The sequence below is a fragment of the Uloborus diversus genome, chromosome 1 (assembly GCF_026930045.1).
Source record: "Uloborus diversus isolate 005 chromosome 1, Udiv.v.3.1, whole genome shotgun sequence".
In the NCBI taxonomy this organism is placed as follows: domain Eukaryota; kingdom Metazoa; phylum Arthropoda; class Arachnida; order Araneae; family Uloboridae; genus Uloborus; species Uloborus diversus.
Genome location: NC_072731.1, coordinates 240,451,949 through 240,596,127, shown reverse-complemented (window position 1 = coordinate 240,596,127; position 144,179 = coordinate 240,451,949). Strand labels below are relative to the sequence as shown.

Below are 144,179 nucleotides of genomic sequence, written 5' to 3'. Positions count from 1 at the left end.
AAATTACCTGTCATTGGCAACTGTCATTGGCATTATATTTTTATAAACTCTGAAATTAAGTTTGGAATCACCCACCAGATGGGCGTCACCCGGGGTGGAGCACCCCCTCTCCAGAAGGTTTTTTGACTAAGCAAAAACACTTTTGTTCTCTCAAGTTACAGCCTTCAAGAATTGAAAGCATACGATTTGATTAACATCTATTCGTTAAACCTTAAAGGGAAGCAAATTAATCCTTTTCAATTTTTAAACAATGAGATTTTTAAGCAACCTTTAAATAGCTCACTTTTAAAATCGCAACTCTTGTAAAATTTGATTTTCATATTGGATTTCTAACGTAGGTTTACAATTAAATGTAACGCAAAAATTACTTTAAAAGGAAAGAATATTTCAATCTCTTTTTAGGGGTTTTTTCCCCTTCCCATAAGGGGGGGGGGAATTGAAAAAATAAATGCATAAATGAATGAAAAAAGCGGAGTTGGAGTCATAGTCGGACGTTTAAAAATCCAGGAGTCGGAGTCGGCCATTTTCTTTCCGACTCCGCAGCCCTGCCGGAGGTTCACCTTCTATACTAAGGAAAGGTCACCTTCCATTTCTACTGGTTATCTCAAAACCTTTAATTTTGGCACTTTCATCCCTTTTTCTTCTCCCTACCTCATATTAGACGGAATTCAGGCTACTGTACTGCTGAAAATAAAATTCTGAAAATTATAGGGCTCCTGAACTTCTTTTGTTAGAAATTAACCTCTGAATACATGTTCTTGCGCGTATGCAGAGGCGCCGACTTGCAAAAATTACTGAGGGGGCTAGACATCACCGGGGGTTTAGGTGGCTGTGCAATCCCACGGAGTTTCCCCCCCCCCCCAAATAAAGGTCAGATTGTTGTACCTTGAGAATGCCAACTTACGTATTTTCTGGTGTTTAATTTAAACAAACAAATGTGACATGGCGTTTTTAACGTAAAACAATCTAAAAAATGGTATACAAATTTTCTAGTTCAACTAGATCATGTCACTTGTCTTAGAAAGAGACAGTTTTTTGTTCTTTTCTACGGGGAGCCGTGCAGTGCCGTAGCGAGGCATTGAAAAAGATAGGGCACTTGACTTGCATGGAAGGACACTACTAGAGATGTCGACTTTAAAAAAAATATTGTGAAAGGGGAGGGGTCTTGCCGCGGGAAATTTTCTAAATTTGAGATCAAAAATAGTGAGCTTCAAAGTTTTTTTTTAAGCATTTAAAGACATTTAATCAACATTAGAACCCCGAAAACTCGACAAGCCTGACACATATTTTTTGGCTTTGAAAAAAGGAAATAGTAAATACAAACACGCACAGTATTTTTGTAAAAAGGTAATTTAATTAACGCATGTTTTTTAAGACCAGTTGTTTTTTCATAAGTGATATCGGCTGACATATTCAAGTGTAAACGCAGTTTCTCAATGTCTAGGTCATTTTTGAAAAACTCACTTGATTTTTAAAAATTTGTTTCACTTTTGTTTAATAAAAGCAAGCACTCTTGTTCAACTGCAATGACCTATGTGAGTCCAGTTGATGTAAACCGCCCAATAATGCAAGATTGTACCATTTCACAAACCTCAATGTATTTATTGCCTTGTAGTACTTTGGGATTTTGAAAGTGTGCAGTGAGCTGGCTTTGTTGTTTTCATACTTCTTTGGTATACGTCGATTCCGAGGAATCGAAAGGATCATCATTTTGTAAAGGTTTTCCTTTTAAACACAATTCCCAAAAGCATTCAAAACTATCACGCCCCCCATTTAATATACAAATCAAACCCTCATATATTTTTTCCAGATCAGCAACACTTAGAAGAGCGCGCCCCAGCGCTGCCCACTAGCTACAGACTTGACCCGTAAGTTCGTGCACTGGGACAAATTCTTAGTGTCCCTGAAGCACCGTAACACCATCATTATTCACACCACTCGTTTTCAGTTAACCTGCTTACTACCATAATAATTATTTGTTTTAACTCATTACTGAATGTATTTTACAAGGTAAACTATCTTCAAACAAGGAAAATAAAAGATAAATTTATGAGTTAAGAAAGCATAATATGACTAATAATTTTCTTGATTTATTGGGGGAGCTCTGCCCCCTCAAAAATATTTTTGAGGGGGCTCGGGCCCCCTCAGGCCCCATGGAGTCGGCGCTACTGCGCGTATGTACAAACAGTATGTAGACATGTACAATGTACATATACACACAGTATGTTATGCAACAAAGCTCGGGTGACAGGTCAGCCGGGTGACTAAAAAAATACCTTGGTAATTAGAGAGAGAGAAAAAATCCATTTAGAATATAATTTTTAACCTAGCGCGCTTTCCATATTTCTTGTCTTTAAAATTCCTGGTTAGAGTGATATTTTACAAGTAAAATAATATTTACCTATGGAAAAATCTAGTTTTTTCAAACAACATTTTGTAATTTTCTTTTAGACGAACATATTTATAAAATTCCGACACATGTGTTGATAGGTGAGAAAAAATAAATAAGTTAGTCATCTGACATTTAATTTAGAGTTGAAGAATTTAGTCACTTAGCGACCAATTAAGTTCAGAAAGTCGTCAATTTATATGAAAGCAGAAGGATACTTGTTGAGTACATTTCATATATGGGCCGCTGACAGCAAAAGTGTAGTAAGTTAATGAAACACTTAAACCATTTTTGTTCTCAATGAATTACCTAAAATGAGTGCAAAGTGCTGTTTTCACTGAAAACAAAGTAATTTTTTTTTAATGAAAGTTTCAGAAAATTAATTAGACAGTTGAACCCCTATTTAACGAATTAATCTGGACTGAAACTTTTATGCGTTAAATCGGGGTTATTCGTAATATAGGGGTATTAAAAAAATTAAAAAAAAATGTGCTTCACGGGACGCTCTGCAGATGAGATAACTTTCATAGAATTAAATTATTATCATTATTTAATCCTATATGAAAGTAACAATTGGCTTATGGCAGCTATAATAAGCAACGAAATTTTTGTTATGTATGTTATCTAAAAATCTTGCAAAGATTGCATCAAGTACAGTTCCGTGACTTGTAGTGGCTTCTTCTGACTTATTAATCATTTGTAATTGTAATTTGGATTGTAGAAACGATAGTAAATTTTTAGCTCGATCAAAAGCAAAATTAACGTTAAAATATCCGGTTAAAATTATAGGAATTATATAATAATCTTCATTAACTAAAGCAAACCTTCTTGTGTATACTGCCGTGGGCAGGTAAACGGCAGTAACTGCAGATTTTTCGATTTTCATTTTTTTGCATTTTTGATACCTATTATTGCTACAATTTTATAGTATAAGCATGTTTATTTGGTTTCCGCAGAAAAAAAGGCATTTTTTTTTATCAGTGATAATTAGCAGTAACTGCTATTTTCACAACATTGTGCGGGAAGGCGGCAGTATGTACTCACTGCTCTTTACCTGTCCACGAATTTACGGAAACTTTCTCCCGTGGGCAGGCAAAGGGCAGTAATTACTTTTATCGCTACATTTTGCAAGTAATCGGCAGAATGCACTTACAGTTCTTTACCTGCTCACGTTAGAACGGAAACTTTCTCCCGTGGGCAGCATACGGCAGTAACTGCAATTTTTTTGATTTTTCATTTATACATCTTTGAAATTTTTTACCCATAACCATTCTGCCGTGGGAAGGTAAAGGCAGTGACTGTGAAATTTTCCAACTTTATCTTTTTTGCATTTCTGAATTCTAGATTACTTCAATTTTATGGTGCAAACATGTTTATTTGCTTGCCGCTAAATAAAAGCATGTTTTATCAGTGGTGATTAGCAGTAACCGATATTATATCGCTACATTGTGCAGGTACTCAGTAGCATGTATTTACTGATCTATACCTGCCCGAAGAATGGAACATAAATAAATCTCTGCCAAAATTTGCACCAAGACGCAAAAATCGTTTTCAAGATTTTTAAAACTCAACTAAGCGCAAGCAATAGCACCCTGATTGAAGGTCATTGTGTGACCTCTCGAAAATTTCCTTTATTCAGCAAATTTAGAGACAATATTGAATTTTTTAAAATGATTCCTACTCGCTTCTCATTAGATGTAGATATGCGTGCCTGGTCGTATTTTATCATTCGGCAAATGGAGAATTACTGAATCTCAAAAATTTTACTTCGGGCTTCCTTCAGCGCAAGAGAAACTTAAAACCATTACTTAAAGAAAATAACCATACTTTACTTCAAATAAAGTCGAAGAAAACGTTTTGTAGTTTCACAGGCTTCAGACATTAAAATAAAAAAAAAAAGAATGTTCTTTGATTCCTCATATTTGTGTTTTAAAAACAAGAAAACAAAATCAGTTCTTGCTAATACAAAGTTACAAAACATAGCATACAAGCAAACACAAGCAATATTGGCAGACGGTAAGTAAACGTGCAGCAACAGAACGATTTTGTTCCATTTGTTTTGTTTTGTCGCAGACGATATTTTTCACAATTTTAATACTAAGCAGCTGCACTTTTAATTGTTCGATGAAAGCCGTTGTTAACATACGAACAATTTATTTTGCCTCAATTTTCATAAAGCTTTATTGTTCTACTGCAAAGTGCGGATTACTAAGTGTCAACACAGAAACATCAATTTCTGTGTTGACACTTAGTAATCCGCACTTTGCAGTAGAGCAATAAAGCTTTATGAAAATTGAGTTTTCGATAATGCCGTAAGCAATCAAAACATATTGTTACAAATTCTGTAAATAGTAATTACTGTAGTAACGTAACCTGTAAATAGTTTCCCGTAATGAATATACAACCTCTTTTCATTCCGCTAAAGTATACGACCCCCTATTTCCTTTTCTTTTCATTGATAAAATTTGATAATGGTCTACGCATTTCGGGAAGCAGAAAGAATGTTGTGGAAACTTCTTCGATGTTTATAAAAGGGTCCCGCGTGATAAAAAGTTGAGTTTCGATTGAGATTTCGAACTGAGAGCGTATTTGCTCTGTTTATAGCGAGGCATTTCGCTGTGTTGTTTTCGTATTTGGAAGTAAATACGTGTGTAAACGTTGAGTTTACGGTGTTGTGTGATAATTGCTTAATTGCTGATGAATAATTTAGCAGTTGTTGACGATCTTTCCTGTACATAGTGTAAATAAATTTCCTGTAATTTTAATCAAAAACTGTGTCTTTATTTCAAGAAAGTGGAAGTCGCGCCGGATCCGTTACAATATGCATTGTCGACTATTTGTTGTCAGAGGAATCGGAGCCAGAGCACTCATCCAATCCATTCTGTACTCGAAATTCCATGTAGAATGCTGAAGTTCTTCTTCCAGCGGAGACAGCAAATTATGCTGCCTCTTTTCAAAGACAGCCTACAAAAATACGATGTAGAACTCAGGCTCAACGCATTGCTCAAGGTACATTAAAAAATAATAATAATAATAATAATTTGAATTGTGAAATTTTTAATTCAAATTATGTTTTTCGCAATCACGAACTGAGACAGGACCCTACTCCTTGGAGTTATTGTTTCTAGAAACAGCTCTTGTCCCCCCCAAGCCTGCCTCTCCTCCTGGGCGGTTACGTGTGCATAATTGTGTGTGTAAGTGTGTAGGTTTGTGTGTGTGCGTAGACCTGTGTGTATGCACGTAGGCGTGTGTGTGTGTATGTGTGTGAGTGTGTGAGCGTGCGTGTGTGTAGGACACGGACGCTTCCGACCAGGAGAAGCGGATAGCTCAGGACCGGAGCAGCCCCGCCGCGCCGCCTGCAGAGGACGGTGGGCGGTGGTGCTGCAGAGACTTCTGGTTCAAGCTCAAAAAGGCACGGAACATCAAAAACGGTCAAATGAGAACGATAAGCAATCGTGATTGCTCAAAAAAAAAAAAAAAAAAATTAAAACTTAATTTGAATTTTGACATCTTGAATTCAAATTATGTTTTACGCAATCACGAGTGTGTACGTGCGTGTGTATGTAGGCGTGTGTGTGTTGTGTGTGTGGGGGTTTGTGTGTAGACATATGTGTTTGTGTCTGTGTGCAGGCATGAGTGTGTGGGTAGTTGTGTGTAGGTGTGTGTGTGTTTGTGTAGGTGTATGTATGTATATATGTGTGTGTGTAGGTGTGTGTATGTATTCGTGTGTATGTGTAGTATATGGACGCAACCTGGAGAGGGTTTTCGCTATAGGAGCAGCATCGTGAAGATCCGGTTGACGGTGATGCTGCATAGGGTGGCGATGGCGGTAAGAAAATAAAATGATAGCACATCAAAACAGTCAAGTGAAAGCAATAAGCAATCGTGATTGCTCAAAAAGAAAGAGAGAAAAAAAAAGAAAGGAAAATCTACTGAAGTTCTTTAATATTCAATGTTTTAAAAAATATCAAAAGTCAAAAAATGTTCTAAACTACAAATCTGAGCAATTAGCAAGGACTGTTTAAATCAGCAAGTATATCTGGCATCTGGGCAGGTACGTAAATGTTATTGAATTAAATTCCTATCAAAAGTATGTAGGTCATTTCGTTTGATAAATATTTTAGTTATAGCTTTTTTAATACTAAACTAACACATTTACACAATGGCATTTATTTACATTTGTGTAAGAAAATAAAATTTTCATTTTATTTTTAAGTTACATTTAATTTATTTATTTTAAATTTATGTCAAGTGTATACACGGTATTCATTTATGTTTTAAAACAAAATATATTATTTACTTTGCAAAAACTATACTTCGTAATAAGGTATCTACTCCGTATTATGTCGAATCTGTAATTATTGGTCATTCAATGGAATATTGTGCAGTTACTGCTAAAAGTGGTAATTATTATTATTTATGAAAATTACTAGTGCGAAGAGCAGGTAAACGGCAGTATCTGCTTTGATCAAAATTTTGATTACAAAATCAAAATGAAACAAGGTACCCAAAAAATATTTCGATGAAAGCATATAGAATCGCCTAAAATCAAATTTCAATATTTTATTGATGTTTGTGGGAAATCAAAAACGCGTTTCTTCAAATATCTCAAAAACTAATTTTTGTAGATACTGCCGTTTACCTGCACACGGCAGTATAATTTAAAAGATATTTATGAATAAATTGAATAATACTTGAAATACTTTTGTTAGGAGATATATATATGTTGGCAATAATAATTTGTTTCTTTGCTTCATTCAGACATTCCACTATACACATTTCACCAATATCGTTTTGTGTAGCCGTATTAAAGCTTGTAGCATTATTAACATGTAATCCTATATTTGGAGTGACAACATTTATGGAATCAAGATCATTTTGATAAACTGCTACGCCTCCTGCTCTTATATGTTGACGCTTTAATTGCACAATACGTTTAAAAGATAGAATAATTTTAGTACCTATATCATCATTTTTGCCCCCCCCCCCTGCAAAAATCACAAGGGACCATAACCGCACACTTTATTGGACCCCCCTCCCCAAATAACTAACTTTTTAACGAGTGATTGTTTTAAAGTTAAAGTCAGTTTAGGTTTTATTCTGTGATGCACAAATTAAATGTTTGTTTATTATTTTTTTGTGTTCTCGGACGTCCCCAACCCCCACGTTGCGGAGCCTGCGGGGATGAAGTTCGTTTAAAATATGTACACCTTATCACAGTTCAAAACCCTAAATGAAGCGAGATATTTTTAGTATAACTAATCACAAAAATGTTTTTGTTTTGAAAATAAATTTAAAGATTAAATGCTGTTTTGATTATATATTGTTTACAATGTTATTGGTATTTTATTGTATTATTAAACTCACCTTTCGTTAGGAGATTGCGTTATGTTGTGACGATCATCCATCTTCTGTTAGTTTCATTACTTTTTCTGCTATCACTTAACGCTTAAAGCTAACCCAAAGAGTAAAGAAACAAAATTCCTATACCCACTGGATCGCAAAGCCCACACATTCAGGTCAAGCCACCATGGCTACTCATATTCTGCGTTCCAAACATTTCATATTATAATGTAAATTTTCCCCTTTTTCATGACATTTTTCATTGCTGCTCCACTCCTATTAGTTATAGCGTGATGTTATATAGCCTATAGCCTTCCTCAATGAATGGACTATTTAACAGGAAAAGAATATTTCAGTTCGAACCAGTAGTTTTCGAGATTAGCGCATTCAAACAAACAAACTTTACTGCTTTATATTATTAGTATACATAGATAGCCTTCCTCAATGAATGGACTATTCCACACAAAAATATTTTTTCACTTCGAACCAGTAGTTCCCGAGATTAGCGCTTTCAAACAAACAAACTCAACTGTTTTATATTATTAGTATAGATAGATTATGCTTAGTTATCTAAAAGGAGTCAAAACTTAAAAAAAAAAAAAAAAAAAGAAAGAACACCCTTCGATTAAGTTTTTGCAGCATCAAGGGGCGTTTCCGAAAAATTGATTTTTAGACCGTAGGTCTATTTTTCGTCATCAGCCGGGCTCGGTAAGCTTTAATATGAGGAGGGAATTTCTTAAAGAAGGAAGAAAGATCTCGCATACCGACAGAAAAATAATCCACAGAAATAATATCTAAAATAAGATATTGAAGAGAATTTTTTTTATTTTTGAAAATTTATACAATTTGTTATCGCAGGTTGCTTGAACTGTTATGGCTTAGATGGCAGCACGTGTTAATCATTTAACCGCACGGTTAAATACAAAATCAGTTGAACTAAGTTCGTTTTTTTAAGCGTAGCTTTTCGAATGTAGTAAAAATGTGACTGGCTATTTGTTTTTTCCGAAAGAGAAAAAAAAAAAATATTTTACCAGTCTAGTTCCTTGTAATTATAATGTTTTGCTTTGTATTCATCATTCTAAATATTCATAGGTTAACTGAATGAAAAGCATAATTTCAATTTGGGGTAGTAATTATTTTATTTGTACAAAGGGTCAAAAACTGTCTTTAGAAGAATCTACATTTCAGTATACGATTTTTTGTTTTCTGAGCAAAAACTATTCTATTGTAGTCTGAAATTTTAAACCTGAGACTTATATTTTTGCTTATATTATGCTTTAGTTTTCTGATCGGAGCCCTAAGTTTCAAAAGCAGAAGAGAAAAAAAAATCATTACAGTTAAGCTACAGGTTGCATCAAGTTTTCGAAACAGCAAAGAGCTTTCCAATCTCATTTATTTTGTTGCCTGACTTGTGTTATTCATTGTATTTTAAGTGTTCATGTAATGCGGGATTAGTCTGGTTTTTCGATACAGAGAGGCCGGGCTGAGCCCGAACACTCATTCCTCTAATTACCAGTCGAACGCTCTGCCGATCGAGCCATTCAGCTCTTTCAGTCACAGCGCAAGTTAAACTTATAAAATTAACCGAAAACCTCAGTCCGGTGATTTAAAACAGGTTTTAAACAAAAAAAAAAAAATCAGAACGTGGGTGTATTTTTCGTCATTAGCATGCACGATAAGCTTTAAAATGAGGGGTAAATCAAAGAAATCGATCAAGAAATAAGGAAGATCTCGCGTAGGAACAGAAAACAGGCTTCAGAAATAATATGACAATGGTACGTATATATATTGTTTTTTACAAATCATTTTCAGCAACGTTTAGGATTTTCTCCGCAAAGTACCCTCGAGATTTGCCTCATGACTGACTCGAACTTGGGCCCACTTGATCGCGATACGGTTCGCGATGCCCACGTCTTCAGGTCGAGCCACCGTGGCTACACACATCCTGCGTTCCTAGTATTCTATATTATAATTAAATTTACCCCGTTACGCGCGTTATGTCATAAATCGGTGTACCCTTCTATAAGAAACTATCACTTCAAAAACTGCACCTACCCTATCTAAAACCCCTCTTAAACAAATCATACAAAAATATCCATAATTAGAAAGCGCACACTTTTTATTCAACATTTGACGACTCATTACACTCTAGTTAATTTGAAATTTTATACTACTGTATAATAGATGTTTGACAATTTCCTTGATACTTGGCTCGAAATAGTTCTCTTTCGACTTTATGGATTGAAGAAAATACCGTGTCATTTGCAGCCTGCTGCATAAGATATGTTTTTTATAGTTCCCAGGCCACGTAAAGCATTTGACAAAGTAACAGTTTTAAGGTAGTTTTACTATCGCTTTCTGCATCAAAATCAGTATTAGTTGGTTGCCCCCTCGCCCGTTTAAAATTGCTGATTCCAAGAAAAGTCTTTCTATTTCGGAAAATATAGATAGAACATTTGGAAAACAATCCAATAGTTCCTAACTCTAATTAACAACTTTTTTTTTTCGGCTGTTAATATACTTCGTTAATTCGGGGCTTATTATTCGGTAAATAGGGGTTTTAGCCTTCATTTTAGCCGAGGAAAAAGAACAATTCGTTAAATCGCGAAATTCGTTAAATTACGGTTTTTTAAATCGGGGTTCGACTGTACCATCATAATGTATGAGCCAGTGAGAGCAAAAGCGGTGAAAATGTTTCATTGACTTTCACCACTATTGCTTACAGCGGCTCATAATATGTATGTCAATATCTTTGAAATCAGTGGTGCACACTGCAGATCCTAGGTAGGTTTCATTGAACTGTTTTTCTAAATCATGCTATATAAGTCTCTACCAGGGCTACTAGTACCATCTCTTGCCCCTAAGCAGAGGAGACGTTCCCCTGTTATTTGTAATGATTACCTCGAAAATTTTAATTTTGGCATTTACATTCCTTTGCTTCTCACTGCCTCACATACTCTTTAAAAACATATCTTCTCAGGGATGAGCTTTCCTTAATCGATTTAAAGATAAAAGGTATTGAAAATATTTGTTTGTTTATCAACAATATTTACGGAAAAGTACGGTTTATTGTCTGCGATCCAGCTTTGGCCCCCAACCAAGATCTACAGTTAGTAAAATCTTTGGTTCAATACAAGAGTATTTATGAAGATGATGTATGCACAGAACTACATAAAATAATTAACCATTTGTGGTCCCTGAACTCAGACAAGGTTGCATTTCCCTTTTTAATGATACTTTAGGGAGAAAAAAAAGATCAAAACAAAGAAGGCTTCAAAATTAAAATTCGAAGTAGGAGATAATGAAGATGATTGTGATAATAGGGATACAAAAGCACAGCTCAATATGAAAGAAGCTTAGTTTATTGGACAAAGAAGTAGACTTTTTTATTTCTCTTCAAACTTTTTAAGATATAAAATTTTTTAAAGAGATTCGAAATCGATACAAAGTTTTTAAATACTGATCTTGATATATAGTGTGAAAACCAATACTATATTAACGCTAAAAAGATAGTAAACAGTTTAAGGATTGTCAATGGCACAGCTGAAACAGGTGCAAAACTTTTTTCTAACTAACGAGTTTCTATTAAAAGTTATGCCCGAATACAGGCACATTCTCCATTCATCAAAATCTATCATATCGAAGCCATTACCACTTTAACTTCTCAATGAAAAGTAATAACATAATGATGTATAATTTAACAGTATAAGCAATAAAATGCATTCGATTTTTTCTTTTCTTTTTTGTAATTTTAACAATTTTCTCTTCTGAACTACTTAGTTCCTTATTATTAAATCAGCAATTTGTTGCATTTAATTTTTAAAGTACTTCCAAATGAAGCTTTTTTAATAAATAAATTAAAATCAACAAAGAGCAAATAAATGTAATTGAATATTGTAATGCTTTTAGGTATTTGCATGAAAATTCTTTATTGATGATATCTTCCACGACCTGATATGAAAAATCCCAAGTACATTTTGTTTAAAAAAAATGGATAAGATAACTCATCACAAGAATAAAATTTTCTATAAAATGAGACCAGAACAAAGTTTCTAGGATGAAAAGTTTTGATTTAAAAAAAGAAAAACAACGATTTTTTTGCTAAAAATCACTGTTTTTTGTAACTTTAGCCTCTTTGCGGCACGTGTTAATATTATCGGATTGAGCTGAAACTTTGCAAATTATGTTTCCTAGTCCATTGAAACATTTTAGGGGGTTGCCGCGGAAGAATTTCAAAAATCGATTTTTTGTGACCACCCTAGTGCACAACCTATGACCGTCAAGTCACTTCCGTCCAGGGAGGCTGATCAGTCTGGTCTGTTTTGTTTAATTTTACAAAACCGAAAAGCCCGATTAATGACGCTGTTACAAATTTGAACCCAAATTGGTTTATTAAAAATAGATTCTTTAAAAAAAAAAAAAGTGTCGTAACGATAACAACAGTTTTTTTTTTTTTTTTATTTTTTTTTCTTTTTCCCATGTTTGCCTATGAAATAAAGATTTTATTTTTTAATTGAAATTTTATGTGTTCTGGCCCACCAAAATAATTTTAATATGAGGTGCGGCCCTCGGGAAGAAAAAGGTTAGGCACCACTGTTTTAAAGCATTCTAAATCGAAAAAGGAAAAGTTCTTTGACGTTTTAGATGAAATATTTTTTTGATTATTTAAGATTTCAGAAATACATCTTAGGAATATTTAAGGAAAGAACATTTTTTCTGCTTTGTTTTTAATTTCATTTTTTTTTTCCGATTTCTTACATCCATACACTCACTCATGCACGAACGCACGTAAACACACACAAATAGGAAAATAAAACCCCTAAAAGCCATATTGTTCATTTATTTTTATTTTTATTTATTTATTTTTTTTTTATTGTAGGTCAAAGGACTTTGTGAACACGTCCAAATAAATGACGGTACCAAGTTTAAGTACATCAATTATATACAAGGCCGGAACTTTCCGCTAAATTGGATATACATTTAATACTGCGCGAGATTCTCTACGTAAAGGTTCATTACGCTATTACTTCCGGGCTAAAAATCTGCTGTGTCCATCATGAAAATTAGCGAGCGAAAACGAATCATTCTGAACACTGTTCTTCATGCTTTATTCGCTATGCATGGTTTCTCAACACTCATCTCAAACAAGAGCCGAGTTGAACGCTCTTTCTACTGCCGGTTTAGTCAAAGTCAATTCAGTAAAAAAAAAAGGAAAATAATAAATAAATGAGCAAAGGAAATCCATTACGGAGATAGTACACTTCTTGTCCGAGCAAAATATTACACCTGTGTTAGTGTGATGTGTGTTTGCGGAGGTTGCATACGAGTGTCTTTTCTCCAGTTAAAAAAATCGTCTGCTGTTTTTTTAACCTCCATTTAAAAAGATCGTCGGCTGCTTTTTATTTTATTCCTTGGCTTCGAGTTGAAAGGTGACTGACCAGAGTTTGGAATAGTTCTACATTTTATTTTGATAAGAGTTAATTGAAAAAAAAAAAAGAATTCAGAATTGTTTTTCTGCCTTGCATCTATTTTTGCATTTCACATTTATGTCAACCTGCTTAAAATCTTAAATCTTGCCACTCAAACATGAAATTCATTGGAGAAGAACCGATTGCGATTATAAGTTTCAATTTCAAGCTAAGGCTTAAGGATTCATCTATTTTCAACACGAACATTAACCTACATTAAATTAGAAGATTAAATTAGAAAAGTATGTTTAAGTTGTTCAATATTTTGTTTGCATTAACTCAAAGAATAGTTACGTTGTCACATATGCATCGAATTCATAAATAAAAGAGTGCTTGAAGTTCAAATACGCGAAACAAAATTGAAGAAGCTACTATCAGCTTTCAGAACAGAACAAAATTTTTTCATTGATAGGTCTGTACAAATACTGGACAATTTGTAAACTTGAGAAATATATTTTCTTGCTTTGTATAAATTTACTACAAAGTTGATGTTCGAAAGTACACTAAATACATATTTCGAATCCCCCCCCCTTTTTTTCGAAGGTGTAAAATATTGATCGTTCATCCACACCAATGTAGCTTTTTTATTTCGGCTATCTCAAATAAACTTTTATGTACCAAAAACTATTTCAAAATTTTGTATTTTGAATTGAAAATGCTGAATGTACGACTCCTTTTTCTTTTCTGCAGTAATGTTTTATTACGTGCTTCTTATCAATTTTTTACCTTTTGAACAAACACAGCACGAGATTTATCGTTAAGGAAAAATCTATAACTTACAAGAAATATGAACAGTTGACAGTAGAATCTATCTTTTCTTAACAAACCTTCGATCAATCTCCCTTTAACTGACGTACAGAAAAAATCTTTATGGCTTAGAAATTGTCAAATTTATTTATTTTTTATTAATAGTTGGAAAATTTCTTTTACCGGCGATATTCTTAATTTTGTTTTAAGACTGAATTCCCTGTTATTCATGTAAACGTTTTGCGTGCGCGTAAATCTCTTCATAGTACACTGTAAAAAAAATCCGGAAACGTTTCTGAGTATATCGTGCAGCTGCGGTTCATGAAATTTTCAAAAACGTTTCTGAGTATTTCGGAATTCTCTTTCTATAATGTCCAGAAACGTGTCTGAGTATTTCGGAATCCACTTTCAATGTTTCTGAGTATTTTGGAATACTCTTTCTGTAATTTTCAGAAACGTTTCTGAGTATTTCGGAATCCTCTTTCCGTAATTTCCAGAAATGTTTCTGAGTATTCTGTGCAGCTGTGGCTCATGAAAGTTTCAAAAACGTTTCCGAGTATTTCGGAACTCTCCAAACAATTTTCAAAAACGTTTCCGAGAATTTCAGAATCCTTTTTCCGTGATTTTTTCTAAAATATAATTCTTTACAATAGTATTGCATACCATATCAGTTTCAGTTCTTTCATATCTAACAACAATGAAACAAACAAGTTTAGAATCATTCGTGGATTTTTTTTTTCTGAATTTCTAATGACAAATAGCATGGTTAACAGCATAACATATGCACAGTTATAATTTTTGAAAATTTATGAAATAATATAGTAATTTCATTCCTGTTCACAAAATCGTCAGGGGAGGGGAGGGGGGTACTTTCTCAAAAGTGGGATTGTTTGTTAAACAATCTTAAACTTCAGTTTTTTTCTCAATATTTTCAAGACAAAATTATCAACATATTGTATTTTTAATGCAGAACTTAAAAACATATCTTGTATCAAACTTGATAGCTTTTATTTTCGGATAAAATTTGACAGAACTTACCTTCCCTTCGCGCCAAGTCTATTTCTCTGACGAACAAAGTGTACCGAAAAGTGCCAACAGAGAAATTGGTGAATTTAAATATGACACCAAGTCCTCCTGTTGGAACCATTCGGAGTGATTCTTCTGTTCTTGCCCTTTTCCAGTTCATCACAAATATAAATACTTAATCAAAATAGGTTACTGATTTTATTTTTACAATGTGCGCAAAATGCATTACATATTTTATTTATTAAAACATTGAATTCTATTGCATGATTACTCCATTTCACGAGTTCCCCCCCCCCACACCATAAGAGTGATTGTGAACCCATAAAATGCTATAAAGCGCCCCCCCCCCCTTAAAAAAAAGCAATCCCTGAAAATGTCAATGGCAGTCTGCGTGGTGAACGCCCCTCGTCTTCTCCCCATATGTACATTGTATATTAATAACATAGTATTTAAAAAAGGATCACTTTTAAAACAATGACATGAAATAATATTTTTTTTTTATTTCGGCTTGTAAATGCAGCTGTTCCATTTTTGCCTCTGACTCATTCCTCCTGACTGTCCTATATTAAACGAGTATATCCACGAAGGAAATGTTATTTACCAAACAACTAATGTCAAGGAATATTTATTGTCAACCACATTTAACAAAATGAATAAGCACATGAATTAATTGCATAACTATGTTGCTTACTAATAGATAACTGGGCCATTTTCTAATGGAATAAATATTTTTAAATGAATGAATAAATTATAATAAAAAAAGATAAATAATACTGGAATATTTTTTGTGAAGCATATTACAATACTAGAAAACATTTGCATTACCATATTTTTAATGAATTAAACAATTGATTTTTTTTGAACCAATGTATGTATATCCAAGTACTTCGAAATAACTTTTCTGTGATTGCTTTTCAAATATAAATCCTTTTTCTTTTGCGTAATTAATCAGTTTCAATTGGTTACAACAAATAGTACGCTGCGCACATAGGTATGTAGGATAACTTTAAATTAATTCGATAAACCCAAAAACAGTTACAATTGGAGCCTCATCAAATGCAAATCAACAAAAATATAAATGTATATAACAACATGTTTTAAAATATTCATTAATGCTTACAAGTGAACATGAGCAGAAGAAAATCTAAGTACCTCCATTACAACTTGATAAGTAATCCAAAGGGTTTCGTTTCATTAAGTATAAAAACGGGTGTTGAAACTATTCACGCTTGAACACACAATATATATGTAATCATGGTCGCACCGGAAATTGTAAAGAAGCAAATCGTTATTAACTAACTTAATAGCTGCGTACATCGTCTAAAAAATCAAGGGCAGCCCAAAATGCAAAGGCGTAAAATTAGTTTCGACACAATTTACTACTCTCTGGACATGAAATAACAAGCAATCCAATGCTAAACAGTTGCTGACTGCAGCAACCATAGATAAGGAAAAAATAAGCTCTCGTTATTTTCGACTCACTGGCGCCAGTGTTGGAAGAATAAAATACGTTTCGAAGCAATGCGCCTCACTTCCGCTTCTAGATTTCTTGAAATAACAAAAAGCTTTCTGAATAATGAGGAGTTCGCTATTGGATGAAGGATTCTTACTATTTCGGAGACGTTTCCGATATATCTAGAAACGTTTCCGAAATTTGTTACAGTGTATAAAATGAAGTCTCCAAAAAGTGTCTGTTTGTGTGAACGCGCAAAACTCGAGGACTACCCAGCCAACTTCAGTGAAACTTTCACAGTTCGTTCTTTTTAGCACCGGAAAGGTTTGGAGACAGTTCGAAGAAAACTCGATTATAAGTTCTTTCATTCCTACTTTGGACACAATTTCCCCATAAATTCCCGAATAGGGGGGAGACATTGCTTTTACATATTAATGTTATATACTGTTCAACAGAACAAATATTTTTCTATGATTTTTCTTTCAATTTTCAAACCTATATTCTAACTGACATCGCATCTCTGATTTTCAGAGTTGGATTGGTGTTTGGATAAAAGAGTCGGAATCGGAGTCGGTAGTAGAAGGCTTTAAAGTCACAAAAGGCAGAATCGGTCATTTCCCCTCCATGTCTCTATTTCTGCCAGAGTCTGAGTTCGACTGATTTTGGGGTACAGGAGTCAAGAGTTGAAGCCCATAAAATTCTAGGGGGCGGAGTTGAGAGTTGGTCAGTATTTTCTCAGCGACTCTACAACTCTGGTTAAAACATTTGCCTTTTGAATTGGGTTGGTTCCTTCAGTCAAAAGTAGTACTTTTAGTCACTAAAATTGATAGAATAAGCAAAATGAAAAAAAAAAAAAAAGCATGGACCCAGAAAATTGTTTCATTTTCCAAACAGTTATTTTTTAATTAATCTTTTAAACTGTCCTATTTTTCAAACAAGGCGTGGTCTTGATGACGTCACAAATGATGCTCTGTGGCACATCTTTGTACCGCGTATCCACGTTATGATAATCAAAAAGCGAATTAAAAATGCGCTCTATGCTTGCAATCAACCATATCGTTGCCAATACACGTGAGTAAAGGTGCGAATTAAATATTTTGCTCTGTAGATGGCAACACAGAATGACATTTCATCATTTGTGATGTCATCGACGAGAAATGTAAACAATGAAAGCGCACCGACTTAAATATTTTTTTAAATATTAAACTTAAACAAATTATTTAAAAAATAGTTAGAACTTATGTTTTTAAGCATGTTCTTTCAGAAAAAAATACTTTCAAAATTTTGGAAACGATCCCATTCATTTCATTTTGATTCTGTCATGTTTATCTTATATTCGCGTCTACGAAATATTGTATTTGAATTTTATTGATAGCTTTTTGTTTTTCATTTTTTCAAGCCAAAAGTTGAGAATATATTCAGCATCTGCACAATATTTTCACTACTTTTTTGTGCCAAAAAATTATTTTTCGCGTTGTTGTTAGTGTTAAAAATTTTTGAATTATTCAAAGAATACCCTAAAAAACAGCTAAATCAAAAAAATCTGCCCTATGCATGTTCCTCATCAACTGCTTATCCAGCAAAGTTCCTTTGAAGCAAATCCGCCTTTAAGTTCAGAATCTATATTGACCTTAAGTTTCCCTGTAGAACTTTTCGAAATTGAACAAAATATTTTTCAAATTTTAAAGTAAAGTGTGGGAATGAGGATTTTGTTTATCTTTCTAGCTCAAAAAAAAAAAAAAAGAAGAAATCAATGTTATCACTTTATTTGATTTTTATGTAAGCTTTATGAACATTAATTTTTTTTTTATCTGTTGACATTCCATTATGTCCATATGACGCAATGCGGACACGAAGGAATAACTCAACATTATGCAGAGAATGATATCAAGCTGTCTGTTAGCACTCACGGAAAAATTTTCAACGTGCTCTCTAGAAAATCACCTTTCGTAGATCTCACCCTTCGTATAAACAACGAAAAAAACGCCGTCTTTTTGAACTACTCTTACTTGCTGAGGTGATTTTTTCTTTTAAGTTATATAAGAAGTAATTTCAGGGCTTGTGTAACCCCAACGTTACACAAACACATATATCCTTTTTGCGCTCCATATAATTTGATAAATTACAGTAGGTAAGTTTTCAATGGTTTTTGCATTAAATTACCGTAAGTGACATGCACTCCGTTAGAAAATTATCCGATAACATTAAATCAATTGTACGCATGAGTGAATTTCTATCCATCAGTCAACAGCGTCAAGCGAAGGCAAACAGTTTACTGTTTAAACATGTAGAGTTCTCGTCGGATTTTTTAATTTCAAGAAAAATGATGGAGCGACTGGACAGTTAGGCATTGGCAGGGTGACAGCCAAGTGGAAACCATTCAAAGATGCAGACGGCTATTGGTGACGATTCCTTTGCACATTTCTCATACTTGATTTCGACGAATTTGACTTCAATAGGCTTCTTACTCTCCTGATATGGCTCCTTACGACTTCTGACTGCTTCCTAAACTCAAGAGGCGATTGAGTAGTTAGTGTTGCTCCTGTCGTTTCGTCATTTTATAACAAGGACACAACACTTGACGTCGTCAAACTCCGCAGCGATATAGTATATATAAAGCTCCATTTGTAAGCAGTATAAAACGTTCAAATCAAAAGCTTCTAGAACAGTTCGGAGAAGTGTTGTTATTTAAAACAATTCTATTATGTAAGTATTAGGGATTGAAAAGTGACACAGTATGTTTTGGTTGTTTGGCAAAACTATTCAAATCCAAAGAAGCTTCTATCCTTTTTTCAAATAATATTAAAACAGTGTTTTAATCTCAAATATATAAATGAACGAAGGGATACAAATTTTTTACGCAATACTTCAGCCACAAGATCTTGAAATTGCCAAATGTCCTACTGTCTCATAACAGTCGAATTTCGTCGAACAACTATTCTGAATCATGAAATTTTCAATGAAACAGCAAGTGATCGTTCTTTAGAAACTTAGCGTACTTGCTCCTTACAGTCCTTGCGTTGTCCTTACAGGTTTTCATAAAAACATCCTCTCGCCAAGCTTGTTGCCCAACAGGTAATAGCAGACGTAGGTGTCTACCACAGTAGGCGAAATGAGCCTATAATCTTTTAATCTATTCTTTAAGTGTATTTTCATTTAGATAGGTTTTGCTGACGGCAAATCTTGCTAGATTTCTGCGTAGGAGGTTAGGTGCAATTATTCTAGTTTTTTCTTTAGCTTTGGGTCAAATCCAACGTATTAATGGTCATTGATTTACGACGAAATTTAAAAACAAATATTCTTCAAGTTTTAGTGAACACACAAACCCGTCATTATGAAATTTTATAGGAGGAGGGGGGGGGGACAAAGGTTAAATGCTCAGTGGAAAGTAAATACATTAATTTTTCTAAATCAAGGTGCAATTAACACCCTTTGATGGACCTGAGCATACATACATATCGCATCTAGGTAACAGAAGTGCCAAATCTAAAAAATTTTTAGGGAAAAAAACGAAATAATGACTATCGATTGTTTAATTCAGAAGATATTTTTTTGAACTTAATGTTCCAGTTTTTTTCTTCAACTTGGGGTCAAATGCACGTATTAATGGTCGTTGTTTTCCTACTGAATTTAAAAACATCCATTCATGAAGTTATGTTGCATAAACCGCCAATTATTTGAAGTTTCCCAGGAAGGGGAGGAGGCGGGGACAATACGTTAAAACACTATTACTTCAGACTATAAAAACCAACCAGAAAACAACGTCAGAAATATTTTGCGCGCATTGTGTAGTATTATAGCATAGAGTTTTGATGATTCTCCTAAATCTAGAAAACTTGGCCATATTCTGACATGAAGAAAAAGCGCCGCGCGAAAAAACTGTTACACGCATTCTCGATAACACACACTCAAACTGGATGAGTTTTTGATACACATCAGGCCGAGTTTTGGTTACTCTTCTCCATTTGAGAATAAGTCAGTTAAAAGTAATATTGCTTGAAAACATATTTCTTTGGGGCTATTTTTAATTTTTTTTTTTTTTTTTTGTTTTTTCACTTCTCTTGCTGGATTACGATACATATTAAAACAGAAGGAAGAAACTATTCTAATATCCGTATATAGCATAAACGAACAGTTCGAGTGTCATGCTACTGAAACTGCCGCATAAAATTAAACTTAAAAAGTAATTTCCCCCTCTTTTAGCAACTTCATATTTCTAATATATTCAAAAAAAAAAAAAAAATACTTACTTTCTCAATTTCACCCATTTTCTCTGTGCGAACCCAGGTTCATCATAGCATCTATTGATATATTTTCTGTTAATGTTTTTTTTAAGCATTTCTGGCCTGCTTATTTTATTCCAATTATTAACCACAGCACCTCTTAAGTCGTCGGCGCGTCAGAGCAACAGTAAGATGTCAAAGCCTGAGAATAATAGTAAAATATCCTACTGTTGCTCTGAGACCGCATGTTGTAGTTTTCCATTGCATGTCTGTTGTAAAATAATTTTTATCGCGTTTGATTTTTTCCACTGTTAAAAAGCACTGCATTTTCCTATAGGTGGGAAAAATGTTAAATGTTAAAAATTTAAAAAAAAAAAAAAAAAAAAAGGAAATAAAAGTAGGGCCAAACAAATGCATGCTATTCTAAATTGCACTAACTTTTTACGAGTTTCAAATATGTAACAGTAAATAAATAATCAAAATACAAAACTCTGGTTGAAAAAAACACCACCGTTAACAGAATTTTGCACAAGCACTAAAAATCTGTCAGTGTCAAATGACATACATAGGACAGACCCGACGTTCTCTTAAATTTCGTATTAAAGAACATGAAAATTATGTCAAGAAGTACGATTTAAAGCGTTCCTCGAGTGCACAACACTGTTGGTCTTTCAATCATATTTTCGATTTTTCTTCTGCCAAGGTTAAACATGGGTGTTCATCGATTTATGACTTAGATTTTTGGGAATCCTATTACATTTGGAGAAATTCTGTTTCAATAGTTAATGATTTGTCGAGTACTCCCCCTTTCCCCAGTGTTTGGAAATCTTATCTTTAAAAAACTTTTTTCTGTTTGTGACGTTTTTCCGCACTATAGGTGTCGTTGCTGTTCTGTGACGCATGTGTTTCCGGATTCCATGTCTATTTACTTTGCTTCCTCCCACTTTTTGTTCATTTATCGTTCGGTTTACATTGTGTGGACTTTTAGTTCTTCTTTTTTACACTGATGAAGGGGCTTACATATGACAGCCCCGAAACAGCTGTTTGCTGAGTTTTTAACTCTTTTATACTACTTGATTTGTACTTTATGCACGTTGTTGTCATTTTTACTCACTAAAAATCTGTGTTTTGTTTTCTGAAACATTGATGTGTGAGTGTGAGTTCAATATGACATATTTCTGAAGTCATAAACTAGCTGTATTATGTGTCAAGTTGTAATTCCAACTATTTTTTAGTATTTGCACCTACTGCAATGTTTGGTCTTCAAATGTATTTACTTCATCAAAATTCTCTTTCCTTATTGCTTCAAAATCTCCGCTTTCAGTTTGTTTCCGATAGTTGGTGTCTTTTGTTCATGGATTATATATTCAAAAGCTTCATTTCAACTAGTAGTATAACACAAAAACTTTTTAAAAACTTGATCATTTCTTAAAATAGAGCTTAATTTGCATAGGAACTCACGGGAGCTGAGCTCCTGCACTTCTTTTCAATTTTATGCAAATTTTAAAATTTTTATTTGAGGATCTTGAACCATTTACGAGTGAAAAGAAGTTGTAGAGACTATAGAGCCCCTGCACTTCTTTTGATAGAAATTAAGTCCTGTCTCCAAAAATGAACTATATTTAGAGGAGAGGGGGCACAATATGGCACGAGGTACAAATGGTACTTCTCCTATAATTCAAATATAAAAAAAATAGAAAAAATCCCATATTTTAGTTAAACATCGTCGAAACTAGCTACTGACTCATTTTATCTTGTAGGGAAGCTGTAGATCTTTTAATATTTGCTATATAACCGATTTAAAAATAATGTTTTACTTTCCGGAATTTGAAATATAAATTATAATTAAATATCAATATACAAATTTAAAGCTGAAACTTACTTATATGTATATATGTGCTATTAAGTTATTACTGATTAATTTTTCATATAAATTGTAATCTGAATACATTATTCTAAATTTTTGTTGCTTCAAACATGTAATACACCCTGAAGTTAACGAAAGTAGGTCTTATGTAGGTTCAAAAACCACAACGAAACGATATTCATTCTTTGAAGACTTCCGATGTTTTTCCAGGTTAGAATGAACTTTTGATTACCCTTTATACTCCACTCTACCCATTTTGCTATCCTGTAATATTTTATCAAATATTTTATTAAATACTACTTCGTTATTTTCAATGCATCAAATCTTATAAGTGGACATCATGTAAGTGGACAGTTTGAAGTTTGGAGTATAACGCGTTTTAAGTTCCGATCCTAGGTAGATTTTCAGTAATTTTTTTTTTCCTTCTAAATCATGCTGTATAGCAGTACCTATCAGGGCTACTAAGCTACTACCATCTCTTGCCCCAAAAGAAAGGAGAGGTTCGCCGACCATTTTTTACTGGTTATCACCTAATTTTTAATTTTGGCACTTACGTCCCTTTACTTCTCACTGCCTCAAATGTGCTTAACAATTGTAGCTTTCTTAAAATCCTATCATTTAAAAACTGTTTTCATATCCTTTGTGGATCATGATCTTAATCTGTACTCTAATATTAATATCGCATCGGCATTATACGACCATTCTAAATGTCCCTTTCTCGATGTCCCACTGTACCCTATGCCATAGCCCACAATTACTTGACGCACACTGCGACAACTAAAGAGTCTTTCGAAATTCAATATTTTTAAAAGGAAAACAGTTTGGCTAAATGATGAAAAAAACTATAGCGATGGCTAAAAGGTTCTATAATCACATTCTGCAATTGAATTTTTTTGTACTAAAATTAAAGAAACTTTAACAAAACAAATGAAAACTATCCCACTCTTCCCCTCCTCCCTTCCTAGTAATGTTGTTCGAAAAAGTTCTTTGAAATTCCGATTACGGCACACATAAAGTTGTTGTTTTGGTTCCGAGAAAAAATCTTCTTGAAAATTACCAAACCAGGTTTATGTATACTGTAAAAGTACTTATTTTCGTGATACTTTAATTTCCGCAATCTTTGCTTAATATAGCTTCATATATACAATCAACTTTCGATTTTGTTCATGTAAGTTTCGCGAAATTTTCAGCTCGCGAAATCACCGATGTCTTCATTTTCACGAAAATAATTGCTTTTGCAGTATATAGTTCATATTTTTCGCAAATAACTTCAGTGTTTTTTTTTCTTCTGTGGGTGTATAATCGGCTTGCAGAAAAATTCAAACAAAGACATTTGGATCTCAAACATGCCATATATCGTTGTATGAGTACTTTACAGCTTGTTTTATATGTGTTTCTCGCAACAATTCCTAGCAATTCATTCGAAAAGCACTTTTGTCAAAGCACTGGAGGTCATCTGGGCTTCCAGGAGCTCGACAAGGACGTCTTCTCCATAGCGATATTTCTTCTGCCCTTAATAGGGCAATGAGGTCACAACACTGCGCAATATCAGACATTCATTACGTGTTGGGTCCGCGAAGTGTCTGCACGTCACAATCAGTTTATTGCGCAAGAGCAGCAACAATTGACTTTTTTCCCCATCAAGTAAAATTAATTGAAGAATAATTCCACCTTGTTTTAGCCGAAGCAGGTGTCGGAAGTTGGCGGTTGATTGAATGTAATTGAATAAGATTTTCGCAAATCTCAACGATTTGATTTTTGGAAAAATGCTTAAATTATCATATCTCTTTGGCTTGAGCATGATTTATATTTTATGGAGGTAGAATCAATCTGCAGGGTTGTCCCACACCCAGCCAACATAAAATCAAGTTATTGATTTATCGTGAAAATCTCATATAATCCATTAACGACCATGGAACAATGTGTCTCTTAAATTCAAAATTTATTTTATAAGTTCTTGAATACAAATCTACAAATCTCAATATAAAAAAATGAAGATTTATTTGTGTATGTGTATGTTCCTCATACAAAGTCACAGCTTGCGTCGGATTTTTGCCAAATTTGGCATAGAAGTTCTTCAATGCTCAGAAATTCACTTAGAGTAGTTTTCGTCTCGCTATGGGAAGCAAAAAACCCCCACAGGGAGCTTTACCTTATCCTTATACAAAGTTTTCTTCGAATCTTTGCTGCCAAATTTGGCAAAGTGGCTCTTCTTTCTCAGGAATTGTCATAGGGGTTTTTTTTTTTTTGACTAATGGGGGGGGGGGGGGGGGAGGGTTGCCTTACGAAAATCCACAATTTTCGTCTGATTTTTCCGAAATTTGGCACAGAGATCCTTTGTTGCTCAGGGATTCACATAAAGTGTTTTTGTCCCTACCCTTTGTGGGAAGAGAATGCGCCAGGGGGTTTTCACCAGAAAAACCATGAAACGTACTACAGTGAAACCCCGATTTTACGTCCCTCAAAAAAAAAAAAAAAAACATTTCCCCCGCATTTTGTGTTTTTTTTCAGCAGATCCTAATTTTTCCGTATGCTGATTATGTTAATTTAACCCTTATTGTTAGTTTGTTCTTTACGAATTCCCTGCATTTTACGTTTTTCCTGGGAAGTAAAAGAAAGAAAAAAAATGCTCAAAAATAAAAAATATGTTTCCTTTTGTGTTTTTTTAAAGATAATTCATGTTGTTGAAAGTGTATTCTATGAAAACAGAAATGTTACTGATCCATACGTAGCCGTCCTTATGAACTTTTCATCTGCCAGTGAAGATGAACAAGAAGAAGCGGAAGCACATCCCACTTTCAATATTCGTTTGAAGAGCTTACAAATAGTGAAAGACTTTTCTTTCTCATAAAGACCAGGAAAAAAACTTGCAAAGTATTTTAGACCTATAAGATGCAGCATTTACTTTGAGCTCAATGACTAAAAAACAATCCTCTATTACAGACTATTTTTAATCCAAACGCCCGGATTCGCTAATAAATGTACTACTATGATCTAAAATGGTATGTGTAATAATGTTCTTGAGGGGTTATAAAATATAGATATTATATTCTTTGAAAGAGTCATCTTTATTACTTTCAGTTTTTTCCTATTTGATTTCGACTTTCCAATTATTTCCCGTATTTTATGTGTTCCAGTATTTTACGTTTTTTCAACCCAGTCTCTTGAGAAACGTAAGATTGGGGTTTCACTGTAGTTACGGCGGTTGGTAACAACGACCGAATATTTAAATATTAAAGAAATTCGAAGAGGTCTAAATTTTGAGTCATTAAATTGCTCTTTTCAACATGTTGACGGAAAATATTACACTGTTTATTTATTTTTCTTTTATTGAACCCTGATCATTGAGTGTGCGTCACTCGACAAAACTTTTACTTTCGAGGTAGATCGTGCAACGCCAGGCAATACAGCTAGTAATTAATAAAGTACTAGCTGTATTGCCAGGCGTTGCATGATCTAGCTTGATAGTAAAAGTTCTGTCGAATGACGCACATTCATCAATCAGGGTTCAATAAAAGAAAAAAAAAATACTGCGAAAATTTATCTTCAACATGTAAAAAAAAGCAATTTCATTACTCAAAATGTAAAAATTTAGACTTCTTTCTATTTTTTTCTTAAATTCCAAAAATCTGGTCAATATTATTAATAGACGTAAACTGTAACATTTCACGGTGTTTCTGGACACAAGAGAGGACAAACCTTAAGAGAAAGGTTTGTCCTCTCATTGGGGTGAAAAAAAAAAGAAAAAGAAAAAAAGAACCCTTTGTGAATTCTTGAGCATCAAAGGACCTCTGTGCCAAGTTTGGCAAAGATGCGACGTTAACTTTGCATTTGCATAAGTAAAACCCCCATATGGTGTCCCCCTCCCCCATAGAGAGATGAAACACTCCCTATGGCAATTCCTGAGTATCAAAGAACCTTTGTGCCAAATCTGGCAAAGATCCGATGAAAACTGGAGTTGTATGAAGAAAACCTCCTGATGGAGAGTATTGTCCCCGTAACGGGACGAAAACTATCCTTGATTGACTTGACTCTAATTTAAAAAATAAATACAGCTATTTTAGAACAGTGCTTTAATTGTATCTGAAAAGTCTGAAAATCATAAATGTATCTGAAAAGTTTATGATTCTGAAGAGAATAAAGATACACACACACACACACACACACACATTTGCTATATTCGAGAGCAAGAAATTAAAAAAAGCATATTTGGAGCAATTATAAACGGTAAAACAGCTAGAGGTCTGTTCGTAAGTGGTGCCTCACTTGTTTCCAACATATTGAACCCCCTCCCTCCTTGTCACAATTTGTCACGCTTCATCTTACCTGCTCCCTACCCTTGTCAAATGCCACACTGTACTGCATAAACATATTGGTACAAAAAATGTTTTTATTTCAACAAAAATGCGTGAAGTCACAGTGCTTGTTAACCTCCGCCTCGCTTTTGTCCCAAACTATCACAAGTTAACGAACTTCACTCCTCTCCTCTCTCAAAGCGTGACATCAATTGTGCCCCTAAGTGGCACAGTTCAATCAAACCCCTAAGTGACAGGAAATATCCAATGTTGTTTTGCACAAATAAACAGATTACAGAATACACGTGTTTCGGGGTTTCAAGAAACCCCCTTTTCAATTCAAAGGTGTGGTATTCTGGATTTAAAGACACTCAGTAAAAGCAATGAAAATGGACAGCAGACAGCTTAGATATCAAAATAAGCAATTAACAAAAGCAAAAGAAGACAAAATGGAAACTCAAAGTCAAAATTTATTGCATGATTACCTCCCAAAGAAAATCGTTAAGCAATACGGGTGTATGATAATGAAAACAATGTTCAAAATGAATGGTTTCTGTGTTTAAAATCAACGTTAATAAAATCTTTGCCCAAATGAAATTGATTGGAATCTTAAGGAGCTAACTCGGCTCGGATTCAAAAGTCAATATTTGAACATTCAAAGGATCAAATCATTTAAACCAAACATTCGACGTTCGGGCGTTTTACTTGCAAAGGACCGCCATTTTTTTCTTCTCACGAAACGCAAATAACCAAGCACTGTAGTATAATCTTATCAAACAACGATCACGATGTAATTCAAAGCGTCTTTACTTATTTTAGGTGCTTCTCGGGGTTAATTTCTGGTTGTCGAAACTGGTTCAGGCGCAAGCACCCTCAAGGAAATAATCTCCATGTCAGAGTACCATCTGCGGAATCGAAGCGGTCTCGTTTATCAAAGTTTCAGCACGACCGTGCGATTTGTTGCGCACGCTTGTTGTGTGGGAAACCACCTATCGTTTATTTGGCTATCCGAACAAAAGTATTATGTAACAGCTTCTAGGAAATAAGCGATACCTTCATTATTCATGTATGTTCGTTGTTGAGATCAATGGCCAACAGAGTTTTGGAAGAGATGAATATTTAATTGCACCAATGAAAATTTTGCAGAAACTTGCGTCCACTTCAAGCAAATGACAAAAAGTTCTTTCTTTTTTTTTCTGTGTGTGTGTAAGATCGAACTTCAGACATTGCCATCAATGAGTATGGTTAGAGCCGCTATATAGATAGGCCGACGCATCAGTTTAAGTTTAGCTATTTTGAATCGGATTTTTCATTGTTGCGGAGCTAGGGTTACCACAGCAAAGTTTCGTGTTTCGCCAAATTAATCGCTCGAAGTAAACAATCACCAAACGCGATAACTCGCCAGAAAAGACAACCACTTAAACACGCGCTCCGATCCAAAATGGCTGATCTTAAGCTGATGCGCTGGCTCGTATGTATAGAGGCCTTAGGTATGGTCTAATAGACCAACCGGTTGAGCGGTTTCATCGGTCGGTTGATTTGATGACGTTAGTAGTTAGTGCGATGCCTGTCATAGTATCTTTTCATTAGTTTTCATCAACCGGTAACTCTATTAGAACCATTGAGAACAGATAAAATGGAGGGAGTGAAGACTTTCATTCGTGAAGGAAAGACAATCCAAATCACGTGATAGATTTTAAAGAAAAGCATTGGAAGAAATCAGGTTTTCTTTGCTAGTTTCACGTAAAACGCGTCAACCATTCGTCGTTGTTGAGTCACCTGACTTGAGCTCTTTGCCCAAACATATGCTGGCCAGTGATTGGACTAGCTCCCTCCATTTACTAATTCCTGCTCTAAGACCAGAACACGCCTGGTTAAGCATCGGTTAACCGGTTGATTTATTCGAACATACTTAGTATTGGCATAACAGTGGTGCCCGACATTTTTTTTACACGAGGGTCGATCCTAATTAAATTAAAATGAAACTCGCGGAAAGGCACAGATAAAATTTGAATGTACATTTAAACTTTTTCTAGATAACATGGCAAAACACAGAAAATAAAATAAAATTTCACACCCAATATTATTATTAACGTTACACACACACACACACACACACAACATGCTTATTTCATTAAAATATAAAACTTCCATAGGGTTTTTTGAAATCAATTTCTGATTATTTGACTCGAAATCTGCAACGATCAATTTTAATACCGAATCAAAACTACTGGCTGCTTTGGGAGGTTCTAGAACATTGGTTCCTAAGCAATGGTTCCCTAACCCTTAGGGGTTAGCTAGGTGCACAAAGAGGATTCACGAAAATAATATTGTAATGACGTAATTTTAAACCGCTAGTCTAAATAGATATAACTTAATGGTACAGAGTATCTGAAAAGTCTTTGACACATTTTAAAAATTCATAGAAAAGCAACAAATTATCGTATGAATACAGGGTGTCTATAAATGATGGAGCCGATTTAAAAAAAATCACATTTTCAACCGTTCTCGACGGAATAAAATAATTAATGCGTAAAATTTAGGAAAAAAAGTACCAAGTTTTTTTGTTACCAACAGATGTTAATCGTCACAATGTGAGAGTGTGGGGAAGTCAAAATCCTCATGAATTTCAACAGTTTATGAGAGATTCACCAAAAGTGAACGTTTTCCGTGCAATGTCACTTGAAAAAATTTATGGGCTCTTTTTCTTCGCAGAACAAACTAAATGTGACAATTATCTCGACATGCTGGAAATTTGGTTACTTCCGCAACTGCTTGAGGCCAGTTCCGATCTTATCTTCCAACAAGATGGAGCACCTCCTCATTGGTCTTTGTCGGTTCGTAGTTACTTAAGCAATGTGCTTCCACACAGATGGATAGGCCATGCGGGAGACGATGACTTAACGTTATTCACATGGCCACCAAGATCTCCAGACTTAACCCCATGCGATTTCTTTCTAAGGGGTTACGTGAAAGACCGTGTTTTTGTACAGAGAATGCCGAAAACCCTCCCAGAATTGAAAAAACGCATTTCTGCAGCATTACAAACCATTAACAGAGACATGTTAGAAAATGTGTAGAATGAACAAGATTATCGAATGGACGTATGCCATGTGACAAGAGGGTCCAATATCGAACATTTTTAAGGTAAAAAAACTTGGTACTTTTCTCCTTAATTTTATGCATTAATTATTTTATTCCATCGAGAACTTTTGAAAATACGATTTTTTAAAATCGGGTCCATCATTTATAGACACCCTGTATGTTGTTTGCACCATAATACTTCACAAGTTCAAGACCTGTTTATGACAACGTTTAAAAAAAAAAAAAGAAGTTTAATTAATTATACTCCATTATTGTATCGTCGCAGTAAGAGAAACAAACGCCATGTGATGTGTTTAATCATATTATGAAACAGAAAGCGATACATTTCGCGTTACCATATAATAGTTCAATGCGTGTTGTACAGTTTGTGGATTTGGGATGAACTTGAAAACCGTTTAAATGTGGTTCGAGCAACATACGGTAATGAAAGTTATTTCTTTCTATTTAATAAAATGATTAAACACCTCACATGACGTTTGTTTTTCTTACTGTGACGATACAGTTATTACCTATGTATAATTGTACGTATTTCTTTTTTCTTTTTTTTTTCCTTTTTGTCTTTTTTACGATGTCATAAAAATTCTTGAACCTGTGAAATATTATGGCGTAAACAGCAATTTGTTGCTTTTCTACGAATTTTTAAAGTGTGCTAAGCATTTTTCGGACATCCTGTATAATTACGGGCACATATTTACTGTACTGTTAGGAACATGAAAATAAAAATTAACAAAAGTGAATGCAATAGCAATAATAATAATAATAGCGATGATGGTGATAAGGAGCATAATGTTTTTAATCAGACAAGTATTGACTAATATTCGTTATTTCTTCACTCCATAATCATTGAGGTGGCGTTAAACACTGAAAAAATAGCCTGACCATAAATATCACTTTTTAAAAACATTTTTGATCCCTCCCCAGTGTCACAAAGTGTCACCCTCCGCTTCACACCTTTCCCCTTTGTCACATGTCACGCTGTCTTTCATAAACATATTGCTAAAAAACCTGCGTGATGTCACAGTTCTTGATACATCTCGCTCTCGACTTAGTCATTAACTCTCACAATTCCATGAACCTACCTCTCCTCTCAAAACGTGACATAATTTATGAACAACCCCAATGGACTAAACGAAGGACTAAATTAAATGAATGAATTACTAAGGTTTTAATTCACAAAAATTGCAAATTTCCGCAGTCATGGGCTGCAAGGAACTATTTTCAATGCAAAAAAGTGAACTTTTGGATGAAAAGTCATCCGAAAAAAGATTACTTTTATATGATATACAGCAATGGATATTAGACAATAAGGTTGGCTCTGAGAGCATTAATTATAATTTACCCATACATTAATTTGATTCTAAATCACACAGGTTAATGAGCATCGTAAACTGGGGCTACTTGGATCCGAAATTTCATACTTTTTGCGAGTTTTACACTGAATGCTTTGTTAAACCCATAATGTGAACCGATAACCTTGTTTTTACCACTTTTCAGACGTTCTGCTACCACCTTAAGCCTTTTTTAAGCAACAATTTTAACTCTTTAATTTCTCAATTTTAACTTTTCAATCAAAAAGCTTTTAACTTTTTATATATTTTTTTTCTATTTTTAAAAATTGGGTAAAGTAGCCCTGAGCTGGGACTACTTGAACCCACTCAGCAAATCTATTAGAAAAGTTGTAAAACAGGTGGTGGTATCAAGAAGGACCAATGATTTTGAAAAATAAACTCAAAACGTACATTCTAGTGAGCAAATTATTTATATAAATTGCAAATTACTTATATAAATTAATATAAAATCAACGTATACATAAAAACATTTTCAAGCAAACATAATTTCTCTAATAGCTAAAACCAATTGAAATACTTGTTATTTAAACATCATAAAGAAAGAAAACCCCTCAATTTACTGGTTCGGGTGGTTTTTTTTTTCTCTGATAGAATTATTTAATACCTACTCTTCCTAACTACTAAATACAGTAAACTCCCGATTATCGGCGGTCGGTTTATCCGCGGCTCGGATTATCCGCGGGTCTTTTCACTATTTCTATTCAACCGTCATTAAATGTTTTTTAAACTTTTGATTGGGTTATTGTTCGTTTTAAACTTTTACATGTGTATATTTTCTATATCCCATATTAGTTGACGGAATATAGCAATGTTTTTAGCTATAATTTAAATGTTTATGTGAGTGTTTTTCATATTTTTTAGCTATTGCATACAGTACTAACATTTTTTACCTATTATTCGGATTATCCGCGGTTTTCGCTTAACCGCGGTTACCGTGCCACCCTATTCTGCGGATAATCGGGAGTTTACTGTACTACAGGATGCCCGGGCTAGTTTTGTGAACGATCTTTTAATTTCCATTTTATAGTTGATATATTTAAGTCAAAATGGGCTGATGCCACTCTCTAAGACATTTCTCCGTAATTAGTTGAATCTGGACACAATTGTAATTTTTCATCTACATAATCTGCATTATTTCCTACTTCAAGGGATTCTCTTTTACTTTCGGACCCTTTTTATCCCCAGATCTGCAAAAATGGGTATAAATAGTAACCAACTTCTGTATTTTAACAGATTACAAACCTTACTTAACATAATTTAGTGATGAAATGTGGTTTGTGGCTGTTTGAACGCTGGGTTCAAGTAGCCGCATTTTAAGACAACCAGTGCACTTTTACTAACTTATATTAGTTACTGTGTTAATTATATAGCTATATCCTTAAAACAATGTTTTTTTATTAAGAAATAGAATGCAAACATAAAACTGTCTTGACCTTGATGATATCAGATGTTTCCATTAACTTATATGTGAAAGTTTGCAGACACTAAAAACAACTGTTTAGACAACTTGCAATCATAACCTCAATCAGAAAAAGGCTTTAATAGCAGAAACTTTGTTTCATGTTCCAGCCTCCGCCTAGTACCGCTATCTGTCATGGAGAAAGTTTTTTAAGTCTATACATTGAGTTACATAGGACCAGGACGGATTTTAAACACTTTTTTTTCTCATGGGTTCAAGTAGCCCCATTTTACGGTAATGTATACATTTTTATTACATTTTCTTTGTTGTAAATTAAACACGTATAAAATAAAAGCCGATGTTTAAAAAAAAAAGAAATAAGAAATTCGCTTAGATTCGCACCGACAGACGAGGAGTTTGAAAAGTCGCCAGTAGTTAACCTTGTGGTCTTTTTTCTTCTCTGTTAGTTATATGCAACAATAGCTTTGTTTAGAAAAGCTCTTCGTGTGCAAATATTTTTCATCGTAATTGTGCTATGGACCACTGGTAAAAAACGAATCATTTAGCCGAGTCGTGCAAATGTGTTGGATGCGTTGCAAATTACTGTTCATTTTTAAACTAAAACTCCTGATTTCAAAACAACGCAGGATGTTGATACTGAAGGCTGTTGTGAGTTGCCGTCTCACCTGAATGAATATGTAAGAAAGTTTGGTAAACTCGGAAGGAATGTGTTTACATTTTACTCGGAAATCGTGAGATCCTTAACGGCATTGATCTGCAACGAAATTTTTGTCAACTGCAGTTTAAAGATATCACTTCGTAAACACTTAAAGACTTAAACCAAACTTGCCAAGCCCAAGGATATATTGTTCGAGTTAAAAAAAAAAAAAATCAGTAGATGGGGGGGGGGGGGAAACCAGGATTTTTTTTTTTTTTTTTTTGGTGCAGAAATATCGAAGCGCCGTTCCAGCATTCTTTGGGGAAAGTACACTTTTTCTAATTAAGTTAGTTCAAAACTTATTTCTGTCGGTTTTTTTTTTTCCATTTTAACATTCAGCATTTTGTTTTTGAACGTCTTTATATCGGGTTAGTTGGAGTAAAGGGAAACGTAATTTAAATTTTTCAACTTCAGATCCAACCTTTTTTTTTTGATGAATTGAGACATGAAATTTTGTGCATTGTGGCCAAAACTACACTCTTTGAGAGTAACTGGGTGTGGAAAAATGGACTTTGTGACTGTTTGTAAGTAAATAAATCACGTTTCCTTTCCCCCAGAAACTACGGGGTAAATGGAATCACCTCATTTATTTCCATAATACGGTTGATGTTGACAGGTAATCGCATTGTACACAATCAGTATAGAATCTTAAGAAGTTCTAAACCAACGATACTCAAACTGTATCCCGTAGGTCCCATGTCCCATGTGACCAGCGGAATCGACCAAATGTTATCTGACACCATTTTAAAAAATCAAATAAAAAATATAGTTTAATGCTAAATCTATGAAAAATACTCAAAGGAAAGCTTATGTATGCTTAACAAAGAATCAATTACTTTGTTAAAATGATGTTTTTTTTTTTGTCGCAGTACTTTTAGTGTGGTTTACAATACTCGTACTTGTACTTGGATAACTCTCAATAGGGTTGTTTCAATCAGTCAAAAGTACTACTTTTAGTACTTTTAGTCATTGAAGTTGATAAAATGAACTAATAAGTAACATGGAACGAAGAAAATCTTTTATTTTTAAAACGTTTAATTTTTAATCAACTTTTTAAATGTTCGAATTTTTAAACAAGGCGTGACCTTTATGACGTCACAGGTCATGAACTTTGGCGCGCACTCCGTTGGCCGCCTGAATGCTGACGCTTGCTGTCTACCGCGTTTCCAGCTTATAATAACTCAGAAGCGTATTTAATATTGCGCTCTACGCTTGCTATCAACCATATCGTTGCCAAAACATGTGAGTAAAGATGCGAAATAAATATTGCACCCTGCGCTAATGACATCAGTGAAGGGCATTTAATCACTTGTGATGTCATGTGCAGAAGTGTAAAAAATAAAACTGAATCTGCGCACCAATTAAAACATTTTTTTAAATATTAAACTTTGTTAAATTATTTAAAAAACGGTCAAATCCTATGTTTTAAAGCATGCTCTTTGAGAAAAAAAATACTTTTAAAACTTCGGAAATGACCCCATTATGTTTTTGCTTCTTGCAATGAACTTTTGTGCCGCATGAGAAAAAACTGCTTTGTATTTATTGTACAATAGGTTCACTAACTCCTTTCGGATTTCGGAACAGATTCGCAAGGGGAAAAGGTTGCGACCGTTGTTCCAGAATATAATTTTCGATTAGCAACCTGAACATAACAATGGGTCACATGGATTAGCTTCACGAGCACGCGGGCCGGAGGTTTGGCACAGTGTAGTATACATAAAGCGCAGTTTGCCTTTACTTGACAATTGCAATTGATCGTTCAGCAAGGCCTTTAAATAATCTAAGTTCATGTCGTACACTTATTTGAAAACTACCGCTCTTACCGGCTAAGGTCGGGTAAATATCGGATGTATGTTAGTGTGGTTCGAAAAAATCGATTTTTTTTTTATTTCGGAATCGCGTTACCTCTCAAAAGTGTCAGTTTGGTATCCTCAATTGGGGGAAAAATAATAAAAAAGTTCTAAGTTGACATCTTCAGTTCGCGCATAAGGCTGAAAATTTGAAGATATATGCTAAAAACGGAATTTTTCAAAAAATAATAAATTATTTTCTTTTATATTTTTATAACGCAACAGCCATAAATTGTCAGTATATATCTTAGTTTGAACTAAAAAAAATTTTACAGCTTTTACATAAGATCTTTCGTTTACGCATACGCATTAAATTGGGCCAAATTTCTCCTGTTCAATCTAAGGCGTATGCACGAACTAAAGATCTTATGTAAAAACTATAAAATATTTTTAAATCTCAAACTAAGCTATATACTGGTAATTTATGACTGTTGCATTATAAAAAAATATAAAAAACTAATTTTATTATTTTTTGAAAAATTCAATTTTTAGCATAATTTTTTTTTAACTTTTAGCCTCATGCGCGTACTGAAGATGTCAACTTAGAATTTTTTTTATTATTTTCCCCAATTGAGGATACCAAACTGACACTTTTGAGAGGTAACGCGGTTCTGAAACAAAAAAGTCGTTTTTTTTTTCGCACCATCCTAATGTATGTTAAATGATCTTTAACTGGTTAGTTACTATTACCACACTGTCAAAAATGAAACGCTCAATTTTGACGATTCGGCAATCCTCGAGCACTATTTCGTTATTTTCGACGATCCTTTCGTCACCGAATCACGTGATATTTGACGAAACCAGAAATCTCAAATTTTTGACGAAATTATTTCGTCCCAATTTCGTCATATTGCAGTGCATTCTGGGAATTTTCGTTTCAGTCTTGTACTTGCTCGTTAAATTATCTTACGGAAATTATCCTACAAGATTCATAAAAAAGGTTAGTATTTATTGAAATTTGTATGTGCAATGTGCCTTCTTTTATGTATTGTTACATTTTTGTTTAGTGTTGTGTTTATTGTTGTATTTAAAACACATTAAAATTGAAAACGAACGGTTCGATTAGGTTTAGAATTCTGTGTGTTGTTAACTTTGAGTCACCTCCACGTTAGGCTTAGTTAGCGTTATTTTTTTTTTATTTGAAAAAGAGAATATTGGTTTGTTGACATTTATTTCCAAAAACGTACTTCCTTTATTTCGTTAAAAAAATTACAAACATGACTAAAGAATTTGTACGAATTTAAACTTACAAAAAAAAAAAAAAAAACACTCCACCGTAGCTAAACTAACACAGATGATATACAGCGCTTTTATAAATGGCATAGAATTTTGAAGCTTTTAATTTCAACGTGGAATATATTACATGGTTATGTGTTTTCATTCTTCTCCATGAATTTTACAAAAATAATTCTGTTAAACGAAGTGTATTTTTTAGTTTAATAGTTCAAATTTGTTTCATTCCGCATTTTTATTTTCTTAAAAAAATACTATGTACCAATCCCCCAGTAAGTATTGATATTTTTTCTTCTTCCACTCTACATTTAATGTTTTTTTCAATATAATAATTTATACAGTAGTTCCCAAAAGTGTTCGCAAACTTATCATTTTCAATGAAATATTGCTATACCCATTTATAAAAATTAATATTTTGGAATGGGTAAACAATATTACAAAACTTCATGAAATATTTAAGTAGCAAATTAAAATTGATTTTGAAGAAATTAATAATCAAAAAGTATCAAGAACTTTATAACACAAAAGTGTTCGTAGAAAATATTTTAAAATAATTGTTTAGCAATCTTTGAATAAAATCGATGAAACTCGAGGAAAAACAAAGCGCTTGATGCAATAAAAAATAAATGCAAACCGTTTATATCAGCTTTTGGATCCGAAATGATACCGTCTTTTGTTTTGTTAAGCTCGTAGACAAGACTTTTAAATGCTTATCCCATGTTGTTTATATAATCTCTTTCCCTGCAGCAGATGTTTCTAGCAATAAGTGCTTATGTTCATTATTTGTGGAGCCTTTTTTTTTTTACTTGCATAAAACATGAAGTAAAGTAAATATCAATTTAATACAAATCATTTTAAGATAGAGAAAATATTAATTTCCATAAAGAACTCTATCTTTGTGCTTGATATTTCAGCAGAATATTTTCAATATTTTTTCAAAATTTTCCGCAAATTAAAATAAATTATTGAAAGTAGAGTTTTAATGTTTAACTTCGATTTAAAAAGAAAAGATAGTATAGCAGCATGTTTGAAAATTGTAATAACAATAATAAGCATTTTTTGTTTATTTTCCCACTTCATACACTAAATTTATAGGTTTTTCTATGTCAATTTGTGTTACATGATTTGTCATAATTATGAATTTTTCCATTATACATAGTTTCTACAGCTAAAATAAATGCAGCATTAATTTTATTGCCATATTTGCCGCCTGAAGGTATTGTCAACAAAAAGTGAGAAATCCCGGTCTACATTAAGTCAGACTAAGAAGCATTTTATAGATGAACTTTCAATAAATCCAAATTTTTTGTTGGAGCTGTGATTTTGCTGGATACAAAGTAAAATGTCTGAAAATTTAACCGAACTTCAATTGAAAAATTGAAAGGATAATGAAAATATATGAAAAATTAAAAGGATAATGAAAATATATGAAAAATTAAAAGGATAATGAAAATATATGAAAAATTAAAAGGATAATGAAAATATATGAAAAATTAAAAGGATAATGAAAATATATGATAAGAAGTAACAAGCTTTGCTTGTTTGCACCACATTGGTCCCTATAAATCTTTGGAAAAAAAATCCATTGATATCAGTCAATTAGTTCTCAAGACACAAACAAACAAGGAAACGCACTTTGTTATTGGGTTTCCCCTATCTTTGGCAGCTCTTCTCCCTTGGCGTTTTTTTTTTATTTACTGCGTGAAAATTGCATATTTTAAAAATCAAATATGCTTAGTTAAAATGTGATACTCCCTTCGTCTCCGTCCCAAACTAGTAAGTAGAGCTACGTTTGAATATTTTTGTACTAGTGATTGATTCTGATGATTTTATGATTTTGTTCGAATATTTTTTAAAGATTTCAAGGTACTATACTATCAATTAAAAACTTTACTTGGCAAGCATTCCCTCTTAAAATCATTACCAGCTGAGTTAAAAAAATCCGAAGTACACACGCCCTTAAGCTACGCCCCATTTTGTAAGTACTCTACCCCAAATCAGTTTTTTTTTTTCTACTAAATCCCTATCCATCAGCTAGAAGGTAGCTTTATGTAATTATTAGTTAACTTATGAAATGGAGCTTGGCTTCGAGTGTTGGAGCCCTGGGTTTTTGACTCGAATTTGATAATGGTTTAAGGAGGTAAAGCTCGGTAAGTAAATGTTGTTTATTGATAACATAGCACAATAAAATCTCTGAAAAAAGTGCAAATAAAATCATAATCACCAGTTTCAGTACTACTTAATTCATAAGTACTTTATTGGAACTAATTTGAGTAGGGGGAGAGAGTACTTCAGAAAACATTCGTGAAGAAAACGGAACACGAAAATCCAAAAAAAAAAAAGAAAAACGGTGTATTTTGGCTATCGGTTAAAATAAAAAATAAATTTAAAAAAATAAAATCACAGATCAACAATTTTCGCATTTTTGATTTTTTTATAGTTCAAAAAAATGAAAATTCACGACTTGATGTGCAAAAGAATTAACTCGTTTAATGGCTAAATAATGCTGATTCTCGATAAATTGAAGAAACTGTAATTCTAGAATATTATTCAGAAATTAATTTCAGAAACTAACTTAGAGTCTATCTGCCTAAATAAAAATTTTGTTCATCCGCTGTAAAAATAACTCATTCTTGCAATCTGCTTGAAAAAAAGCTGTCAGCATTGAAATCATCATATATTTTGAAAAATATGAAAATTAAATCAGATGCTTTTCAAAGTCACAAGCGAATCGTAGCTTTTTAACTTAAGGAAAAAAAAACTCAGATTTTGAAAGATATCGTGAAAACATGTTTTATTTCAGAAATAAACTGATGAATTTAATCGTAAAACTTTCCTCGAAATAGAAAAAAGATCCATGTGCATGAGGGCATACACCCATGGACTTAAACCTTTACTTATTATGTTATATATTCTCTTTTTAAAACTTTTTTTAGGATGGATCCAACATCACGGAGATAATTGGAACAAGGACAGACGAAGACTTTTTCATAATTATAACAATATTCTAAATGTTCGTATATTATACATTGATTTCATGTTACACATGTTTGGAAATAAAAATAAAAACTTAGGGGTGAAAAGCAAAGGTATATTTTTATAATTATTTAACAAACATTACACTAACTTAATTTTACCGAAAGATTTATTTCACATCTGCATTTTTTTAAGATTTATATTTTCAAATACCTTTTGCAATTTTGGCAGAAAATTGCTTTCAAAGTATGAAGTATGAAATGCATGCAATAATAAAATTCCTGTATTAAAAAACAGGAATTTTATTATTGCATGCATTTCATGTGGCCAAATAAACATTCTACATACAAGCAAAATTAATAAAACAAATAATTAATTAGAAAAAGAAAAAGGTAAGCTTTTTCTTGAGATTATCTAATTTTATTTTCTGTATCTAATTTTAGAACAAATATGTACTAACTTAAAGTTGTCCAATTTATTGTACTTTTTCTTTGAAATTTGTGGTATAAGTTGGATAAAAATCTTTTTTTTTTTTTCTGGAATTTTTCATGCGATGCAATGAAGAAACTTCTCAGCAATTTTCTCCCGAGCATATATCGATCTAACTGTGCATAAAAGTGGCACATGATTTATTTTTCCAGAACCCAATGTCTGCTGAGGAAGTAGCACTTTTATATTCCCAGTAGGGGCAGGGCGATGTAGGAATTTCAACATCGTGATGCATCGCCGTCCTTACATCGCAATGTAGCGATGTAGTTCAAACAGTTTGAAATATTCTTTCCGCTTTAGGGGCACCCCCCCCCCAATTAGGGGAGTTTTCCTTACAAAAATCCAGGCTTTTGTCAGATCTTTTTCTAATTTGGCACATAGGTTCTTTAATCACATGGGGTAGTACCCCATATGAATACTACCCCATGGGAAACTATCCTATGTGGATTTCCAGCATCAAAGAATATCTGGGCCGAATCTGGAAAAGATCCGACGAAAACTGGATTTTAATAAGGAAAACTCCTATGGGGTTTGCCACACATAGCGGGGCGAAAACTACACTATGAGAATGCCGAAACATCAAAAGACAAATGTACCAAATTTGGAACAGATCAGACAAAAACTGGGTTCTTTTAAGACCCCCCCCCCCCCACACGTGGTTTCCCACTCCATAGCGGGACGAAGACGGGAATTTCCGAGCGTCAAAGGATATCTGTGACAATTTTGGAAAAGGCATGATAAAACTGGTTTTTTGTAAGAAAACCCCTCATTTGGTGGTTGTCCCCCATAGCGGGGCGAAACCCACCCTATGAGAATTCCTGAGCATCAATGAACGAACCTCTTTGCCAAATTTTGGAAAGATCCGACAAAAAATAAATTTTTTTCAAGGAAAACTCCATCGGGGTTGCCCCCCTCCCACCCATACATTGACGAAAGCTAACCTCCGTGAATTCTTGAGCATCAAAGAACCTCTATGGCAAATTTAGAAAAGATCGGAAAAAACATTTTTTTATATAAGGAGAACCCCCAATGCGGTGTTGCTCCCCCCCCCCCCAATCATGGAGGGTTGAAAACTACCATGTGTGAATTCCCGAGCATCAGAGGACCTCTGTTCCAAATTTGGAAAAGATATGATAAAAACTGTTTTTCTATAAGAACCCCTCCCGTATGGGGGTTGCCCCCCATAGCGGAAAGAAAACCACCCTATCAGAATTCCTGAGCATCAAATAACGAAACTCTGCCAAATTCGGAAAGATCCAACAAAAACTGGATTTTTTGTAGGAAAACTACCATAGGGGTTGCCTTCCCCCCCCCCCCCCATAGAAGACCGAAAACTACCCTGCGTGAATCCCCGTGCATCAAAGAGCCTATGTGTCAAATTTTGGAAAGATCCGACAAAAATTGGATTTTTTCAAAGAACCCCCCCCCCCCCCCCATCGCCCGCCCTCCCCTTATAAAGTGATGAAAACTACCCTGCGTGATTCTTGAGCATCTAAGAAGCTCTGTGGCAAATTTAAAAAAGATCGGACAAAAACTTTTTTTTTAATACGGAGAACCCCCAATGTGGGGTTGTCTGTCCCCCCCCACCCCCCACATAGAGGGACATAAACGACCTTGTGTGAATTCCCGAGCCTCCAATAACGAACCTCTGTGCCAAATTTGGAAAATATCCGACAAAAATTAGATTTTTTGAAGGAAAACCCCCATTATGGGGGGGGGGTTGATTAGATATCATGGGGAGTTATCTGCAATGATTTGTTTTACCTTTTTAAAGAAGTTGTTTGTTTGCATTTTTACATAAATAAAAATTCGCTTGACATATTTTATGTGCCTCTTTTTTTTAACAATTACTTGTCTTTTTTTTTTTTTTTGATGGGGGGGGAGGGGGCTGCAGGCCCGTTTTTTCATTTTTTTCCCAAATATGACAAAGAGTCTGTACTCAATAAAAATTTTACAGAAAACGAACTAAAACAACGGCCAGTCATGTATAAAAACATGAATGTTCAAAAATCAAGACGGGAGGGGGGGTCAATTGACCCCCTGACCTCGTAAATGACGGGCCTGTGAAAGTGACTATACGTAATAAAGTGGGAAACTACGGTGGTAAGATTATGAAGTTAGGATTTGATCACACGCACACGAATCTTATAAAATACAGTCGAACCTCGTTATAACGAACTTAAAGGGACCATTAAAATCGATCATTATAAAAAGTTGGTTCGCTTTATCCAAAAAACAATAAACAATAAGACAAAGATTGCAAAAAAGTTCATTTCAGCAGTTATTTGTTTTAAGCGTGTTCGAATTAACGAGGTTCGACTATTCTCAAAAAAAAATAAATAAATAAATTAAAAAAAATAATAATGTGCTCAAAGAAAAAAAAAAGGAAATAAATTTTCTTAAAAATTTACGAAATTAACGTCCTCATATATGACGAAATTAATTTGACGAAACTAATGCTCTCAAAACTACGAAAATGATTGTTAATTTGACAAAACTAGAATGAAGAAATATTTCGTTACATTTGACGAAATTCGCATCCTCAAACCACTAACAAAAGCAGTTTCTTCAATTTGACGAAATGTTCGCTCGGAGCATATCCCTGGAAGTGGTTTCGTCAAAAACGAAGAAAATTTCGTCAAATTTGAAAGTCCATTTCTGAGAGTGCATCAGCTGCTAAAAGGCAGCTAGGAATGAAACTGCGATATACAAAATGTTCCGTACTCCTTATACAAAATGTTTCGCAAATCAAGTAAAGATGATGGCAAAAATTCATATTTTAGTGATATTTAAGGGTCACTAAATTTTGAAAATGCCAGTTTTTAGACTTAATGCTAGTACTGAACAGGTTACATGAAGGGTTACAGGTTACTTAAGTTTCCGGGTGACGTGTACTTTTATATGTGAAAAAAAATCCACTCCAATTAAAAATTTTTCAATAAATTTCAAAGAACAATATTGCTGACGCACAGTAAATTATAACTAGAACAAAAGAATAGTAAATAGTAGTTGCTTTTGCGTTGAAAGTAGATTTACTCAATCCAACGTAAAAAACACAATTTTCTTTTTAAAAATTTACCCTCTTTAAATCAACTAAATCAAAGTATGCGCAAGTCAGACATAGTCCACTTTAAGCCAACAACCTCGAAGAATAAGTGCCTTTATTATGTATATATGCATAATTTTTCTAACAATTTAAATTTTACAAAACTTCTAACTATATAGTTTAATTCTTTAATTTCCAACAGGGGTAACGAAAGTTGAATTTTTCCAAATTAAGCATTCATTTGAAGAACTCTTGCTATTTTTATCTAGGCAACATGAAATATTGATGATACAGCAACTAAAAGTTAAGATAACAAAGTCTGAATGTTTAATTTTTGCAATTCAAATTAAATAGTTTCAAAAAACATTAAGAAAAAGGACAATAACCCAGATCTTCATTCAAAAATAACGCAGCTAGTAAAATTTTATGAATGGAAAGACGCATTTTTTTTCCCCAACCATTTTTTATCATTATTATTAATATGCATTTAACGTAGAAAAAGATTTCAAGAAAGATTTCTATTCAACTTGTTTTTCCTTACTTTAAATTTGCACGAAATAGTTTTCCACCTTATTTTTATTTAGTTGCTATCCATAAATGATGTCGCAGTTTTTTCCGAAGAAATTTAACACCCTTTCCTCCTTTTGTCACAAAGTGCCACACTTCACCTCACCCCCTTCCCTTTCTTTGTTACATGAAACGCTACCTTATATAGCATATTTTATTCAAAAAATGTGGGATGTCAGATTTTTAGTAACTCCCTCCCTCTCCATTTTCATGATCTGTCATAATTTCAGAACCCCCTCCCCACACACACACAAAGCGTGACATCATTTGTGGGCGGCCCTTTATGTGTCAACATATTTTTTTTAAAAAATCGTTGCAATGTCAAAAAATAATATATTCACTATTTCAACAAAAATTACAGGAATGCCCACAGGGGGGGGGATTATGGCGCAAGTTGGGCGATCAAATTTTTTTTTTTGAGGGGGGATTTAAAATTTTTTAAAAATTCATTTATTTAAATTTATTTATCGATTTATTTTCAAGTCAAACTATTTTTTATTTTATTTTATTCTGTTTATATTTCATTTAATTTATTTATTTAGTTGGCGTGTGTGTTATTGGTGTAGCACAGAACTTTTCTAATAAAATATTAATAATGATTAAAAATAAATAAATAAATGAAAAATATTTAAAACAATAAATAAATAAAAAAATATTTTTTAAAAATAAATAAACAAAAACTATTTTTTTTAAATAAATTAATAAAAAATATTTTTAAAAATAAATAAAATAAAAAAGAGAGCTAGAAATAAAAAGAGAAAGAGGGTTGAGAAAAAATTGGGGCGGGGGGGGGGGATTTGCGCCATTGATCTTGGGGGGGAGGGATAGGCACCTCTGAAAGATTAAGAAATTTCTTATTCCTAAATTTGGATGAAATGTCTTTATATCTTGACTTTACTTATTCACCAACGTAAGAGCAGCAAAATAGCTGTTATATAATGATATACTGATGCAAGACTTGATGTTTTTACATTCGTTGTCAACAGTGATGTCACTTTATAATTGTTTTGGCCCTAAATTTGTATCTAGTACCTTTTTATTTTGATTTTACTTACTTATCAATATAAGAATCACACACACAAAAAAAAAAAAATCAGTAATATTAAATGAAAAAATGTTTGCACTGATGCTCTACAATTTCCACTTAAATAATAAAATTTATATTGAAATGATTTTTAGTAGGAGACACTTACAACTTTTGTAGTTATGAATTATAGGTGATCAATTAAGTTTCAGTTAGTAAATGAAAACAATCATAAATACATAGTCCCGCGTAAATGCAAATTATATTTCTTTATGTTAAAAGACTTGTTTGATCTGAAATAAAACATGGAATTTCTACTGAAATGCAAGTGATTAAAACATTAAAAAATATTATGAATGGGGGAAAATGTAGACTTTTAAAGTTTATAAACTTAATTAGCAGCTTACAACTTACCTGAATTTATTTAATTAAAAGAAATAAAATTTATAACACATAAAATCAAAATTTCCAATAAACTGTAACATTAAGGGTAAAAGTATGAGGTTTCTATTTTACACTTTCAAATATATTTTTTATTTACTGTCGTTGGATAAATATATAGTTTTTATGATGTCGTCAATCACATAAATGGCATATAGCCTTCTTGTTCATTATAATACATCTTTAAAAGCGGGGTTTTTTTTCCGGTTTTTTACTTCTGCATTTTTATTTTATGTGACTATTTAGTTTTACACGTAAGGAAATATGATGTAAAGTGAACAGTTGAGATATCTTTTTCAAAATGAACTGAACAAATTGGTGATTTAGTTTGAAAAAAGTGAAAACTTTCACCTCTTTACTTTTTCATGGGGCGAAATGGAAAATAAGATTTTATGTTTTATTGAAGTATTTGCTATTCGATTATTAAAAATATTTTTGATCAAATGAATGAGTAAATAAAAGAATGAATGAATAAATATATATAATGAAGTTATAAACGAAAGAGTTAATAGTTTAATCTTCTTTACTAATAATAAAGCTGAAAGTCTCTCTGTCCGGAGGATGTCTGGATGTCTGTAGGATGTCTGGAGGATGTCTGTGACGCGCATAGCGCCTAGACCGTTGGGCTGATTTTCATGAAATTTGGCACAAAGTTAGTTTGTAGCATGGGGGTGTGCACCTCGAAGCGATTTTTCGAAAATTCGATGTGGTTCTTTTTCTATTCCAATTTTAAGAAAAAAAACTATGATAAAATACGAAATTATCATAACGTGGAACTGTAACGTGGGTACAAGTCAATTGGCGAGAAAATTCACCATACATTATTTGTAAATATACAGGCGAACCAAAAGACCTTTTAATTTTTCTATTACGGGCAAAGCCGTGCGGGTTCCACTAGTTACTAATAATAAAGCAGAAAGTCTCTCTGTCCGGAGGATGTCTGGATGTCTGGATGTCTGTAGGATGTCTGTAGGATGTCCGTAGGATGTCTGTGACGCGCATAGCGCTTAAACCGTTCGGCCGATTTTCATGAAATTTGGCACAAAGTTAGTTTGTAGCATGGGGGTGTGCACCTCGAAGCGATTTTTCGAAAATTCGATGTGGTTCTTTTTTTATTCCAATTTTAAGAAAAAAACTATCATAAATTACGAAATTATCGTAACGTGGAACCGTAACATGGGCACAAGCCAATTGGCGAGATACGAAATTATCATAACGTGGAACCGTAATGTCGGTACAAGCCAACTGGCGAGAAAATTCACTATACATTATTTGTAAATATACAGGCGAACCAAAAGACCTTTTGATTTTTCTATTGCGGGCGAAGCCGTGCGGGTATCACTAGTTACTTAATATATCAGAAAAACTAAATGAGTTAATACAGTAGTGAATAAATTCGAGAATAAATGAATGCATGAATAAATAAGTGAATTGTTAAATAAGAGAATGTAAGTGAAAATTAAAAAATTAATACGTAAGTGATTTCATAAATGGTTCAATAAGTAAACGAAACAATTCTTTCACTTTACCCCTCATACTCTTAACTAATTATACAAAACATTTAAAATAAAAATGAGCTTAATATTAAATCAATAAATATCTAATCATATTAATAAAATTGGTCTCAATTGATATTTAAAATGCTAATAACAAAAACGTTATCATTTTATAATGAGAAAAATAATTTTTCACTTGCACAATTAAATATTATACTATGAGTGTCAAATTATGAAAATTGCTTGTATCATATGCTTCGATCTTCGGGGATAACTTTTTCTTAACTGAAGTAGACTACATGTGCTACTACATATTTAAAATATTACCAGATGCGTGGAGTTAAAAAGAGTAAATATTTCACCATTTCACATTGCCCCGTATTCTCCTACTTCTAGTTTTTATACCAGAGTTATAGACATGAAGTACATTTTCATAACCATTAACTGAAGCTTTATTCCAATCCCTCTCAAAATCCTGTTAACAAAATAAGGTTTTAAACCATGCAAAGATAATATTTTTGCTGCTCAATTAGCATTGACTTTTGAATTATAAAGAGCAATTCACAAAATATATATACATATATATGTATACATATTAAAAAAAATTATTGTTTTGAATTTTTATGGCAAAAAATAATATTTATTTCCACTTTTGATAATTACTCTGCATTTGAATACATAGTAAATGCTGTAAAATTAAGAACAGCTTGTATTGGTGCATTTTTGAAGTAATTAAGATTATTCAAAACCTTAGAAGTCAGTTAACAACCATATTTAAAAAAAAAAAAAGGTAAAAATTCTGCATTAGTAAAAAGTTTGCGTTTCGCATTGTTACAGTACAGCTTCCTGTTATTTTGCTAAGAAAAAAAGTTAATGTTTAGGCTTTAAATATTTCAGTACTTCATATTAATTTTGCACTTTTCAGCTTTTTAAATGCTAAACAATTCTATTTATTTATTATATATTTATCATGATGATTTTTTAAGAAGTAATTTTAATATGAACAAAATGGTGTGCAATTTTAAAATCTTCCTAACACTGGAACACGTTTGTAAAAATAAAAGAAAATGTGTTTAGAGAAATTAATTTTTATCCGTAATCTCTCTTGAAATCATTGGAAAATAATTAGCAATGGTTCCAAAACAGTTTTAACGACTTTTGAAATTATTAGACTTGTAATACACACAGCTTAGGTCTTGCAATTTTTCCTTCACTGAGGAAAGTTTAAAACATTTTGAAAAAGATTTAAAACTACTAAAATTTTTGAATTTTTTCTTTCTTTTTTTGCTATTATTATCTAAAATATCTTCTTTTAAAACATTGTACCTTAAAATACCGGTATATTTCCTGTTAAAAATTTCTTGGAGTAAATATTTTGGTACATCTTCGTAATACATACATAATTTGAGAAAAAGCAATATGCAGAAAAAAGGTTTTTTACTTTTACGCAGTAAAAAAGTTACATAATTAAATCTTCATAAGTTTGAAGATGAAAACATAATAGAGTTTATAGCAGGTTTCCATTTGTAAGTACAGGAATTTTTTTTTTTTTTTCATTGAGCTAAAATACTGAAAAATGTGATTTAAATTTACTACATACTTAATAATTAATTGAAGGAAGAGACAGAACAACATTATTTACAAGAAGACTTATTCAACTTTTTAGTAAAAATGTGTCATGTTTAAATTACAAACACTTTAAATTGACAGTCATTATATTCATAAAATTGGCACATCTATAATCAAATGCTTACAAAATTATAAATGTTCAGTTTTAAAATATAAAAGTTGATTAATTCAAAAGCTTGTTGGACTTCAAGCATGAAATGGAAGTTCTTTTGTATGTAATGTTTTTTTTTTCTTTTCTTTGAATTAATTTTTGTTTTCAGTTTTTGAGAATTTGTTTTTAAATGATATAAACAAGATTTTTAAACTGCTGTTGTACCCGTAGATACTACTCTCGAAATGCTAATTTAATAAAATGAAGGTGGCTTGATAGCATGACTAGCCAATTTCTATTCCAAAGTACGGTGAAATATTTGTTCATGAATACAGCACGAAATAGCAACACTAAGCTACCAAATACTCGAATGTGACACTTTTACAGCACTGAAGTTAAAGAACGAATGTTCAGCTCTTATTAAATATACAAAAATCACAAGCAAACCATCAAAGCTCAGATCAGAAGTATATTCTCACAGCGAAGACCAGCATGTATAGTAACACAGTTAGGGTTCTCTTGAAGGCTTCCCTCTAATCCTCCACTTTAACCAAGAAAACTTTGTATCTTTTGGCATAGAATGTCGACGTTTGATGTCATTATGCTTTCTGGAATCTGATGGTACTTTTGGTGGTTTCTTACGGTTCGTGTCGGAAGCCAAGGGCATAATCTCATCGTCCTCATAGATGTCATCGTTGCGATATAAATCAGTTTTAGAACCTTTGTGAGCTCTAAGATTAGATTTCTTAACCATGCGTGGTGGGCGAACAGGAGCCTTCATAGATTGACTCCTGGCGATTGTGTTACTCAAGCGATCGTCCTGGTCTGACACTTTTTCTTGATGGCTTACTCCTGGAATGTACATGACCAGTGGTCGGCGTAACCTTGAGGAATCACTCTCAGAGCTTGCTGCAGATAATTCAGATGAATTAGCTACGATTCGACGTACATTGGGACTATTTCCTCTGTACTTTCCACTTAATCCAGAGGCCGTGCTGTTGCTTCTCCGAACAGCAGCTCTTTGTCTTGCTTGATAGGCTGCTGCCAGTCCGCCTCTTACGTACATAGGATCGCTTTGCACTGAAGACGGGTCTTCACGTTTTTTAGACTTCTTTCCAGATTTGTCTTTGATTTCTTTTCCATTGACTAAAATTTTAACGCCACTGGTGTTTGCAACTTGCTTTTGTTTGTCCTTGTTCTTTAAGTGCCGTCTATCCAACGTATATGCTCGAGGACTGGGTGGGGGAAGTTTCTTATTAGCTTTGTCCTTGCGATCTACCGTGTAAAATCTTTCACTTCCTACAGAATTTCCCGCAGGATACGAAACTTCGCTTTGAGCCATTTCACGTCGGTAATCTTCATCAGCATCTCTGTACCATAAACCAGTACCAACGTTAGCGTGAGAATGGTTTTCACCATCAGAACGAGGCACATTTTCGTAAGATATTTCTCTTTTCTTATAATCCACTTCTCTCATTACAGACCCTGTTCCATGTCCATTTCGACGTAGATCGCCGTTGCTAAGACTGCTGGTATCCGATATTTCTTCTTCAGCTAATTCCTGTCGAATTTCAGATATGTCCCTGTGGCTTCGGCCTCGTCTCTTTTGTCGCTCTGCAGCTTCTATATCGCCATCGAGATTATACCAATCTTCTTCGCCAAAAGAGCTTCTCATATCTTTAGTTTTATTTTCTTTGCCAGTGTTCAATCGAAATCCAAAACTTTTTCTTGAAGTTTTAACAGTTCTTTCACCTCTGTCCTCAAAATAATTGCTTTCTAGTTCATCTTCTTCTTGTTGCTGAGACTTTGGAGGAGGTGGACCGATGTACAGCGGTTCAGATCTAGATTTGAAGAGACCGCCAAAGCGCCCTTCTTCGTGAAACATATTATGCTTCTTTTTTTCCTTTTCGGAATTCTTTTTCTTCTTCGATTTGTCTATTTGACTATATATTACACTGTCTTTACTGTTATACCCGTTAGTTTGGCTGAATGTGGTACCATTACTTTTCTTTGTTTTAGTTTCCAAAGTAGGTACATTGCTGAAAGCTGACACAACACCGTTTCTCGGACGAATAATTTTGTAACGGCCGAATCCGTAAAGTTCTTCTGGCTCATCGGTTGGAATTTTGCTACACTGTATTCCTTTATCTTTTGTAGCGGATCGGAAATGACGAAACCAAGAATCCTTGTTCTTTTTCGACAAAGTATCTTTTGTGTCAGACTTGCGAGTAAAAAGTTCATCAGTAGAAATACCTTTATCTAGTTTTTCTTCCGGGGGGTATTTAATTTCCGGTTCTGTTAAATCACTATGAGATTTTGCTTTTCTTCTGATGATTGTTGGAGACTGTTCCTCATAAACTATAATACGCTTATTATTTCTCCACAGCTGATGCTTCTCTCCAACGGTTGAAGTAAATTCACCTTTATCCGTTTTACCTGTGGCAGTATTAACATCTGTTGTATCAAATAACAGCTGGTTCCCACTATCAAATGTTTCCACGTGGTACTTGCTTTTTCTGCCTCTATCATCTTCGTTTTGGTAGTAATATTCTTCAAAATCATCATCTGCGTGGTTTTCTTTTTCACGTGCAAAATCTAGCTTGTCTTCCCGCTTCACTATTTCATTATGGTGGTTTACATCTCCGAACAAGAACTTGTCATTGGACACAAACGGTGTTTTCACTTCAGTATCAGATTCATCGCGGACAGGGATCTCAGTTCTGTAAAGACCAGTTCCTTTCTTTGGATATTTCCCGTCTCCATTAGTCATTGGCGTATCACTCCATTCACTAAGATCTCTGTAAGGATCGCTTTTTTCACCTTTCTTCAGCTGTCCGATACCGAACATCACTTTCACACCGTTGACGATCGGATTCTTCTTGAATCGAGACTGAGAAAAAAGGCCCCCCTCGGAAGAAGGTCGTTCGTAAGCACTCGGAGGAATCGGTGGGGGTGGTGGCGGAGGAATAGGAATGTGCTTTGGAGTGGAGTGGAACCTTGGAGATCCTGGAGGTGAAATAGGTGGGCTTGCTGGTTCTCTGTCGGGTGATCTCGATCTTTGAAGCACAGCTTCTTCGTTGAATTTATTTACAATTTTTTTCACATAGTTCCTCCTAACAGCAGGCGGATCAGACGGCATCTGACTCGGATGAAGAGGCGTGTACTCGTTACCCAATAAAGCAGTCCGGGAGGATGTTCCGTCCGTCCTACGATTGGGAGTTTGTGTCCCACATTCAGACGTCAGCACTGGGTAATTTAGGACACAAGGGTTCGGATGGTAACTCACAGTATCGTCATCATATCCATTAGTGTCATTCACGTCGTTGTCATAGTAAATGACTCCGTTCTGGCGTCGAAATTCGCTGGGGTCCGGAGATTGGCGATGTTTGTTTTTGTAAACTTTGAACCAAAATCGCTTTCCCGAGCTTCCAGGCACGTCACCGTTGACAGCGCCCTCGGCACTTTTGTCCGAGCCGTACGAGGGATTCTCGTTCTTTCTGGGACGGGGGTACTTTTTGACGCGAACCGCCTTGTTGAAGCTCACTTTCTTGTTTCCCGTAACGGAGCTCTGAGAGGTGTTGGAGGCAGCAGAGGAATCCGAGCGCGTCGATTCGTTGCGAGTTACCCCACGCAAAGTAGGCGACGAAGTCACAAGGCTCACGGGCATGTTTTGTCTTTTTTATGAATAACTACCAATTTCTTGTTTTGATATACCGATGGAGCCTTTAGGGTCTTTTCTTTCTCTCTCGTTCCCTGCCGCCCACTGGAATCGGCTGCTATCCGAAGGTGGCCATTCCAGCGCTCTCTGCTTAGGCGGTGCGTAGGCTGGAAAGGCGTCGGCTGGCAGAGTTCCGTCTACCTCGTCATGGTGCCACAACAGGGCCTGCAAAATTAAAACACAGCTGATTTAGAGACTGAATACCGTTATCTCTGTACGCATGCGATTTGTGCACATTTACAAATCATGGAACTAAAATTGCATTCATAAGTTTTGGACTTACTAGGGATCCCTTCAGTAATGTGATGCATTTGAAAAAAATAAACGCTCTAAAAACAACAGTATCAAAAATTACGAAAAAGTACTCAAATTTGAACATATCGCAAGTCAAAATGGCTCCGACTACGTGGTATTCAGATTTGAAACATTAAAATACTCATCAAATACTCGAATCAACATGCGTGCTCATTTTTGAGGCATTTAGTGATCATTTTGAATATGTAATAATTTCAAAACTGAGTATCATGTTCTCATTTTTGATATGAAATAGTTCAGCACACTATTTGAAAGCATGGGTACTTATATTTGAAACAAAAGGTTTCAAGAAAATTTGAAAGCATGAATGTACTCATTATTGAAAACTTCATTTTTCTCAGGGAAATTTTCTCTCTCAGTAACAATACAAAACATCAGCAAACAGAGTTTTCTTCATTATTTGTACTCAGATAGAGGACAAACTAATGACACGTTTATCAAGCGCAAATAAGTGAATACTTATTTAGGAAACTACGCTTACCCTTGCGTGGACACTGAATATATAACTGCTACTTTTAGTGAAATATTTTGCAAATTAAATCGTATACATGTGTTTTAAGATAACAAGGGACTCATATTTTTCAACCCATGAAGCCTCTGGGTGAAAGCTATCTGAGTAAAGAAAACAAAGTTGACTTTTCTCTAGTGATTTCAATCCAGAACCTCGCATCTTCATACAGGTACAATGGAGTAAGGGTCTTCCTTAGTTCCGAAACACATACATGCAGTTTAATTGGAAAGTTTGGGAGCTGGGGAGATGTTTCCTTACATTCAATCAAACATTATTCAGTGTTATATCAACAGGGAAACTTGCTCATTCGTGTTTTGTTACTTTCACACTTTCTTGCTTTGTCTACGATATAATTTTAAGTACATTGAAATGTATAGATGGGGATTCTGCGGCAATGGGAAAAACATTGAAGACCAATACAGCTTACTAATTCTTACATCCCCCCCCCCTTTTTTTGTATAAGAATATATGATCGGAAGTAAAAAAAAAAAAAAAACTCATAATAGAACAGTTAAAGAACAAAAAGTTCTGTCTCAATACCTGACAGTTTAAGTTTTTCATCAGGTACTGCATTTAATCCATTTCTGTATTTATCTTTCAGGTAAGTAGGGGAACGTACGATAAACAGAAATAGTGGGGCAAATTGAAATGGCAAAATATTTTCGCAGTTTGCAGCGCCACTATCTAGCATTGCTTTAACTACGTTTTCAAACACATACTACATTCCAGTCAAAAAATAAACAGCTATAAAGATTAAGGTACATAATAATATACGTCATTTCAAAAATCTGATACAAATATTGTAATATTTCGCAGTTTATCAAAAGCAATTCTGTTATTATAAAATGATTATGATTTTGTGATTAGCATTTTAAATGTTAATTGAGATTTACTGATGTCCAGTGGAATACTCATTCAGTTAATATTAGGCATACTTTGGTTTTCAATGTTCAAAACAATTAGCCGAGTGCAAGCTAGACAAAGTAGATGTAGTAAAGTGAAATAGATCCTTTCGTTTACTTATTCATTCATTTATTAAACTACTTGCGTGTTCATTAATTAAGTCATTCATCGTCATCCCTTCGTTTATTGATTTACTTATTTACATATTCATTTACTTATTTTCTTATTCACTCGCGATTTTTCTCACTCATTTATTTTTTCTCGTGCATTAATTTATTTATTTATTCGTTTATTGATTTACTATTTATTCATTTATTAATTCGGCCATTTGATGAAAACTAATTTATAATCAAATAAAAAATATTTACTCAGAAAAATATTTTATTTTTAGCTTTGCCTTATGCAAAAAAAAAAAAATAAATAAATAAAAAATACCTATTAATTTTTAAGGTAAAAATTTACTGCCAAAAGAAAGAAAGAATGTTTCAATGCAAGTTTCATCATAAAAAAATTGTTTTTTCTTCATATACTGCAATTTTCGAAATACACTTTTGTTTTGTTGATTTTGAAAACAATAGGTTATCTTATATCATCACTTTTCCCCGCATTCCCATATATGATAAAAATCTTTTCAAAAAAGAGGGGAAAGCAAAGAGAAATAAAATTTAGCCTTTTTTTTGAGACACCAATTAATCTGAAACACTAAAACAGAAGTCAATTAATGAGTCGTCTTCAAAAATAACTTTTAGAGAACTCCCACGCGATAATTAAATGAGGTTTTCTCTCTCTAGTAAAGTTAGATGTGTCTCTAAATTTACGTCTCGGGTCTCTAACTGTTTCCACTTGGGAGGTGAGTATAATAGTCTTCAGATGGATACATATTATTGTGCTAGGATTGGCAATAGGGCTAAAAACTGAGATCTTTGGGAGCAGGAACCACTCCGTGGTTGCGTTTCTATCAGGACTCGGCTTAATGTTACTGCGTTCCGGTGGTGGAAAATTTACGAAGTTACCTCTAGTAATACATACATAAGTTTTCCACATAGTAAAAGCTATTCTTACAAAGCTGTGTACCGCTTGTTTCTTTACTCAAATTTTTAATCAAAGTTGAGTGAAAACGAGATATAGGCGGCAAAGTAAAAGCTATTCTTACAAAGCTGTGTACCGCTTATTTCTTTTCTGAAATTTTTAATTAAACTTTTATTGACTGCTTTAGTATTAACCCGAATATGAATTCATAACGATCAACTTCAGTTTTTGAGCGCTGTAATCAAGAAATCACATACATGCTTATTTTATTTCATATTTTTTAGTGCGTATCAGGGGAACAGAAATAGTTTTTAAACTGAGAAGAAAAAAAAAAAAAAGATGATTTGAAGCATTTTTCAAATTGAAATTTATTTGAAGTGAAACGTTTTGAAATTTGAAATACAGAGTGATTATAAAATGAAGTAAGCTGTTCAGAACTCTCTAGCAAGTGAAGTATTGGACGAAACATTGCCAAATTTCATGGGAGTACACAGTAGACTGTGGGATTTCGATTTCTGAAATAAAAAAATTAGTACAAAAAATCGTCACCAGAGGAAATTTTGGCGTTGAAAAGGTGTATTATTGTAAATATTGAAGGATTAAATGCTAACTACCAAAATATATGCATCAATTTTATTCCCAACTAGTTGCACCCGCACGGCTTCGCCCGTAATGGAAAAATTAAAGGTCTTTTGGTTCGCTTGTGTATTTACAAATAATGTATGGTGAATTTTCTCGCCAATTGGCTTGTACCGACGTTACGGTTCCACGCTATGATAATTTCGTATCTCGCCAATTGGCTTGTGCCCATGTTACGGTTCCACGTTATTATGATTTCGTAATTTATGATAGTTTTTTTCTTAAAATTGGAATGAAAAAAGAACCACATCGAATTTTCGAAAAATCGCTTCGAGGTGCACACCTCCATGCTACATACTAACTTTGTACCAAATTTCATGAAAATCGGCCGAACGGTTTAGGCGCTATGCGCGTCACAGACATCCTACAGATATCCTACAGACATCCTACAGACATCCAGACATCCAGACATCCTCCGGACAGAGAGACTTTCTGCTTTATTATTAGTAAAGAAGTATGATTTTTACTAACAAATGAAGTTCAACATGACCAATATCGAGGTACTTTCCATGCACTGCATACAATGCACAATATTTTCCACACATCCGGGGGGGGGGGGATTAATGTCCCCTACCTGCAATGTTATACGCGTTTTCAAAGTTGAGACATCGGGAACATGTCGTAGACACACAACACCATTAAAAAGTCCCCATGGCGGATTGTCACAAGGTGAAAGATAGGGGGACCACGGTGGCCATACCGCAGGACTAATAAATCTGCTATCAAAGAAATGTTGTCGCCATACAATCAGTGCCTAAAGCTCAACGTGGGGTGGTGCACCATCTTATATGAATATTATTCAAGAAGAAATCCTTGCTTCCGCGCCAAAATTTCTTCATGACTACTTTTAGTATTATTCTTCTCTTGTTACGAATTGAAATTTCTTGTTGGTTTTATTGAACCTTTTTTGAAAGCAACAGACATTTGTAGTTAAAAAGTTTATGTGTGCTGAATTTTTTAGCATTTAATTCTTCAATATTCGCAAATAATAGCTCCAAAATCCCCTGGTAGTGAATTTTGGTACTATTTTTTTTTTTTTTTTTTTTTTTTATTGCAGAAATCGAAATCCTATGGTCTGCTATGTACGCCTATGAAATTTGGCAATGTTTCGTCCAATACTTCACTTGCTAGAGGGCTCTGAATACCTCACGTTATTTTATAACCACCCTGTATATTTATCTGTTACCATCCTCATTAGAAAGAAAGAAAAAGAAGAGAGGTGTTCATACTTGTTGTAATGTAAAAGTATTACGCATAGTATAGAGTTAATAGATTTATATTTACCGCTAATCTGCTTTGAATATTTCAAGTTTGTATGCTTGAATTTAAAAAAAAAATTTGAATAGGTATGCAGTAGAAAGAAAAACTTTTAAAAGCATTTTTAAAAGGACGACACTTCGCTTGAATGAAAGAAAACTTCAAAAACATGTATTATTTGAAAGTTTCAGATGTCTACTAATCTAAGCTCGCTTAAGCTCAGCTTAAGCGAGCTTAAGCGATGAAAATAGTTCTGTTAATTTTGTTAACAAAACTAACTTTATAACTACTATTATTTTTCATTGTTTTTTACAGCAATTAAAAAGCTGGATCGGCAGGCTTTATGACAGAGAAAGTAACTTAAGAAATAATCTTTAAAAATGATAAATTTTAGAAATGAAAAAAAAAACATAAAAATAACGTGATACTGAATAATTACAGTCATAATGAAGCAAAAGCAGAAAAGTAGTCTCTAAACATTGTTCGATACATTGGGAGTTAAGTTAACTTCTTTAGGTAAACAATTTTATCAATATTTCTTTGACACACTACGGTTAAATTGCGAATAGCCGACTTTGCTTTGAACGGCTTGAGTATTTTATAGATTTCTTCTTCACCAGGAAACACTTGAAATGTATTAAAGTGCTTTTTCCGGGCATGTAGAGAGCATAGACGGTTACCTCCATTTTATGAATTTCATAAGCAGAAACGAAACGCCTATTTTTGAGCAATCACGATTGCTTATCGCTTTCATTTGACTGTTTTTGGCGTCCTATCATTTTATTTTCCCACCGCCACCCTCCGCACCATCACCGTCGACCGGCTCCTCACGATGCTGCTCCTCTAGCGAAAACCGTCTCCAGGATGCGTCGATATCCTACACACACGCGCATACATACACAACTACATACACATACACCTACACACATACATCTACACACATACACCTACACACACATACACAAACACGTACACATACACAAACACGTACACACACAAACACATACACACACACACACACACAAAAACATACACACACATACACACAACTACCCACACATTCATGCCTGCACGCAGACACAAACACATATGCCTAGACACACATACACACAAACACACATACACACAACTACCCACACATTCATGCCTGCACACAGACACAAACACATATGCCTAAACACACAAACACACATCCCCCCCTCCCACACACAAACACACACGCCTATATACACACACTCGTGATTGCGAAAAATATAATTTGAATTCAAAATGTCAAAATTCAAATTAATTTTTTTTAAACTTATTTTTGTTTACCACTTTTAACTTCAAATACATTTAGAAATTTCCCTTGTACTTATAAAAATTTTATCACCTTCATTTTTAGCGATTTATCGAGTATAAAACCAAATTATTTTCAAACATGTGCTAATTTTTTTAAACTGCTATTTTAGTTGTATTTTGTTTCTGGAGATCATGGGTTCAAAATAAGAGGAATTTATTCTTAACCAAACAGCGACAACTCGGGTAGAACTAATAGGCGTTTTTGTTCCTATTAAAAGAGGAAAGTCATCCAACTTGTAATTTATCACAGCACAATGGCCATTTGCGAGAAGAACACAACAGCTGAAGGTCGTTCTGGACTGAAGAATAGGAATGAAGTTGTTTGAGTGATATAACTGGACAAGATTGGATCACGTAAGTTTGAACTGCTTTTGATTGCGCCGAAAATTATGCAGACATATGGAGTAACAAACGGCGACTGAAAAAAATGAATTTGATATGTTCTACATATCAGTGCAGAAAGTGAATGTGGAGAAAGTCTGAAATGACGCAGTGTAGAGATTAAAGACTTTTATTTTCTCAATAGAAAATCGGCCGTCCAGGTACGACGGGTGAAAATCTACATTTGAACGAAGCAATTCCTTGTTTGGTGATATTTTGATGGTTGAAATTTTAACCTTAACTCCAGTAGATAGCGTTCATTTTTGACCATTTTTTCGTTTCTTCATTCTCCTAAAATGAGTCTTGCCAATAAAACAGTTAAGCTACCGGATTAAATTCAGCCTTGTCAAAACAAAACATTTCCCTGCATATCAAACATTACTAAAAAATAATATCAAATTATCATGCTATGACGCGAGTTTCATTGTTAATGGCATCAGAGCGATACTCGATCAGTGAATGGGTTGTTTCCAAAATTTTAAAAGTATTTTTTTCTGAAAAAGCATGCTTAAAAACATAGGATCTGATCATTTTTTAAATAATTTATTTGTTTAATATTTTTAAAAAAATACTTAAATCGGTGCGCTTTCATTGTTTACACTTCCGTCGTGTGACATCACAAATGATGAAATGCCATTTAATATTGCCATTCACAGAACAAAATATTTAATTCGCATCTTTACTCATGTGTATTGGCAACGATATGGTTGGTAGCAAGCGTAGAGCGCAATTTTAATTCGCTGCTTGATTATCATAACGTGGAAACGTAGTAGAAAGATAAGCCAAATTGCATCATTTGTGACGTCATAAAGACCACGCCTTGTTTAAAAAATCTGACATTTAAAAAAATTAATTAAAAAAAACCTGTTGGGAAAAAAAAGTATTTTCTGGGTTCATGTAATTTTTTTTCTCATTCTATCCATTTCAATGACTAAAAGGAGTACTTTTGACTGAAGGAAACCACCACATTCGCTATTATAAATATGCGGATTTCTCTTTCGCCCCTGCGTATGCTCACATAGTTCATCACTCACACCAGCAGGAGTTCCCAAAGTGGGTGCACAGGTGCCCAGAGGTACCGCGAAGTGTCCATGGTATCAATTGATGAAATATCCTCATGTAAATAATAGCCGATGATCGGGTTACCCGCGTGTTTCAACAATGAAACTCGCGTCACGGCATGATAATTTTATTGTGACAAGGCTCAACTCTATCCGGAAACTTAACTGTTTCACTGTTAAGACTACGTCATTTCAGAGAAATGAAGAAACGAAAAAGTGGTCTACTATAAACGCTATCTACTGGAGTTTAGGGTTAGTTCACTGGAGTTAGGGTTACAATTTCAACTATGAAAATATCAACAAACAAGCAATGGCTTCGTTCAAATGTAGAAGCAATTTTCACCCGTCATACCTTGACGGGCGATTTTCTAGTGTATAGATAATAGAGAAAGACTTGAATTAGGGTGCCAAGAGAAAAATCTATTCTTTCAAAGGGTAGCCGCGAATCGGAAAAGTTTGGAAATCTTTGGCTTACACCATTGGAATCAGAATTTGCCATCTGCCAGAGGACGGGGGGGGGGGGGGGGGTAGATGTCAGCACGGTCCCACCATAATAGGTTTGGTAATATGACTTAAAACCAATGATTCGATTCTGGGAGTTTTCACTTCCAACTCCAAATTTATTGCCTAAAAAGGCAATAAATTTGTACCGTCAAATAAAAGTAGAGAATTGTCACTTTCCCCGTGTGTGGAGCAAAGTGATAATTAAAATGTTTTTTTAATTAAATATTTTCTATATGATTATTTCAATAGGTTTCTTTGAACTTTTAAATAAATGAATGAATAAACTAATAAATGAAAAAGTACATGAAGTAGTTAATTAATGAATAAATAAATATATGAATAAATGAATGATTAAATAAATACGAATAAGTTATTGAATGATGAATGAACAACCAAATGAATATGAATACATAAAAATTAATCAACAAATGAACAACCTATGAATATGTGAATTAATTAAGCAAAATAAACTATTTTACTTTGCCCCGCTTACACTTGACAAACTGTGCAAAGAATTTGAAATCAAAACATGTCAAAAATAAAAGAAATGACTACTACACTGATCATCAGCAGGTCTCATTTAATATTTGGGATATTGATAGTAAGCAATGTATTATTCATTTTACAATAACAAAAAGTATTTCGTTCAAGTAAAATTTACATGAAAGCACTTTTAATGAAGCATTTTTTCAGCCAAAAATTACATTTTGCTATCTGTCATACAAATACCATTTGCATAGCAAAATTTTAAAAATTTTAGACATGACAGATGTAAAATGTTTTGCAAACACCTAGGTAAAAGACAGAAAAAAAAATCTTTACTAAACATGGCAAATGATTTGAGATTCTCTTTTCCTCCTATTTCTTTAGCCAGACTCGTCACTTCGAATTTATCCGGTTGGTGGGGGGGGGGGGGGCATACGCATGCAATTTTTATCGAAAAACAAAAAAAAAATCAAACCTACTTATGTGTTAAAACATAAAACTTTTCAAATGCAGAGGGTGAACTTGATTCTCCTTGACCCCCCTAAATGACGGGTCTGTCTTTAACATAAAATGTGAACGTTTTGTTTCGGAATTATAAAAAAAGAAATTATATCTTTTTTTTAAATTCAAAACTTTTGTTAACTTGTTAAAAAATTAAAGTAAAGGCATGTGATAAAAAACCAAAAGGGTAAGCATAAAACCAAGCTTGAGAGATACAATATTGCTTCAACACATGAAAAAAGAGGTAAAAATTTTAAATTATTGAAGTGGTTTTGTAAAAACGTGACACCATTTCATAAAACCTTATTTAACTAATTAAGAAATTCAGTGAAAAATAATTGTAGGTTTTGGCACATTTTTATAGAAATTATGGGGTCAGTGAACCCCCACTTTGCTCGGTAGATTCCTTACCTTTTTTAATAATATGTAATAATAGATTGTATATAAGTAAAATGGTAATTAATAAAAAATATGTCGGTTTTAAAGACGCAATTCCTTGGCCTTTTGCAAATTTCCCAATTAAGAATCTTGCGATAAATCTCTTGGGAAAAAGGAAGGTGAATTCCAAATCCAGGGTTAAAATACATTAAAAAAAGAAAGAAAAAGAAAAAAGAAAGAAAGAAAACAACGAAATGTAAAACCATGGCACTGCCAAAATTTTTCAGGTTATGATTATCAGGTTCGTTTGCATGATCGGTCTTGAATTTAAATTTTTTAAATTAGATGTGAAATCTAGTTTTAAGTTTCTTGCTCATCAGGTAAATTTTAATGATGGTATAGATTATAATATCATTAACCCCTTCAGTCGGAATTATGAAATATTTGATCAAAAATGTTGATATTTGGTACACAGTGTACTATGGTAAAGGGTATTTTATAGACAAAATTTAGAGTTTGTAGGAGAAAAATTAAAAGAGTTATGGCACGTCCAATATTCCAAACTTATATATTTGAAATCAATATTTCATATACAAAAACGATAAAATACCAAACAAACTTCATTATAAAATGTTCTACAAACAATTATAAAGCATAATATAAGCTTTTGAAACGATTAATTAAAGATTATATATTTTTTGAAAAATCAGGAAAAAAAAACTCGCTTTTCAGATGAAAATCCATGGTTGGAAAACTGAGCCACTCTCTATCTCTCAATCCTTATATGTCAGTGTTGTCAATCCCAAAACGAAAAATCATTTCACAGATTATAATAAGCAGAAAGTAAAGAGTCAACTACAAAAAAAAAATCAACTAATTAAATCAATTATTAAATGATTAGCAGCTGTTTAAAGTGGTTGTCCGGTATACCGGACACCAGGTTTGAAGGGGTTAATAGTCTCTAAGAGATGCTTAAGAGCACTTTATCTTAATTGTAGATTGGAAAATGTGTTCATTATGCGATTCTCATCTCATTGAAGAACTTTAAATCTTGGCTTTAAAAATTCTTGAATGAGATGTTAAAAACTAGTCTTCATCATCTTGCTGATTAAGTATCGTCTAAAATATGTTGGAAAACATTTTCTAAATTGGTGATTGGAAAATGTGTTCATTCTCCTTTCATTCTATAACTTATAATCTTGAATTTAACTTTCTTATACGGAGTGTGAAAAACTAGCTCTCATCATCTTGCTTATTAGGTATCATCTGAAACATATTGGAAAACATTTTCCAAATTGGTAATTGGAAAAAATGTGTTCATTCTCTTTTAATTCTATAACTTATAATCTTGAATTTAACTTTCTTATACGAAGTGTGAAAAACTAAATGTGTGCATTTTGTAACTCGCATCTTATTTAAAAACTTTAAATCTTGGATTTAAAATCGGTAAATAAGATGTGAAAAACTATTATTCAGCTTGAAAGGTATAAGATAAAATATGCTGGAAAACAAACCTTCAAAATTGGTGATTGGAATATGTTTTTATTATGTGTGATTCACATCTCATTTCAGAACTTTAAATTCTAGATTTAAATTCTTAGTTAGAGTTTAAAAAATTAGTTTTCAAAATTCTTGTTCTTCTAGTACATTTTAATATGTGTCAGAGTTTATAATACCAATTAAAAAAATATGTTAAAAAACACATTTTCCGAATTGATGATTCTAAAGAGAGAAGTCACACTTTCCAGAAAAACTAACTATTTAGTAAAGACTATTTAGTAAAGAACCACACCTGAAACTTAGATGCACCATTGGATCTTTTTAAATGTCTGCAATGCAAAATAAAACACATAGTAGATGATTCTCGCAAAAGCGAGAAAAAGAAAATTCAAATAATTCATGCAAAATATTCTTTTATAATTTAAGTTTTTAAAACTTTTTCTTGCTGCTGATATTGCAAATGTGACTTGCACATGTTGTACATTTTAGTAGGATATGCCTCTTGCTTTTTGTTTTCATGTTTTACTCTTTTTATGCCTCAGTAAACTTTTAAATATTGAATATCTAGTTATTGTCTTTAAAAAGCAAAATAATTTTGCTTTTCTCAAATTCCGCGGCGGTAATTGAAAAATTTGTTCTTTTGGCAGTTAATGTCCTAAAAATATTTTTTTTTCCAATGGCAGGCTATAATTAAAACAAAATAAGAACATAAACATAAAAATAAAATTACAATTAAAATTTAAAAATACTCAAAATAACGTTTTTCCTAACCCATAAAAACCTGTCCGAACTCATAAAATTCTTTCACGCACAGATTATTGAGCAATTAAAAAGAATAAAGAAGCATTGCGTTCTTTTCCTAAATTATTATAATCTTTCGAAAGCAATATTTTTCACTGAGATATTTTCCCCAAATTAATATGAAACATGAATTACAGAGTTCAAATGCCAACCATTAAAAATCAGTACACAGTCCCCTTTGTTCATTTGGCGGGGGGGGGGGGGGAGTTGATTGGCCAAAACATTACGTCCCCTCCTAGCCCATTTGCTTGTTCAGAAAGACAATAAAATGGCAACAATTAAAATTAAAAGTACAAATGAGTAATTTATATTGCTTACAGTGCAAAAATTAAATGTAGGGCACGAAATTGATTAGGAATCTAAGTACGAAGATTTGCGGAGCATTGCATTATGAATATCGAATCCCTTTCTAAATCGATGTAACATAAGTCCCACATTAAACAAAAATTCAAATATTTACTAACCTGTAACCCCAAGAACTAAGTCATCATTTCCTTACCGTTGATTGTCGCAATTTAGCAAAGTCAACCGACTAGGTCGAGCTCAATGCTCGAAGTTTCGAAATTTGCTCCCAGGTGTCTTGTTTGCTAAGAAGGCGTCAGCTGCGAGGCTGATTTTGTAAAAAAGCAAGAAAAAAAGTCTTCCTGCATGCGCTGCACACCTACAACGTCGGAAAAGAGTGAAGGAAAAAAAAATCAAAATGAATTGCAAACCCATTCTTTATGATCTACCCTACGCTTTTTAGACAAATCTGCCTACTGGATAACCTCCAATGTACCTGTGTATCCTTCGTAGGTGTACCTTAAATATGTGGATTCAGAAATGAAAACAAAATCTTGATTTACAAGGCAAATTACATCTGTGTTACAAAGCTTCAACTTCCTTGAATGAATCACACGGTAATGGTGGGCATTCTAACTCAGCATGTAACATAATTCCACAATTTTATGAATTTTATCCGACTGAAATTTTAGTCAATTCGGTTCTCGTGGGGAAATTTTATTTTCCAGTACTTGCATCAAGTTATGTTGATCAATGCTATCGTGAAACAGTTCTCTTGAATGAGTCACTCAGTAACGCAGCCAGAATATTTTCCTGGGGAAGAGTTTGGTCATAACAAACTAGAATTTGGTCCTGTAGGAGGAGTTGATCATAATATGCCAGAGTTTTCTCCTAAGGGAAGTTTTGGTCATAACAAGCTAAAAAATTTCTCATGGATGAGAGTTGGCCATAACAAGATAGAATTTTCTCTTCAGCGAGGGTTTCGTCCTAAATAAGCCACAATATTCTTCTCGGAGAGGATTTGGTCATAACTAGCTAGTAATTCCTTACGGAGGAAAGTTCGGTGATAACAAGCAAGAATTTTCTCCCGGGGGAGGGTTTGGTCATAACAAGCTAGAATTTTCTCTTGGTAAATGATTTGCCTTCAACAAGCTACACTTTTCTCCCGAGTTAGGATTTGATCACAAGCCAAAATGTTGTTATAGGAGGAAGGATTGGTCATAACCAGCTAGAACTCTCTCTTTGGTTAGAGTTTGGTCATAACCGGCCAAAATATTTTTCTCGGAGAGATATTGGATCTAAAGTGCGAGAATTTTTTAATGGGGTAGAGTTTAGTCATAATGAGCCTTAAGTTTCTCCTTGGGGAGGTTTTAGCTGAAACGAGACGGAATTTTCTCCTAGGGAAGGTTTAGTCATAACACTCCTCGAATGTGTATAACTTTTCTTGCTAGGCTAGGCTATATGGGTTAAAATGAAAAATCATGGGGTGGGGGGGGGGAGAATGACCTCCCACTCTCCTTCGTTGAGTCCGCTGCTCAGTAGTAGTAGGAGTTCTAAATTTTGAAGTATAAAAATCCTACGCTTTGAAACTGGGCGCCACACCTGATCCGCGAGTTTGACAAAAAAGATTTGATCACGAAAAATCTCAATAACATGATGGATACTTGAAAGTATTGGAGCATTAAATTGTGCTTTACTGATGAATTGTGTGTGGCAGACCATAACTTCTGCTCAGTTCTGTGTTTAGTTATCCGTAGTTTTATCTTTTTTGCGTTATATAATGTCATCAATGAAACGTCAAAACTAGGAAAGAATAATTTAGAGAAACGATTTCATGTTAGAGAATTACGACATGCTTTAGTATTTAATGCTTTAATAGTTGACATTAAGGGATGAAATATTAAAAAATAATAAATAATTGTTTAAAACTGATGATATATAGTAGTATTTAATTGTGAAACTTTATTGCTTATAACCTACTCTAATTTAGAAACAGTTTAATAAAAAAAATTAACTTTCCCATATTGTTTTTTTTCTTCTTCTTTTCCAATTCTGACGCATTCTTTTTTAAAACTGGAAGCAGTACTCTGATGTTAACCTGTTGAGATTTTTGCAATGAATACTTCCTCGCATTTTTACTTTTCACGGGGGAAAATTTTTAACCAATTACGTACTCATATGAAAGTACGTCTTATGAAATACATACTTATGAATTACATACTCATATCTTAGTATGTATTTATGCATTACGCAACTCAATATTTCTGTGATGCTATTCATTTTTATATTTGAAAGAAATTGCTTCCGATAGCATACTGTGCAGTATTTACGGTTGTTTCCAGTTTTTGTGTGGCAAACCACTCAATAACTTAGTAACTTATTTATTAAGTAAGAATTCAGAACTAAAATATAAAAATTAATGTTTTAGTAAGTAAATGAGAAGAGAACTATCGTTGCTTGAAAATAATAATGACACAATGAACAATGAAACACACACAAGATGACACAAGAAAATGAGATTTTTAAATGGTAGTACTTATTTGATTAAAATTTCTAGGAATCCTAAAAGGCTAGCACGAAAAGAGCATGAAATAAACAAAAACATTAGTGTTAACCATTTTTAAAATGCATTGCAACTACATTAGGAATTGTTATGAATGAAGCAACAAAAAATTACAATTCGCAACAATTTTAAAAATTGTCACCAGAAAAAAATTGCTTTTTTGAGTTGTGTCACTTTTTTTCAAGCATCGATATGTCAACAATAATTATTCTGAGGGAAAAAATATGTTAATATCTCTACGAGACTACTTTTCTCGAGCAAAGCACATATGAATATCGGGTATTTTTTAACTATGTAAACGCTAAGCATTTCGTGAAAAATTTTACAATTTACCCAAAGAAGACATTTAATTTTACGGAGATTTCGAAACATAGCTGGGTGATCGAATAGAGAAAAATTTATCTTGATAACCAAAAAGAAAAAAAAAACTAGATCACTTGAAATACCATTTTTGATGTTAATTTTTACTTAAATCTGAAACCTGTAACTAAATATCTATTTATTTTAACACCTGATTATTTTTTAGAACTTCAGAACCCAGTCTAAGCCTTGTACCTAACACTGTGCAGCAGTAAATTCATTTAAGTTTATATTTACGATCAGGACTGCAGAGTCGGAGGGAAAATGACCGACTCCGGGAACTTTAGAGCCTTTGACTTCTTTATCCCAAAGTCAGTCCGACTCCGATTCCGCAAGCGGTGGCAGAGTTGCGGGTTTTGAGGGAAAATGACCGACTCTGACTTCCCTGGAACTTTAAACCTTCGACTCCCAACTCCTCAATCCCAAAATCTTCCCGATTCTTACTCCGCAAACCTGTTTGGGATCCGTCGATGACATGCTAGTAAAGTTAAAACACATGATAGAAGAGAAGAAGGGAGTAGAAGAGAAAAATATTGCAAAAAGAAATCGGTGTTTTTTGCGATTTATTTGTATCATCAAGTAAAGAATAGCAAGAAAGGAACTCAAACACAGCATGCACCAATGCGATACTTTAGTTCCTGCCGCCCTCTATTCAACATGGTACCGTGAAATCTCGTTACAACGAACTCCAAGGGACTGATAAAATATTCGTTGTAACGGAATATTTGTTGTAACGGAATCGTCTAAAAACTTACTTTTTTTTTTTTATAAAAGTGTTAATTTTATGAACATACCCCCTAATATACGTAAATCTGCAACTTTTACAGTTATAAAAAAAGTAAAATATAATTAACACATCAATTATTCCGAAAAAAATATAATTAAAATATTGAACACTGAACCTTTGTTGACTGATCGTCATCACAAAGTGTTGCTATTTTCTTTTATGCGAAATATTTGGTCCCAGTAGACATTATAAAAGATTCTAACTGATAAACGTTATTATACTGACCACAGGAACCCTTTCTGAATTCTTGCATTTGGTGTGCAGAAATCGACTGCGCTTGGATAGACACTAGCTTTTGTTGTCACACATCAACCCGTGTTTCAGTATGAGTGCAACTCCACCTTGAATGGCTCTGTTTTGAAAGTACAAACAGAGTTTTCACGTAACGACTTGTGAAAGTTTTTTTTAGTTTCTGAAAATAGCATTAAGTACAAAATATTCGAACTGACGTTGAGAAAAATATTTCGTTGTAACAAATTTTTGAAAAATATCTCTTCGTTAAAATGAGATTTTTTTATACATTATCTTAATGCGTTTTAAAACGGGACCGCACATTTTGTTCGTTGTAACGAAAATTTCGTTGTATCGGTATTCGTTGTAATGGGATTTCATTGTATTATCAACGTTATTTCCCAGCTCTTGTGATTAGTTCACGCATATCTGCGGCAAAAGGTGTATTGGCATTGCTAATAAAGATTTTAAAAAATTCCAGTGTTTCCACTTTATACCCTTCCTTTTATTTGGATGATTTGAGACACAAAATTTTGTACATTGTGTCCAAGACTACCCTCACCGAGAGTAACTGGTATGAAATTTGTCTGGATGACTGCTTGCTAGGGAATGCAATCATGTTTACTTTTACCCCAGCATTTTTCCTTTTATCCCAGAGAGTATGGGGTAAGTGGAAACATTCCATTTATTTCTCCATGAGGTTGATGCAGGTTGATAATCGCAATACACACAATCAGTTAAGTTTTGCACCAACAACACTCAATCTGAGGCCCGTAGGCCACATACGACCCGCTGAAACCTCCAAATGCAATCCCAAATAATTTTAAGAGAAAAATAAAACAAAAAACTAAATTATGATCTGAATGGATGCAAAATATACACGAAAGTGTAATTTACACTAACAATCCTCAATTTATGGTCCGTAGGTGACATGCGACCCACTGAAACCTCCAAATGTAATCTCAAATAATTTAAAATGAAAAAAAAAACTAAATTATGCTCTGAATAAATGTAAAATACACACAAAAGTGTAATTTACACCAACAATTCTCAATCTGTGGTCCGTAGGTCACATGCGACCCGTTAAAGACTACAGTTGCAATCTAAATCATTTAAAAGGAAAACAAATAAAACAAGTTTAACTATTCTCGTTCATAATCTACCTAGTTTTCAGTCACGAACATTTAAGTTTCAAAAATTACCACGAGTATGGTAATAGAGTTTGTTTCTATTTACGCCATGTTTCTTAACATCCCAGCTGACCCTACTTAATCCTTTTGAAACCCCTACAAGAAAAAGTACACTAAGATAACAAGGAAGGATAGCACGAGTTTTCAGTAACGTTAATATTATGTTTAGAAGGTTGTGGCAGGAACTGGACTACTGCATTTATGAGTACTTTGTAACCAAAGGCTCATATATTCGGAACACCTTTAAGATATGGAAGTAAAACTTTATTGTTTCTGTATTCCATCATTTTTTTACAGCATTCGTCTTAGTTTTTTAAAAATATATTTTATCATAGCGCTCCGAAACCCCAGAGGGAATTATAAACAACTCTGTATATTAGAAAAAGAGATTAAATAAACAAAAATAAATCTCACTTTTAACTGACATGCGGGTCATAGAGGGTTAAATAAATTTTTGCCTAATTCATTTCTCCATATTCGCCTATATATTTGCATTGAAACTTAACTTAAAACACAATTTTACTGCAAAAAAAAAAAAAAAATCTTTATCAACTTTCACAATAAATTATGGAATGAAATCTCATTGAAAATAATTTTCGATATTAGTCAATATTTAAATATTAAACACGATTGGCTAATCTTTACACTCATATGACAATGAATAATTTTTGAATCATTCAAGAAAGAAATAGCTCTTAGAAATACTACCTATGACATTCTGTAACATCTAGATCTTTTAAATTTTTTATTGGCAGGTCAAATACATGACGTCATGAAATTTTGAGTCAGGCCGTGAACCAATCAACTTATCTGTCACATAAAGATTAGTTTTCGTTGTGTAACAATGATTGATCTGCCTGGAAGATTTTACTGCATAAGCAACTACTTTGATAAAAATAGTTCATATTTTATTCTTCTGTATAAATAACTTTCCCGAAATAGTTTGAGTTTTCACATTTGAATGAACAACATGTTACGGAAGTCACTAAAATAAAAAACGTTAACGTATCCGATACCCTACAAATTTCCCATTAGCTATAAAATTCATACGATTGAATGGAATCAAAATCGATACGCTCTCATTCTTCCATTAAAACATCCATTTCAGTCACTTTCAATGGTACTTTGTATCTTCTTTTGATGATAAGATTGATTGCTTGTTTTATCCCTTTTCTTAAAGCATTTTTTAAACTAATCCAAATAACTAAGTTCTATAGAAGAATGGGTGGAGAGAGAGAGAGCCTAATAGTATATTTTTTCGTTCAATTTATGTTTTTTAGGCTTTTTTTTTTCACTGTAGAAATTATAGTTTAATCAAGTTTCACAATTAATTACGTTCTGACACCACTACTTTTCAATTCTCGGTATCGATACCATGTCGAAAGAATGTTATCGATATCGAGATAATATCGAAGAAAAAGATACCATACTGAGAGCCTTACCAATTGAGTAAGGTATCAATTCAAAACTACCATTTTTTCTGAGCAGTCACGAATTGTCCTCAATTGACCAAAGTTGATGTTGCTCTGATTTTTCAGATTCCCATGACGATGGTTGTTTTTAATATTTATTTAGAAATTGAAATTTTTGTTGTCATAGTTACAAATCGTCTGCTGTTTGATTTTATTCATTTTTTTTCCAGGGCTTTCCTTAAGCAGACTTTGAATTAAAAATAAAAGAGGCTTTTTGTGAAAATTTTGCTTTTTCAGAAAAAACACTAATATGCCAATCTTCATCAAAATTTCCAGATAACTAATTCCTATCATTCAAGATTGATAAGAAATAAAAATATCATGACTGTGTACGCTGTAAATATAATCTTTATGACAAGTGTACGAGTGCAAATTAGCCATAATAACCATATCTTAATTACCGCACCCTAATTATCATTTTATTTTTATGGACGTGCGTCATATTATCTAATTTAGAAAATAACCAGTCATAACATGACGGGTGCGAATTTTTTTTTCATTTCCATTCCATTTCATTTATAGAACCAGCGACACAATTAGTAAAGTCTATCACCATTCGTGATAGCGAAAAACATAATTTGAATTCAGGCCGTCCAAATTCAGATAATTTTTATTTATTTATTTTGATAGTTTTTTTTTTCTTAGTGAAAGGTAAAAGAAACAACTCTTTTTCATCGGAAATACGCAATTTTCAAAGTATATTTCTTGCAGTTGTGATTTTTTTTTCTTTTGACGATTCAAGCAAATGATAAGTTTGGTTTTAATCAAAAATTAAGTTCCCTTTTTAGTGAATTTAAGCAGTACAAATATGTCAATATTTCAAAATACCGAATAAATTCTGTGAGAGAAAATGTTTCGAGAAAGAAGAATCAGGCATAGTCATAAAAATTTCTAAAACTTGGCTGTGAACATTCTATTTTTCACTTTTTTTTCTTCGCAACTACTAAAATGCTCAGTCTCCAGTTGAATTTATGGATGTAGGTCAGGAATGTGGCATACGAAAATTAGCAAAAAACTGCATGTAAGGTTTTTTTTTGGTAGTTGTTTATTTTTGGCTTTAAAATGATGTTGCAGAATTTTGAAATTACATACTGAACTATGATTAAACCACATGGGTCTGATTTTAGTTTAATAAAGTTTTAGTTAGTTGAAGTCTCTGCAAAATTATATTTTTGTCGTTCGTAAAAGTTTATTCAGATCATGTTTTTCACTCAAGTTTCAACCACAAGGCGTTTTTCAATTTTCCCGAAAGGAAATTCAATTGTTTTCCTGCAGCCAACGTTTTAAAAAATTGAGAGTAAATAGTTACAAAAATCTAACTTTTCAATCTGCAACAGGACTGCTTTTACAGGATGCAAAACCAAAAATTAATTCATTTTTCTCAAATTACAGTATTTGGCTCTAAAAATTTTGCTTAGTACATTTTCTATTATAAAAAAAATGCTAAAACTTATATTCGATTAAAAAAAAAATTACTTAATAATTTTTATAGAGCTACAGATGTGACTTGATAAACTGTCCTTTATAATTGCAAGGATTAGTAATATTTGTTCAGCACTGATCCGTATAACATCGCGCACAAGTATGTTTGAGTAAAAATAAAAGGACAGTTTATTGTTTGCTCTTGTAAATAGCCTGAGCAAAAAAAAAAACTCAAACGCAGCAAAAAAAAAAAAAAAAGAAAAGAAAAGAAAAGAAAAAAAAAACCTTGACTGACCTTGTTCAGACGACTTGGCACGAACAAAAAATTCATATGATTTATACACAAGAATATTGCGCACTGCTTTTTTTTTGGGGGGGGGGAGAATAGTAATGCACTTTCGCAGTTGCAAGTTGAAAGATTTGTTCACACTACAGACAGTAACTAAATTTTTGTTTATATATATATATATATATATATATATATATATATATATATATATATATATATATATATATATATATATATATATATATATATATATATATATATACAAAATTGCTCCTGGGGCGCCCAAACTTAAATTTTTAGGTGAGGGAGATTCTCAATTTTCCATAAGGAACTCCAAAATTTTCTCAAATGATAAAACTTGGGGCAAGAGATGGTACTAGTAGCCCTGGTACTTGCTTCTATAAAGCATGATTTAGAAAAAAAATTAATGAAAGCCTACCTAGGATGTTATCTTTAAACGCGTTTTACTCAAAACTTGAACATGTTCACTTATACATCCCTTTGCTTTTCACTACCTCATTTGTACATGTAAAAACTGTTGTATTACTGTTATGTCTTCAAATTTTCCGAATCATGAGACAAAATTTGCCGAATAAGGAAATTTTTGAGAAGCACAGTGACCTCCCATCTGAATTCCTACCTCTTTTTGTTAAAATTATCTTTTCTACTTTATTCGATTAGTACTCTTTATCTTTGAGAGCCAGAATATTTCTTCGCCAATTTAGAATGTCGTACGTTTTCGCCTATACAAAAAAGTAAACGAAAATTTCTAGCATTGAGAGTTCCAGTCTTTGCATAATATATAATACCATTCATAGTAAATACATAGCATTATTGCTATAGTTTTCATAAGCCTTGAATCTGGGCTAAAGAATTCATATTTTTTTAAGCACAGATTTATTTGCTGAGTCATTCCATTTCAAATCAGGCAGGCAGGTATGAAAAGTGTCATATGACCATCACCGATTTTTTTGAAAAAAAAAATACAGTAGTTACAACTAAGGTACATATGAACTATCCCAAAAGGATTTTGCAAGAAAATTTTTTTTTTCTTCAGTTACAGCCTATTAAAATTCTGCACAAAATCCGCCATTTTGGAAAAAAACGGCAAAACACTCTATTTGAAATGGACACTATTTCAAAAGTATTTAACCTATTCGAATAATTCTTTTTTCTAAAAATAAATAAGGACCCATATATCCTCTAGACATCGTTTTTGAAAGTTTAGTTAGGTTTTTTGATAAAGAAAAAAATTCATTTTTGCCGCCAAAAAACTACATTTTTACCAATTTTATTATTTTTTTTCTCCATGAAAAAAAGTTTTTTTTACTAAACGGAGATGGCAGTCTAAAGCCCTTATATGATAGTTTCATAACATATTTTATTAGAATCCTTGAGTGCATACAGCCTCGTAAATAAAATTTGAAATTTTGAAAATTTTCAAAAATTAGCGATTTTTGAAGTGATTTTACTCAAAAAACCCATTTTTAAAAAATCTAAAAATTGGCTCATTTGTACCCCATATAATGCTTAACTAGTGGATAGACACCGCATCCGGTATTTTTTCCCATAAAATGTTTTATGATTTTTTGAAAGTGACCTTATCGCCCATGGCCTGCATGTAAAATAAAAATGTCTAATAATTTCAGTCACTGAAAATCTGATTATATTAATGCCTAATAGCTACAAAAACGGTGCACTTTATCAGGAACAACTAAAATCTTACTGACTTTTAATAATATATCAGTAACAAACTGCTTTTGATGATCCAGTCAATTCGTCTTTTTGTAAGACTCTGTGTGTAGTTTATAGGTAGAAGAGCCTTTGGTGATTATATTAATGACTAGCTATGATAATGATGTACTTTATCAGTAACAGTTAAAATCTTTCCTTTTTTTAAAATAAATATTAGTTTATTTCGTCTCCAAAGCTATGCATTCACCGTTACTTTCATATGGAGCAACAAATCATATTTTTTCTCTTTCAATAGTCATTCTCTTCAACTCAATTACACGACAGGGGAAATCATCAAAGGGAAGAACAATGCAATGCATTTAAAACGATTAATTTTAATTTCGTGCTTTGGTTGTCATTGGCGAATGTTGTCACATAATTTTTGGATCCTACCTCGTATGATTACTTTTATACGTAAGAATATTTATACTAAATTCAAACCGTAAAACTCACTTGTAGTTTAAGAATTCAAAAAGCCCACCTGTTTAATGAGAGAAGCAATCAATTGAACATGGTTGTAAGTTGAGGTAACCAAACAGATCTCACTAAAGGTGACTATTATAGCCAGGGATCCAATTTCTAACAAAAGAAGCGCAGGATCCCTATAGTCTTCAGAACTTGTTTTAATGCTTAAGTGGCCTGAATTCGGTCAAAAATACAAAAATTTGAGTAAAACAAATAAGGAAGTATGGGAGCTCAGCTCCCATAACAATTAGGCGCTGATCAACAGAAAAATATATTTATATAACGAAATACAAAAAGGCGAATTGACTGGGTCATCAGATATTTTGAAAAAAACTGCTGGGTTTTATTCAGAATGGCATAGGAATGATGTGAAAAAAAATTGGACTTCATATTCGAATTCAGTTTTGCGTTATTTTGGTTTTACTACAAAATTTCAAGGTGTACGAACGCTTTTGGGAGCCACTGAATTAGTCATTAATATAATCACCAAAGGCTCTTCTATCTAAAGGCTATACACAGAGTCTTACAAAAAGACGAATTGACTGGGTCATCAAAAGCGGTTTGATATTGCTATATTATTAAAAGTCAGTAAAATTTTATTTGTTGCTGATAAAGTGCACCATCATTGTAGCTATTAGGCATTAATCCATTAATATGATCAGATTTTCAGTGACTGAAATTATTAGAAATTTTTATTTTACATGCATGCCATGGGCGATAAGGTCACATTCAAAAAATCATAAAACATTTTATGGGAAAAAATACCGGATGCGGTGTCTATCCACTAGTTAAGCATTATATGGGGTACAAATGAGCCAATTTTTAGATTTTTAAAAAATTGGTTTTTTGAGTAAAATCACTTCAAAAATCGCTAATTTTTGAAAATTTTCAAAATTTTAAATTTTATTTCCAAGGCTGTATGCATCCAAGGATTCTAATAAAATATATTATGAAACTATCATATAAGGGCTTTAGACTGCCATCTCCGTTTAGTAAAAAAAACTTTTTTTTCATGGAGAAAAAAAATCATAAAATCGGTAAAAATGCAGTTTTTTCGCTGCAAAAATGAATTTTTTTCTTTATCAAAAAATCTAACTAAACTTTCAAAAATGATGTCTAGAGGATATATGGGTCCTTATTTATTTTTAGAAAAAAGAATTATTCGAATAGGTTAAATACTTTTGAAATAGGGTCCATTTCAAATGGAGAGTTTTGCCGGTTTTTTCTAAAATGGCGGATTTTGTGCAGAATTTTAATAGGCTGTAACTGAAGAAAAAAATTTTTTCTTGCAAAATCCTTTTGGGATATTTCATATGTTCCTTAGTTGTAACTACTGTAATTTTTTCAAAAAAATCGGTGATGGTCATGTGACAGACCCTGCCTGATCTGAAATGGAATGGCTCTGCTATGAACTTCATGAGATGTTCTAAGCACGAAAAACCAAATTTGGGAACAAAGATGATGATAAAAAAGGAAGCTGAATTTCTCTTATGTAATTATCCGATGAAAGCGATCAAAGTTAGCTTTCAAAAACTGCCGAAAAAACAAAGAGAGAGAGAGAGAGAGAGAAAGAATATCATTTGCTTTCACCTAAAAGATCTAATTTCAAGTCAATGCATGCAGAGTACGCCACTTACTGCTCCTCGCACACAATTTCTTAAAGATCTAAATATTTCTGCTGGTTAAAAAAAATCTAAGGTATTTTAGATGTTTCATGCTCAATCCATAATTGCGAGTGCAACATTTTTACACATATCTTTACATTTCAGTCAAGGACTTTTAAACTGTGACTTCACTTTTTATTTGTTGAAATATAAGAAACTATTATATATCTAATTATGAAACTTACTTTTTTAAAGCGCTTTTGACTTTTTCTTTTCTTCTTCTTTTTTTTTTTTTTTTTTTTTTTTTGTAGTTAAAAAAAATCTTGCAGGAGTGACGAGCAAATTTACAACCCCAATTCATATAAATTCTTGTATTTTTAAATGGAAGTTTTCTTTTTTGAAACTAGGTACTTAAAAAGATACACAACTGTTACTCCTACTTGAATATATAAAAGATTAAAGACAAGGCTTAAAATTTCTGGTTTGAAGTGCAAATATATAGTGTACAAATGCCACACCTTCAACAATGTACTACGCACTTATGATTAACTCTAACAAGGAAAAACAATTGTAGTTATTGCCATATTTTTGTTATTTTCGTGGCGAAGACTTAGTTAGATTTTTTTTTTTTTTTTGAAAACTTTAATGCGAACCGACCACAACACTTTTTTCTATTTTTTGTGAAGTACAGCAAAATTTTTAAGACATTTCTTTTTCATTAATTTTATTGCAATTGGAAAAGAAAGCTTTATCCTCCATTTTAAAATTTATTCATTGATTGTAGTTAGAAGTGTTCAATGGACAAGACCGAATTTGAGTGTGACTAGCTAATAAATGCAGATAATGAGGTTTTTACAACTTGCAACGGAAGAAAAACGGCGAAAAGAAACTTGTAAGGAAATAAGTTATTCTAGTTTTCCTACAATTCAAGCTGTTTCGAGTATTTCAAACATGTTACAATGTGTCGTAACAACTTAATATCAGGTGAAAATAATCAAAAAGCAAGGTAGGAAATCCACAGTTGAACATTATGTCCTCCATTACGTGAATGACCTACTCGTAAAACTGAAAAAGGAAGAACACAAATAAGGCATCGGTAAAACATTGTAAGAAGAACAAAATGAACGCATTTTGGCAAATAAATGACTGGACGTTTAAAAATATTTCCCACGCAAATCGTTGCGCAGACGTCACGAACAGTCACCAGAGCATGGTTAACTTTAGCTCAAATAGAATTTCTCTATTGTATGCAAGACTCAAGTGTACCATGCCGTTTACAATAAATCTCAGGCAGACTGGTAAGTTTCGAGCGTGAAACATAATGGACATTATTTAACTCATGGCGCAAAACCAGTCTTCCCACACCTGTAGGCGTTGAATCAACAGTCAAACGTTTAAAAGAAGATTTTAAAAAAGAAAACTCAAAGTGGGACCTGTTTTGAGTTTAAAAATACGCAGCAGAATTAATGGGTAAGAGAAGAGAATATATCTATATGAACAGAGTGTACTAAATTTGACTTTCAGCTTTGGAATTCATTTATGTTTTCGTCATGAGATCATAAATCGTTTCCGTATAGTAATTATTTAACCATTTTTTTAGCATTAAATTTGAGTGTGTATTCGCATCAGTGGCGTACATGGCACCCCTGCAAGAGGAAGGCCCAAGAGGTATGAAGGCGCACGCTCTTAAAAAAATAACACTGTGTTAAAATTTAAAAAAATATATATATTCTTATGGGGGAGGGGCGCACTTGTTTGAGTTAGTAAATATGTTTTCACAAAAACAATGAAATCTAAATGTTCATACAATCCCCTTGGTTCTATCAAAAGTTCAATTTACATGCTAACACATATATTTATATATAATTTTAAAATATTACAATTTTAGCTGAAATTAACTGATAATAGCGTTTTTAGATATATAAGGATCTGCAAATAAAATCCTTATCTGACTATAAATTACGCACTAACAATTTTCGTCCCACTCTTTAAGAGCTCTCGCGTGGTCGTGGATGTGAAAAAATGGTACAAAAGTAGAATTTTTCAGATATTTATAGCGCTGTCAAATTAGTCGTAGGAGAAGGAAATAGTTTTGCTTAGATGTCAGCGAGACGAAAAGATTTTAATAAATATGATTGATGGGATAAAGGGACTGCATAAAAAGTTTCGTAACTTCACACATACTTATTATTCATTGGTTTAAATGCTTAACAGTCGGCAGATGCTTATACAGTCGAAACTCGTTATAATGACCCCTGTAGTCCAAACAAAATCGGTAGCTATAACGAGAGGTCGTTATAACGTATTGAATTTTATTTTCTCATTTTTTAAAAAATGCACGAATAGTTTCTTATAGTTATACTTCATTTTAAAAGAAAATAAAAAATAACAAAATTAATTTTTAAGAAAATGTTAGTTTCTTTCTCTTTTTAAAAATTTGATGCTGTAATTATAGAAACTTGTCGCTTTTTTAACTTTTTCAAAAAAGTGTAACTCCTAATGTCCACCAATTGTGTGCGGTATTCATCACTTCTTCGTACCTATACCAACAAATAATTCTTTTCAATGGAAATATTTTACCTTTAGAAAAAAAAAAGGTTCAAACATTAGTTTTCGAATAGTTAATCTTGAGGATAATACAAAAATTGAAACTTCGTTTTGGACGTTATACTGAAATGAACGGTTCAGTTCGGACGCTCTAATGAACGGTAAGATAACATTGCATCTATGGAATAAGAAATGGGACTTTATGCATCGGTCGATATAATGGAAAGGTCGCAATAATAGGAGATCGTTCTATTGAGCGTTGACTGTATTTTTTAGTTAAAAAAAGTTAACTCTGTTATAGATAAATAGAAAAATTTCGTTTTAGTTGGCACGAAAATAAACAATTGCCGTGTGAAAAATTGCACAATAAAGAGTGAAAGTAAAAATTTACATAAAACATTCTAGCTTGATACCTACAAAGTACAAACAAGAATGAGATTACGATATTCTTTCCCTATATTTATCAAACTTGCATAATGTTTTTTTTTTTTTTTTTCAAAACAAATGACAGTAAATAAAATGGTTTTAGAAACACTCATACATTCATCTTTTATTTCCCAGCATATAGTGTAGTGAAATATTCTCAATACCTCATAACCTGTTTCGTTCAAAAAGTCGTCGATCTAAATGGGGGAAAATAGAGTACTTCAAACGATTGCGTGCTTGAGTGTTGTCGAACTGCACGAAAGCCACTTTAGTGGAACACTAGAATTCTGGTAGTAAAAAGAGCCCAAAGCTGTTGTACTATAACTTATTAGGTCTTCTTATTAGTATCAGCCAATTGCGTGGATGTGCTACTCTCATTTTAAACAAAGATGTTTCAGCCTTGAAAAGAAGCACTTTAAAATTCTTAAAACTAATCACAAGTGAGGAATATGGCGAGTAAAAACGGATACCAAATAAGAAAAATGTTCTTTTTGACGAGACATTAAATATGTCTAACAGCGTATGGCGTTGTTCGATGGTAATTGAAAAATGTTTTGAATTTTCAAAATCATTGGCATTTTTACAAAAATATATCACTTTTGAAATTTGAAATTCTTATAGCACGCTTAACATCACATTATACTACTTATATTTTATATTACGAGTCTTGAAAAACAAATTATGAGAGGAAAGATTTGTTTTTACTTCTATTATTCTTCCTACCTGTACATCTATGGGTATCATAAATATATTATGTAAAGTTCATGGCTATTTTAAAAAGTTTAATGTTACAAATAATTAAATAACAGCATTTGCATACATTTGTACACACATACATAAACATATACCTTCATACAATACATGCATACGCACATGCACTAAAGTCTGGCTATCAGGAGATGGCATTTGGCCCCGCCTTATTTTGCACGCTTTTATGTTCATGAAGATGAGATACGCAGAGAAAAATTGGCCCAAAAAAAAGTGTTGCAATAAAGAATGCAAAACTTGTCATTTTTAAGTTTCACCAACTAAATGCAGTCATTGTTGTAGCTTAAACATTCAAACTCTAAATAATTACATAGCAAAAATATCTTGGGGGTACATTTTTTTAATTTCAACTAATTCTGAAAAACTTAAACTTTTCTCGTTAAAATTATGTACATCATTTCTTATTATACAAATAAACATCAACAAACTTCAATCAGGAAACGATAAATTAAGAATTAAATTATTTTATTCAAGATATTTACTGTAACCTCAATTGAAATAAATTACAAAGTAATAAAGAGTGAAATACACCGCCAGCTCAGTCATTTCCAGCCGAGGACTGCAGTTTCGTGCTTATTAGCACTCATCAGCCCGGCATAGAAAAGTGACTGAGCTGGAGATGGAAAACCTCTTAAGGAAGCCAAGAGTGCGAAACAAACTGATAGCTAATATAGAAATAGCAGACCAGACGAGTGACCGAAGCAATGGTTCGGTTCAACTCGAAGATTGAGCGCGAGGCAAGGTATATTCAGTAACATTCACGTTTCAAAGACATATCTACGAAACATTTTTATGGTTTCGTAAGACCTACAAATCTCTGGGAAGAGGTGGTATGTAGACAGAATCTTTCACGAACCCCCACAAGATAAAATCGGAGAGTGTAGGATCAGGGATCCCGAACAGGGAGATTCAAAATCAATAAAAACTGACGCTACAGTACAGTATGGTATTGGAGCACTCTAGTGGTAGTACTAAAAACTTTTCAGCATCCCCTTTCAAATATACCTGACAGAATTCAAGTACAACATATAGTGCAGGAAATATAGCAATTTGAAATTGAGTCCATCTTTTTAATTCACCCTAAAATTTATTTATTTATTTATTTGTTATTATTGTTATGATTATTATTTTATATTACTAGGTATTATTATTTTTTATTAATATTATTATTATTAATAATAGTAACTACTATTATAATTATTATTACTGTTACTATTGCTATTGTTATTATTATTATTATTATTACTGTTATTGTTATTATTATTATTATTATTGTTATTATTATTACTGTTATTATTATTATTATTATTATTATTATTATTATTATTACTAGAAATCTCCCGTCAAGATATGACGGGTGAAAATTGCTTCAACATTTGAACGAAACCATTGCCTGTTTGGTGATACAGTGAAACCTGTGTAAGTTGACCACTCGCGGTGCAGCATTTTGGCGGTCAACTTAGACAGGTGGTCAACTTATAAAGGGCGTTTTTTTTTTTTTTTTTTTTTTTTTGTCATTTCTTGCACCATGTATTCATTTTTTGAGGAATTCACCCTTGCTCTTTCTGTTCAACTCACTTTCAGTGTTTAACATTATTGAAAGTGAAACAATAATTAAAAATACTATTCAAATAATTTTGTTATTTTTTTCTTGTTTTTAACTCTATTAGACACTGTAGGTTTAGAAATTCCATATATACCAGCTAATTTTCTCTAGTTTTCTCCATTTTCAATTAATTTTAATATTTCATACTTTTTATTAATCTCAAGTTCAGCTAACTTTTTTTTTTTGAAGCCTTTTTATGTATAGCATAAAGAGTAACAAGCTTGACTCTCCCAGTTCATAAAGGAAAAATTAAAATGTCCCATCTCTTAATCCCTTGGACCAGAAACATGTAACTTTACTCATTAGCAGGCCCACACCTGTGTACCCGCAGTGCGAGGGGTTCGCGTCCTTAAAGGGGCTAACGGTCCTAGAAATTGAAGAAAAAATAGAAAAAAACTAGCACTAAGACTTATGCACTTTACAAATAGACACTGCTGGCCAGGAGGGAGGGGCCTACATATTTTGTTGCAGGGGGACCCAAAATATATAGATCCAGGCCAGCTCTTTTTGCACAATTCCTGTGTTGCCACAGCATATTGCAACTGAAAGAAAAGATTTTGAACTTTACTACTGATACCTATTTTCATTGAACAGAGTACAAAAAACTATCTCAAGTAGAACAACAAATGAAAAACAAGTTTTAAGAATAAATAGCAGTATAAGCTTTAAGTTGCTGTTTAGTTAGTAAAATGCTAGTCTGTCATCAAAGCATTAAAAAAATTCTATCAAAAAAAAGCTATCAAAAAAATAAATAATAATAATAATAAATAAATAAATAAGTAAATAAATAATAAAATAAAATAATTTGCTGAAGAAAGTTGAAAAAAATAAACCAAGTGGTCAACTTACAAAGGGTTTTTTACAATACTCCAAACCAAACTTGGTGTTCATTAGTGGTCAAGATAGACAGGTGGTCAAGATAGAGAGGTGGTCAAGTTACAGAGGTTTTCCTTCGCTATATGAGATAGGAAAAATTCCGTTTCCGACAAAAGTGGTCAACATAGAGAGGTGGTCAACTTACAAGGGTGGTCAACTTTACAGGTTTTACTGTATTTTGAAAGTTGAAATATTAACCCTAACTTCAGTGAATTAACCCTAAACTCCAGTGGTAGCGTTCATTATTGACCATTTTTTCGTTTCTTCATTTCTCTGAAATGACACAGTCTTATTAGTAAAACAGTTAAGTTACCGGATCGAGTTTAGCCTTGTCACAATAAAACCTTTCTCTGCATGTCATACATTTCTAAAAAATATTGCCAAATTATCATGCCCTGACTCGAGTTTCATTGTTGAAACACGCGCGTTACTCGATTATCGGCTATGAGGATTTTATGAAATTGGTGCACTTAATAGAGTAACTAATGAGCTACCCAGCTACTCAAACCTTTGGTTAACTCATATATGTAAAGCTTTTACTTCCCAGGTAGCAGAACTATTTCTGTTGATGTATTATTTAAAAAATATTTCTGTCAGTGAATTTATGCACGTTTCACATTACCATGAACTTCAACTCAAAATCTCCTACAATTGAACGGGTTAGAATGATGAAGCAGCTTCGTTTCATAGACATTTTGTGATGGTTGTCAACGTCGCTCGTGACAAGCCTTTTAAAACGACCTGTCCAATCGTACGAGAATTTGCGTTGCAGTGCATGTTAATATGAACTGTGCATAAAGTCACTAACGAAAATATTTAAAAATAAAACATCAACAAAAATACCTCTGACAACTTATGTCTTTCAAAACATTTATTCTTGTAATGTTTTGATAAATTAAAAATCACAATAAAATATTTTAGTTTGTAGTTTTCTTAGACATTTAAAATTTACTTATAAAATTATTTCATGGCTGTACAACAATGAATAAATTTGTTCACTAAATAACGAATTTTGCGAGCATAGTAATCTTTATATCACTCAATAGGTTTTCAAAATAAGAACAAAAATACGATATTTTAAATAATAACCATAATAACGCATTTTAATAAGTACAAACGATTCCTTTCTTCAAAGACGTGTATCATTGTGATTTTTAATCAGTAAAATAAGTAATAAAAACCGTTTTTTCGGGAGTTTTTTCAGAGTTTTCGCAATTTATTAAAGTACTAGCTGCGTGCCCAGCTTTGCCCGGTCTACTTTGAAAATAAAAATTGTGTCAAGTGACGTATATTCAACAATCGGGCTTAAATAAAAGAAACAAATCATCACGCAAAATTTCCCTTTCAAACAATGACGACAGAAAATAATTTTAAGAAATTAAAATGAGAAAGAGGGAAATCAAAAAGCGTAACCAAGGAAACGTAAAGAAAATGGCTAACAACTTGAATGGAGATTAGATTTTTCGAACTTGATTGAAAACGGATTGTATCTTTTTTTCCTTTGGAGATAGAAGCTTAGATTTTCGACCATAGGTCGAGATAGATCTGGAGTAAAAAATGTCGCTTTTTCCAACGGTGTCAAAAAAAAGGGGGGGAACAATTCCTTTATTTCATATTGATAGATTTACTAAAGAAAGTAGTGCCTAAATTTTAGATAAGCCTAAAAAAATTCGAGCTAAAAATGCGAATAACTCCCGCCGTAATTAAGTTAGAACATTAAAGCAAATTGCGTAGAACGTGAAAATTCTGTTCTTTTCAACGATATATAATATTAATATGTGCAAGTTATTTTTCACCTCCATATTCGGGAATATATGTGAAAATTGGGCCTAAATTGGAATAAAAAAATAACTATTCATCGAGTTTTTTTTCAAACCGGTCTGCAAACCTTTTCCGGACTTGAAGATTTCAGCGAAATCTGCCGTGTAGTTCTCGAGTTTTTCGCATTTAAACACAGACGCTTTTTGGACACTTTATGTAGAGATTCCCTATCACAAAAAATATAAAATAAATACAACTTTGTGACACTTAATAACGAGTGTAGCGATCAAAATAATCCTCAATTCCCTCTCTGGCGTTTCAAAGCGAGAATAACTTTTTTACGAGTTTTAAATTCGAAATCATTATTTATTAAAGTTCATTTTAACATCTTTAAAATTAATTTATTCAAACGCACTTGCAGCTTGACCACGGATTGTATGTAATTTGGTAATCTGCCAAGTAAAGATGATTCCATCTGAGTGAATCTAGCAGGGGAGAAGGGACAATAGCGATGGGATTTTGATGCACGCGTTTTGTAATGTCACTTGTGCCTTATTCATTTATTGCATCCTCAAAAATAAAATAAGGGGAAACAAAAATAGTTTCCATGGTAACAACAAAAAGAAAATAAAATATTTTCATTTCGTTCAGGAATGTAAAAGCAAAATGGGAAGCTCAAAACTTTGTTGAAAATAAACAAATCAATTATTTTTTACCATGAGAATATAGATCGAATATACTTTAGATTTAAAAAATGTTGATGTGAGCAAATTTTCATTTTTACAAAACTAAGGCTAAATAATAGAGAGGCAAAAGTGCACATCTGAAACAAACCAACTAACATCTCTATAAACTAATAGATACGTCTATTTCCGCCTATAAACCGGATATTAGCCTTTCCATATAATCGATGATCAGACAGTATTATTACAATTGCTTAATTCATTAAACCTCATTCTTTAGTAAGTGGTTCATTGAAAAATTTTAATGGTGATAAAATTCCTTTAGTGTCTTGTTGAAAGATTTTAATAATGGTAAAATTCCTTTAGTCTGCAGTTTGCAAAAAAAATTTAGCAGCATAGAAAAACTTCATAGCATTTTTTTAAAACACACAAGTTTGTGACTCTAAATAACGACTTATAAGAGCATAATTATCATCATCTCATCCAGTTGCTCTTCGAGAATTAAAGTAACATTTTCACAATTTTTAAATTAAAATAATCACAACTACGAAATTGAACTTTCTAATTTGCTATACACCTGGAATTTCTGAGGCAATAGGGGTTTCGAAACTTAGTTTTGATAACGTACACTGGGATTGTCAAGCCAAAGTGTTTCTTGACGAATTTCACAACTTATTTTTGAAAATCCGCTGTAAATTTATCTTTTATAACGCCGTAATTAAATATTTCTAACAAGTAATCAACTTACGTTGAGTGTAAAAGGTTTTTAGGAGAAATCTTGAATGTCATTTTAAATTGCTTATTAAAGAGACAGAAAGTGCTTTTGGAGAGCGCACATTTTCGTAATACAACAGATGGTGCTTGACTCTTTCAGCATGTGGTTTAAAAACTTATGAAAAGGCTGTTTTAACTTGTTTTATCAATTATGCTCAAATAAAAATTTGTCTAATAAAACAAAGTTGAATTTGGTATCAAATAAATTTTCTTTGAAAAGTTTTTCAAGGAGCGAAGTATTGTGTTTTGTTGTAACAAATTTCCATGTCAATGGTATTTTAAAACTTTATAACAAAAAAAGAATAAACTTTTATTTAAATTTTGAAATAAAGCAAAACTCTAGCATTTTTATAAGAAGAAATAATTGCAATTAGTATCTGGAAACATACTATCTGGAGAAACGCACATTTTGAATACATACAAATGTTCTTCTCAACAACTCAGTATAAAAACTAAAACAATTGAATCATAAAATTTGGCATTTGTAGAGATTAAAAAAAGAAAGTTTCCAATTTGTTAGGTATGGCATTTTTTTGAGACATTAAAACATGCAGTTTTGCATTTGAAGAATATTTAATACTCATTGCAATCAGGGCTCAATTTCTTCTAACAAAAAGTGTGGGAGACATTTAAGTTTTAATGTCTATCTAATTATTCATATAAAAGAAAGAAAAAAGTAAATTCCCGTGAGAATTTATTTCATCAAACAAGCACTTCAAGTACTTATCTCTACACATCTCTTAAGTTGTGAGGCAGAGATTGATGATCAAAGCCCTCTTGATTCTTTAAATGAAATATAAAGTTATTCAAAACATTTTTTCTATTTGAAGGAAATTGTCTTATCTTATTATTCAAACCACATCTGGCTGAGTGTTATTTATCATCAGTTCATCTTGACTGTGTTTTCACCACTTTTAGACCATTTGTACAAGTGATTATTTCTCCCAGTTTAGGCTCAATTTCATTTAATGCTTTCTACGGCTGTATCTAAAATTATTCTAAAATTAAAATCTTAAAGTCTAAAATTACTCAATTTTTTTTCTATTTAAAGGAAATTGTCTTATCTTATTATTCAAACCACATCTGGCTGAGTGTCATTTATCATCAGTTCATCTTGACTGTGTTTTCATCACTTTTAGACCATTTGTTAAAGTGATTACTTCTCTCAGTTTGGGCTCAATTTCAATTAAGGCTTTCTACGGTTGTATCTAAAATTATTTTAAAATTAAAATCTTAAAGTCTAAAATTATTCAAAGTTTTTTTTTTCTATTTAAAGGAAATTGTCTTATTTTTTTATTCAAACCACATCTGGCTGAGCGTCATTTATCATCAGTTCATCTTGACTGCGTTTTCACCACTTTTAGACCATTTGTATAAGTGATTATTTCCCCCAGTCCGGGCTCGATTTCAATTAATGCTTTCTCCGGCTGTATCCTCAATAAACTCAGGAGTAATATAATTGCGGTTTTGAGGTGTCGAAAGTGATTGATATGAATTTCCCCAAGAAAAATTAACCCAGACGCAAAAACCATTAAATAAAACAATGCGCTTTGCGTAACAACATCCTTGATGGTAACTTTCCGAGAATCTAAAATATACGAGGTAAAAAAATAAACTCTTCTTGCTTTGCATAATCAAAGAATTTCCTTTGTGGTTGGATCCAAAAGAAATTGTATGTTAAGAGGAAAATGTATAATCGAAGCAACTAAACAATCATTCAAATGCTTCATTTTGTATTCAAGACAGACTTTTAAAACTGCCAAAGTACAAAAGCAACGTTATCTATGGGAGGTACAGATTTGCGTACCTTTCCCATTTTGTTTGACATGTTTATTTGGCTTTTGACTGCGTGGCGGTTCCTCTTTTAAACTGCTCTTGAACAAATTATTGGCTGAATTCCTCCTGTCATAAAGATGAAAACCATGAGGATGATACAGAATGATTTTTTTTTAAATCATTGCTAAAATCAGAATAGATTCGAGATTTCTGATTGAATGGTATTGATAAAAACAAAAGACAAACGGGTGAACTAAAAAAAATATTAAAACGGGTTGAAATAAATTAAACAGATTTAACGTTTACATTTCGGATACATTTTAACGACTGAAGCTCTTAGTAATTCTTTCAATGCTCGTCAAGTTTTTTGACGCCTAAGACTAAGCACTATTTTTTTAGGTCTAGCAGATGTTGCCAAAATGAAACGATTACCACCCAAAATTTGGCAACTAATATTAAAATTCCAATTATTTACATGGTACGAAGGAATGGTAGACCCAACAAAATTTAAATTCGAGTCACAGTCGAGAATTCGCCCTTTCTCGTATTGATTTCTCTATCAATTTAAAAACTTAATATTGCCGAAAAAAATTCACCGGAAAACAGTATGAACTTAGTATGATCTTTTTATATGTAACAATGTCAGCTTCCCCCCCCCCCCCCCTCTCCCGCAAAAATTAACAGAATCATAAAACCTCGGAAATAGAAGTTCAAGCTCACCATTAATAAAACTGAACATTGAAACCCCTTACTGTTAGTTTAATATCGCAAAATGAAAAAATGAATGTCCCAACTTTAAAAAGAAACAGCTCGTATGATAAAAAAATAGTCCCCCCCCCTTAAATCTAGCAGATAGCAATGTGCAAAGGGCAACTATAAAACTATTTAACGTAAGGAGCAGTTTTATTTAACCATTGTTGTGCAAAAAACAGGACAATTTTACGACTAGTTTTGTGGAAAAAATGTGCAAGCTATCACAGGAGGATATGGTACTTTGTTTTCGTAAAAAAGCAAAGGACATTCATCCTGATTCTTTCCTCAATTGAAAAACTAGTCTTCATTTGGTCATTTGCAATTTGTACAAAGTTACGTGTTTCCGATAGAAGGTAAAAAAAAAGTTAGAATAGAGTGACCTAGATTGAAAATAGATGGCTATCTAACAAGTTTCACACTCAACATTAGCATTTAGATGGAAAGTAAAGAGAATTTAAAAAGCATAATAAAAATTCCGATCCAACCTCAACTTCACCCTCTTCCCGTTTTAAAAGAAATCTTCCTTCTTTGTTATTTGCTTATTTATTTCAGCGTATGCAAACTAAAAAATCACAAGATCTTGAAAATGAAGGTTAGTGAATCCTTCACATAAGTTGTTTCAAAGTTCTTTATGATTGTCTTTCCTATTCTCTCGATAGCTTGATTGTGTGGAAAACATGAACAGTAAACACGTCATTTTTGTATTCAAAACAGGGAAATACTTCTTTGTTTGGTATTGTAATAAATAGTTAATTTATGATAGTTGCTTTTTTTTCAAGTAGAATAATGGTTTCTGCTTAAGGAATGTATGATAAATAAGAATATTTACTTACGATTTTAAATGAGATACGAGAAAGTATAAATCTTCATTGTTATAAAAGTGTTTCAAAACACAACATAGCAGTTATTAGTGTTTTGTTTGCATGTTGATAGAGGTATTTAAGTGAAAATGTTTCTAAATTCATGATGGAATATCATAGCAGAAAGTCTATAATTGTGACCAACATAAAAAAGTTTATCCTGACTTAATACAGAAAGTAAACAAATCCCTTAATATCTAAACATTTAGGTAAAAGTTAGCACCTAATTTTGGCTAACTTTCATGCAGTAAGAAAATGACAAATGTTAATGTAATTCAACTAAACAGGATTTTTAATCGAGCTACATAACTCCCTTTTCCATTTCAAAAGTTTTTTTACTAATAATCTCACATTCAAATACAATATTAAGAAAAACGAAGACCTAGATTAGAAACCGCTGTTGCTAACAAGTTCATCAGTGTCTTAGTTCCGACTAGCGTACGCAAACGGGGAAGTAACAGGTGAGATTTTTACTGTTGTCCTTTGATAGAACAGTTGTTTGACACAAAGTAAAACAGGGTTTAAAACAACATTTATCAAACTTTCAGACTTTGGTTTCTATCCACTTTTATTGGCCAAGGACTCCTAGGTGCGAAGCCATAAACTGACTTTGCAGTGACGTTTTGATAACGTCAAAAGTGACCGGTCACAAAATAATTGTTGTAGCGACGTCGCAGTGAAGACACCTGAAACATGTCGCAAATGCGTCATAGCGTGATTCTTGGGAGACGTCACAGTTTTATGATTTCGTTACTGAGACCGATGTGACTCGCAGTGACTGGCGTCCCTAACACTGGCGTGTTGTACTACCAAGGCAGTAGGTCGATTAAGTAAACTAAAATTTAGATCATTAGTTTTAAAAATAAGCCCAGTTGGATGTGTTTTGATGATGCCTTGCTTGGATAGTGACATAGAGAAAAGGGTTTGGGTGTCCACTCCCAAAGAATTTTAAGAAATTGATGTCCAATAAACGAGATTTTAGTCGATCTGTAATGGTATTTTATAGGAAGTGAGAGTAGAGGTGCACCCCCGAAAAAATTTCAAAATTAAAGTATCAAAAACGCAATTGTAATTCAAGGAAATTCAAATGATAATTCTCATACCACATGCATTGCTCTTACGCAGCTGGAACCTTTTAATTGAATTCTTATCTACTTTTGAACAGTTTTTTAAACTGTAAAACTTCGATTTTAAGGCCTATACAGCACATGACTAGAAAATATAAATTTAAAGTTTATATTCAATGTTCTCCAAGGCTATAGGAATATTGAGAGGGAAAAAAAGCAATCCAACATTTTTTCCAACATTAAATTAGAGAAATAAAGTGAATTACTCAGATAACTGTCATTATGTCTGAACTATTTTCCTTAGTGTGTAATTTTAGCCATCATTAATCAAAGTACGTTAGAAATCAAACGCATGATTAATTTCAGTGAGAGGTTTTGAACGCTAATCATCTTTTTCTCAATTAATCAAATATCCTTAGTAAATGGAAACAGAAAAGTACCTGATGAATGAAGTTACGAGGGGTTTGATAAATGATGAAAATGCTGTTTCATGAGTGTACGGCGCTTATGCGCAAGTAGTTTAGGAGATTTTAAGATAGGATAATATTTCGTGATCATTGTGTAACTATATAAGATACTTTAACCTTGAAATGAAATGGTGAAATACTTTCTTGAAAAGCTAAAAGGGTCAAATAAACTATCATTGTCCATGTAAAACGTTGAACATACTACTTTTTTTTTATGAAATACGGATATGAAATACCTCAGATTTTTTGAACTATTTAAATGTGTCTTATTTCACAGAGACTTAATAATAATAAGAATAATAACAACTAACTTTTTGATAATGCAGGAGGGATATAAAACTATAAATTAAAACCCAATAGTCGAAGCTAAGACAGAAATAGTGGCGCCCCGAACTTCAAGTTTTGGGAGGGCAGAAATTCTTAATTTACCGAACGCCGAATGAAACTCCAAATTTTACCGAATGATGATAATTTTGTGAAATAGAACACCAAATTTTATCCAATGATGGCAGTTTTGCAGAATGATAATAATTTTGCCAAATAGAACACCAAATTTTACCGAATGATGATAGTTTCGCCGAATCGTCAGACGAAATTTTGCGAATAAAGAAATTTTTAGAAGTTACGGTGACCTCTCGTAATCTCTGATCTGGGAGTATCTAGACAAAAATGCTTGAAATGCCTATAACTACCAGTGGGAAGATGCAGTCAATTTTATGAAGTTGTTTGACTTCAGTGCTTTTATGGCTGGCGCTGTTGGTAATAATGTTGATATTATATATAAACTCAGAAAATGAATTAATAATAAAAGTTTTTTCAATTTTATTTTTTAGAATTTTTGTTTTTTTAATTATTGTGTTCAAAGTTCTGAGATGTGCCCCTATTATTGCCCGTAAAAAATTCATTCCACAACTTTTTGTTTCACTGAGAGTTACTTTTTGAAGTGATAAACATCAAATTGATGAAATTGAAATTCACCGAAAAGTCAATGCATGGTTGCAGTTGAAAAACAAAAACCTAGAATTCCAAAAAAAAAGGAATTAAACATTTTTTTTCTATTTCCTGCACTTAATAGATATAAATAAAAAGACAGTTTTACACGAAAAATATTCATTAAAAACAAGGGAAACGCCTCAAAGACCTTGGTAAAGAACTTCTATTTGTTTTCGTAAATACTGAGCAGCATATAAAACTGTTTTATCAACTAAAAAGAACACAGGTGCCTCAAAAACTGTGACTTTAATTTATGAGCCCTAAGTTGATTGAATATATCTTAATCAAAAACACAGATATAAGTGAAATTTCTTTTTTCATCTTCTCTCTTTCTATGGTGTGGTGAAGAGCATATCGAATTGTCTTAATTTTTGCGTCAGCGAAACGGCAAAAGAATCGTGTCCTTTCATATATTTTCTTGATGATCGTTTGATATTAAGTATTTTCTGCAGATAGGGCTCCCATGAAAAACATCAAATGAATAAACAGCTCATTACCAATGAATAAACAGCTCATATTAAAAAAAAAAATAATACTAAGATTTTGAAAAGCTTTTCATAAATGAATTGGAAGCTGTAACTTCTTTTACATATTTCCAAAGAGAAAACGACTAGAGAATACTGTGTATTTCCATGTCCACTGGTTTGAAGTGTTCATGCAATGAATCCGTGCACTTTTTCCATTTCACCCCCCCCCCCCCCCAAAGAAGCATGAAGCAGAGCTGCAGAATTCCGTTCTTCCAATTTAGAAAAAAAAAAAAAAAAAAACTTCATCCATTAATTAAAATGTTTTTACTCTCGAGCGCTAAATACAACAGCTTTTAACTATGTTGTAAATTTTCGAAAATGAATATGCGCTTACGTGTTCATTCTCTGCTTGGTCTACTTCTGTGGTTCTCAACCTTTTTCCTCTTATGAACCTCTTAAAAAAACAGAAAAAAATTTAGGAACCCACTGTTCATTAAGTAATTTTCAGGTAAGAGCACAAAATTTGGGGGGAAAAAAATTCACCTACAGTTTATATTAGTTCGAAACAAAAAAACTAAAGCATATTTACAAATCATCTGTTACAAACATTGATACAAACTAAAATGATAGCTAGCAACGCGAAAATAAATATGAAATCTTTTCAACAAATCAACTGATTCTTAGTAAGTATACATTAACTTTGAAAAAAAGAACTGTTAAAGGAACAGCAAACAGCATGTAACAAAAAGATCAACCTTTAGCTTAAATTCTGAGTCTTTCATTCAATATGTTTCTGTATTTGTCTTTCAGATAAGTATAAAAAACACTAAAACAGAAGTGAGTCAAAGGGTAATCTCTAAAATCAACTTTTAGAGAACTGCCTCATCATATCTAAATGAGAAACTTTCTACCTCTATTAAAATTAGAGGGTCTTTTGAATTATATCTTCTAAAAAAGGATTACATACACAGTGTCGGATTTAGGGGATCAAGCCGGGGCACTTGCCCCGATGACAACTTTTGAAGGGCGGTAAATTCCCCCTGTATCTGTGTATTTTGGTTTTAAGTTGATATGGAAGCTGGGAGGAAGATAGGTAATTGCGGAAGTTTTCAGTTTTTTCCCCGGCTCGGAAAAACCGAAGCAATAATTCAAAATTTGCTTGATAGAGATATATCGCGTCTATTAAGAAAACGATCTCTGAAAGCTAACGAATGATGTTTCAGATGTGTGCACGTGCACATATCGTCGCCTCAGAAAAGCATTAAGATATCTATCTAATCCCGTTATTCTGAGGCGACGATATGCTCCTTGCGATGATTGTGTCATGTTCAACTGCATTTTCTTATAAAAAGTTTCAGGGAACATTGGACGCAAGTGCTAAACTTTTTTTTTAACATGGTTTAAATTCCATCATACTTAAGTTTTCCATTATGTACGAAAGTCAAATCTATGCATCTTCAGAAGTGCTTACAAATAAGGTGGATATATACCACCAGGGTGGGTATTGGGCAAGGGCGCCCATTTGCGAAATTGTAAGGGGGGGGGGGCTTATGTATTTTCCTCATGGTTTAGCAGGATATTTTCCCCATGGAAACTGATTTTAGAGCAGATTGGAGTTATTAAAATTTGACGTTTTTAATAACTTATTCATTAACGGCTGGAGAAGAAATGTTTTTACATTTTTGCAAAGAAAAAAGCGCTAAAAGCAAGGAAGTTCACATTTCTAGGGGGGGGGGGGGAGCTTGAGCCACCACTTGCACCCCCCCCCCCCCAATGGACACCCTTGGTATTGGGTGAGTGTGTCATGGTGCAGATTGCGTTATTGAAATTTTTAGCGAAGCGATGCCGTGTTTCTCAAAATTTTTCTAATTTAGAATACCAATTCACTTTATTTCCAAATTAGTAACAGTAACTTTTCAACAGATTTCCAAATTAGTAACAAATAAACTATGACCATAAAAGCCACATTTGAAACACTTATATCCATCTTCTTTCGTGGCGAAAAAACTTTGACGAATAATTTCTTTCTGCACAATTGAAACCATTAAAATTTTGATTATCTCTTGGTTTTGGAAAAGATTTTGTTTCTTTAGGTATAAATGCAATATAATCCGTTTTAATTCTTGTACATATTTTCAGCTTCTCGCGAAGTTCAACAGTGCAGTAAATAAATGATCACAATATTGCGTTACTCGTATCTCTTTACGTTTGCAATTAATCCGTCATTACAATATTATTTTGGCGAACCCCTTTCCGCGCGAACCCATAAAAGTTTGCGTATCACCGGTTAGGAAACACAGGATAACAACCTTTTTAGGACTATTACTTTTAGCAAAGATGAGCTATAAAGATTGTTTACGTACGTCACGTTCAATAATTATATTTTTCTTATAATTTTTTACTAATTTGTTTTAATATTATCAACAAAATGAGTTAAAAACGAACACTTCTGCAAGAAATCAAACAAACTTTTTTCCAGGTGAACAAAACATATTTAATCGGATATTAGAAGTAGGGAAGTTAGATCAGTAAGCTCACATTTAGAATAAATGAATAATTATTACTAATTTGCACCTTTCATGCAAATTGAACCAATCTTTTCACGTCGTCACTCCATTGACAAATCACTCCATCAGATCCACTGAGTTAAATTATTTCTTCGTTAAAGTCATGAGTTTCATGACTCACAGTCGGTCACGATGACCAAGGATAAATGACCTGTTCCATTGGACAGTTTCATTCTTGATCACGCATTGTTAAAGCTATGCAATTTTCACGTTTGCCCAAACATAACAATGACAGTATAATAATAGGCTGCGGATCCATTCAAAATAATTTAAATTAATTTTGATATCTGGAGAAGAATTTTAGATGAGTGAGAAAGACAAAGCTTATTGTTTTCTTCAATGCCACTCGGCTGGGAATTTTATTTATTCACATAGATTTCACATTCAGTAAAATTACGAGAAAATGGCCTTTGATATATATGTGTCCTTATATCTACCTTGGTGCAAGGACAACCAATATCGGATTTTGACCAAATTTAATTTATGACAGAAATCTTTCCAGAAAACAGTAAACTTTTCGGAGCAAGAACAATCAATGAAATGCAGCACTCTAGTACTGTGAAACGTTTGTAAATTGACCTCTTGCGGGGCAGTACTTAAGTGGTCAACTCATTAGAGAGGTTGCATATATGATTCAGGGTCTAATTCTATACCTGACAAAAGCGGACAACTTACAACATAAACCTTTACCAATCCTTGTTATAATTAAAACAATTATATAATAATTAAAACAATTTAAAATGTTTTGTTCATCTATGTATGTATATATATATATATATATATATGTGTGTGTGTGTGTGTGTGTGTGTATATGCAGGGAAAGGCTTTGTCGTGACAAGGCTGAACTCGATCCGGTAACTTAACTACTGTGTCATTTCAGGGGAATGAAGAAACAAAAAAATGGTCAACAATGAACGCTACTTACTGGAGTTTAGAGTTAATCCATTGGAGTTAGGGTTACAATTTCAACTATCAAAATATCACCTAACAGGCAATGACTTCGTTCAAATGTAGAAGGTATTTGAGATTTTTAGGTTTACAATTTCGACTATCCAAACATCACCAAACAGGCAATGACTTCGTTCAAATGTAGAAGCAATTTTCACCCGTCATACCTTGACGAGCGCCTTTCTAGTATATATATATATATATTATAGCTGCATGTATATGTGTTCCTTGCACAAATCCAGAGTTTATGTCGGATCTGTGCCAAGTTTGGCATAGAGATCGTTTGATACGCAGAAATTCACAAAGGTGGAGGCGGGTGACCAGAAAGTATGTGGAACAAAATGTTTACGCCTATTAAGAACAACTAGAAGGCTGGAGCCCCTTGCTCGCTTCGCTCGCCAACCCGTACCCCTTGGCTTCCTCCCTTATGAAATAAAAACTATTAGAAATCAATTAGGAAATAATCAAAATTCATTATGAATAAAATCTTTTATCTTCTACAAAAATGTAACATGAAAGGAGAAAAAGACGACTGTTTTTTTTTTTTTTTTTTGTGAAGCGTAAATTTGAAACATACTTAGGTAGAGAACGATGTGTCTAATTATCTGTGCGTCTACCCTCTTTCTCGGTAATGCAATTTAGAAGGATAATCCGAATCAAACTAAGCATTTTTTTTTTTTTTCTGTTCGAAAGACCTTTCACCGCAAGAACATTTAAACCACATGTTTCATTTTTTTTTGAGAAATTTTGCGGCTATATTTATACAATTCAAACATAAATAACCGAATAAAAAAGCGTTACACTCTAGATGTAAATTCGAATCCGTTGCAATCATCTAATGATAGACGCTCTTAGAAAAAAATTATGTAAAGAAATCCTTGCACGAACATTTTTATGGGATCAATTGAGGCAGTGAGAAGCAAAGAGATGTAAGTGCCAAAATGAAAAATTTGGAGATAAATCAGGGGGAATTGGTAGGAGAACCTCTCCTCTGTTTTAGGGCAAGAGATGGTACTGGTAGCTCTGGTGGTAGTACAGAATCGTTTTGAAAAGAAATTCAATGAAGACGTACCTAATATCTGAACTTTAAATGAGTTTTACTCGAAAATTCAGAAAATTCACTTACATCACTTTGCTTCTCACTGCCTATTGAAAGATATCTTTTGACTATATTTTAACTGCATTTTTTATCCAACATCTCCAGTTAAATAATACACATAGTACAATCACACATATTCAGATATCTTTTGCAAATTATTAACATTGTTAACTAAGCAACAACCCTTTTATTTTCGAACTAAATTATACGAGAAACTAATTTTTATATTTACGGCAATTTTTAAATGTATACACTACTTACAGTAAGGTGAAGAAAAGACGATACTTGAAATTAAAGTTTTTATTTCAGTACTAATTAGTTTTTTATTTTCCTTTAGATTATTATAATAAATATTTTGCTTGTGCAATTTATTACCGAATGATATAGTTTGTTTTGAAGCTTAGCTATAATTTCAGAAAAATCTTTAATTTGCGATAAATGTTGGTTATTTTGCATACCTAACTCTTTCGCAAGAGTAGAAAAGAAAATATTCATTTTTAATAACATTTCCCAACGTAATAAAAGACTACCTTCTTATGAAGCAACTATTATCACATGTATTATCTTTAAAAAGAATCCGTATTTCATCACCATTTTCTTGAATTATATCTCATTAACTATTTTCCTCAGTCAGATGACGACGCATTTTCCTTTACGCAAATTACCTACATCACAATGTAGGAGAGTGTGGGTTGCTTCAAGAAAATAAATCAAGTAAGACTGTGGTTTTCAATCTGAAAGGTGCCCTTCCTAGGAGACATTGAATTGTTGTTATGAGCGGGGGATGGGGTGGCGGGGACGCAGCTGTTACCAAATTTTTTGAACCAAAAGGAAGAAAAATCAAATTTATGGAACAAATTAAACTAAATATATTTGACAACATTAATAAAACAAATAATCTTAATACCATTATTTGTCGAAAGTTTGTGAGGATGTTTGTTATTCTTTCACGTAAAAACTGCTGAATGGATTTTAATGAAACTTTACAATAATATAGCTTATGCATCAGAATAACACATAGGGTACTTTTCGTCCCGTAATGGGGGGCAACGTCCCCCCAAAAAAGGTGCTATTTTCATATAAATTCTCTAATAGGAGGGCGAAAAATGTTTTTGCGCATATTGACATTATATGTCCAAGGAAAGCTCTGATTTTTCTGCTGAAGATGGCACCTGTTCGAAATTTCTAAGTAAAATCAAAAAACAAGTTATAAATTTTTGAGTTCCATGTTCGAAAGGCTTTCCTCAATTCAATACAGTATTTAGTGTATCATCTCAACTCCCTAGCGATAGCTACAATTGTTGTATTGTTGAATATTTTTGCTTTTCATCTGACTGTTCAAATCTTTTCTCAATTCAAATCTTAAAGAAACATTTTCGCATAAGATTGGCAAATAATAAATTTATTTGGCTGATTATTCTTCTTTTTGATGCAACTTTGATGCAATTAATGTTTTTTTTTTAAATATTTATTTGTGTTGATTGGATACTTATTCATTATCTAATCGACCAGCAGGAATTAAGGCAAACTTTTTTGCGCCAAGATATCAAGAGCTGAGGCATTTAGCAATTTTGTCAAGTATTGCTGTTTTTGAAGCTAAACACTACGTTATGCTGTTTCTCGGTTTTCACCATGTAACCAAACTATCACCATTAAAAGAATCCTTAAAATTTTTGTTTAAATGTGAACAAATCCACCAACTAAATTAGGCAAATCCATAAACAGCACAGAAACTTCCACTATTTTGTCTTAGTGTGCAATTTCGAACAATAGCCAAATTTTACTACTTATTTTGAAAATATTTCGTATGAAAATGTTTAGCATTATATCATGGTCACCAAAAGTATATCATCATTTGGCGACAGTATCTCTTTGACGAAAATTAGTAATAGACAATTTTACAAAGTAGGGAGAGGGTAGCATTATCTAAGGTATCCCAAAACGAGTACCGCAAATTTGGTAACATTTTAAATTGCACCAACAACTCACAATAATTGAAATTTCAGAAAATAACAAAAGCTAGTATAGAGATATTATGTGCGACTACATTTATTAAAACCATAGACTAATAATAAGAGTAGTCCGAGCTATGGCAACCCTTTTGCTGCTCATAAACCAAACCATGTGACTGGTGGATATCCTAGCAACAGCGGGCGTTAATCGTAGCAGACGATCAACGCCAGCGCGAAATAAAATAAATAGAATTGATGGAACACGGAAGAATGATCTTTTATGGAGTCCGATTTGTAAATTTGTTATTCTAAGTTGTAAATATTTTGTTAATAGAGTGAGTTTTTCGTTTAGATAGCATTGTGCATTTTCTTTAGTCAATTTCAATAACTCTCTAAGCAATAAAAGATGCAAGCGACCAAGAAGAATCAGCAAACGGTAAGATTTTTACCTACAGTTTCAATTTAAGATACCGATTAGTACATTTTTGCGTTAACGCAAAACGTTTACGCCATTTCGTTCACGCCAATGCTGACAGCTCCAAATGAAATAAAAGTTACCGAAAACTGATCAAAAACTATTACTAATGTCAAAATAATGCATAACTAAAAGAAAAACAGTTCAATCTCTGCACCTGGAAGTTTTTTTTAATGAAAACACATTGTCTTAAAATACATGTCGAGTGCCAAACTATAGATAATGCTGCCATCTAGCAACCATGCTGCCAAAGTCTTCGCCAAGCCCTTCCACTAGTCACATGATACATCTATGAACCAATTTTCTTTATCAGCAAGAATGAGAAAGATCGGTCTACTCTTATTATTAGTCTATGATTAAAACAATTGAGGCAATAAGAAGCAAAGGGATGTAAATGGCAAAATTAAAAATTTGGAGATAACCAGTACACATGGTAGGTGAACCTCCCCTCTGTCTTGGGGAAAGAGATGGTACTAGTTGCCCTGGTAGTTGCTGCTATACAGCATGATTTAGAAAAAAATTTCAATGAAAGCCCACCTAGGATGTAATCTTTAAACGCGTTTTACTCAACACTTGAAAATGTCCATTTGCATCCCTTTGCTTCTCACTGCCTCAATTGTACTTCAAACGCCCTATAGAGATAGTTTGAGACTATAGGTTCATAAAAAAAATATCAACTGATAACTTTTTTTTAAACAAGTGAAAATTCATTTCCTTTTTTGGAAGTTCTTCAAATTTTTATTTCTTTAAATGTCGTGCTTTCGTTCCTAAATGGATACTATTTTGTTCTTTTACTATTTTATTTATACTTCTTGCTGTTTTACTTTTATGGGTATGAAAGAAGCTCAATTTTTAATCACTTTAAAGCGGTGTGTTTTGAGTTCTTTCAGTTAAAACAAATAACGAATGAAGGTAGCAATTATTTCTCATAATTATTATTGACCCAGGCAACGCTCGGTATTTTTGCTAGTATAAGATAAAACAAATTAAACATTAGAAGAACACTACAATTTGAGAAAATTTGCGCTCAAAAGCAAGCCCATCCATACATTAATATTTCATTAATTTTGTATTTTAAACATCTAATTAAACATCTTAATACATATTCAGGGCCAAATTTAAAAAGTGGGCTTCTAGGGTCCAAATCCCCTTTGAAATGTTCAAAATCATTCCAAAAAATGCTTTTTGATTTACATTTTTGCTGAAAAAATTAGTATTACTATTTATTTTTTATTATTTTTTTTTCGAATATCATTTGAAGAATGAAATTTTATGATTAAAAAATTGTACAAAGATAGTGCTGTTTTATAGTATTTATTTTATGTTCTGCTGTTATTGTAAACTTTTTACAAAACAATACAGCGTGTTTCTTCAGATTCTGAAAAGCTAACGCAAAAAAAAAAATAAATAAATAAATAAATAAATAAATAAATAAATTATTTCAATTTGAAAGGGAAAAATATCTATGTTTAACTTATTTTTTGTTTACTGTTATAAAATATGAATTAAGAAGTGTTTCTTCGAATGCGCGTACACGTACACGCATTTAATCAAAAGACATCAATTATTGAATAGGGAGCAGGGAGATTATGTTTTTTTTTCTTTTATTAAATATATTCGTCATCTTCATTTGCTTTAAATAACCAATTGTAACAAAATCAGTAGCATACATGAACGAAATCAAGTTTAATTTAGACTTCATGAGGAATATGTTTGGTAAAACCTCCCTGAAACAAAAATTTGGTTTTGGCCACGCTCATATTACAATATTTTACTTAAAAAATGTGTCTTGGTGCAAAAAAAGGAAAAACTACTTTATATAAAATATGCTGTTGCTTCTCTAGTCCGTTAAATAATTTTCAATACCATAGTAGCATTTATGAAAACAGATTATCACGAAAATTTAAGATGATGTAACAATTTTCGTCTGAAAAAAGGGGGACGCTATAAAAAGTTGAATTAAGGGTTTTAATGAGAAATTGTTTTGCAATTAAAATCTTTCATCAGCCACTCACACTTACGTGTAGATTTCACGTCTTATTTTTGAAGCATTTTTTGCTAATAAAGTATCTGATGTATCCATTTCGGGTCGCTAACGCTCTTAATAGAGCTTATTTGTCATTAAAAGTAGAACAGTTGAACTTTTTTAAGTTGGCAAGAAATAAGTATTATCATTCAATTCAGTACTATGTTGTTTTTACTTAGTTGTTCTTAAATTATTTATATTGTTTTTTTTAACTAATCCAAATGGGTTAAATGCTGCGATTTTTGTTTTATATTGCCAAATACAGCTGGCACTGTTTATGTGAGTTGTAAATTGCAAAAATTTAAATTTGTCAAAAACGAATTCATTATTATTGAGTTTACTTACTTTTTTTTTTTCGTTTTTAGAGATTTTTCCTGTATATTAAGTCTTCTTTCATGTTTCCCCCCTTACTTTTACACAAAATTGGATTTATAGAAGATACACACACAATTTCTTAAATTTTTATAAGAAAAATTGTTTTTGAAATAATTAATTTGAATACCTGGAAGCCAAAATATTGAAATTCTTGCAATATAAAACGAGATAAAATAGGTATCACAAAAATTAATTTCGCTATATTTTCGCCTACATTAAATGATTGAACTACACTTTGCAGTCCAGTAATGAGCGTCCACTTTGTTTACTTTTTGTTACCGTAGTATTTTCAAAAACCGTCAAAACATTCATAAACGTACTTTATATCTACGCCCCACTCATTAATTTCAATTGCTAAATTGCGAAACTGTTTTCATAAATTTACTCATTACATCATATAATAGCTATTTACGTCCGAAACTGATCTAATCTCAGGTCTTGCTCAAACGTCAAAGCAGAGAGGAAAAAAAAGCAAACCTTATGATTTATTCGATTCAAATAAGATGAAAGACGAAGATTAATTTCAGGTTCGGCTCTTCGTCTTCTATCTCCACTCCATCCATTCAACAATTAACTCAATTAACTTTTTTATGCCTTATTTTCCTCCACTAAACTCATTCTCTGCTGGAAGGAAATGCATTCCCTCTCCAAGAAAACTGCTTTTGGATGAATATCAGAGCAAGGTGTGACCGGAGCAAATTGCAAACTTGGCGTTGAATGGGATTCTATTTATGTACATGACCTATTTGTGAAAGCATGGTCAAGAAAACTTTCGGGTGAATTCGGCTAAATTCAAGAAGAGAGAAATATGATATTCTCCTCAATAAATTTAAAAAGAACTGAAAGATCTCTGATGAGAGTTGTTCAGTTTGTCTTGGGGTTTAGATGTTTCGTAACTTTGAATAATTACGAAACTGGGACGTAAAGAACTGTTATCTTAACATTTAAAAGCGAAAATCAAGAAAGATTTTCTGAATGTGTTTGAAATTATTTTGATTTTGAAGAAATATAGTCTCTAGAACTGAAAAGAAGGAAAAGATATTTTTACTGTTTGGGCTTTTGATGTATTACTCTTAAAATATGAACTTCTTTCGTACTTGACGACAAATATAGTTTTTTCTTTTTTTTTTTGAGCAATTACGATTGCTTATTGTTCTCACTTGACTGTTTTTGGCGTTCCTATGATTTTATTTTCCCGCCAGCACCCTCTGCATCATCACCGTCGACCGGCTCCTCACGATGCTGCTACTATAGCAAAAACCATCTCCAGGTTGCGTCCATATCCTACACTTACACGCATACATACACGCACGTACACACACACAAACATCTACACACACATACATACACAAACACACACTCAAACACATATACACATGCATACATACATACACCTACACATACACACACGCCTACACACAACTACCCACACACTCATGCCTGCACACAGACACAAACACGTATGCCTAAACACACATACACATTCCCCCCACACACACAAACACTCATACACACAACTACCCACACACTCATACCTGCACGCAGACACAAACACACATACCTACACACGTACACATACCCCCTACACATAAACACATATACCCCACACACACACACATAAACACACACGCCTACACACACACACACACACACACACACACACACTCGTGATTGCGAAAAACATAATTTGAATTCAAGATGTCAAAATTCAAAGTATTTTTTTTTCCAATTTAATTTTCCTTATTTCGTTTGATACGTAAAGACGATTTCAACAGTGACTGTTCAATTGATATGTTCTACAATTACTTTTTAGCCAGCTGCATCCGCGACCAACTCATCAACATTATGCACTATAAGTGGTTTCGGAATTTAGTTAGTTACTTTTGCAACAATGGACCTGGTTTTAAAAAGTGTTTTTGATCAGTTATCTCTTTCTTTGTTGATAATTGAAATGCATATTTTTGTTTATAGGTTTCGCTATTTTCTCCCATAGTTTAAAAGAAAAAAAATTCTGAAGATTAGAAGATCTCCCGAACACTTGATTTTTTTTCAGAAGGGAAAACTTCTTAGGCGCGTTGAGTATTTTTGAGGTGGGGAAAACCATCCATTTCGCGACACCGTCACCTCACCTCAACCCCATTTGGAATTTAGCGGCTTCTCACTGTAACTTTACCACATTGCTTTCAGTTGGAACCATAGACTAATACTAAGAGTAGACCGAGCTTTCCCAGACTTGCTGAGGAAAAAATTGGTTCATGGATACATCATGTGACTGGTGGAAGGCTTGGCGAAAACTTTGGCAGCATGGTTGCTAGATGGCAACATTATCTATAGTTTGGCACTCGACATGTATTTTAAGACGTAATGTATTTTCCTTATAAATTTTTTTTCAAGTGCAGAGATTGAACTGTTTTTCTTTTAGTTATGAATTATTTTGACATTAGTAATTATTTTTTGATCACAGTTTTCAGTAACTTTTATTTCATTTGGAACTGCTACGTCAGCGTTGGCGTGAACGCAATGGAGGAAACGTTTTGCGTTAACGCAAAAATGTACTAATCGGAATCTTAAATTGAAATTGTAGGTAAAAATCTTACCGTTTGCCGATTCTATTTGGGCGTTTGCATCTTTAATTGCTTAGAGAGTTATTGAAATTGACTAAAGAAAATGAACAATACTATCTAAACGAAAAACTCACTATATTAACAAAATATTTACAACTTGGAATAACAAATTTGCAAATCGGACTCCATAAATATTCCGCGTTCCATCAATTCTATTTAATTTATTTCTCGCGGTAGTTGATCGTCTTCTACGATCAACGCCTGCTGTTGCTAGGATCTCCACTAGTCACATGGTTTGGTTCATGAGCAGCAAAGGGTTGCCATAGCTCGGTCTATTCTTATTATTAGTCTATGGTTGGAACTCGGACCTCAGCAGGGCTGTCAAGAGCAGGTTAGTCTCTTAATCCGATTCCTGAGTGAGCGCGAGTTGGATCCTCACCCGGGTCAGTACGTTTCTTTTCCAGAAGAAAACATTTTTAAGCTAAAATAACATTTTTGAAGTAAAAACTTTTTGAAGTGAATATATTAACAACCAATAATATATTCATAATAATTAATTTTAATATTTTTGAAGTGAATCGGTCCTTTTTGAGATGGGAAAAACAATGTTTCTGGTATCGGTGAGACATGTGTTTGCCGTTGCCACTCTGCAAATGAACAGCTAATTGTAATGGGGCTGTTCATATTTCACCTGTTACTTTTTGTAAAGACGCTTCTGCATTACCTCAAAATAAAATTCGGAAGAGCTTTGATGATTTACCAATGATTTTGAGTGGGAATTTGAGGCAGTCTTTACAAGATATTTAAAAAGGTTCGAATCAAAGTTTTTTTATTTCCTATTTTTGTTGCCATAAACCTATGGTATCAGTCTTGGAATATAATGATAATAATGATAATGTGTGTGTTCAGTAAGTTACCCCCCTAAAGCCAGGGCTAAGGCAGAAATACATGAAATATACCGCCAGCTCAGTCAATTCCAGCCGAGGACTGCAATTTCGTGCAGTCCTTGGTTGGACTGCATCGGCTCGACTGGACTGGAGGGAGGCTGGAGTGCCTCCCTCTTATTAGTACTCATTAGCCCGGCATAGGAATGACTGAGCTGGAGGTGGAAAACCTCTTAAAGAAGCCAAGAGCGCCAAACAAACTGGTAGCTAATACAGAATTAGCACTGACCAGACGAGTGACCATGATCTCTGCCTCCAGCTCGGTTATTCCCTATTCTAGACTGATGAGCCCAAACGGAGTCGAAACTACTATCTCTGGATGTGATAACCGGGCTGTTGCTATATTGCAAGCATTTTGTGCGTCTTTTGAAAACTATTTTAAAATAGGCCATGTAGCAGTGGTTAATCAGTTGCTAAATAAAACTTAAAAATGACAGCATCAAAGAACATTTTCTTCATCCTGTGTTTAAATAAAAAAAATAATTTCCCTTTAAGGTAAGACCACCAGTGGTTGACTCCCTCACTAGTAGTTGACACTTATAAAGAAAATAACAGCAAATTATACAAGAAATTACAAAATTATGAAAGAGTGTTACAATTTGTACTGCTTACACTTCAGCTTATTCACAAATTATCTTTTGGTGCCGATGCTTTTCTTGTTCATTTATTTTTTCTCTATTTCTTTTTCTTTTTTATGTCAACTACTAGTGCGGGTGTCAACTACCTGGTGGTTTTACCTTATATCTGGACTCGGGACTAGGATTTTGTGATGCACATAGCTCAGGGCCGTAACCAGACTTTTGTATCGGGGAGGGTTTTACCTAACACATTGCTCAGGAAATCTGTATGATCAATAAAATTTGATTTCATTTATATATTCTATTTATTTTTTTAAAACTAGGTAACTTCAAGCCAGGGGGGGGGGGGGGGGCTGTTTTAGAGGCATTAAGGAGTCTAAAGACCCTTTACATTCAAAAGTATCGGTTTTCTGGAAAAAAAATATATGTTATGCATAATTTAATTCTGAACAATTAGATACCTTATTTATTACCGTACGCAAAACACTTTTCAAGTTATCGTAAAAATACGTAAACTTTCCCCATAGAGATTTATGTTTACAGCAGCTGTTTAAGCCTCTTTTTCTCAGGTGCCGGTTTCTCGTTTTTCGTCCGTGATATCTCAGAAAGTTTCTTATGTATTTCCGTAAAAATTTTTACGCATTTTGGTCTGATTTATTTTTATGATCTGAATCTAAATTTTAACTAAAAATGAAAATTAATATTTAAAAAAAAAATTTCACCCAAAGTTTTGGAAAATTTTGATATTAACTCATAAAATTAAAAAAAAAAAAGAATGAATAATAAAAAAAAAAACTTAGGTTCAGGTCATAAAACTAAACCAGAGAAACATGCATTATAAAAGTTTTACGGAAATATATAAGAAACTTTCTGAGATATCACGCACGCAAAACGAGAAACCAGAGAAAACACAACCTGAGAAAAAGATGCTTAAATAGCTGCTGTTAACATAAATCTCTATGGGAGGTATACGCATTTTTTCAATAACTTGAAATGTTTTTTTTGCATTTGGTACTGAATAAAGTATCAAATTGTTCGGAATCAAATTAGGCAAACATATATTTTTTTCAGAAAGCCGAAAAATTTGAAGGTTAAGGGTCCTTAGACCCCTTAATATAGGCATATGTAAAAGATGACGTAACTAAAAAATCTGATGTGTACACTATATAACTTCGCTTCTGTTAAATATTCGATGTCTTTTTAATAATTCAAAAGAATAGATACGTGTACTCGTATACGCGCATTCGAAGCAATACTTCTTCAATTCACCTTCAAATTTGAAGAATTAGAAAAATTTTATTTTTCAAGTGAAATTGAAATTTAAATAAATAAATAAATGAAAAAAAGGATAACAAAAGATATTTTTTGGAATAGTTTTTAAAAATTTCGGAGAGGGTTTGAACCCTGAAAACATACCCTTTAAATACGGCCCTGACATAGCTAAAAACTATAAATGATTTATATTAAGCTACAAGAAAATCGCCCGTCAAGGTATGACGGGTGAAAATTGTTTCTACATTTGAGCAAAGCCATTACCTGTTTGGTGATATTTTGAAGGTTGAAATGGTAACCCTAACTCTAGTGGATTAACCCTAAACTCCAGTAGGTAGCGTTTATTGTTGACTTTTTTTTTTTTGTTTGTTTGTTTCTTCATTCCCCTGAAATGACACAGTCTTAAAAGTAAAACAGTTAAGTGACCTGATCGAGTTCAGCCTTGTCACAATAAAGTCTTTCCCTGCATGTTAAACATTATCAAAAAAAAAAAAAAATTATAAAATTATCATGCCGTGGCGCGAGTTTCATTGTTGAAGCACCCGGATTATTCGATCATCGGCAATTATTTACATGAGGATATGTTTTCACGCCTTTAAATTTTGTACGACGTTTATGTTCTCTAAATAATAATTCTAAACAATGATCACAGTTTAAAGAAAATTTTTGCTCTCCGGAAAATTAACTGAAAAGAGACTTTCACAGTTTCTGAAAATCATATCTAAACTCTTTAAATGAGATATCTTAAAAATATCCCAACTAATTTGCACAAAACGTATGTTTCAACTATCATTTTCTCCCCAGATACTTTTTTGATAATCAAAGCAAAACTCTATAAATGTTTTGATTTGACTGTGTGTTACATCTTTGAAGTTTATCCCACATTTGTGTGTTGGAAGTTATAATTCTTACCAAAATTACAGTTAAAAAAGATATTTTATGTCGCCAAAAATTTAACTGAAAATAAACTTTCATTTTTACTGAAAATCCCATCTGAAACTTGTTAGATGAGAAATCTCAAAAATTTCCCAATTAATTTACATAAAATTTAACTATAATTTTCACCCCAGAGGATTTTGTGAGTCACAAAGCTAAGATCTATAAATGTTTAAATTAGACTATATGTTAACACACATTTTAAGTTTGTTCCACATCTGTGTGCAAATAATAATTGTTGACAAGGATCACAGTTTGAATAAAATTTAAGTCTCCAAAAAATTACCTAAAAATTAGATTTTTCACGAATATTGAAAAATCCACACATTTGTGTGTTGGAAGTTATAATTCTTACCAAAATTACAGTTAAAAAAGATATTTTATGTCGCCAAAAATTTAACTGAAAATAAACTTTCATTTTTACTGAAAATCCCATCTGAAACTTGTTAGATGAGAAATCTCAAAAATTTCCCAATTAATTTACATAAAATTTAACTATAATTTTCACCCCAGAGGATTTTGTGAGTCACAAAGCTAAGATCTATAAATGTTTAAATTAGACTATATGTTAACACACATTTTAAGTTTGTTCCACATCTGTGTGCAAATAATAATTGTTGACAAGGATCACAGTTTGAATAAAATTTAAGTCTCCAAAAAATTACCTAAAAATTAGATTTTTCACGAATATTGAAAAATCCCACCTAAAACTCATTAGAAGAGAAATCCTAAAGATTGCTAAAATAATTTACCCAAAATGAAAGTTTCAACAATCATTTTCTCACCAGATGCTTTTGTGATGCACAAAATAAAAGTATAAATGTTTAAACTAGACACAAACACATTTTTGTGCTTTAAATAATAATTGTTAACAAAGACCTAATTTAAAAAATATTTTAGGTATACAAAAAAATTAACTGAAATATAATCTTTCACAAATACAGAAAATCACATCTTAACCTCATTGGATGAGAAATTCTACAAATTGCTAAAATAATTTACACAAAATGAAAGTTCTAACCATCATTTTCTCTCCAGATGCGCACACACGCAAGGAAGACATTAAAATATGAAAACAAATTACTTACTTAACCAGTTCTCTCCCAGTTTCATCGCACATGCTTCCAAATTAGATGGTAAGCCATTTTAGCCACACTTAGCAAAAATCATCGCAGCTTCTTCCCCCATGCATAAAATTTCCGAAAGCCACAGCAGTCCCACACTTAATATTTTCCTTAATAACCACTTTCGCCGAAGGAGGAGGCGTTGGAGACGACTTGTTTTTATTCTTTTCCAGCGCCGAACGATTTCTCCTCACAACCTGTTGATTCTCGGGAAGTTGTACAATCGAATGTGGCAAGGTAGACAGTTCTCCGGCATTCGCAGCATCTTGGGATCGCGCATGCGCCGTCTCTCACCTGTAAGAAAGTTGGGGGAGAAAGTCTTAAACTTGCCATATACGGCTGTCGGCCCACTTACTGATTTCCCTTTTTAATTTTAGAAAGACTGCGCTAATAGCAGTTTCACTTGTTTTTATTTCTCCTCTCCAATTGGTTCTCGGGCTATAGCACACTAACCTTCAAAGAGGACTCTCTTCGGCGCTCTCTTCGATTTGCTTCGGCTTTCACTTTTGGCTCACTTTCTCTGGTTTTTCTTTCTATCTCTCTTTTCCTCTCTTAATTTCTTCTTTTATTTACTTTTTTCTTACTTTCTTCTTTGTTTCCTTTGTGATGACTAGCTTGCAAATCTTGTGCACTTTTAAAAGTGAGATTTCCGGGTATAAAATAAAACTTGCAGAAATATGAAAAAAAAAAAAAAAATGTTTATTGATCTTTCACTCTCTCATTTCATTTAATTTCTTCTTCTTCTCCTTTTAATTTATTTATTTTCTCTATTTTCTTCATGGTTACTAGCTTTCAAATCTTGCGAACTTTCAAAAGATGAAATTTCCGGGCATGAAAAAAAAAAAAAAAAACCTTGTTAAAATATGTTGAAAAATAAAAACTTTCTCATCACTCTTTCTTTCTCTCTCTCTTTTCATTCCCTCACTTCTTCTTTTTATTTAGTTACTTTCCTTATTTTCCTCATGATGGTTAGCTTGAAAATCTTATCCAGTTTGAAAAGCATGAGATTTTAGAGTATGAAACAAAACTAGTAAAAATATGCACATAAAAAATAATTTTCTTATTATTCTTTCTCTCTCTCTCTCTCTTCATTTCTTCATCTTTTATTTACTTTCTTCTTTTCTTTCCCCTTGTGGTGACTAGCTTGCAAATCTTGTGCACTTTGAAAAGTATGAGATTTCCGGGTATGAAATAAAACTTGTGCAAATATGTAGACAGATTATAATCTGCTCATTATTCTTTATCTCTCTCTTTTCATTTCTTCTTCGTTTCCTTTAATTTATTTATTTTCCTCACGATGAAATAAAAAAGAAGAAAATGAGAAAAAAATGAATAAAATAAGATCTGCTTGCTGAGAGCTTGCAAATCTTGTGCAGTTTTAAAAATATCTGCTTGCTGTGAGCTTGCAAATCTTGTACAGTTTGAAAAATATAGAATTTCTGGATATGAAATAAAACTTTTAAAAATATGTACAAAAATAATACGTTGCTCACACAGTATTATTTCTCTCTCTCTCTCTTTTCATTTCTTTTTCTTCTCCTTTCATTTATTTGTTTTTCTCACTTACCTCATGATGACTTAACTGGAAAACCTTGTGCATAGGGGTTGTAATAAAAATTCAGTAACGGTATTCGGAATTTTTAAAATGTTTTGATATCGGAATACCGGTATTAATACCGATAGTTGAAATTTCTCAGAAAATGCTTGAAAACATATTGTTTCGTTGCCACATTCCATAATTTTGTACTAAAATTGTATTATAATGAAAACGTATCGTGAACAAATATAAAATGAAGTAACAAATGTCCTAATAAAAAATCGATACTAGTAAAAAAACAAAATACATCTATTGAGTTGTCTCTAAGCCTGGAACTCATTTTAGTGCTCAACTTTCCTTAAGTGAAAATACTTTTTCTGAATTCACGCAAGTCGGTGGTACTGTTAAAAATGCGTGATACACCTCCTTTAATTGTCTAGAAGTCTTTTATCTTCAAGTAATTCTGTCTGTTACATGTCATTATTGGAACCCTTTTTTTTGTGTGTGTGTGCGTGTTTCTTTTGCATTGTGTGTATTATTATTATTTTAATGTATAGCTAGTTGTAATTTCTTTCCAAGAGACGGCAGGCAAACTATTTAGTAAAAAAAGAATTTTAAAAATAAAAATAATAAAATAAATAAATTACCAACTAATATTAATGTAAAAATAACTTACAATAAATTTACATAGTGATTACCGCAAAATACTAATTATACATTTTTACACCCTTTTTAGACGCTTATAATAACCCTAGGCTAATATTTATATCCCGGAGAGAATATGGAAACTGTTCACATGTGCCCTTAGATGTTGTTTTCACAAGTGCCCCGTCATGTACCTCAGAGCTAATTTTCAAAAATAAAGAACTTAGTATTTTGATTTAAAAAATTAAACACTGTCATAAATTTACTTGAATGTTCATATAATGTTTTGCAGTAATTAAGTTTAGCTTATTCGTTACTTTAAAACATGTTTTCACGTGAAGAAGACGGCGATAAGATCACATACAACACCTAATAATAAAAAAGAAGTTGTCACCACAGAAACATAAACCAGCTCATTGCTCTAAAAGTTTGGAAAAGAAGTAGGACTGGTAGTGCCAATTACTTGATAATTTTTCACGATTTTTCGCTTAACGTTATCCTAGTAAAACATACCACGTTCACATGTACCCTATGCTCACATGTACCCACCTTTCCACTATATAAAAAAGTTTTGAGTTACTATTACAGATACTTGAGACAATTTATTTTGATGGTTTTCCTGAGTCAAATTTATTTCAATATTTCTAGACGTTTGTCAAATATGGGTCATTCTCAAAAAAGTGTAACTTTTCTGTCACACGCCTTTCACAGTAAAACCTTTAAGGAACAATTCATTTAACAATGATTTTTAATTTCATTAAAAATATATCTATTAAAACCTGCCAACAATTTTTTAATAATGGTTTTTATTTTAGTATATTTTTGGTTCCCAACATGTGAATTCTCACCTCCGTCGCATGTCACTCACCTTGTGTGACTATTTATGTTGCTTAATAACTTGTTTAATTAGAAGTATATTTTTATTTATTGATTACTCCTTTCCCAAGTGTCGCAAATACTAATTGTTTAAGTATATTTAATTTTTTAATATTGTGTTTTAGTTTGTTTTAGTAGGAAAAGGAGTCATGTCACGCAATAAATTCTCACCTCCGATACCTAAACACAAAATGCCATTCCTCATTAACACGTGGCAGTAATGACATCAAATTTTATTTTTCATGATACAAGGGAGCCCCCTTGTTTATTTTCAGCCATAGTTGAAGTTGTGAGATTTTTGTCGAAAAACAAGAAGATAGATTTTGCTTCAAAAACTTTGTACGGTTATTCTGACTTTTCACCTCCGTGAGCTTGAATTTCAGGGATGCAAATTAATGTAAAAAATAAGTGAACATATTTTCATATGCTTAACATGTGCAGAATGTAGCAACAAAGAAAAAAAATCCTTGAAAAATGTATCTATTAGGCCTATATTAATGGAAATTCCTCACCTCCGTGGCAGACCTTATGAATGTCATTATTTCTGAGGGGATAATAAATGATGGAGGGGAAATATATCAATAATAGGCATTCTATCAACATTATAAATTGCCAGTACAGCCTCAAATTTACTAAATACTACTTTTTAACATACATTTGAAACTACTAATGAAGCCGTACTTTAATTGAGAGAACTTAATATTATATTCCCACTAATCATCAAAATAGCTGATCATTTGCACAATCAACAAAATTACTACTTTGATATAAAATTGGCCTCGATTTTTAAATATTAAAAGTTTTTTCTTTTTTCTTTAATTTCCGTGAACAAGGCATTTTTTATTTTTTTATTCATGAGTAAAATAATTGAAACTTAACTGGGCCATTGTTTATGGGAACTTCTAGTAGATAACACTTTCATGTAAGAATTGAAAAAAAGGAAAACAAAAGATTTCGAAATTGAAAAATATGAGACGTATGTGTGGTTTTTTTTTTTTTTTTTCAGCATTCTATTTTAGATTTTATGTGAACTTTTTAAACTAAATTTGTTTCAGAACTTCTAGTTGGCAACACGTTATTTTCATTTTATCTTGTGCTTCGTGTACGAACAGAAGTTAAGACTTGGGTTTTGCTTGATGCTCTGTTTAGCTCTCCTAAAGATACTGTGTTTAGTTCTCAGAAATTAAGTTTCAAATTTGTTGATCCTGGAAATTGATGCTTGTCTTCTTGCCCAAATTAATCCACTCGCAACAAAATTGCTTTTGCCCTGCAGCACTATGAAAAAGAAAGCTTTTCACAGGAAATCATTTTGCTTCCCCAATGAGCTGAAACTGTCTCCGACTTTTATTTCCTCTCTTTCAACAATAGGCAATATAAAGTTATTTCAGTGTATGACATCCCATCTTTCATTTCTAAAGCCGCATAGCTAGAATGCCATCCGCTGCTGTTCGCTCCCAGGTTATTTGCGTCAAAGTTGCGCGGAATTTCAACACGCTATGAATTTGTTGACCCTAACATGGAATCACTAAAAATGTGTCAGCTCTCGCATTGAACTTAGAAGCTTCTTTAAAAAATGTCACAGCATTCTCCCTTCATGGTTCCTATATAAAGAAACATAAAAACACAGGCCAAAAATATCAGGACTTGAGCTTGTTAAAGTCAAATGTGACACATTTTGAACATTTAAATTGAAAATCAAGTGCGTAGAAACACTAAGATATTTTCAAAGTGGCAACATTTTTGTTTCATCATGGTGATTACCACGGGCAAAGTGCAACTAGTCATGAAAAAAATACCTGGGGGAAAAAAACATTTTTCTTTTTAACGTAATTTTACAATGAGAGTAAATGTGCTTTTGCTTTTTTTTTCTTTTTTTTTTTTTTTGCTTTTTTCTAAATTTTGAAACTAATGGGGATAGTTTTTCAATGTAACATTACAAAATGAACATTCACTTCACAGTGACCCAAAATCAGCAAAATTTTAATAGTCACTAACTGATTGGTCCCGTGTGTGCGAATGAACTGTATTATATACATGAGTCGGCCAAGGAAACATGTAGGGCTTATAAGGTTTTAAAAAGGTTGCACCTTATAAGCAAAATTATTTGGTGCAAAAAAGGTTGCGAATCCCTGCATTGTACAAGCAATGAAATGCAGCATAGCAATTATTCAAGGCAGCAATTATTAGCATAGCAATTATTCAGCATAGTAATTATTATACAGGACGCTGAGATACAGTACATTACACTAAATACAGTGCAACAAGTTGAAATGCAGTGTGACACGTTGAAATGCTATGTGGACGCTGCAACACTTTGTGGAAGTCTGAAATACTTTGCGGAATGGGCTGCACCAAGCTATTTTAGCTATATCGCTTTTTATGCGCTTCGTTTATCCAAATCCTGATGCTACCTTTTTGTACAGCCTTGGCAAACCAAGCATTGGACGCACCCACTGGACGACCCTACCTCTATTAGCGCTGAATAGTATTATATGGATAATCTCGGCCTTTTAGTAACACTGCCGAAGTCCAGTACTTTCTTGATGCACTCCAGAAGACGTACGGAATACCATGTTATCCTATCGATTTTCAGTCATCTGCGTTCTAGATTCCTTTGATCTGCGCTTTACACACCTTTTCAATACAATTTCGTGAGAATGTAGGCTACTAACTAAAGAAATTGAACACGTGCATTTTATCATTTTCAACTGGATTTGCTGCCAAAATAGAAAAGTACTAAAATACAAGGGCTATAAAGTATGATATGGATTTAATTTGGTTTGTGAAACTGTTAAGGAAATTATAAATTCCAACGGAGCACCGTGCCTAGTTGTATGAACGAATGACTACTCCATTCACTTTAACTTCTCTATTATATTTGACTTATACCACCTCCGGCCGTGCATTAAATGTGAAAGTGTCCGCCTCCACTCCTTTCTTTTGATAATGGCCGCTGTTCAACACAATGCGCATCTGTGTTGAATTTCAAAAAACCGTTTTGCTTTAACCGCCTCTTCCATATGCGACCATTTCCAAGCTCCAAGTTCTTCCATAACCTTCCTCGCCCTCAAGGTCAGAAGCTTTCTCCACCGACGATCAAAGAATTATGCAATTGTGTTAGTAGTACTTTCTTTTTTCAGTCAAGAGAATGGATTCTATAGTTTTTGTATCCATTCAACCCACGAATTTGAGAAAAATGAATGACATGCATTTGAATTGAAATTGAATGCTTCGTGACAGAGATTTCGTACAGTCCTGGAATGCGTCTGATGTGCAATTATCCAGTCGTAAAATTTTGAAATGCTGTTTCAGGTTAATTCGCTCTGGTAGCGAAATCAAGCGAACCAATGCTAATTTGAATCCGTTGAAAAAAGTGTGGCTCATAACTTATGGAAATAGTCCATCCTCAATATTTGTGCGCATAAAGAAATCATCTTTATGCATCAAAGCATCATAGCTTTTCAAGTATTAGATAATTTACAGCGCCTTGATTCCAATTGAAATTTCAAATAAATGGTCTTAAAACAGGAATTGTACTTCCAACTTAACTCTTCAGACGGAAGACCTTCTCTGCGACGAGACGAGTATAGTTTAGCATGAAAAGTTAGCAATAGATTAAAAACATACTGGGTTAAAATAATACATTGTTTTGCATAATATTTTTGCACTTGTTCAACAAAATCATTTGAAGCAAAATTAATCTCTCAATCATGAGAGATATTATTGTTAATTCATACTTTAGCACAATCTCAAATCCTGGGCATTTACCGTTTCTCTTCTGGAGAAACGGCAGGGCCAAAACTATTTAGTGTCCAGAATATATTGTTATACTTAGTATACTTGGTGTACTCGCACTAACTGGACTATAATGATGTAGATGCAATGTGCTTAACGAGAACGACGAGTTCGAATGGAGAAATTGTTCGAATGGAACTGTTTGCAGTTCCCGAGGGTTAGTGAGAGATAGCGAGCAGGGTGCGATAGTTACCCAGTAAAGCAATATGTATCTATTGATTTGCCAAATATGGCTGTGCAGGACAATGTTGTACGGGTTCTTATGCGCTGTAGACAAAGTGACAACGGTAGAAGTAGAAATATAATACTTTGTACTTCTGCCGTTGTATCCTCAGCTTTTCTTCAAGTTGCTCATATATATGCTCTTTTTTTGGAAAATTCTATTCATACTTTAATTAGATTGTTTGTATGTTTTTATTACATTATGTGCTTTCTTTTTTCTTTTTGTATGTTTTTTTTTTCTGTGTACTTATAAGCTTAGCATACAACCAAACTACGCGTGGAAAAAAAAACTTATCTTAAGTTACATATTTGCGAAACATTTGTTACTTTTTTTAGCAGACATTGGTTATGACAATGACATAACTATGCAAAATGCATGTAAGATCAGATTTTTCTGATAAACTTAAGCGACAAAAATAATAACGAATTAAACAATCTTCACCAAGATTTCAAAGAAATACAATTTTCAACTCGCATACTCATACACAAATAAATTCCTTTGAAAATCCACTTTTTTAAACATACCAGCTAGCTTTTTCCTATCAGCTGTATCCAAATTAAGAAAAACTCGAATTTTTGCTCCATGCATCTTTTAATACTCGGCAATTATACGACCTTGGGAAGTATTTGCTCCATGCTGCTCCGTTAAACTGTAACTGCATCCGGCTGTGCATAAGGGTGTGGAGCAACGTGGAGGCAACAACAACCTTGTTCTTCGAGGCAGCTCATTGCGAAGCGATACAATTATCCCAAACTGACCTTAGGATATGCGATGCACCGTCTGAGATACCAAATAAAAAGTGCGAAAGTGATGGGTGTGATAAACATAAATTTCTGCTATCGCACATCCTTGAAGGGCATCACTTTTTTGCTGCTTATCATTTCCATCTGAGTGAATCATATATTACTTACAGTTGCTATAATCAATTTCCCGTTCATATGTTTCAAACCAGTCTTTTAAACTCGTCTCAAAGTGATTTACCTTCTCTGATACATTTCTGATGCCTCAATTCTTCGTGTTTTTAAATTTTGCATAGCTTATTATTTCTGACAATAGAAAATCGTCCGTCAAGGTATGACGGGTGGAAGTTGCTTCTACATTCGAACGAAGCAATTGCTTGTTTGGTGATATTTTGGTAGATGAAATTTTAAACCTGATTTCAGTGGATTAGCCCTAAACTCTAGCAGATAGCGTTCATTGTTGACCATTTTGTCGTTTCTTCATTCTCTTAAAATTAGTCTTGCCAGTAAAACAGTTGAGTTGCCGGATCAAGTTCAGCCTTGTCAAAATAAAGCATTTCCTTGCATATCAAACATTGCCAAAAAATATTAACAAATTATGAATAACTTCCGTGAGTTTTGGTGCTCAATAATGACATATTGCCGTCACGCATGCTACAGCGCAAATTTCATCGCTGCTGGCGTCAGCGTTACTCGATTAGTGATTATAGCTATTACACACATGAGGATTACTGGACTATCAAAATGAGTAAAATGTATTAAAATAAGTGAAAGAGATGGACCGTAGGGTAAGTTCACTGAGGGAGCTGAAGAGACTCGTACCCTTTCAGATACAAGTAAATGAAATCATCTTACGAAATGGAGATTCTCATACTAATTTCAAAACTGCTGCCCATGCCTATGAACAGGGGTGCCCCGTTTAGAGGTCACTGTGACCTCCCGAAAATACCTCCTTTGGCAAATTTGGTCTGACAGTGCGGCAAATTTGGAGACATAAATGAAATGCGGGAATTTTTCAAATGTTCGAATGTCCCTTTTCATTAGATGTATTTATGTGTGCATACCCTTCCTTGATTGAATTTATTTAACTTGGAGTTACATTCGGCAAAATGAGACTTCCTGCCTTCCCAAAAATGTACGTCCGGGGCAGTCAAGCTTGTAAATGATAAAAGTATGTCATCTTTTGAAAGAATTTATTGAAATTGCATCATGGAATTTTTTCTTCTGAGCAAAAAATATTATTTCTGTGGATTCTGAAATATATCTTCCCGTTGTTTTAGGAGACGCTTTCGTAAATTCACAATTCTACTCAGTATTTATTGGATAAAGCAATAAGTATTTACACTTCTTGAGTCGAGACTCACTTGGGGAAAAATTGCAAAACACCAGTTTAAAATTTTTGAGAAAATTCTTCAAGCATTTGAGAGAAACAAAGCTGTTCTGAATAAAAGTAATGAGAAAGTACAGCAGCGATGTCGTATAGAGAGAATGGGGTCGTTTCCAAAATTTTAAAAGTATTTTTGTCTGAAAGAGCATGCTTAAAAACATAGGATCTGACCTTTTTAAAAATAATTTGACTAAGTTTAATATTTTTAAAAAATTACTTTAATCGGTGCGCTTTCATTGTTTGATGCTTCTGCCGATGACATCACAAATGATGAAATGTCATTCACTGTTGCCATTCAGAAGAGCACAATATTTAATTCGCAACTTTACTCGCGTGTACTGGCAACGATAGGGTTGATAGCAAGCGTAGAGGCACTTTTTAAATCGCTGCTTGATTATCATAACGTGGAAACGCAGTGAAAAATGCGCCAAAGGACATCATTTGTGACGTCATAAAGACCACGCCTTGTTTGAAAAATTGGACATTTTAAAAAATTAATTGAAAAATAACTGTTGGGAAAATGAAAGTATTTTCTGCGTCCATGTTATTTATTTATTTATTTATTTTTTGCTTTTTCTTTCAATTTCTGTGACTAAAAGTAGTACTTTTGATTGAAGGAAACAACCCCATTGTAGGAGTCAAGAATTACAGCAATTTGACAATACAGCAATGGTTTTTTCTAGCGTGAAATTATATTTAACCTGAATATGGATTCTATACACCAGTCAACCTAGTTCAACCTTGGTTCTACGGGACACTAGGGCTCCCTCTCAACTTTGACAGAGATTCCACAAGAGATCACTATTTGTTTAAGCAAAACTCCAAAATGTTGGCCAAATTTCATTTTTTATGAAAGACTAGCATTCCCGTACCCGGCATTGCTCGGGTAATGGAATTAGCAGGGGTTAACAGTGCTGGGTGCACCTAGTTTCGAAAATCCCCTATAATAATTACTTATTACCCATAACTTTTTCTAATTTGGGGAGGATCCCGGGGCCCCTGAACTCCTTACATATATGCCTTTGTCCTTAACCGATCTTTAACTGTTATTAACGATCCTTTTAAAGTATTGATTATCTTTGCAAACACAGGCCATCCACATTTTATTGATATACCTATGTTTAAGTAAGAACTTCTTTGTATAAAACATTTTTAGTTTTTTTTTTTTTTTCTGGTGCTAAAATTATTAAGCTGCTTGATGAACTGACTTTGGAGAAAGCTACATAACATTGGCCATGTGAAAAAAGTCTTCTCTTAAATTGATCCCTGCTACTTTTAATGTCTGTCCTTGTGACTTATTAATGGTTATTGCAAAGCAAACTTTAACAGGAAACTGCACTCTTCTAAATTCAAAAGGATAGTCCGCCTGTGACGATGTTCTTAAAAACTTCGTTTCTAGTTTTGAAAAAATGAAAGCAATAGACAGAAACATTATGATTTGACTTGAGAAAAGCCTCGAAGAACCACGTGAGAAACAAAAACAATATCAAATTTATAGTTCGCTATCGACCAAAAGTTGAGTTGAAGTACTGAATAATGATTTGAATGGAGGAAAGCCTTCGAAAATAAGGGATTTGAATTCAATGACAGGTTTTAATTTCGCAGAAATTAAGAGGTTTTAATTAATTTCTCCCGAACTAATTGAGATTTCGAAAAATCCTTTCTTAGTGGTTACTTTCGTAATCATGCGGACATGCCTGCCAAATTTCAAGTCTGAAGCTTCAGCGGTTTCGGCTGTGCGTTGATATATATATATATATATATATATATATATATATATATATATATATATATATATATATATATATATATATATATATATATATATATATATATATATATATATATATATATATATATATATATATATATATATATATATATATATATATATATATATATATATATATATATATATATATATATATATATATATATATATATATATATATATATATATATATATATATGTATGTATATATATATATGTATATATGTTATCTCAGGACATTGATTTTTATATATTAAGATTGAATTCTTAAAGGCGGTTTGCTTTTAGAAACAAATACGATAAATATTTTATGGACAAAGTTATCTTAAATTTCTGAAAATGCGCGTGCTTCATACAGTAATCCAAATGCATCAAGGAATATATCTTAAGAAAAAAATGCATTAGCAAGCTCACCAACTAATGTTATCTTATTAAGATATTTGAATTGCAATAAAATGAAGATCCAATAATAAGTTTAAATTTTCTTCTTTTCTTAAATCAATTAATTAATTAGATTTATTTTATTTAACTCTTTGATCAAGAACTTCTTTCAGGAAACGGTAAGCTCAAAGGATGCCCCAAGTGCAAACAATTGAATACCCTTGCCATACACCAATTCATCAGGGGAGAAGCTGGAACGAGAAGTTGTAATTTCATAATCTTTACTAATAATAAAGCTGAAAGCCTCTCTGTCTGGATCTCTCTCTGTCTGGATATCTCTCTGACTAGATTTCTGTCAGGATCTCTGTGACGCGCACAGCGCCTACACCTTCGGCTGATTTTCATGAAATTTAGCACAGAGTTAGTTTGCAGCAGGAGGGTCTGCGACCTCGAAGCGATTTTTTGAAATATCAGTTTTTTTCTTTTTCTATTCCAATTCTAAGAAATTTTACCGAGGAAATTATCACAACGTGAACTTGTAAATTACCAAATTATCATAACGTGAAACCACAACATGGGCAAGCAAATGAACATAGCAAATCGGGGAGAAATTCATAATCCATTATTTGCAAATATACAGGCGAACCAAATGACCTTTTAATTTTCTATTACGGGCAAAGCTGTGCGGGTACCACTAGTCGAAAATATTAGTTGAGTTGAAGAAATTCTTGTCTGAGAAGACATCGTTCCTCGAAGATAGCCGGAATACAAAGCTTTAGGTTCCTATTATTGTGGGTTCCTTCTGCCAATTCATTCTTTGTCAAAAACTACATCTTTTCAGGGCGCAGTCAACTTCGATTCTTAAATGACTGTATCAATGCATCACCTTATCAATCAGCTGCTTTGGTGTACCCATTTGAAAAGATGTTCAGCAAGTTAGATTGGCAAAACTTTCAAAGTCCATGTTTACATTTCTTGCTGCTTGGATACATCTACATGAACTTTCATTGCTCATGAGCTAAAAGCAACATGAAACGGGGGTTAGACAAGGAACTTCGTGGTTTGTTTGGTTTTTGTGTACCGAGACCTTATTTACGTACTTTCTTGTCGTGCTGAGAAAGTGACTCAAGCATGAATTATCAAAAAAGAAAAAAAGAAGATCTTATTACCGTAAATAAGGTGTTTTTTGGAACAAAAAAGTAACCAAAGTATGGTGGAGATAAAAAGTTAGAACACATATTTCTTTACATCATCCTCAAAGTTCTGGAGAACAGAGTTTTGTTCAAAAAATCTTCAAGTAGTTACCCCAATCTTTTGCGTTGACTTCTTATCTAAAAAATAAATAAATAAATAAATAAATTTCAAAATAAAAATAAAAATTTAAAAAAAAAATCACCGAAACACATTTTTCGTAGGTAAAGATGTATCTTATGGAACTTCCTGGTTGTAGTGCGCGCCTTTAAGACCAAATTGTATCGCTTTATCTAATCTCAACCTCAAAAGGCTTAACATTGATTTGCCTAGCCGGAAATAAGGTTCTTTAGGATCAAAAACGTACCAGAACCAGAATTTTGGTTGAAAAAAAAGCTCAAAACACCTTCTTCTTTCGATCATCCTCAGGGTTCTGGAGAACAGAACTGGAGAAAGAGCTAAAAAGTATCTTTGAATAGAATCACAATCTTTTTGCGTTAGCTATTTATCTGGGAAAAAAATCACAGAATAACACACGTAATGTTGGTAGAGATGTAAGACATTTTATGGAGCTTTCTGGTTATGGTGCGCAATATAAATGACCTTTAAGAGCAAATTGTATCGGTTGATCTAATCTCAACCGCAAAAGGCTTAACATTGATTTGCCTTGAAATAAAGTTCTTTAGGATTAAAAAAGTACCAGAACCAGAACTTTGGTTGAAATAAAAACTCAAAACACCTTAAAAAAAAAGATCATCCTCAGAGTTCTGGAGAACAGAACTTAGAGCTAAAAAGTATCTTTGAATAGAATCACAATCTTTTTGCGTTAGCTATTTATCTGGAAAAAAAATCACAGAATAACACACGTACTGTTGGTAGAGATGTAAGACATCTTATGGAGCTTCCTGGTTTTGTGCGCACTATAAATGACCTTCAAAAGCAAATTGTATCGCTCTATCTAATCTTAACTGCAAAGGGTTAACGTTGACTTGCTATGTAGCATTTTTGGAAAGGCAACACCGCTATGAATCAGTGAAATACACGTTGATAGCTAATTGGGAAAACTCTTTTCCTGTTTTTGATGAAGGGCAGGTGCTTCAGTCGTTGTTGGCCGTGTAATAACGTCACGACCCACAAGTCACGAAGCACTCCACCTCGTTTTCAACTTTAGTTTCAGACTCCACGGAATACCCAGTGCTCTGAATCGTCAAATTTTCACCTCTCAGTGGGAAATTGAATAAAATCTTTCTCTGACGACAGATGAATGTTGCTTTTAAAAAAAGAGGATACTTAAATTAAATTCATCGTGAAACTATTATCAGAAGTGGATTACTATGGTTTCAGTCTCGATTGAAAAAAAGAAAAATCAAACCAATTAGATAACTTTGACAAACTTTGCCGATAAGTAAAAAAAAAAAATGCCAACGCAGTAAAAGTCGGAATAAATGCAAGGGGTGTAATAAAGAAGGCTGCTTCTTCCGCAGTAATCCCGACAGCAAAGTACTAGTATAGAGCAAAACGTAGAATGATTCTTATGTCAAACCATAGTCAACGAATCTTAATTTAAAAAAAAGACATTAAATGTGCTAATGATAATTTACAATTTATTCAATACACAATCACCTTTGTTGCACTGGTATGCCGATGCTGTAGCTTGAGCAAGTAAGCATGACCTCCATATTGTAGATTCGCACACACACACTGAAAGCAGGAGCGCCAAGATGGGAGGTCATTGCGACTTCCCAAAAAAAAACCCTTTACAGGCAAATTTTGGCTGACGATTTGGCAAATTTTGGGGACATCATTGCAGTTTTGAATTCCCGAGTTTCTATTTTCATTAGATGTACTTATGTGAGCGTACGCGTATTTTATCATTCGGCAATATTCGGAGTTCCATCCGGCAAATTGAGAATTTCTGTCCTCTTAAAAAATTTAAGTTCGAGACACCCCTGACTGAAAGTTGCCATTTTCAACGAACATTTTCATCAAGCACTTAATTTTTTGAAGCTAACCCCTTTATGACAGTTTTCTTTCATTTAGACTGCGAGTTGGAGCATCCCTGTTTTCAATAGCGGCAACGTAAATTAGTATGGAAATAATCGACAGACGAATATCCAATTCAGCAAGCATACTTGAACAATTTCATTGCATTAGAAGTTCAATCAACAATTTTATGTCTTAATACTCGTGGAACTCTAACAGAAACTATTTTCCGCACACTATTTAACATCGATTTCATCGAGTATTTTTAACGGATATTTACTTTCATCTATACACGGACAAAAGATGTTTCAAAAAAAAAAAAAAAAAAATGCTGCCTACTGATAAACTTTCCTATATAATTTATGTTTTTGAAGCTAACTGCTAACCCTACCTTAGATCTATTCCACAATTTGGTAGGTCACTGAATTTTAAGTGTGGATTAATTGTGTTTCACCAACGCACGAGTGTCTAAATCTTGTAAACAAACCTGTGTGTCGCATGGAAATCTTTCAAAAAGATTTCTTCTAATACAAAGAAAGCGACTCATTAAATTTTAATGCCGGGATATTAGTGTTGCTTCGAGGAATTCAAGGTTGCATCCATATATGGATCAAAGTGGGCGGAGTCAAGTTTTGTAACTCGACCTTCAAATAGCGAAAGTGAGTTTCTCCTAGACAAAAAGGTGAGCCCAAGTAAAGAAGTTGGAATTGATGATACGGCAGTATTATGCAGTTACAGCGCCTACGTAAACCACAAGATTAAGAAAACACAGCAAACTCGGGAAGTTTTTCTTAGTCCTTTTTGAAAGATTTCAGTAAACAGCTTCCTCTGATTGCTGTGATGTTGGGGATCAAAACAGAAAGGTCCCGTTGGAAAAAATGGTCTAAAGCTTCCCTGCCTGCCTGACCCCCCTCCCCCAGAGCTGTAAAAAAACTTCAAATTGAATAGACTACAAGTACTACTTTTGGTACTACTTTTCTCCTGATGGTGTTTTTCTCTTGATCCTTATTTTTCCACAATTTGAATTTAACATTACGAATTTGAAAGTTTATAATATTTAGCATCAGTGTGTAAAGTAGTAACAGACTTTTAGTTGATACTGCGACAAAGAAAAAAAAACAAAAACAGGAAAATTAAGAAAATGTTAACCGTACTTTTTTCCTTGTAGTATTACTCGTTTTTTGGACCCTTTCTATGAATTGCAATGAAAATTATTGTTCCTCTATTCATTTTTAACTCCCGACACACAAAGGAAGGGGGTTATGAGTTTGAAGTACGTGTGTATGTATTCGTGTGTCTGTGTATCTGTCTGTGGCACTCTAGCGCCTAAACAGATGGACCGATTTTGATTTTTTTTAATCATTATTATTAGTTGAAAGGAGAGTTGATCAAGAGTGTTCTTATCTAGGTTGCATCTTCGGATGACATTAACTAACGAAGATATTAATTCAAAATCTATAAAATGATTTTCGCGAGTTTTGCAGCGGAAATATATTTAAAATTTTAAAAATTTAGTACCAAAATCAAGAAATTTTTTTCTGCGTCTGATAGAATGTGGCTGGAATTTCCATTATTCGAATTATAATGTTTTTTAAAGCAGATTTTAAATACGCGATGGTAACTGAACCTTCATCCACGCGATGGTAACTGAATTCATTGTTGGCCGACTAGGAAAGAAAACGTATTGACTAAAAAATTTTATTTGTTGCCACTTTCTATTTTTTAACGAATAAAATACTTGTAATTGATTTTTAATAGTATAAGGCTTTCAAAAGGATTGTCTACATTTTCGACTCCGTCGGGGTATTTTAAAACGTATAATTTTAGTTTTATTATATTTTAGTTAGTTTTATCGGTTGAAAACGTAACGTAAAAATTTTTATTATTTCTTAGAAGCAAAAATTAACCAAAAGTGCACAACATATTTCCGAGTTTGCAGCTTGCGGTACAAGTAGGACGTTCTGGCTAGCTATTCGCCTGAAATGTCTGGGGCACCTTTAGACCACGAGTGATTCAAGAGAGAAGTGTGTACCGGAAGATTTATATATATCTTGGTTCTGATCCTCATTGGATACGACACCAGTCTCAAATTTGATGGTAAGGCTTTAGATTTGCAGACCTTCTTTGCTCTTTAAAGGATGTCTGATTGACTTTCTCTTTGATGTCCAGCCGACATCTGATTGATACATCCTGAAACTCTGGAACTGATAAATGACCTTCAGGGCAAGCAAATAAACTACAAAATTTAAATTGAGAAAGTTACATTGAATATTCAGTATATTAACTATAAAAGATGCTTACTTAAGCATTTAATTGGGCACTATGAGGCAACTGAACTTTGTTTTTTAATTAAATGACAAGTTAACTTTTTTATCATGAGGATAAAGATTCTTTTAGATTTTCGAAACACACGTGGAATTGATATGAAGATATGGTTCCGTCATTCGTTTTCATTTGTAAAGTTATTATCCCGGGTTTGAAGCGTTTTCATTCAACAGTCATGTTTAAGTTTCTTAATAAACAACGAGTCTGAAATATAGAAGTAGTATAGTACTGTCTTACTACGGATTGTATGGAACTGGCAAATGTCCAATTAAGATGAGTTTATCTGAATGAGGGGTAGATGTAAAATTTTGATGCCCTTTTTCCGCTCATTTGAATGAGACTCTGATTAATTTAGAGGCCTATCATACATCTGCCAGAGCTGGCATCCCTAAAAACTAATAGACGCGCCCATTTCCACCTGTAAACCGGATGTTTACCTTTCCGTAGAATCCGTGGTCAGACAATAACTAGATTACACAACTCCGTAACGCTAAACCATGGACGACATTGAATGCGGGATGATCCACGAATCTCATCGTAAGTAATCGAGTATAAGTTGTTTGCTCCAAGTAAAAAAAGAAAAAAGACATCCTGAGCTCGTCGATTGTGAAGTGCAATTGCTTGTTCGGAAAATTTTAGTTACCAGTATCTTCAAATTTCACTAACGGCTTTCTTTTTTAAATAGTTTTTTCAGATGCTTGCTCGTTTACTGGGTGGTCTCGTTTTCCCATGGAACCGGTTTCACGTTGTGCATTAGGTTAATACTACATCTAATGGTCTAAAAATGGGGCATCTCTCGAAACTACTCCAAAAATACAGTTCGCCGAGAATTTAAAAGAACAGCTACAAATAAGATGGAATAATTGCAGACATGGGAATCTGTATGAAAAATGGCCTAGTTAATATATTTCCCAATCCGTAGATGAGAGAATAAATGTTTGTAAAAAATTCTCCCACTTAAATATAGATGGGGAGGGTTATTTGTGTGATGTTTAACTATAATGTTACGGAAGGTTACGGTTAAAAATTTAAAGAATGCGACAAACATTTGTTCAAACAAAGTCGTTTCGTAAATTATTTTTGTCAAGGAATATGGAAAATGCGTCCTGCCAAACAAAACTTTCACACTAACCTCTACGGAAGGCTATCACGTGTATCAAAAGAAAATGTTTCATTCATTTTATTGTGGCTACTTTTAGAAACATGGAGATATCAACTATACAAAATCTCGAAAAGACAAAAGGAACATAAAAAAAATGTAGCGTAACCCCACTGAAGTTGTGTTTTGATCAATAATACTTCATTTCATTGCTCAAGTTTCTGACTTTCATATTACGAAGCAGTTATATTTAAGCAGGCTTCAAAATTTGCCCAACTGCCAAGTAATTTAAACTAATGAATGAAAAATGTGTCGCAATTCCTAAAGTATAAATTCAACATCAAAACAAACATGTATTGATGAAAATCTAAAAAAAAAAAAAAAACTGCAATGGTCCGAAAACAATCATCAGTATAAAATCAGAACAACGAACTTAAAAAGAGGTCATTTCAGGGGAAAATTTTCCGATAGAAATTACGGAAAAAAGTCATTTATGGAAATTCTATCTTTTGTTCCGAGAAATATTGACAACGCTCTATAAGCGGGTCGTTTAAAAACGCAATTCAGAGACAACGGAAACCGTGACCGTGCCATTGAAAATGCTGCGTGCTGCCATTACGAAATAAAAATAAAGAAAAAAAATCCGACAGGTAATTATGGCAGTCCCTTTTCCTCCTTGCAAAAGCTTTAAAAATAAAAGTTAGAATTCAACAGCACAATTTGTCTCTTTGGTCTGATTCGTGAATTAGTGGCATAATGAGAATGGAATGAATAAAAATAAATAAGGACGAAACTGGATGTCATGTTTGAAGAAGGTCACATGGACTAGTTTCTATTCCCTATTAAAAGTTTGTAGTGGTGATTTTTATTGTATTCTGAACTTGTTGCGATAGCATCTGGAAAAATAATCGCTTCTGACAACCATGCAGAAGTGTCTGATAAAAAAATAAGATGAATTTCAATCAAGATGCTGCAATAATTAATGATTTTGTTTTAATTTACTGTTGTTTCTTTTATAACCTCAAGGCTTTCTTCTCTTTATTATACGGTCTACTTTTTTGCGAACAGATTTTAAGTATGATGATAGGTCCAGGGTGTTTTTAATAGTGACACATACTAGAAAATGTAACTATTATAGATTCACTTTTGTAGTTTTAATCATTTTATTGGCTTTATACTTACTCTGTTGTTGGTGGGACAAGCTTTTTAAAAACAAAAATAATAATTACGCAGTTAATTGTTAGTAAAATTAACAAATGAATTTCCAGGTGAAACAAAGGCAAGTTTGAATTAGTGGATAAAGGGTTTATAAAACTTTCAAAGTAACAGATTTTCGAGGCTTTACTTCATGACTTTTTTTAACTATGTACTTGTTATTTATCCTTCTCCTGTAAATGTACTAATTATTATTACTAGTGTTCGCCCAGTGGTCGAGATTTGACCACATTCATAAATGAATATTTGTAAAAACTTGTATGAATTTAACTATTTCAGATTGCCATGACTATGGTTGTTTTTAATATTGATTTAGAGAGCGAAATTTTCGTTGTCATATTTGCAAATCGTCCACGGTTTGATTTTACTCATACTTTTTCAGGGCTTAACTCAAGCAGACTTTGCATTAATAATGGGGGTGTTGTGTAAAATTACGCTTTTTCATTCAAAAAATAACTATGTAGATGAACTTTAACAGCAAAATTTCTTCCAAATACAAAATTTCTAGATTACTAGTTCCCATCATTTAAGATAGATAAGTAATAAAAATACATGATGTATATGTCCCTGTCAATAGTTTTCATGATAAGTGGTGGATATCAGCCATAATTTTTTTTTTCTTTTTCCGTATCCTAATATGACCAATCCTTTTTTTTTTATACATAGATATGCCTCGTATTACCTATTCTAGAAAATCACCAATCATAATACGCCGGGTGCAAATTTCTTGGCCATTTCCATTCCATACCATTTGTAGAAACAAGTAACCCAACGAGTAAGGTCTTATCGCAATTCGTGATTGCAAGAAACATACTTTGAATTCAAGAAGTCAAAATTCAAATGAATGCTTAAGGCTATTGCAAAAAACAATGAATAATTTGAACTCAAGACATAAAAATTCAAATGATTTTTTTTTCAGCTAAAATAATAGCGTTTTTTTTCACTAAACAAACATAAGGTTTTTTAGCACTCTAGTAGGCATTCTGATCAATTAAATAAGAAAAATGTTTTCGTGCTATGCAAGTATAGTTTTGTCTTACAGCAATTGCTAGTGCATACAAACAAATAACAAATAGGATTCAATTTGATCGCTGCCTCCGTAACGCTGATTATGAACGCACAGATTTGATAGGATAATATCTCAACCCAGCAGAAAAACATAACGTGCACTCGAGCGAGGCAGTATTTTAAATGAGTGAACCATTTTTCGGAATTCTTCCATCGCAAAAAGTTCAATAGCAAATATTCTCTTGTGAAATAGCTGTCCGCACTGTCAATTGCAATAATTATGAAGTACAATAGTGGAAAGATGATTAAAAAAATTCCGAAGGCGGATTCCAAACATAAATCCCGTGATGGCACCAAAAACATTATGGGTCGCCAAGTAATGAATGCTGTCCGCAAGTTACAAGAGGTAAAAGGGAGCCAAGGAATCACTGTCGCCAACATCAAGAACTTCCTCCGCACTGTGCGAAAAATTGACACCAAGCTTGTGGATGGAGAGATCAAGATGCACTTGAAGAACGCCGTGGACCGCGGAATGTTGTTCAAAGAAGGGGTGAATTATAGAGTGACTGAAAAAGCTCGCAAGAGGAGTAGGAAAAAGAAAACAGGAGGGGTTTCCCACATACCTGTTAGAGGAGACATTCCAGGAGATCTTCAAAGAGGATCACAACAGGAAACCACAGGGAGCCCAAGTGTTGCAGAAGGAGTCCCACCACAAGCTGAAGAACAGCAATTCCCTAAATAAATGCTAATTTTGAAAACGGTGCAGATTACTACTGAACAGTTTTTATTCTCCTTGACAGAAAAAAATAACTGCCAATAACGTTTTAACGCATGCGATGTTTGATCATTGAAAGTCAACTATGAAAAATTTTAATTTTTAGCTTTGTACAACAAAAATTTCATAAATATATCTAAAATTAAGAAAGAGCTCCTTGACTTTTTTTCAATACTGTGTCGTTCGAGTTGCACCACTTGGCATTCTGAAACAAATCCCCGGAACGATTTCAATAATTAATTTTTTTGATAGTTTTAACAATTGTCGCCAATCTTTTTGGTGCCAAAGACTAAGAGCTGATTTATTTCGGTCTTGACAATTTTGCCAAATTAAAACAGCTATATTGCCCAAAATTTGGCGATCGTTTCAAAATCCCAATCATCAAAGTATGCCCTAATCATTCCATTGAGTATTTGTAAAAAATCGTCAAATGCTTATAGTATAGAATCGTGCCGAAAAGTGACACGATTATAGACGATTGCAGCAATTACAATAATGCAGGTAAATACGTAGTGTTATCATTTAGCATGATATCGTGATTGACGGCATGATTTGGCCCAGAATACCAAGAGGCATCCTTCTAACGGGTATTAAGAATAACTCGCACTAACAAACCAAAAAAAAAAAAAAAAAAAATCGGTAAAAAGGTTAATTCTTTCTCTCCTACAAAAAAAAAAATCTTTTCCCTTGTATTGTGCGTTCATGAGGAGAAGAGACTTCGGAACGCCTTCCTGAAAGCAAAGCTAAGTTTAGCGCGGGGGTGATCGCTACCGCTTTCAATTGAGACAACCCTAAATTTGGCGGGCATTTAAATTTGTAAAAATGTCTTTGTGTTCTTTCCTTTCGTTTCTAGCTTCGCGTAATTGTCGTCTACGGGGAATCTATACTTTTTAAACTGAAAATTTCAGAACAAAAATATTGTATTTACAAAAAAAAGTAAGGTATTTTGTTTTCCGAATGAAACATTTCTATTAAGGATAGGCTTTCTGAATTTTGAACGATATCCTTTTAAACACTAACGTCCAATATTCGAAATTGCAAGTGCGCTGATGAAAAAAAAGGGGGGGGGGACAGGAAAACTTCATTGCCACACAGACTGTGGCATTGAAATGATTAAGGGTTGCGTTCGTTTTGAAGACTTAATATCTCTCTTCATCTCCCTCTCCCTTTTGTTGAGGGGGGGGGGTGACTCAGTAGCTCTTACGGGTTGGGTCTTTTTGATGCATCTGTATGGATTGTACAAAATTTCAGATCATATAGAGCGGATATACAGTCAGTAGATCTACAGTAGCAGTTATTTTTGAAAAATGATGAAAACATTATTCGAGCAAAAGTTGCCCCCCCTCTCCACCCACACCCCCCAAAAAAAACTTGGTTGAACCAAAGGCGGGGACTGGGCAATTGTTCCAGAAAGGATTTACATGTGAGAAATAAAAGTAAATGAGAAAACAATAAAAAATCAATCTGAAATATTTAAAGCAATTGACTACTAAAATCAAGGCTATTTCTCTAAGTATTGCATGAATATTAATGTTTAGAAATATGTAATAATTTGCGATGCGTTATAAAAAGTGTCTTTGGTTTGAATACTGTTTTAAAATTATAGGTTCATCGGTTGGGTCCGGCTTAAGGGATGACGACTCCCCCAGGGCGAGTATTTTCAAGGCGGGGGGGGGAGGTAACCAACTTCGTTTCTGGGGGGGGGGAGGCAGAAACGAAGTTAGTTATAACACTTCAGTACACAGTAGCCTAACGTAAACACGGATTGTAAATAAAGGACGTTACACTTCACCTTAGCCTCTCCCCTCGTCACATCTCACGCAATGTTCGATGAACATATTGCTATAACGAACGCTTTTATTTGGACCAAAATATGTGAAGTCATATTTCTTATAATCCCCTCCTTCCCCCTTGAGACTAATTGTCCGAAGTTCATGAACCCCGAACCCTCTCTCCCTACCCCTTTCAAGCGTAACATCATTTGTGAACGACTCCTTAGGTTTGCTCTAAGTCACCAAAATCGCAGTAACAATTGTTTTAAGGGGAAAGACCGGCTCTCCCCCTCCTTCCTGGATAGCTCTAGTCACAATTTGTTTATGAACATGTATGTTTTTAATAAAGAATCATATCGCACTCCGGCAAGGAAAGTGACACAATTCAAAATCTGGGAAAACCGTACCGGCTATTGATTTAAAATCTAAATTTAGTGCTTTTTCTCGACATAAAAACTTCAAAGTTAGCTCACCTAAATGGTGGGGGGGGGGGGGGGGGCGTAGAAACGATTTCATCAATAATGACACATCATTAAAATTTCATAATTTGGAAGAATATTTTTCGAGCTTAAAGTATGCATTATGTATCTATACTTCAAAAACTAATTAATAAACATCACATAATAAGTTGACTGCGCATATTGTAATGTTTGAGACTAAATCACTTAAAATTACTATTGCGTCAAACCTTAATTTTCTCCATTGCTGTTTTTTTTCTTGTGGCTGAGTCAGTTTCCTTGCCAGTGTGGGATATGTTGAACAACTGAATAGGTTGACTATAGCAACGTTTCTTGATAAAAATAACGCATTTTACATTCAGAGCCAAGGACGGATCCAGAAACTATTCAAGGAGGGGGCGATTGATTTCACACCCTTACCCTTTTATAAATTCGCAAACCTCCGCCCCCCCCCCCTTTCCAAACACTATGAAAGATCGTCTCATTTCAGTTATTTTGGGAAGGGTATTGACTTCCTTTTCTACAAAATTGCGGAGGAGTGTACCAAACCCCATCCCTTACCTTAACGCCATCAAAGGTGTCCCATTAAAGTTCCTCTTTTTTTTGGGGGGGGGGGGCTTCAATTTTCCAAACTTTTCTGAGAAGAGCCCTTGAACCCTATAACCCTATTTAATATCATCTAAAACCTTCTAAAATTGAGTTTTTGGAACTTTGAAATACTTCCTATACAAAGTTCAGATCTCTATCAGTAATGTGTTAAGAATAAGATATGTGCTACACTTTCATTTTCCAGACAGCAAGAGCTTCGTCAAACTATTGAAGATAGGCTAAAACAATTTTCAACTTCAGTATCAAAGACATGCCGTGGAAGAGTTTTGCATCTCGACTCAAGGAAGGGGCGGTCGCCCCATCGCCCCTCCCTTGTGTCCGTCCTTGTTTGGATCTGTATTAGAATACGGGCAACAAACTTTTGCCTATTTTATGATCCCTACACGTAACGCTGTTCCGTAAAAGTACTGGAAGAACTGAATTACTTTTAGAGTTATCGAAAAAACTTGAATAAAAAAGCATGTATATTTTTTCGTATTTACAAAAATAAATAGGTTAAAACAGTAACATAAAACGTTGTTTCAGGCACTTATTCAATTATTCTGTAGATAACCATATTGGCATGTGAAAAGCTTTAATTTTTGTTTTGTTCCTTTTTTCATTTCTGAAGAATAAAAGCCATGTTGGAAAAAAAAATAGTACTAAAGTATTGAAATGTGTCACACAGAGTGCAACTTACCTACTGAGGCTTCCAAAATTGTTCGTAGGCTTTAAATGTGTATGGTTGAAAATGAAGTGCCTAGGAATCGAAATAGTAGTTCAATACTTTTTCATACTGTCTCTACATGATTACATCAATTCAACATTTTTTTTTACAAAATATTGACTGTTTGAAATGGGCCGAAAATGAGGTGACAGAGAAATATTTTCAGAAAAATTCGAAATTAAAGTTCTCGTCTGTCGTTTTCTTTCTTTCTTTTTTTTTTTTTTTTTTTTTTGTTGTTATTTTTTCAATGCGGTGATAGTTAAAAAATCTTTTGGCATTAGTTTTTGCTTGTTCACTTTACAAATCTACGTATTATTTTAAAAATGACTCGTATTCGCAAAGTAACAACAAACACAATTCGAAAACGCATTAATTCTTCATTATATTCGAAGTAAAACAGTTCAAAATATTGCAAAAGTAGTTCATTTATCCCTAAGCACTGTGTAATATTTAATAAACGCTTTTAAAGAAGAAAATCGGATCGAAAATAAGGTGAGAAATGGTTGATCAGCAAAGTTAACAATATGCGATTAGAGATTTATAATTAGAATACCTATGAAAAACCCACGTTTGAGAGCTGTGAAAGTTTCAGCAGAATAAAAGGAAAAATTTTCCTTCCAATTTCACATGCAACTGTTCACCGTGTTTTCAGAAAATGTTTACTTAGCGTGAAAGACAGAAAGTTTAGGATTTCCTTCGCAAAATCAATGATAAATTAACCCAAAACGTATAGAAATACACTGCAAATCTTAAAATACTTTTAAGTCGAACAATTGTCTTAGTAGCACACCTTTTTTTCGGGAAAGAAGGTGGGAGGTAATTTCTTAGAAAACTATAGAACACTCGTCTTCTTACAGCGCGATAACGATGGCCAATTGCAACCTTTCTCAGTGTTGGTCTGAAGCCTCATCCCCAAAAGACGCATATAGAATCTTCCGATACCACGTGTTGGGGGTGTGGCCAAGTCTCAACTAGTGAAAAACGGACAATACCTTAGTGGTGCCCAACCTTTTTTACTGAGGGCCGCGTCTCGTGCTAACATGAATCCCGTGGGTCAAAACACTTATTGAATTGAAACATATTTAAAATTCTTCTGGATGATATGGCGGAAACACGACAAAGGAATGAAAATTGCAAACTAAGAATTATTATCATTACTACTTGCGTGTTTTTATTAAAATGAAATTTCCTTCTGTTCTTAAAATACCAATATCCGATTATTTGGCTCCAAATTTTCAACAACCACTAGCTGCGTTGCCCGGCTTTTCACGGTCTACCACGAAAATAAAAGTTATGTCAAGTGTCGCGTGTTTAATAATCAGGCTTGCGCAAAACAAAAAATAATCAGTAAAATTTCCCGGCAGATTGCGGAGAAATAACTAAAAAAGAAAAATCCTCCGATTACTGGAAAAGTTTCAAAACAAAAGCCAGAATTTTATTTTTCATATTCAAGAAAAAAAATGGCAACAGATCTTTTTTCTCGATGATTTTCTCCACGCTACAAATTTTAATAACAGCATTGTTACGGAAAGTTGTGATGAAGCACTGAAAAAAGAATTTGAATTGAGGGAAAAAAGGGATTATATGTCGGAATTCTAAACATCATATTTAATAATTACTAATTGATATCTCCGCTAATTATAATCGGAGGATTATGTTGAATTGCCAAACATAAAGACGAAAAAATTACGAATCTATCGATACCTGGTTCGATGGTTAGTTCATTGGGTTTCGGGAGAAGTAACTCGGATATATGTACATAGATACATACGCTCAGTTTTTAATGGTATAAGATTGTTCATATCGAACGAAGATGATCGGTTGTTTTGAAAGGTTCTAAAGTCTAGTTTTCAATTTGTAACATTGCACATATCAACGAGCCCCGTAGATCAGTTTGGTGGGCCTCATATGACTTGTGAGCAGTAGGTAGGTTGGGCACCGCTGCCTTATACCATTCAGAAGACATTCTAACGCATTTTCTTCACGTTTCGAATTATTTTTCAACCCAGAAGATTGACTGCTTTGTCCACTTCTTATCACCATAAAGGAGCAATATTAGTATACAATTGCCATAAAACAGTTGTTATAAAATGTGTCATCACAGACAGCAGTGCAGAACAGTTTTCGAACTGCATATCACGTCCCTTTCCTTGTGATTAAAAATACAATATCTTCATAATCAATAGCGTGACGAAAATACATTCCGAAGAACTTAAACTGATGTACATCAAGAAAGAGAAATGCCCAAGATAAGAATTATGATGGGTAAATAACACGGTTTTAGATATGGAGTTAAATAGCTACTATTTATTTGGAAGCATGTCTTTTATGACTCTCTCAAAGATAGACAGCCGATTACTGAAGATCTTATTGTTCACAAGGCGTTGTCATAATGAAGTAATGCTTGCCACGCGTAACTTAACGCGATAAAAAGTTGCTTTTTTATATCGCCTTGTGAATCTGACCAGTAGTTCCACTCCTTAAGGTTTTTTTCCCCTTTCATCTTTCAACATTGAAAGGATTAAGGTTAAAGCGATGTGTTTCCATCCCATTTAAACCTCTTGTTGGAATAAACGAGACGTTTGACCTAAACAACGCAAACATGAACCTGCAAGATCTAATCTAAAATGAAGGGAAAATATTTAGGTGTAAGTTTCCTTGCATTTCACATCACTTAATCCTTTCGATCCGCCAGTAAATCTTGTTAGAGATATAGCTACGCTATTTTTTCAAGGTTTGAAAATACTTGACTTTTTTTTCAGAAGAATGAAATTAAATTTGGGAGAGTGAATGCCAAATTAAAAATTAAAAAAAAACCGACCTGATTACCGCCCTCATATTAAGATGAACATCGCAGGTCAGAACACGTATAAAGTTTTAACACCTTTTAATTTTTTGTAGATGACATGGGAAGTACGGAAAGGGAAAAACTGTCCTTCTTTTTATATCACTGCTGCATTTCATGATTTCTCATACATATAATAGCCAATTAACTGATCGAGTAACGCTGACGTCACCAACAATGAAACTCGTGCGATAGAGAGAGGGCATTACGCGCGACGGCATTATTTCATTGTTGCATAACTTAAAATTCAGTAATTATATTTATAACTAGCATTCCCGTATCCAGCATTGCTCGGGTAATGGAATTAGAGAGGAAAACAGTGCTTGGTGCACCTAGTTACGAAAATCCTCTATAATAATTACTTATTGCCCATATTTTTTTCTAATTTTGGGAGGGTCCCGCGGCCCCTGGACTCCTTATATATATATATGCCCTTAGCGTCTATTTTCAGGGCCGAAGACTGGAAAATTCATTCTGAATCAGTGCTATGCAAACTAATAATAAGCTGCAAAAAATCACTCATTTAATTTTACGATGTGAAATAAAACTTAAATGCTTTCCATATTTTAACTGTGATGATGTTCTTAAAAACTTCGTTTACAGTTTTGAAAAAGTGAAAGCAAAAGACAGAAACATTATTATTTCACTTGAGAAAAGCCTCGGAGAATCACATGAGAAACAAAAACAACATAAAGTTTAAAATTCGTTATCGACCAAAAGTTGAGATGAAGTATTGAATAATGATTTGAATGGAGGAAAGCCTTCGAAGAAATATACTCAAAAAACTTATGTTTACCTGTTGATTATGTGATTTAAATTAATAATAATGTATACATAAAGTTCTCGATTTTTCTTCTAAATAGGTAAATTTTAAAGATGTGCCACTATTGATTATACCGTTTATATGCTCCACTTCGCACCTGGTTAGCACCTTTCCAGTTTTGTAGAACAAAAGAGCTTTGACTTCATATTTTAACAGTTAACTATTTTAACAGTTTTCAAATTTTTGAGATGTGTCACTTTTACCACAAGTGAGTGTTATCTTAATATATAACGAGCTGATGTGTGCCTCACATGACTTCCTTTTACTGCAGTTTTATGTCATTTTCTCATTTTTGGTAATTTTAATGTGATTCAATAGTTTAGTCTCTAAATATCACCAACAGTGGCCAAATTAAAACCACGCACATACGCACATACGCACTTCCGCACATACGCACATACATACATACGTAAATACAGACGTCACGAGAAAACTCGTTGTAACTAACTCGGGAATCGTCTTAATGGATATTTCGCGTGTCTATACGTTCTTAGGCACTTATCCACGTGTGGTCGAGTCGATTAAAAAACTCAACATTCATTCGGGGGTGAGCAAAATGGAAATTAAGGTCGATTTTTGAGTGAAAATTTTTTCGCGAATACAATACTTCCTTTTTTGTAAAAGGAAGTAGAAATCTTCTGTGCAGACGTTCGTCACCATAAGGCTTTTAAACGGTCGGACCGATTTTGATAAAAAAATTTTGTGTGTAATTAAGTTGTGGCAAGCATGGTTTCGAAGCGCGATGGATCGATTCGGAAACGTTTTTGTTAATTAATTAATTTATTTAAACATTGGATGGTTATATCTCCCAAATGATTAGTGTTTAGTTTAACCAAGGCTTCACTTGATACGCGTCTTATCAGGCTCAGTCATTTCAATAAAAGTTGTAGTATGAAACCAATCAATCAAACAAAAAACCTGGTCAGACTCCAGTGACATCTGGTGGATTTTGTGGCAACGTTTAACTATATAAACAACAGATAAGATTATAAAGAGAATAGTTATTCAAAATTGAGTTCAAAAGTATTTCAGTTAATTTAAAAACGGTTTTTTTCTTCCTGAGGAAAAGTGTTTGAAAAGATAATTTAGGCAAAAAGTGAAAAAATATGAAACTTTGTTTTCAAGAAAAATTAAGTTTGGAAACAAAATCAGATGAATATAAGCTGAGGAAAACAAATCAATGTAAATTCCGTGTATGAAAAAATGTTGTGATTAATTATTCCAACTTTTCGCAATAAGCATTTTCAAAATTATTTCAGTAACTAGCAAAAATACCCGGCGTTGCCTGAGTCAGTAATAATTATGAGAGAAAATCGTTACATGCTTTTGTTTTCTGTTTTAAGTGAAAGAATTTAAAACACATCTTTTTGACGTGATTAAAAACCGAGTTTCTTCCTAACCCATAAAACTAAAATAGCAATAAGTATAAAGAACAAAGTAGTATTGATTTAGAAACGAAAGCACTATATTTAAGCATATACAAATTTCCAAAACATGAAATTAATCTTCTCGTGTTTAAAAAGATTAATTTCTTGATACTTTTTTTTAACATGGAGTCTAAAACCTTCTCTGTATGGCTATTGAAGTACGAAGTTTAAAAAAATATATAACCGCGCTCGTAATCTCCTTATACTTGCTTTAGTTATTTTGGGAAATTTCAATCATTGTGGGCTCTTGGTGCGATTTTACCGAATTTGCTTGAATCGTTTTGGGATACCTTCGATGATGCTCCCCCCTTCTTTCCTTACTTTGTAAAACGATATGATATTAATTTTCGTTGAGATGTTATCGCCAGGTGCTGAGATACTTTTGGTCACCATAAAATGGCGCTAAAGAGTTTCATCCGAAATGTTTCCAAAATAAGTAGTAAAATTTGGCGATTGTTTGACATTGTGCAAAAAGGAAAATTAATGGAAGTTTTTATGCTGTTTATGGATTTGCCTAGTTTAGTTGCTGGATTATTTAACACAGTAAAAAAAGTTTTTTAAAGATTCTTTGATTGGCGATATTTTGTTTGCATGGTGAAAGCTGAGAAACATTATGAAGTAGTCTTCGGCTTCAAAAACAGCGATGTTGAAAAAAAACTGCCAAATGCATTAGCTACGGAAATCTTTCTGCAAAAATTTCGGCGATCTGCTGATTGATTAGATAATGAGCAAGTGTTCAATCAGCATAAATAATAATAAAAACCATTAATTACATTAAAGTTCCGTTTAAATGGAAAATGGCCAGCCAAATCATGTATTATTTGCCAATCATGTGCAGAAATCTTACTTCAAGATTTGACTTGAGAAAAGCCTTGACCAGTCACGAAAAGCAAAGATAATACAACAATTGCCGCTATCGACAGGGAGTAGAGATGATACACTAAATACTGTATTGAGTTGAGGAAAGCCTTCGAACGTGGAACTAAAAAGCTCATAACTCGTTTTTTATTCTACTTAGAAAGTTCGAATAAGTGCCATCTTCAGCAGAAAAATCAGAGCTTTCGATGGACATATAATGTAACTATGTGCAAGTATTTTTTCATCCCTATATTAGAGAATTTATACGAAAATTGTATTTTATGGCCCCCCTAAGGGGTTTTTGCCCCCCATAACGGGACGAAAACTACCCTATGTGTTATTCTGATGCATAAGCTATATTATTGCAAAGTTTCATAAAAATCCGTTCAGTAGTTTTTGCGTGAAAGAGTAACAAACATCCATACATCCATACAGACAAACTTTCGCATATTTATAATAGTAGTAAGATGTAACTGCAAACCTTCAATAAATATAAATAGGAGTGAGCATTTATTGCAATTTATACATTGAATAACAATTTCAAACGAGCTTAAAAAGAAGCTTTCTTTTCGAAAACGTATGTGAATAAATGTTTTGGAAATACTGTTTTGTTTTCTTTTTTTTGGGGGGAGGGGGGTAATTTCTGCTTCTAATTAATAACAAACAAACATTGAAAATTTGGCTCTGAATGAAATAATGCATAATATTATATAATTAAACATTACATCTTATGGACGAAACCATATTGTCTATTAAACGTATGAACTATGCTTAATAATTTGTATCAAGAAAAAGTTTTTTTTTTTTGGTTTTATTATGCAAAAATTAATTACATATGCTTCATCAAGCACAATTGATAAATATATTTATCAGTTAAAACAGAAAACAAATGAAAGTAGCGATTGTTTCTCATAATTATTACTAACCCAGGCAACGCCGGATATTTTTGTTAGTTGATAAATATATTTATGGAAACATTCAGAGAGCTTTTAGTATTTTTTTTTCTTATACTTTAAAGTTTAATTCAAAATTAGTTATTTTTTAAAAACATATTCTGAAAATGGTGAATAGCTCAATTTTATATCTTAAGTTTTTTTTACAACAAGAATTATTAAAATGCATAGAGATACAATTTTTCTAAAGAAAAATAAGTAGAAAAGATATCAAATAAAAATTTTGCCATAAAACTGATCGTTAGTATCGATCATTATAAATTACAATTTATATCATAAAGGAGTACGTTGTATGTTAAAAAACAAGAAATTTAAATCATTTAAAGGTACATTGAAACAATAATGAATTCACCCGGAAAAACATGCCAATAAAAATTTCAAAAAAGGAAAACATGGCAGCTTTTCATTTAAAGATTTTTATAAACCTATACATTCCAGCCTTTAAAAAATAATAATAATAAAAATTCCTTCTTTTTTTTTTTTTGAACAAAACTTTTGCTTGTTGAAAAAATAAATAAATAAAAATAATAATAACAGTTAAAAAAATAAAAACAAGCCTGTTAAAAATGTAAACGACATTCCAATGTTTACGCATTGTGAGGAAATTTAAAGGGGAGAAACTTCGCCACATAAATACATTATTGCACAAAAAAACATGAAAAGTTCCACAAATTTTTAAATTATTTGTTAAAGATCAAATTTAAAAGAAAAGCCATTAAGTAGCATGAAAAGTTACATTAAAATGAAAAAAAAAAAAAAAAAAAAAAAAAAAACGGAAAATTAAATTAAGCTATTTCGTAATCCGCCAAATCAAAACTAAACAGTATTAGGAAGCAACCACGTTACTGTATTCAGCCAAGGATCCATTAAAATGTAAAATAAATCGCCAGATAAATGTATTAATTAATTAAAAAACAATAAAAGTTCCGTCAAAGTATCAAAAGAACAAACATTGGCGACAGCAATTTTAGCAATAGAAAAAGTTTTCGCCAATTTCACATATTCCGCGGCTCGATAATTCCCCCATGATTTTAATGTGAATATTAAATGACAAGAAATATAATGCTGTCAAATTTTGTGACGCCAAAGAATTTCATATATGTGCGTCACGATGCATTTCAACTCTCGGCGATAATTTTTCATTTTATTTGTTGTCCCCGTATTCGGTTTTTTGGTTTCAATAAAATTAAGCTTTTATAGTTGTCAAATATAGTTTGTTCAGCATATTTTTTTTTATATTTTACTGAAACTTTTAGTGTCGTTTCGTGGGTAGTTTCATTTACTGAGAGGATTATTGAAACTTTTAATAAATAAATGGTAATAAAATTATATGTAATAAAACTTTAAAGGCTTTCGATCATCGAATTCATTTATTTTTCGAAGTAGTATGTTATTTTGTTTTTTTTTTTTTTTCGCGGATTTTTAATCAAAACAAAGTAAAATAATTCGCCAAATAAAACGAGATGTTAAAATAATATGAGAAATATCGTTAAAATATTTCGCTAAATCAATTTCAATTCTCCATTATTATGTGACATAATCAGCAGAATAAATTAACCTTGTCATAAGTAAAAATTGAAAGTGTGTAAATTTTGTGAAATTAGAAAAAGAAGCAAACATAGTACAACAATGTAAGCCTTATTTTTTAATTTTCGCCGACGATGATGTAAGTGCAATTTTTCAGTTTTCGCCAAGTAAAGGTAAAGAGAAAATTCACCAACTGAGCGACGTACCTGTAACTAAATAATATCAAAAGAGCAAATATGTATTACAGTCTTGTTGATATTGTGAAAATAAAACAATTATTGTCGAAATCTTGACGATTGCGCCATTAAATACCTCCTTTAAATATGCAGTAAAATACTATATAATTTATAAACAACAAATGTTCGAACCCTTCTCGATATCAACTCACATAAAATGTCTCAAAAAATGTATACGTAATCTCTGGGACCGACTTACTAAAAGTGAGACCAAGGCTTAAAATGCTTTGGAGTCCCCTGTGCTTCAAGGATGCATTTTACCAGAAGTGAACGCCAATGAGAAATAGTTGAATACTGAGTTGGGACCAGCTTTACCTGAAAAGGGAATTTATTTTCCTTGAAAAACAGACCTGGTACGCCGTTCTGGCATCAATTCACCCTGTACTACACTACTACACATCGGTTAACCATATCAATGAAATTTTACGTTAAAGATTGAAAAAACATCACTTTTTACAGCAGAAATAATACGTTAATAAATGTAAACAAATGATTTCCCCCGGTTATACTACAGCGCCATCTTACTGGCAAGGCGGCGCCTTTGATCTTTTGAGAAATGACTGAGCCTGATAAGACATGCATCGAGTGAAGCCTTGGTAGCTGGCTTTCTTATTGTCCTTTGGCAACGGGTTTTAGGTCCCGTGACATATTTTAATGCAAAGTACTTCTGTCGTCGTAGTTGAACCATGTGACCGGATCGGTGCTTTAGGTTTTCCTAACCAAATGATCAGAAAGTACCTTACCTAGCAACATTTGTTTCTCAGCTGAAATCCATCTGAGTTTTGGCACCAATGTCAAGAATACTTTAAGGATTATCTAACTAATGAGTACATTATTAAAGGAAAAGATGATGGAATTTAAAGACGAAACAAATTTTATTTTCGTCCAGATAAATTACAATAGGGTAGTTCTGTGCACAAAAGATCAGTGCAGTGGACGATTTTTACCTTTTGTGGAAAGAATAAATTATGCAATATATGAAGTTTAAAAAGTTTTCGTTCAAAAGATCGAACCGCTAATCGGTCGGATTTGGCTTCGCTCACTGATCGGCTGGATTACAGTAACGTGGTAGCGTGGCGACTTTGGCTGTAAACAATGGAGTTGCGTGATCATTTGTTTACATTTTAAAGCTACTGTTAATGTAATTTATTGTATTTTTTGTTTATTTGGCAAAACATTTCAAATTACAAAGAATTGTTTTACGTTTTTAAAGATTTTTTAGTCATTTTAGTTTAAGAATGTGTTTGTTTTACATCGGGAGGGGAGATGGGGAGGGATGAGTGATTTTCGTTTATTCAGAGAACTGTTTTCACCTTTATCATTTTTCTAAACGATATCCTTTCGATTGTTTTATTCTTTTTCATACGGGAGATGTTGTAGCGGGATTTCCCGTTTGTTCTAGATGGGTAGTTAGATTTTTACACTTAATATCTGATTACGCTTTCTATCCTTTGAGTATGGCTGAAGGAACAAACCATCAAGTGCGGGAGAAAAAAATAGTTAGTAAAACAACTGCTCAGTAGGCATTAGATAAATCAAGTTGAAATTAATATACGCATTCTGACACCATAGTAGCTTAAAACTTTTTTTTTTTTTTTGCTTCTTTTTTTCAGCAAAACGGTTCAAACACTTGATAGTTTATTTAAATGTTTTAACTTTTTAATTTGCAAAGTGTAAACAGAACAACGTCTGTCGGGTCCTCTAATATTGTATATTTTTTCAAGGTAAATGCTTTTGTTTTATAATCAGACGAAATCCCTAATATATCGAACTAATAATTTAATTCTGATTTTTTCAAGAGTAACCCATGTATAGGAGCGACACTTCATTTTGTGGTTGCATTCTATCTATCTGGGGGGGGGGCCTATTATTTAGCTCTTTGAGAGATTAACGTGAGTAACAGAGTATTTGAAGACTGAACCGCAAATTTAATAACCAGTTATAAGCTCCATTTTATCTTTATTATGAAAATAAATTAATCAATGACAAAAATCATAATGGCCAATTAGAAATTGAAAAGCATTTTCCCATGAAGACTACGTCATTAAAAGATGGAATAATCCGTTCGAATGTGTTTCTTTCTTTAGCTTTTAAAGTTCGCACGCAATAATGATTTTTTAATGTTCATAAAAATTTAAAAATAATAATAATGCTTGAACCTTGCTGACACTTTTACTTATAATTAAAATAATAAATGATTTCAATGCATTCTTTAATGACGAGAATATAATACAGTCAATTCGCGATAACTCGAAGTTGATAACTCAAATATTTCTATAACTCGAAAGTTTTTACCAAGTCTTGACCCTTTTGTCTTTAATTCCATGCTAATTATTCTCAATATCTCGAAGTTTTTTCCAAGATGTCTCGAAATTTATTTTC

The 144,179-nt window shown here is 33.1% G+C and overlaps 1 protein-coding gene across 1 annotated transcript; it reads right to left on the bottom strand.

Annotated features, from left to right (window-relative positions):
* Positions 1–47,286: 47,286 nt before the first annotated feature.
* LOC129234213 (uncharacterized) lies at positions 47,287–108,853 on the bottom strand. Its single transcript, XM_054868135.1, has 2 exons — positions 108,597–108,853; positions 47,287–52,107 (listed from the first exon to the last, which is right to left on the bottom strand). The coding sequence occupies exon 2, from the start codon at positions 51,889–51,891 to the stop codon at positions 48,733–48,735; it is 3,159 nt and encodes a 1,052-aa protein (XP_054724110.1). The 5' UTR covers positions 51,892–52,107; positions 108,597–108,853; the 3' UTR covers positions 47,287–48,732.
* Between the last annotated feature and the right edge of the window lie 35,326 nt (positions 108,854–144,179).

What these genes read in the sequence shown, in the direction of transcription:
- LOC129234213 (XM_054868135.1), bottom strand. Translation starts at nt 51,891, where the DNA reads ATGCCCGTGAGCCTTGTGACTTCGTCGCCTACTTTGCGTGGGGTAACT.